The sequence below is a fragment of the Cibotium barometz genome, chromosome 54, assembly GCF_041138505.1.
Source record: "Cibotium barometz isolate CiBa-2024 chromosome 54, ASM4113850v1, whole genome shotgun sequence".
Classification (NCBI taxonomy): Eukaryota; Viridiplantae; Streptophyta; class Polypodiopsida; order Cyatheales; family Cibotiaceae; genus Cibotium; species Cibotium barometz.
Window position 1 is genome coordinate 3,785,301 of NC_141099.1, and position 122,174 is coordinate 3,907,474.

The 122,174-nt window shown below is 42.5% G+C and overlaps 4 protein-coding genes across 5 annotated transcripts; all 4 read right to left on the reverse strand.

Annotated features, from left to right (window-relative positions):
* Nucleotides 1–14,890: 14,890 nt before the first annotated feature.
* Nucleotides 14,891–62,538, reverse strand: LOC147607782 (serine/threonine-protein phosphatase PP2A-2 catalytic subunit-like). 2 transcript variants are annotated; one of them, XM_086789610.1, is made up of 12 exons: nt 62,289–62,536; nt 60,486–60,542; nt 59,715–59,798; nt 52,608–52,679; nt 52,328–52,399; nt 52,106–52,146; nt 49,914–49,980; nt 49,581–49,772; nt 49,379–49,468; nt 49,243–49,294; nt 15,476–15,531; nt 14,891–15,364 (listed from the first exon to the last, which is right to left on the reverse strand). In XM_086789610.1, the coding sequence occupies exons 1-12, from the start codon at nt 62,379–62,381 to the stop codon at nt 15,299–15,301; spliced, it is 942 nt and encodes a 313-aa protein (XP_086645736.1). In that variant the 5' UTR covers nt 62,382–62,536; the 3' UTR covers nt 14,891–15,298. The 2 variants fall into 2 exon arrangements, with proteins under 2 accessions (XP_086645736.1, XP_086645737.1); XM_086789611.1 differs by lacking the exons at nt 14,891–15,364; nt 15,476–15,531 and adding an exon at nt 17,331–18,568 and having other exon boundaries at nt 49,240–49,294; nt 62,289–62,538.
* On the reverse strand, nt 18,575–22,404 carry LOC147607783 (uncharacterized). Its single transcript, XM_086789612.1, has 3 exons — nt 20,136–22,404; nt 19,696–20,017; nt 18,575–19,582 (listed from the first exon to the last, which is right to left on the reverse strand). Exons 1-3 carry the CDS (start codon nt 20,312–20,314, stop codon nt 19,520–19,522), a joined length of 564 nt encoding a protein of 187 aa, XP_086645738.1. The 5' UTR covers nt 20,315–22,404; the 3' UTR covers nt 18,575–19,519.
* Nucleotides 62,539–70,487: 7,949 nt separating the features above from the next.
* LOC147607784 (uncharacterized) lies at nt 70,488–81,696 on the reverse strand. Its single transcript, XM_086789870.1, has 4 exons — nt 80,708–81,696; nt 72,821–72,876; nt 71,149–71,309; nt 70,488–70,679 (listed from the first exon to the last, which is right to left on the reverse strand). The coding sequence occupies exons 1-4, from the start codon at nt 81,694–81,696 to the stop codon at nt 70,488–70,490; spliced, it is 1,398 nt and encodes a 465-aa protein (XP_086645996.1).
* Nucleotides 81,697–99,852: 18,156 nt separating this feature from the next.
* Nucleotides 99,853–100,769, reverse strand: LOC147607785 (photosystem I reaction center subunit IV, chloroplastic-like). Its single transcript, XM_086789930.1, has 3 exons — nt 100,417–100,769; nt 100,191–100,256; nt 99,853–100,083 (listed from the first exon to the last, which is right to left on the reverse strand). The coding sequence occupies exons 1-3, from the start codon at nt 100,633–100,635 to the stop codon at nt 99,982–99,984; spliced, it is 387 nt and encodes a 128-aa protein (XP_086646056.1). The 5' UTR covers nt 100,636–100,769; the 3' UTR covers nt 99,853–99,981.
* Nucleotides 100,770–122,174: the final 21,405 nt, after the last annotated feature.

Sequence of the window (122,174 nt, forward strand, 5' to 3'; positions counted from 1 at the left end):
TGTTTTTTGTTTTTTTTAATAAAAATAAAAATAAATAAATAAATAAAAGAAAAGAAAAAAACCATAAAACAATAAATTTTTAAAAAAAAAAGAGAAGAAAGAAAGAAAGAAAGAAAACAAAAAAACAAAAACAAAACAAAACAAAAAATAATAATTTCTGTGTTTGTATTTTGAGTCCATTTTTCATTTTTTAAATTTCTATAAAATTTAACATAATTAGAGTAACTTGCATTGTTTTAAATTTTTGTAATTTTGAGCTTGTGTGTAATTAGTAAGAAATTTATTTTATTTTTAAAAAAAAAAGAGAAGAAAACAAAAGAAAAGAAAAGGAAAGAAATAGAAATAGAAAAAAAATCTGTAAATTATGTGTTTTTTTTAGGAGTCCATATTCTTTGCATATTTTGTAATTTTTTAATTTTTTTAAATTTCTAAAATTTTTTGTATAATTAGAGTAACTTGCATTGTTTTAAAATTTTTGTAATTTTGTGCATAATTAGTATTTCTTTAGCGTGATTCATATTTTTGTGTAATTAGGAAAAAAGTAAAAAAAAAGTAAAAAAATAAATAAAATCATTTAAAAAAAATCAAAAAAATAGGATAGATAGTTACACACATATTTATTTTAGTTGCATTTAGTGGTTAGGTAGGGTAATATATATATATATATATATATATATATATATATATATATATATACATAAATATATATATATATATATATATATATATATAATAAAAACAAAACAAAACAAAACAAAACAAAAAAGAAAAAAACATTTAAAAAAACACATAAAAACCAAAAAAAATTTGACCTTATGCACTTGCGGTCGGGACGTCTTATAGACTCTGCCATAGGGCCTAGGGCACCTTCTAGAGTACCTACGTAGGAAAGTGGGACCCAATCAGTAGGAAATTTGGCAGATATTGCTGAAACCTTTTCTGAATCCCAATCTGATACCCTTTCCAGAACAACTAGCTCATTATCCATGGACAATCTAGGGCCGTCAAATAGTCATCCCTTAGCCCCAAATAGGACACCCACAAGATCTTTTAATCCATTTGAAGCCGATACTATGGGGTTAACACTCAATGTGAGACTCCAATATGTCTACACGAATGCTCAAGGAGCGGAGATCTTTAGGGATCCACAACAACGGTATCTTGTTAAGATCGCAGACATTTTCTCAGAACATGATAAAGCACCTCTAGTCAATGACCAGGGTAACATGTACATGGGTGGAGATGGTGTTCGCTACGAAGTCACCTACCATCCAGAGAATGTAGACAAATTAGGGGAGCTCTCTAAAACCGAGTTCTTAGACTTATCAAAGCTTTCCAGAGCAAGGGAGTCTAGAGATGATTGGCTCATTGAGCCGGACATGCCAGGACCATCCAATGCCTAGTCCTCAAAGCCATCCATAGATGATTTACTTCTTGTAGATCTAAATTTGGAAAGGGATAGGAAAGGCAAGAGCAAAATGGATCAGGGGGCTGAGAACCAATGGGAGTTTGTACGACAAATTCCAGTGACAAAGGTCTTACAGGACGACCCACTTCAAGAGGTCTATAAGGACTCTTTAGAGGGATATTATGCCACAACTAGATTGCCAGAGCTAGATCTTCCTCTAGCATTTGTGGTGGTAGTTGAGAAGCTTGCAGGACACATGAACCGAATCGTTGATAAATGGGCCAATGAATACCGAACCTTAGATTGGAAGGAGATTCGGGAGCTCACGTGGAAAGGACAACCATTATTCATGGAAGTGTTCTCAACAAATACAGCTAAACCAGGAGAGACAGCCTTTCTTGGAGAAACTGTTGCCCCTCCCCTACGAGAGTTCATTTGAGAGGGACCCTCAACATCAAAGTGGACCACTGCTAGTAGCCCAACTCTAGCACCAAGATATATTCCTACACCAAAAGTGCGACCACAGATCACACCACAACAACATTTTTCTCACTATAAAAATCGGAGGGTAGGGGAGCCAACTCGGCCTCCCATAAATGCACCTCCTGAAATGCGGGTAACAAGATCTTTGGAGGGGATTGGTGAGGCTGGTAATAGGGGACCCACACCAATTTGGGATGCATGTGGACCATCTTACCAAAGAGAGGAACAATTCCCACTGAGAGTGAGAGGCCGTATGCCCTATGATGAGTATTCAAGACAAGTAAGGCCATCAACTCTTCAGAAACTAGTAAAGAAGTATGAAGGGTCGGGAGATCCATATGACCATGTAGTAGCATTTAGGCAAGCAGTTCGAGCTGAGCAAGTGGCTGACAAGCATACTCAAATTGAAGGATTTGGGCTCACTCTTGAGGGAAAGGCCCTTGCTTGGTTTCAGGCACTAGAGGCTTCAGACAAATCTTCTTTACGAGTTTTGGAAGAGAGATTCATTGCTGCTTTTTCCTTGATGGGGATTCAACATGACACGGTAGCAAACATCTACTCTTTCAAGCAAGGCGAGAATGAGAGTGTTAGAGATTGTGTAAATAGGATGAAGCAGTACATTAATCGTTGCCCAGAAGATGAGAAGCCCGCCCAGAGTCGATTAATTTCTCTCTTCTTAAAAGGACTCAAAAATTCAACACTGCATACACATCTCTATGCAAAGAAGCATACAAATTTCAATGAGTGTTGCCATGATGCTATGGATTTCACAAATAACTTCAAATTCCAAGATGGTTCTAGCCCTGAGGTGAAACCTAGAGATCAGTGGTGGGGCGATGACCAAAGTTCAGGGTCTAGTGCGCTAGTAAATCCAGACCAGATAGCTAACCTAGTACTAAGGAGATTGGGACAAACCTATCGCCCACCCATGCAGCCACAACAGCAGCCGCAGCAGAGAATGAGGAGTGTACTACCTACAGGTCCTCATCTTTGTGGAGCATGTGGCGGTAACCATAAAACCGAGGAATGTAATACCTTTTCTCCTCTAGTCACAAACCCACCCACAAAGAAGTGGTGCCAGGCCTGTGCTTGGAACTTTACCCACACCACACAGGAATGTACTCGCATTGCAAGAATGAGACAGGAACGTGAGCAGCAAAGGGGTGGAGTGGCTCCACAAATGCATCAACAGTATACCAATTTTGAACGTAAGCCATCGATGGCACAAGAGCAAGCACGACCTGTTCTTATACCATGCATGCGGATGCTGAAAAATTTGTTCGTAACTGTGCTTCATGTCAAATTCAACAGCCAATTCATAATATCACATTATTTCAAATTTCAACTACACCAAGTTGGAGTAAGTATATTGTGGACTATCTTCAGCATGGTCATACGGATCAAAAAATTCCTAGATATCGAAAGCATGCTATTGAAGTTGAAGCGGCCAACTATCTGCTGATAGAGAACCAACTCTACAAGAGGGGCAAGGATGGCAACTTACGCATGTGTGTATGTGAAGCTGACTATTTGAAAATCTTGACTCATGCACATGCAGGTGTTGGGGGTGGGGGTGGACACTTTTCGGGCAATACCACATCTAAGTTGATTAGGTGGTCTGGGCTTTGGTGGCCAACCTTACAAATGGATGCCGAAGAATATGTGAAACGTTGTGACGATTGTCGAAGGACCAAACCTCCCATCACAAAGGACAATATGCCATTGCGGCCTATGTTAAGCACACGTGCTTTTGCAAAATGGGGTATTGATTTTGTCGGTCCCATTAAACCTCCAGCTCGTCACACGCATGCTGAATATATTATAGTCGCCAACTGACTATTTGACCAAATGGGTAGAGGCAAAGGCTACAGTCAAAAATGATGCCAGAACCACAACCAAGTTCCTGTATGAGTACGTGTTTATACGCTATGGCTTACCCATTGAAATCGTTAGTGATCAAGGTGTGCACTTTGTGAATGAGGTCATAGAGTTTTTGCTTCAAGAATTTATGGTAATTCACAAGCGTTCTACACCCTATCATCCCCAGACCAATGGACAAGCTCAGAGTACTAACAAGATTCTCTGCACAGCACTCACAAAGATTGTTGAGGGACATAGGACTGATTGGGAGCAAAAGTTGCACTCAGTTCTTTGGGCATATAGGACAGCCTATAAAACATCTGTGGGCACAACCCCATTTGAGCTTGCTTTTTGGCTAGATGCAATTCTTCCCATTGAATTTCTTATACCTACTCTACGAGTTGCTAAACAATTGGATTGGACTGGTCATGAGCTTTCACAACGCATTGACGAATTGGAAAAGCTTGATGAGACCCGCTTATTGGCGATAATGGGGATGTATGCTGAGAAGAGGAGACAAAAGCAATGGTATGATAGAAATGTAACAACTGGCCGATTCAAAAAAGGGGATCTAGTGCTCTTGTACACACTTAAGAAGCATAAGCGAAAGCTCAAGAAACGTGGCCTAGGACCGTTTGTGATTAATGAGCTTACTCCAAGTGGTGCAGTGCGTTTAGAGACACTAGAAGGTGAGCAAATGCCTAACTTCATTAATGGAAGTCGTCTCAAGAAATACAATGAACCATTAACTGAAGCCATGCTTCAACAAATGCATGCTGCACAAACACGGAAAGAAGCACTTGACCTACTTAAACGTCAGGCTCAAGAAGAGGCTAAAGCTAGAGTTGCAAAAGCCAAGGAGCGTCGCAAGGCTTCTATGTTGGCCCTATAGTTGGCTACTGATGAACCATATGTCAATCCTTTCAATATTCAAGTGTGCCTTCATCTTCATGAGACTACCTACTTTGTCTCTGCCTTAATTGACTCTGGTGCAGATTATAATGTTCTCTCGTTTGACACATGGATAGCCTTGGGACAACCAACACTTGCGCACATTCCTGTTGACTTACGAAGCTTCTCAGGTGAAGATAACCCTATAGAGGGAAAATGTGTCATTATGATGTCCATTCAGGATCACCAGATGTCAGTGCCCTTTTATGTGGCAAGTAAGTCCAAGGCAGTAGTAGAGGCTGTTCTCGGTCGATCGTGGTTAAGTGCTACCAATTGTTCATTAGATTGGAAGAATAGACAATACAAGTTGCAAATTGATTCTAATTGCATCTTGGGATCTGCTACTCCACGAGCTTTATCATGTCAAAAGGGTGGTGTTTCTACCCTACACAACCCACTTTCAAAATCTGCTCTTGAAGCTCCAACACAAATGATGTGGATAATTGATGAGTACTCAAGTGAGGGCCATGGCTGGCATGTTCCAACTACTTTAGTCACTGCTCAAAGAAGGCCAGGCAAGAAGGAATTATCAATTTGGCTACCCAAAGATGCGTACAAACTTGTACCATCTAGCCCAGTTGCTAAGCCTCCTAAAAAGCACATCTTTTCCAAGCCTAAACCTCAGATTGTTACTCGTTGGGTCCCAAAACATGTTCTTAAAGCACAAGGCTATTATGAGGGTGCAACAGCAATTTGGCTTCCAAAATGCCATGGTTTGCTAGGGGTAAAAGAGTGTATCAGAAAGATTCCAAAAGCCACCCTTGGTTTTCCATATCAGTGGGTGCAAAAGAAATCAACACAAACTCTTCAAGATAGGATAGGTGGCTGTGATAGCACCTACAAATCTACTTGTGTTGATCTTCCTAAAACATGTATTGAAACACCAGTTGTCCCAATTTCTCCTTGTTACACAATTCCACCATCAACTTGTGTACCTAAGACAAGTCCAAATGAGTCTCATTTGAGCATAGATTCTAGCACTTCAATGCCTAAATCCTCTTATCTTGCTCAAATTCCAAGACAATTGCTAAAATTCTCACCTCTTAAGGACATACCCAAAACCAAAGATAAGGCATTAACACTACAATTGAAGCTCTTTGGTAGATCAATGTTTGCATAATGTGGTTCCTTATGCCTTTAGAGGATTGTGTTCTTTTTGAGATAATCTTGTTTTTGATTGGAATTGTAATGATGGATATGTGTGTTCTAAATTTCATTGTTCTACGTCCAGATAACTCCTGATGGATATTTGGCGAGATACATGTCCACCATGCATTGACCCCGATAGTACTCGACCTGATCCATCGCGGGGGTTATAGTGCTCCTCCTTTTCAAACTCATTCTAGGTACTTCTATGCTCCCTTAGGTGAAAATTGCTGTGGGCATCACTTTGTCACATTATTCTATCAACAGCATCACCCATTTCCACATTGTCAAGAGTGTGCACGACTTGTATTAGGAGAAGCTTCACACCTTTGTTGGATATGCCGCTCTTACTTTAGACGATATGGCACGGGCTTAATGAAACAAATTGTGGGAATTACACCCCAACGCCATAATCTTCTTAATGTGAGAATACCACAGAGAGGACCAAATCAACGTAGATTACCTGAGGAGGTTCAAGCACAACAATGGAGGGATACATGCTTAAATGACTTGCAATCACCGATCTTGCAAGCCCTCCTTCCCCAAGCCTCAACATGTCAATATTGGATCAATATGAGTACCTATATTGCGCAGTTCCAAAATCGAAATTGTCTGCTGAACCTTCCCATAGAACCAATGCCATATTTTAGCGAGGAAGCACTCCTTCCTCTACCACCTTCTCCAGAGGCCGGTTTTTGTGAAGGGTTGTCCCTGCATCCTGAAGTAATTGATACCATCTTTCCAGCAGAAGTGGACACGGATCCACCACCAGCGCAAGAGTAAGCTCAGTGACTCCACAATAAGATCAACAAGCCAGAGCACTTTTCTCCCATTGGGTTTTTTCCCTCGGCTATATTCGGTGATTGGCACCAATAACAAATTTTATTCCTTTCTTTTCTTTTCTTGTTTGTTAATAAACATTTTGCAGAGATCTCAACTAAACAAGAGCATCAAACACGCCCCAACAGTCCACCTACCGTGCACACAAATTAGGAAGGGGGGAGACATGCAATGCCTACAAGAAGCAAAAAGAAGCAATCAGCATCAGCAATGAATCAATGCAAACACACAATATCAACCAGCACTACAACAGGTGTATTCAAATCATAATCTTTTGTTGTTTATGTGCTTTTTACTTTTGGATATATGGTTTGCATGTTGACACACAGTTGGCTGGTTTAAGTTTTAGATTAGTTGTTAAAATGTGGTGAGTGATTTCTAGATTCTTAGAGGACTTAGTAGAAGATATTTCTATTTAAAGACAGTGTAGGATATATACCAATGGAGTATGCCAAGTTCTTATGCTCTCAAGGTATATTAGTTATTCCTAGTGGTAGCTACCTCTTAGGTATGAGCTAGGTGCTAGGATTAATAAAAAATTTACGAAAATATACCCTAAAAAATATATATACAAGTGAATCAAGACATGACGTGTCTACACCCATGTGGAATGCTTGGTAGGACACCTGGGGTTGTCTTAGCACCTTGGGGCCGATGCCTTGGTTTCCATGGGGTGAACACTGACGTCTAAAAGCTTCAGAAAAAGACCTTCAAGGACTCTATCGCCTTGATAGATGTTGGTAGGACTCTGGGATACATTAGGGGCCCTCGAGACCGATGCCCTCATCTTCATGGGATACTCCTTATGACAAAAAGAAAGAAAAGGGTCTGTCGCCTTTGAGATACTTAGCGGCCTTTAGATTCTCTTGGCGGAGGTCTCTTGGCCATTGCTTGGGTCTCATTGGGATGGAACCTTAATCTTTATCATCCTCTACACACACATCAAAAAGTTCTTTTAAAAAAAGAAAAAAAAAAAAGAGGTCCAATCACCATTGCTCATATTTAGGAGTAGGTTTGCCACTTAGGAATAACTTAAATACTTGTAGGACATTGAGACTGCGGTCATAACCTGTGGTGTGCAAGCACACTTGCCTTTGCATAGCACTATCTACCACTTAGTCTCACTTTGACTAGTCTTTACTCACCTATTTTAGCACTCTTTAAAACTCTAATCAGCCTTTCACTTGTATGCTCACGTGTGAAATTATCATTGCTGGTTTTTTTCTTTCCTTTTCTTTTTTTTCAATAAAAGGCTTTATTTGTATCCATTGTTTTTTGCAGCTCTTGCTTCTACCGCGCTCGAGGACGTGCGCAAAATAGGAAGGGGGGAGTGTTGCGTGACGAGTGAAGATCAATGCAAGGATGGAACAAAAAGACACTTAGGGCTCTTGTAAAGAGTTCCAAGTTGTAGATGAGTGTGGGAGTGGACTTGACCATAATCCCACATGGAAACTTTTGGGAGTTTTAGAGTTTTTGTATAAAAAGTGGCTCATTTGAGAGCTTATGGACACATTGGGCAAACTCATGTTTGAGCTCTCTTGAGACTAGCTCTCCCTCTTTTCCCATAGAGGTGCAAGCTCTTCTCTCTCCCCATCTACATTGTTGTAAGTTCTATGTTTGTTAATTCAATGCAATGAGTTAATATTTGTCTCTCTTCTCATGTCAATTCTCTAGTGTGCATGTTTCTTTTTGATAGCCTCAAGGTTTGTGTGCATGCTAGGGAAATGAGTATTTGAGAATGAAGAATGCTTTGATCTTGTGTATGCAATAGCTAAGCTTTCTTCTTGTTTGGATGCATGGATGAGTGGAATGTGGAGTTGAGTGAGCAATAGCAAGATTGAGCTTGTGTGTGTGTTAAGTCTATGTCAATAGTAGTAGTATTCTTAGTATTCTCTCCATCAAATGGATAAGCTTTTGTGCACCGGTACGGGTTGAATCCCTAGCTCCGAAAGGGATGCAAATCCCATTGGATTGAGCTACATGTGGATCATAGTACTCTTGCTACAAGTGAGAGTTTTCCATCTCTCCAATAACCATTATAAGATTAGCAATAGTAGCCTCATAAAGGGAAACCTGGGTAGCACACATCCATGCATAGCATGCATACAATAATGCTTATTCTCTAAGAGAATAAACATTAGCCTTATAAAGGGAAACTTGGGTAGTACACATCCATGCATAACAAGCATACTACAATGCTTATTCTCTAAGAGATTCACATTAGGAACAAAACCCCTATCATCAATTCTATAGCAAATAACCAATTTCCCCAAATGATTTTACCCCTCACATCCCACCAAGCAATCCATGTATCAAAAGCTAGAATTTCATCCTTTTTGGCATGATATTTGCTCCACCTAGTGAATAATCCCTCATGCAACAAAAATCAAGATCTTATATGACACATGATGTTATATGACAACAATCTGGATCTTATGACACATAAGTTGCATTTCTCCACCTATGACATGATCTTATGTTCCTTTGATACTAAGGCTTAATACAAGTCTCTGTGAAGCACCATGCTTTGTTCCCAACAATGAGAAAGGAACAAGACCTAAGGCTTAATACAAGTCTCTGTGAAGCACCATGCTTTGTTCCCAACAATGAGAAAGGAACAAGACCTCTCCTTTCCCACCATTACATTCTTTGGTCCTGCCAACCAATTGGCACACCTGCTTAGTGCATACTACCAGCCAATTAGCATGTTTCATCAACCATAAACCCTATGAATTGAGCATCCTCAAATCGATGTTTATTCATCTATGCATTGAGCATGACCCAAAACTATATTTGAGCATTGGTGTTGTCCACTTTGGACTCACATGTGGCAATATGAAATCCCCAATGAAAAGATCATACGCATAGGTAGACATTGTTGTCCAACCCTCTCACTCTATGGGTGTGGTTAACATGAACCCATTTGTTTCCCAAATTTCCCATCTAGTCTCATTCTATTTACTAGCTCCACACCAAATCTAGGTCCCATTCTTCTCATTTTAAATACATGGGATTGTCCCATTCTTCTCATTTTAAATACATGGGATTGTCCCTCATCATCCCAACTGGCCACAAAAAAGCACCCTTTGAAAGCATGGATACCTACATTAATAATGCTTCAGACAAAGCCTCAAGTCCCACCAATACGTTCTTTTCTAGCCATTCAACGTTGAAACCACAACACAAAGCAAGTAAAGATAAATATTAAATTTTTCTACAAATACACAAGCCACTAGTACTACTGTAGTAATGGTTGAGTTTAAATTCTTCTCTCTACTAGAGGAATAAAGTCTCCATCACCTTTGTAGTTCCAAGTAAAACCACCTCAAAGCCATCCATTGAATTCTCTAACAACTGCATAACAATATCTTGAGCCACATAACCCCCCTCCTCTAGAGGAAGAATGATCATGATTACCCAAATGAATTACATAGCACGTAGTGTTTTTTCTATCATATGGATAGCAATGGTAAATGGTTGCAGCACAAGGTCGAACACATTCAAGCTGTTCATTGTAATGGCGGCTTGCATGAAAGGGAATCTTGATCCATCTAAGTATCGATCAATAACCTTGATCCATATTTATGATTACATATGATCCATACTTGTGATTCTTGTCTCTGGAATCAATCCAAAATTATGATTCTTGTCACTCGAATCAATCCAGACTTATGATTCTTGTCAATGAAATCATAAAAGGGAACCTTGATCCACACTGATGATTACCTGAAATCTTTCTTAAATGCCCCTTCCGCTGTTTCTCATTTTCTATACTATTGTACTCAAGAAATGAAAAATCCACAATGCAACACGAGAGTTACATCTTTGTAATCCTTTCTGCCCTTAAAAGAGCCACATGTAAATTCTCTGAAAGTGGAAGCTTTCTAACTAGAAGTAAGATACTTCCTTCAGTGTAGCCAAAGTCACCTCACAAAAGGGTGTATCATAACGTATCATCAAAGTAGTAGTGCTGAAGCAAGGTGAAATAACCAAAGAATAATAGAATGAATGTAGTTATTAGAATAAACGAAAACCCTCTATTGAATTGTTGAATATGCTTTGATAATGTATTCTAAAGATGCTAAATCATAACCATGAACGTGTGCACATTGAATATTTCACTATAAATGTCATTCAATTGTTCAATATCTCTAATCATTCTTTATAATCTATCCACAATGTATATATATATATATATATATATATATATATATATATATATATATATATACATGCATGCATGCATGCATGCATCTTTATCTATCTCTATGTGTGTGTGTGTGTGTGGAGAGAGAGAGAGAGAGAGAGAGAGAGAGTGCATATGCTATACATATCTATATCAAATGCATATGTATATCTAAATATGTATGTACAAATGCACAAATATATATCTATATGTACATGTATATTTATCTACAAATATATAAAATGCATATGTATATTTAAATATGTATGTACAATTGCACAAATATATATCTATATATGCGGGTATATTTATCTATATGTATAGATATATTTATCTATATATACAAAATGCATAAATATATTATTGGAGTGAAGATCAAAGTAGCAACATGCACATAGATGTAGCAAGCAAGAAGAGATAAATGGAAGTACAACACTCAAAGTAGATTGATGAAAATGAATGAAGTAGGTCACTTACACACACTCATAAGAGTGTACATATGCTCGGGAAAAAAAAAACTCCTAAAGATGAAAAAAGTACCTCTACCTATTATTAGTCTATGTCCCCACATCTTTACCATATAACTAGCTACAAATCCCCCATAGTATTGATGTGAACATGTACGAGAAACCTATGCCTAATCAATCCCTAACTGGTAATAAGCCTACAGCTTTGCTAAAAGCTTCAAACTTCTCTCGTGAGAGAGCCTTCGTGAACATATCTACCACATTGTCGTATGTAGAGACATAAGCTAGGCTAATCTCTCTTACAATGAGCCCTCCCTAACATAATGATAATGCACCCAAATGTGATTTGTGCGAGCATGAAACACAGGGCTAATGCACTCTAGCTATCAGTGAAAATGGAGATAGGGGACTACTCTCCAACACCAAGATCTACCAAAAGATGTATGAGTCTCCAAAATCACTGAAAAACCTGCTTTATACTGAGCTTCACAGCTCAAAAAGGACACTATCAACAGGTTACTTCTTGTTAATGAGCCATGATATACATAAATCACCAACGTGAAAGCAAAAGCCACTCATGTGTCATAACATCCCACCCCACTGAAAGCATGCAGTTGAACATCATTCCCTGTAGCATAGAATAAGCCAATGGACTAAGCGTCCTATGTAAGTATCTGAATACTCGTTTGGCAACCTACCAATGCTTACTTCCAAGATTGTGCATAATCCTACTCAATTGGGAGACCCCAAACTGAATGTTTTGCCTTATATTACATAAATAGATGAGACATCCAATAACTTGCTAATAAAGTGATGCATCACAAATTATTTATCTGCATCCTAGAGACTAAGCCTAGCACCCGTCTCTACTAGTGCACAGCAACAAGCTTACAATCTATAAACTGTGTAAGTATCCTAGAGACTAAGCCTAGCACACGTCTCTACTAGTGTAGCAACAAGCTTACAATCTTTAAGAACGAATCATATAAGCAGCTTCTGTATATACTTTGACTACAACATCACAATATGTTCAGCACGCTACTTAAATTGTACGCCCAAATAATAATGCAACAAGCCAAAATCTATCATCTCAAATGACACATAATTCAACCTTGAAGACTGAAATCTTCTCATGATATCAACATATAAAATGATGGAAAAAACTTAATCTTTACTCCTCTTTAAATAGAGGGTACTCTCAATTGAGATTTAGGATTAAGCTTATAAACCCTCTTTGTACCAATGACCTTTTTACCATAAGGCAAATCTGCTAAATACCAAGTATTATTTTTTAGGATTAAGTCGTATCTATCCAACATGGCCTGCATACAATGATCATTTTTCTATGCTTCCTCAAAGAAAACATGTTCCTCTTCATTGCATATACTAGCAATGAGAACACAATCCACAACAGAATAAGATGCATGATAAAAACATGCACGTCCTAGGTAAAAGAGTAGCTAATTTGATGTCATGTAATGTTTGCACTAATCATTTCGGCATACTTTTGGATGCCTATATGGCTACCCTTTCCTCATCCACTACATCATCCAAAATTACCTCATAAATAGACTGATCTATGGACTGAAATTCAAGCTAACTTTTACCAGTATGGATTGACTTGCAACACCTTTATGAGCATTCATTTGCTTTACGTATCATTGTGCCAAGCATTATTCGAAGGTAGGAGTAAATATCAAAGATGCCTTGTGAATATACATTTTGATGTTTTTTTGCATAAAAGCATGGAATGGACTAAGTTCTCACCAAAGACATCTCTACTTACCAAAATCCACTTTGTGACCAAATGGAAAAAAGGATACTCTTTGATTTTCGAGCTATACTCCACAAAAATACATTTTGCTACCTCCTCATTCAACTTATTGCGTTGTCGCTCAGGTACAAGAGCATAAGCAAGAAAACCAAAGACACATAAATAAGCCACATAGGGCTTCGTACCATTCCAAGGTTCATATAGGATAAGTGTTTTCAAGGCCTTGGTGGAGTATCCGTCAACCATGGTGTACTCATTGCTATCTATCCTCTTGTATGAGTGCCTTCTCTCTCAAAGTCATCTTCTAACATGTTATGTACCTAACACTAATTCTCAAGATTAGACCCTAGGCCCTAATCTAGGTAGGATTGGGAAGCTTGAGATCAAGGAAAAGACTGCAAACAAGTTACAAGTGGCTAGGGTTCATTATTATATTGATAATCCATGGTTACTAGCTATTTATGATTGGATGGTTATTTATAGCAATAGTTGTCGCTATATATGTGACTTATCGGTTATTGTGTTGACTCATACTTGATAGTTGGTCTCTATGCCTGGACCAGAGAATTCCTACTCCTACCATGAACATGGAAGTTCAAAGGTGGTCTTGTCAAGGGTCCTTTAAGACGAGCTTTGGTTGGCTTGTGGGGAACATAACCTTACACACCTTGGCTTGAGGAAGATTCCAATTGGAATCTTCTATGCGTTATAACCTTTGTGTTTAGCTTGTGTATCATGTGATCTTATGGAGGGAGTTTCACACTCAATATCAAAGCCAACCTACTCATGGAAGCAAGAAACCCTACAAAGTTTGCGTGTCTTGCATATACACCTTATCCATGTACCTCTTGGTAACCATGTCCATGTTTGATTTGCAAATTGATCAAGCGCGTGCTTTTTGATGTGTGTGTGTGTGTGTGTGTGTGAGATATATATATATATATATATATATATACACACATATATATATATATATATATATATATACACATATATATATATATATACATATATATATATATATATATATATACACATATACATATACATATACATATGTATATGAAAAAAAAAAGTTGGCGCAGCAAGTTTTACTTCAGCGGCACGTGATAGGGGGTAGTAATACCCTACAAGCACCATTAAAAGGCACCCCTGTTATTTCTAGAGAAAAGCCTCTGCTGCTACAACATAAAACTTAGACCATATCCAAGTATTTAATGTCGAACACCAGGGAAAATAACACTCCAACTCTGATTCACCAGTGTAAATATAGAAAATATAGAAAATGCCTGAATAATAATTTGGTTTGGGAGAAGATTCCAATATGTGACAAAAACTTGCTCTGCACATGAACAGTGATAATATTACAGCACTCCAAAAATAAATATGGACATCATTTCTGCACAATGGCTGATTTGAGAAAAAAAACCTTCCCACTTGAATCTTTATTTCCTTACATTGAGAAGCACACTGGTCTAATAAAGGGCAAGAGGAAGCAGCAGGAGTTCATATACACTTATAGAGAGATCTGGAACTTTGCATTACAAGGGTCTCAAGTGAAACAAAACCTAAAATTATTTGAAGTCTCTAAAATCTATGATTTTTTGCCGAATAAAAAAATCAAAAAATATCAACCATGTCGAAGATTCTCCACTCTACATGACCCACGCTTCTTCACAGCCCATTTGAACTATGTGCCAGGTTTTAAGACTTCATCCAAGCAAATAGATGGAAGGACATTGTCTTGGCTTCAAGTGTCCTAAGTGCACCTGTTAGTCATCAAAAAACAATGAAGGACCTTCCATTCCACACAAAACAATATTGTAGAAAGGTCCCCCTTGCGTTGCCCAATTGACATGATGCCGTCAGGTATACAAGGAATTGAAACCAAACTAAAATGTTTGACCATAATTAAATCCATGCCTCTGATTGAGATTTAAGGCAAGATAAAGTGCCTCCCAACACAACTTAATGTTACTATCCTGATTAAGGCCACCTATCTTCTCACCTTCTCACTTCACTCTCAATACACCGAAGCTGCTCAACACACCCCAATTCGAGCTATATATCACTCATGAACTGTAAAACATTTGGCTCACTACCCCATACGGTATCTTGCACCGGCTACAGAGCCCAGCAGAGAACTTGCAGAAGGTGAATCAATTATGTGCAAAATAAATTCGCTACAAGAAGTAATCGGGTGTCCTCCTTGTCACGTCTGGTTCCCCCCTCCTTGGAGCTGGCTCAAACTGTCGCAAATAAGGTAACATATAAAGTTTAAAATTTTGCAAAATGCAGGCAGTCGTTTATGCCAAATTTATATATTAAAACAGCATGTCCCCAAAAAAGAAAAACTAGACCTGAATGAATGTGTGTCCCATATTGTCATCCACCTCCAAGATTGATGCCATGTTTCCTGTAAGGTGACATATGCCCCCACCTCATCTCTCTCTCTCTCTCTCTAGTTATTTATTTATTTATTTTTATTTATCTATTGAATTTTATTTTTTCTAATTTGTTCTACTGTATTTTATTTTCTGTTCCATGATGAGATATTTTGCATGGACATTATTGTATCACTTTGGTCTCATAGGCCCATTGGGTCTTTAATAGATGCTCTCTCTCTCTCTCTCTCTCTCTCTCTCTCTCTCTCTCTCTCGACGCCTGTAGACACAAGGACACTTTCTTGAGAGAGCTTCGGCCCCAGCCACCCCGACCCCTCCCTCGCCAGCCAACCATCCATACAGTGGATCTTGTGGACCCACCTCGGACTGCTCTAGACCTACCTCGCTCGAAAGGAGTTAACTCGGACCGGGTCACTGCATTCCAACATGTCCAACGCCCCTGGCCCCCGGCCACGATCCCCTCATCAGCTCCAGATCCAAGACCACCACAAACCAACCACCTTTCCACCTGACGTAGTTGAGGGAGACCTCTCGGCCATACTCATTAGCCCCATGCTTGATATTTTGGAGAGTGGTATACCATGCACTGTAACTGGCGGCTGACACTCCTCTCATGTTTCTATGTTCCTCGTATTCCATGATGAGTTTCCATGGACAGTTTTGTATTATCCCAATGAGATAGCTATGTTTTTGTTCTGGCCCTATAACTATGCCATAACTCTAGTACTCCAAAGTGACTATCACACAGCCTGTCATCCACTCGTAGCATATCTTAGGTCTTTAGTAGACGCTTAATCTCTCTCTCTCTCTCTCTTATATATGTGTGTGTGTGTGTGTGTGCGTGTGTGTGTGTGTGTGTACAATCTTTATGCTGACATCACAAAGCTTTCAACGGTAGGGAACTTCCTTCTCCAAGAAGACTTCTGCACAACAGAGGCTCCAGCAAAGTAGATTATCTGATGTGATCCCCACCCTCAGCCCTACACACATAGTCACAGGGGACGGTAGGGGACGGACGGACGTCCCCCTGGAGGCGTCCCTCACAAGGGACGGTGAAGGGGACGGCAGTAGGAACGGGGACGGTTGTGGGGGACGGCCCTGTGGGGGGACGGCAGGGAGCCATTCTGTGGTTTCTTTTGCCCATTTCTAGCCGTTTGCGGGGCCGTTTCTAGCCGTTTGGCTTGGCCGTTTGGGGAGGCCTTGAGCCTTTGAGGGTTGGGCCTTGGGCCTTGGGCCTTGCCTCTCTCTTGCCTTGAGGTTTGGCCTTTAGGCTTGAGCCTTGGGGCCTTAGCCCTTGAGGCTTGGCCCTTGCCTCTCTCTCTCTCACTTGCCCTTGCCTCTCTCTTGCCTATCTAATATCTATATAAGAACAAGGCTACAAGCATGGAGTTTAGGCTTTAGCGTAAACGGCCCTTCGGGCCGGGGGGGAGTCATCCCCCCCCCGGACCCCCTGCAGAGAGGGGCTCACGCCCCCTTCCCCCAAGTAGGCTGGTGTGAAACTGCGCGCCGCAACGGACCCAAAATTTACAGTCCATATGCAGTAGGTGTATAATAACTCACCGCATATGCATGTAGCCTGGTTGGCAGTGTGCCAACCTTCTCCAAAATCGTCTCATGCTATCTGGTCACAATCGGCCACCATCCGGTGTTAATTTGACTCAAAAGCTTACCATTTTATGTAAATTTGTGCTCATTTTGATGTACTTCCAAAGTAGAATAAGTGTAGAGTAGAAAAACTTTTCTTTTTAAAAGTATTTTCTGAGTGCCGTTCCCTCCCCCGTCCCCGTTCCCTACTTATGGCCGTCCCCCATCCTGTCCCTGTCCCCGTCCCCCGTCACCGTCCCCCGTCCCTTGTGACTATGCCTACACATCATTGATTTCACCACCCCACACCCCCTGCTTGGTGATGACCACACTTACCCTACTTAATCCATCACAGGCAGTCTTCCCGCCCAGTTTCATAACAGACCAATCACCCATAACACAGAGGTCCACTTTCATAAAGATCTGGTGTACCCAGACGACCTCAGTCACTGCATCTCCTCCCTTGACTCTTTCAAATCAGACCCCCTTCCTACTCTCACATCACGGCGTTGAAAACTTCAGCCAAGGCCTCCTCCCCCCTGTGCACATCGCTCTACCACGAAACCACCTTGGGATCCTTGCCCTAAAAAACCTAGTATGACAACTGCACCTTCGCCTCTTACAAGAGGATAAAACAGGGAAATTCATGTAGCACAAAGAACAATTGAGTTCTGCAGTCTTACCCATCGATAGAAAAGGGCATTGTTGCAGAGATATTTGGATGCACTACATGCCGTTTGTGAGCAGCGTGATCTCACAGTAAACCTTGGTAAAACCAAGGCTACTCCAACCCTGGTGGCTTGCCCAGGGCGCATTAGGGACCCAAGTGGGCAGCCAGGCCTAGGCACCCAACAGTAGTAAGGCCACAAGAGTGAAAACACATCATTTAATGATTTCTCCGTCCCCTTTTTCTCGTTGGCCTGCTCTTCATGCAGTCAGCCCGTAGAAGCAGCCCACGTACCCCTATATTTAGGTACTCCAGCCCCTTGATGATTCATCTGCAAACCCCTCTTGTGTGTGCAGAATGCATACTCACCTGTGGGCATGATTCAGCAAAACGAAAGGCTGAGGTATCCGATCCAAGGCAGCCAGCAGGGCTGAAGCAAAACCCTGCCCTTCAGAAGGTCATGGTCAGGGAAAACGTCAGCAAGTTGCTATCCAGCACGTGGGGAGGGGGCAGCCAGGGCAGGCAGCCCCTTCCAGGGTTCGGGTCAGCAGGCTGATTCACAGCTATACAGTCAATCTACACATTCAGCAATAAAAGCAAATACACCAGGCAACTGGTGGGGGCCCTTCAAAGTGCATTTGCGACCCAATACTCTGTAATCTCTCTCTCTCTCTCACTCTCTGCATTCTTCCCTTCTTCATATTGTGCTATTCATCGTGAAGATTGAAGGTGCTGAATTCCGTTAATCAAAATACAATCCTTGTCTGTAAGCTTCCACATGTGACACATCCATATAACACTTGCATCCATAGTTGCCAGGCGTTTCATGAAACGTGTTTCATAAACGTTTCATTCATTTTCCAGAAGTTTCAAAAACGTTTCATACAAAAAGGGGGGGGTACAGGCCTCAAAATTTATATACAGGTTTATAATATGTTAAAAATATGTTGCCTTCCCTGCAAAACAATATTAAACACGCATCATTTACACATTAAAACATGTTTACAAGCTAAAACTAAAGAATCTGGATGACCCAGTTACAGTGGGCACCCAACTGAGTCACTGACTAATTGGCATAAATAAACTGGCAACATCAAGAATCAAGATATGGATTTCATCATCAATAATGGCAACTACTCAATAATGGCACTCAAAGTGATCATAAAAAGTTTGAATCCTGAGCTGATACAAAAAAAGTAAACTGAAGTCTGACATACACAAAGTAAAGCATGCTGAAGCCTGAAAGATACAATCATGCATAAATGATGACAAATAGTAAACTAGAGGAGCTTGATAGCCCCAAAGACTAGAGTCCTCAATATGGAGTGTGGGCACTGCCAACCGGGCACTCAATCCTTGACATCCTCAATGTCCTCATCAGTAGTCTCCTCAGTAGACTCAATGTCACTCTCAGAAGAGGATGATGCTGGCTCAGCTGTCGCACTCGTCTCACCTGTTGCACTAGTACTAGCACCTCATGATAATGCTACTGTAGATGCTCGTGTGCCATGAGCAGGTGCCATCAACTCCTCATGCAACATGGCATATATGTCACACTCCTCGTGAGAAATCTCTGGGACATCTTTCATCTTCTCAATGTCGATTTTATTAACATTGACCTGACGAGGCTCTATCGGATTGCCCGACTGCTCAGTTAGGCGGAGATTGCAATGGCAATACACCAACAGCTCCAACTGAGCAGTAGACAACCTGTTCCTCTTCTTTGTATGGAAGAGGGCCCATGTGCTCTAGTTCCTCTCAGCAGGACCCGAACTGCAATCTTGTGAGAGGACTCGAATGGCGAGGCGTTTCTGCCATTAAAATACAAAAACTTTGTAAGTACAAGGTACTAAAGTCTAAGTATAATCATCATTGATCAATGTATTATGTAAATAACAGACTTGTCTTTTAGAGTTGTACTCACCAAGTAAGGGCTACTGATCCCATACTTCTCCCACCATGGGACTGGCTGAAGCTCTCTCTCTCTCTCTCGCATGCATGCAGTCTGTCTACCAAATGTGTGGCTGGCATTCCGATACACTAGCTGCTCATCCTCCAAGTGTCTCATAAGCTCCACGTCCCCTCCTGTCCATTTCTGAATGTAATCTTGCCATCCATCTTCCAACTCTTCATTAATATACTCGGCCTCACTACACCAGAGAGGGTGCAATATGTGGGCAACCGCATGGATTGGTCTATGGAACCAATCCCATTGGTCATTCCAAACCCGTCGAATGTCCTCAACCCTAAAAATTAGCCATGAATGATCAAAGCTATTAGCTCACTCCTACAAGCAACGATAGATCGTAATACGATACAACTTACAAGTGTCAACAAGAAGGCAACTAGTTGGAAGTTCAGTACCTCTCATCTGTCACGAGAGTGCATCGATTAAGAGCCTCTCCAATCCGGTCCATGAACTCGTACAAGAGTCCAAGAGTGCTGCCCTCCATGTCAGTGATGCGAAGAACACTATAGATCGGTTGAAGAGCACTCAATAAAGCCTCTGCTCCTTCCACCAATCTTCTTGCATCACTCTGCATGCAAAAGCAACTGCCTTCGGGCGCTCATGGTCCTCCCAGCTCATCCACTATCGACTAACCATTGTGCGCATGAGTCCCTGTCGGACTCTCACTACCCTCTCAACCACAATGAACATATATGCAAACTTGGTTTGTGAGAGCTTCAAAAGCTCAAGGTCACTATTGGCACGAAACATTGCCAAGACCTTGGGCCACTTGGTAACAAACTTCACCAAGCTACACGCAGTGTCAAAGATGTCGGCAATTCACCTAATCTTGGCAAGATCTTAAATGAGTAAGTCTAGGCTATGGGATGTACATGGAGTCCATACTATCTGCGGGAACTCATCCTCTAGCATCCGTCTCATAGAGACACAATTGCTAGCATTATTAGTAACCACTTGCACTATGTTTTGTGGGCCCATCTCCATGATAGCCTCGCGGAGATGTGACCATATAAATGCTCCTGTCACCACTATCCCAGGCATAGATGCATCAATGGCACGCAAAAACATAGTGCCCTTGCAAGAGAACACCAAAATATTGTACACATTCCTCTTGCGTATATCTGACCACCCGTCACATAACAATGTGCAACCATACTTGCTCCAGGTGGCTTTTAATGGCTCCATCTCCACCTCCACTGCTTGTTGCTCTCTTCTGAGCTCTTTAGTGCGCAAGGTCTCATAAGAGGGTCCCTCCCACTCACATCCAATGCGACTAATTGCCCTCATGGCCTTTTTCCATTGGGGTGTGCGCACAATGTGAAAAGACAAAGCACATTCGCTAAAAAGCCTAGTGAGTTCTCTAGTGGCATCTTTAATTGCCTACTTTTGCATGCTTGCTTGAATGCTTGCTCTCTTTAGAGAGGCTTTGGGTGCTGCGGGCAAAGGGGTTCGTGTTGCAATGGGAGTGGAACTACCAACACCCCCAAATCCTGCTTGGCTCTGTGCATCTTCGTCTGAACCCAACCGTGTTCTCTTTGATGCCTCACATGTATCCTCACTAGCCCCAATATCCTCGAGCACAGGCCCACAACCACATCCTACCAGTTGCTGTCTTTTCCATTCTTGTAGCTCGGCTTTGATGTTTGCAAGCACAAGTTTGCATGCACCAATGCCTTCCACGGTTAAACCTGTGAAATGGACCTTAACACGGATTATGGACCCTCCTCAGCAAACCCCGCAAAAATTGCATTTCCACTTTTGTGTGCCTCAACCACCATATTTAGACACAGGAGTGACATGGACCCACATGGCATCCTTAGTGCGAGGCATCTTCACAAAAGTAGGACTGGATTGGCATCCTGGCATGAAAACCCCCAAATTTCAAAATCTGTGTTTTTTTTATAAAATCGAAGAAAAAAAAAGCACAAATCAACACAACTAACCGGACAGTTGGCGGGCACGAAACCTCAGAAGTGCGGGAGGACCTGGTACGAGCTGATTTGTGCAAGGCAAGAGCTTCAATCAGTTTCCCAGTCGCCTGTAGACGTTTATTTCGAAAAACGTACTCTCTGGATAGAAAACGCTGAAAAACGTAGATTTTCCCAGGCAGCATGAAAGAAACGCGTTTCATTCCAATGAAACGTTTCGTTTCATTCAGATGGAATGAAACGTGTTTCATTGCAACTATGCTACCAGATATAGAAAGAAGAGTGCGGCGAAATCACACAGATAGCACACTTAAACTATTGCTTTGTATTATATACAAGAAGAAGTACTGAAATTCAAGTACAAAATATGGCTATGAATAAAACGTCAAGTCACAACCCTATGACCTACTATTCACTCCCGGCTAGCAATTTGCTTATAGAGAAACGCTCTATGAAGTACAATGCTGAGGAAAGCAAATGAATATGGCGATTTGGCTACCCATATATATACATATATATATACATCACATCCCATCCATCCATTCATTCACAACAATTTGATTCACATCACATCTATTCACATCACATCTCATCACATCTATTCATATCACATCCCATCCATTCATTCATTCACATCACGTCTATTCACATTACATCCCATCCATCCATTCATTCACATCACTATCCGATTCACATGTCATCACATCTCATTCAATCACATCCCGATTCACATCACATCACATTCATTCACATATATATATATATATATATATATATATATACATATATATATACATATACATATACATATATATACATATACATATACATACATATACATATACATATACATACACACACACACACACACACACACACACACACACAAATCACACATACATACATACATACATACATACATACATACATACATACATACATACATATATATATATATATATATATATATATATATATATATATATATGCACCAATGCTGCTAGTCAGCCAATAGTATTGTTGTCGGCCCGATTGTCATGTCATCACCACCACGTCATCAATGCCATGTCATCACCACCACATCATCATTGCCACGTGGCAATGCCACATGTCCTCTGTGTTGTCCAACTTTATCCATCGGTTGCTATCTTATGTCTGGCTGTGCCCTGCATACTCGTAGGTGTGTCACATCCCCTACTTGCATTGCACGTTGTCCTCAACTGCAGAGCCTCTTGATAAGCTCTCAACAACGGGCGAGACTCATCCGTAAACTAATCCTCATCAAACCAAACTGCGTGCTTGATTGGGTAGCCCTTGAACTTTAGGAGATATTGGAGTTGCTTTCAACGAGAGCCTCGCTTATACTGGCGCAAAACAACTTGCTCCGGTACTAGGACTTCTTGTAATCCTCCGTCATCTACCAACTTGGATTCATCCTCATCCGCCGGAGCGCTCAGCTCTAGCCCACGATGCTCTACAAGGTTGCTCAAATGAAACAGCAGATGCATCCTCGTTAACTCCATCTTGAAGATTAAATCACTAAGCTTCTTGATAATCTTGAATGGGCCTTTCTTCTTCAGAGCTAGTTTGGAGGGAACTTTCCCGAATTTGCTTCATGATCTTCAAATAAACCCAATCTCCTTCTCTAAAGGTACTATCCCGACGATGTTTGTCAACCTCGCAGACTTGCTTTGTCTATCCCGACGATGTTTGTCAGTCTTGAACTTGTCGCAATAGCTGATCCAAATCCTGAACCACCTAGTCAGCACCATAGTTCCCCGCAGAAGTTTCAAGCGCTCAATTCATCAAGTTAATAACCGGACGACCATATACTACCTCAAAGGGAGTCTTCTTGGTCAATGCCTGCATTGTCTCATTGATGCCAGCATGCTCCACCAATGGCAAAAACTCCTCTCAAAGAGTTTTGATGCTCCTGACAATAACACCACAACATCGTGATCATAGATTCATTCTCTCGGTCTAGCCGTGTGTCTGGGGATGAGAGACAATACTGAACTCTAAGTTCGTCCGAAAGCCATAGAACAAGGCCCTGCAAAAACCTCTAGTGAATTCAAGATTTCTATTTGAGACGATCCTCTTTAGAAGTTCATGTAAGTTGAACACCTCCCAAATGAAAAGCCTAGCCACCACTTGAGCACCCACATCTGACTTGCAAAGAATAAGGTAGATCTACTTACTCAACCCATCAACAACTAGAAGAACACAATCATTCTTTGGAACCTCTAGCTCTTCAGTAATCCAAACACAAAGTCCATAGAAATGTCCTCCCATGGGAACTCTAGAACTAGCAAAGGGTGAAGCTTACCGACAACTTTCCTAGTATCTGGCTTTGACTTCTGACAGACCTAGTAAAACCGTGCTTCATGCGAGGCCAAAAGAAAAGACGGGGTAACTTCTCCAATGTCAACGCCTCGCCACAATGTCCTAAAATGGGAACACATCGTGCCTCATGTAGAAGCAATTGACAAAAATCACCGCCCTTCACGACACAAGGTCGATCCTTGTAGTACAATCACCCATCCTGAATGGTGTATTTTGAAGCAATGCTATGCACGCATTTGCTCCAAGGTTCCTTGAAATCTAAATCCTCCACATACATTGCCTTCTTTCATCGGTATGAAATAATCATGTGCACATAATGTGACCTTCGACTCAACGCATCGGCTTCCATATTCTCCTTACCAGGCAAATAATCAATTTGAAAGGTAAAGTGAGAGAAAATGCCACCGCGTAATTGGCGTGGAGACAAGTCTTGCTCTGTCTATGTCAATAAATATCTGAGACTCGGATTCAAAATTCCAAACCAATCAAATAGTGGTGCCACTTTCGAAGAGCGTGCACCACTGCAAGCAACTCCTCGTCACATGTGGAATACCGCAACTCAACACCATGGAGAGCTCGGCTCTCATAGGCAACAGGGTTGTTTCCGTACGATGTACGACGCCTTATCGTAAGGAATACCGTACGGTATGATGTCGTATGGATTTTTTTAGAAACAAGAAAAAAAATTCTGAAATACTCCATATCTGGACTTGGAAATACCTAAGTTTATAAGTATTTTTTTAAAACACCGTATTTTATTGTACGACAAGAAAAAAAATTATATCATACCGTATTTTTTCCGTACGATATCGTACCTGACAACTATGATAGGTAGGCAACCCCGTGTTCATGATGTTGCAACACTGCTCCAAGGTCTCCTCCACTAGCATTGCAGAAAACCATGAAGGGCTCATCCAAATCCACTAACTGGAGAATGGGTGTAACATGCAACGGAATTATACGTAGATGTAGAATCCTATCACACAAGGTCTCACACCGCCTTTTGTAACCAGAGTTTCGTGAGTCTTTAGTAATCCAGTTTAATACTTAACACTTTATGCAAATTGCATGTGGCATTCCCTCCTACTTAGCTTGGCGGCAGGTTCATGGCTTCCAAGTAGTCCGCCAATAACTGGGGATATTCTTGAAAGAACTCCTCGTCTAGCCAAACGGCTTCGTGGGTACTTCGATCTCGAAACTTTGTGTAGATCTGACAGAGTCTTCGACCGAAATCATGCTTCCAACGATGAAGAAGGATCTACTCAGGCTCAATGGCATCTGCTTCCCTAACGACGTCTGGCTGTTATTCATTTGAAACGTCAAAAACTTATGGTCCAATGTCACCAACCTGGACATTTCCCAGTATGAAAGGAGTCTGGTGGACTCCAAGATGTCTAAATATTTGGAAAGTACAAGCTTTGGGAATGGGGGATTATCCTAGGATACAAAGCGCCGCGAGTTACATTGGTATCAGAGCATAGGCTTTCTTGGAAGCGGAGGCTTCCTTCTATCAATAAGAAAGAGAAAAGATCTCAAGTGGGGACCACACTTACCATCATTGCTATTAAGCATGGTCAGCCACTTCATAGCTTATGAAGCAAGAGCATGAGCAGTAGACAGCTTGTTGGTCTAAGGATTTATAAATTCACAGAATTTATCTTGGAAGTATGGAGTTGGCTTTATGAGCACACGTTTAGCACTCTTTCCATATGGATATTGTGGATTATATTATCAAGCTCACAGGCAAGCTATATGGAGAGATTGTCAGAATATGCAGCGGAAATGATATCCAAACTTGGGTAGACAAGAGCAAGTAGACTGCAGAAAATAATCAGCACAAGAAACACTGAGAGATGTGTGTAAACTCTTCTCTATACACAAGATCCCGGAGATAACTGAATGAGAAAGTGGAGGAGGATGGGGGGGAATATATACAAGCCCATGAGGGCAGTCGGCCAGCTCTGGAAGAGGCCCACGACTGACAAAATGTCCACGACTGCTGAAAAACAGCAGTCGGCCAGCATCTGGTGCCCCACATCTGCACAGAACAAGTCGGCCAGCACTCAGATAGCCCACGACTGCTACAGATGCAGTCGGCCAGCCTCAGAGTGGTCCTGGCATCACCTGGCAGCCCTCCAGCCACTAGGAAAAAATGGGAAAAATAGGGAAAAATACGGGGAGTGTGGAAAAATGATATACGGGCGGGCACACCCACAACAGAGGCCCTAGTGTATACAAATAGACAGGAGATGACTTCTAACACCCCCTCTCAGCTCCTGGCTGTGAAACCAACCCCAGGGAGCTGGAGTGCCGCCTGAGCGTAGCCTGAGGTAGAGACTTCGTGAAGAGGTCCGCCGCATTGTCCTCCGTCGAACAATAAAGTAGCAAGATGTCACCTGCCAAGATCTTCTCACGAACAAAGTGATACTGTATCTCTATATGCTTGGTCCGGGCATGGAAAACCGGGTTCCGAGCAATAGCTATACAACTCTGGTTATCACACTGGATGACTGTGGGCTCCCTCTGTGGAAACCCCATCTCGCCAAGCAGCCTCCGCAGCCATACAACCTCACAAGCAGCACCACAAGCAGCCCGATACTCTGCCTCTGTCGAAGAAAGAGCAATAGTCGGCTGCTTCTTGCTGCTCCAAGAAACCGCTCCTGAGCCGAGGGTAAAAGTGTATCCTGAAGTAGATCTCCTCGTGTCTGGATCTCCTCCCCAATCTGAGTCACTCCATCCTTGGAGCTTGACTCCATTCCCTCCTGTGTAAAAGAGTCCCAGATCCTTCGTACTCTGCAGATACCGCAAGATCCGCAATCCTGCGTCCCAATGAGTCTTCAATGGCGTCTGCATAAAAGAGCTCAACAGCCCCACGGAGAAGCTCAAGTCCAATCTGGTGTTCAGTAACCAGATCAATGAACCAACCAACTTCCAGTACTGCGAGGCATCAACTGGCTCACAAGGATCTGTAACGGTTAACTTTGTGTTCGGGTCCATCGGCGAAGTAATAGGCTTGCAGTTCTCCATCCCAAAGGCCTCAAGCAACTCATGAACATACCGCTGCTGAGAGACGAAAAACCCCCTCTGGGTCTGCCAGATCTCCAATCCCAAGAAGAAGTGGAGTAAGCCTAAGTCGGTCATCTCAAACTCCTTTGACAAGGCAGCCTTCGTCACTCCAATGTGCTCCACATGACCGCCGGTGAGAATGAGATCATCCACATAAAGGATGATGAGTGTGACCAAGCCGCGTTCCCGAAAGAGATACAGGTTCGGATCTGCAACCGATCTCTGGAATCCAGTCCGAATAAAGAAGGAATCAATCTTCTGATTCCAAGCCCGCAGAGCCTGCTTAAGACCATACAAGGCCTTACGTAACCTGTAAACCATCCCTTCCGATCCTGGAACAATGAAGCCTGGAGGCTGCTCAACGTACACCTCCTCCTGCAGGTCACCATTAAGGAACGCCGATTTTACATCCATCTGGTACACGGGCCACTTCTGAGAAGAAGCAAGGGCAAGAACGGTCCGAATCGTGGTCATCCGCGCTGTCGGTGCAAAGGTATCCTCGTAGTCGATGCCTGGCCGCTGAGCATAACCCTTAGCCACGAGCCTGGCTTTGTGTTTGTCCACCGACCCATCAGCCGCATACTTGGTCTTAAAGACCCATTTGACACCAATGACTGACCGCTTTGACGGCCTCGGTACCAACTCCCAAGTGTTGTTCTTCTCGATGGCGTCAAGTTCCACCTGCATGGCTTCTCTCCAAGTATCCTGTGAAAGGGCTTCCTTTACGGAAGTGGGCTCTTTATCCCGCATGATACGAGACATAAGAGCATAGTTCACCTGAAGAAGCTCCGCCGTGTTGCTTTTATCTCGAACTCGATGTGATCTTCGAGGGCCGTCCTCTGTGGTCCACTCGGAGGGTAGCTCCGTGACACCCGACTCCCGAAGGGTGTCCATCAACCACCTAGGTACTCGAACAGATCGAGGAGCCTCCTGTGGTCGCGGGGGCTCAACTCCAGCTGCGGGCTCAACCTCCTGTGATGACTGAGGTGGATCAACTGGAGTGGTAGACTGGGAATCATCATCAGACTCTGGATCTCCAAGAAGTGGCGGCTCCTCGACAGTGGATGCTGGAACATGCTCGTCAAAGACCACATCCCGGCTGACAACAATCTCGTTCCTCTCTGGATCATACAACCTATATCCCTTGGAAAGAGAGTTATACCCCACAAATACCAGCTTGCGGGACTTGGAGTCAAGCTTCCCCCTCTGCTTCTTCGGAATATGTACATACGCGTCACTCCCAAAGACACGGAAGTGCGAGACATCGGGTTTCCTGCCAAAATATGCCTCAAATGGAGTCATATGGGGTACAGAAGTCGTCGGAGAGCGGTTAATGGTATGGACAGCTGTCGCCACAGCCTCACCCCAAAGTGGACGAGGAAGATCTCGATGCTCCAGCATGGTCCTCGCCATCTCCACCACAGTCCTGTTCTTACGTTCAACAACTCCATTCTCCGAAGGCGATCCGGTATTGGCCAATTCCCTCTTGATGCCATGATCTGCACAAAACCGAAAGAATACAGTCGAGGAGAATTCCCCTCCTTTGTCAGCCCTGAGAGTCTTGACCTGAAATCCAGACTCTTTCTCCACCATCACGTGCCAATCCTTGAACCGAGCAAAAGCCTGGTCCTTCTGTGAAAGAAAGTAGACCCACGTGAATCTGGTACAATCATCAACAAGCAGCATGAAGTAGAGAGATCCTCCCAAGGATGGTATCTGCTGTGGTCCACACAAGTCAGTGTGAATCAACTCCAAAGGTTTCGAAGCCCGCCTGGAAGCCTGCTTCGGAAAGGATTCCCTGTGCTGCTTACCACGTATGCAAGAACTGCAACGTCCTTGCCTACTACCAACATCTGGCAAGCCAACCACCATCTGGTCCCGGAAGGCGCGCCGCAAAGCATCCACATTCAAGTGGCCAAAACGAAAGTGCCACAAGTCTCCGACCTGAGAGCCTGTCAGTGAGGAGAGTGCAGAGAGTTTGTAGATACCGTTCTCCACACCGCCTTCCCAAACAACTTTGCCTGTCTCACGGTCCCTTAGAGCAACTGAATGCTCCTCAAATTCCACCCGAAAGCCAGTCTTGCATACCTCATGCACTGACAAAAGATGAAAGCCCAGAGCAGGGACATAAAGAACACGGGAAGCATGCTTGCCCCCCTTGCCGTCGGGAATGATCTCCATCCGGCCCTCACTATGAATCGGAATAGTGGAGTTATCACCAATAAAGATACGACCTGACTGCCGCTTCAGATCCAGGAAGAAGTCACGGGATGGAGTCATGTGCCTGGAAGCACCACTGTCGAGAGTCCATTCCCGAGTATCCTTTGCGGTGAAGCCAACTGCCTCCTCGCTCGAAGACGATGAATCATCGGAGTCCACCATCTCCAAGTGCACAAATGCCGGAGTCTTCGCAGCTGAGGCTGAGGATTCAGCACTCTTCCCTGTCCGCTTAGGGCACTTCCTCCAGTAGTGGCCTTTCTCGCCACAATCATTACAAGATCTTTCGGCCTTCAGCTTCTCTCGTTCTGGATCAGGCTTCTTCTCAGAAGACTTATCTGGTGAAGCCTTCCCTTTGCCCTTGTTGGTATTACGGCCTTTCGACCGTTGGCCAGTTAAGGCCTCCGAACCTCCGCCGTGAGGAGGGTTCGTAAAACGTTCCTCCTGGTCCAAGACCATTGGCACAAGCTCCTCCCAAGTAATGGTGCTGAGCCTGCCACTCGTGATCAACGAGGAATAGAAAGCGGAATACTGACCAGGCAAGTGGGAAAGTAACGTGATGGCCATATCTTCGGACGATATCTCTTTCACAGCTTGAAGGACTTCCTGCTGAAGGGCCTGCAGCTTGTTAATGTGTTCCCGCATCGTCGAAGACTTTGCAGGGTTCATAACCTGCATCTGCACTTCCAAGGATATCCGCTTCATGGGTGATACCCTGTTGTACAAAGAAGCCAAGTGCTCCCATATGCCTCTCGCCAGCGTCATGTGCTTCACATGGTTGATCACCTGTGGTGTGCAATTGAGGAATATAAATGACCGGACCCTGGCGTTGACACGGTCCCACATTTGTGCCTGTGCCTCTCGGTCCTTCCTCGCGGATAAAACCTCCCCTTCCTCAGCTTCCGGCCTTGGCACCCCTTTGATAATAAAATCAGCAAGATCATATGACTCCAGAACTGACTCCATCATGACCTTCCAGATGCCATAATTGGACCCGTCCAACTGCCGATCCACTGGGAACATGGGAAGAGTCGGAATCTTCACGTGCTTCTCTGCCATCTCGAGTAAATCCGCCATCTCGGAGAGTAACCTGAAAGGGTGGGTGGGTGGGAAAAATCTGAAAATCAGAATATATGCAAGTGGCTGTCCAGCCCCTCTGCCCGCCTTCCTCTTGCACCTTCACTTCCCGTTCAGCCCGAAACAGTCCACCGATCAGCAACCTGTTGCTCCCCCTCTTGCTCAGAAAAACGCCCAAGATCTGCTAGAGCCTAGGGCTCTGATACCATGTCAGAATATGCAGCGGAAATGATATCCAAACTTGGGTAGACAAGAGCAAGTAGACTGCAGAAAATAATCAGCACAAGAAACACTGAGAGATGTGTGTAAACTCTTCTCTATACACAAGATCCCGGAGATAACTGAATGAGAAAGTGGAGGAGGATGGGGGGGAATATATACAAGCCCATGAGGGCAGTCGGCCAGCTCTGGAAGAGGCCCACGACTGACAAAATGTCCACGACTGCTGAAAAACAGCAGTCGGCCAGCATCTGGTGCCCCACATCTGCACAGAACAAGTCGGCCAGCACTCAGATAGCCCACGACTGCTACAGATGCAGTCGGCCAGCCTCAGAGTAGTCCTGGCATCACCTGGCAGCCCTCCAGCCACTAGGAAAAAATGGGAAAAATAGGAAAAAAATACGGGGAGTGTGGAAAAATGATATACGGGCGGGCACACCCACAACAGAGGCCCTGGTGTATACAAATAGACAGGAGATGACTTCTAAACTTGGTGACGAGATATTTCTTTTGGCTTCATGATGACCAACCTGGCAAAGAAAAGCTAAGTATACTTTGAGTGTGCAAAGTTAGAGCTTTTGCTATGAAGTGTTTTTGATGTTCACTAACCCTTGTATAGCTATGCAAGGAGAAAGGTGTTGTTGTTTGCCTTGAGATGGTTTCAAGGAAACATTGTTTATGGCTCCCTTTAATGGGATGAATTCTTTTCATGGCTCCCTTTATTGGGATGGATTATATCTATGGAGATTTCTTTCTTGGACGAGATTTATATAGATATTGGGCTTCACAAGCAATTTCTATGACCGAATCTGTCCGAGTTTATAAAGAAGAAATCTTTGGTTATCTCATGGATATGATGCTTTTATGAATAAAGTTCATCTCTACTCCAAGGTGTGTGGTTAGCACGGAGTATGTGGTAAGAGGTATGGTATACAGATCTATGGATTCCTAGACTTCTTTTCTAGGGATTTGGATCTATCCTCAGGTTTATGGATTATTCTTTTTGGCTCCCTTTATTTGGGATGCATTGGACTTATGGAACTCATGGTTCACATACCTTGTGTAGTGTTCTCTTGTCCTACATGCTCTCTTGAAAATTGTTTCTACCATGTGTGGGTGGAACAATAGAGAGCAGATGGTAGGGAACATGGGCACTTCAAAGGGTAGTGACAAGCACAACATACCCTGTGTAGTGTTCTCTTGTCCTACATGCTCTCTTGAAGATTGTTTCTACCATGTGTGGGTGGAACAATAGAGAGCAGATGGAAGGGAACATGGGCACTTGAGAGGGTAGTGTGAGTTGGGTGGCCGAAATGCCTATAAACTATGTGCAGCAGAAATGCTTATGGAACACCAGGCTATTTATGCCTGCGCGAGTGATTGTTTTATCTTGTTACTTGAGCCCACCTCTCATCCAAGGTGTGTGGTCAGAGTACCAACACGGAGTGCAAGTGGTAAAGTGGACATGATACCTGGTTAGCAAGAGACTTGTGTGTACGCCAAGGGTCATGTGGATTGGCACATGTTCGTGTGCTTTGAGATTGGATTATGATATCTGGACTTATGGGACTGATTTGTCTCGTCCATTTACTTGGGACATGATTATGATATCTGGACTTATGGGACTGTTTTTGTCTCGCCCATTTATCTTGCGACATGATTTTGATATTAGTATTATGAAGACTTATTTAGTCTCACCCATTTCTTTGGGACATGGATTCTTCAATTATATTAGATTTTTTAGACTGTCTCATCTCGCTCACTTGATGGGACATGATTATATCTTGAATATATGGCTTGAAGCTTAAAGTTGCGGACAACTTTTCAGAAGTTGGGGAGGATGTCACCAGCCTGGACATTTCCCAGTATGAAAGGAGTCTGGTGGACTCCAAGATGTCTAAATATTTGGAAAGTGCAAGCTTTGGGAATGGGGGATTATCCCACAATACAAAGGACCACACTTCTAAAATTTAGGAGAGTTGCTATTTTTGGCCCGACTTCGATGAAAATTCTGTTCACATCATTACATTTGGAATTGAGCACATACCAAGAGTTGGCAAAGTGCCTATGACAGAATGTCTACCAGTTGGGATATTTTTAGAGATAAAGTTTATGGAAGGACCCATCTCTTAGATTGGGACATGTGGCAAGAAAGTGGACCAAAGTGAGATAAGTGGCCTGACACTTGTTAGAAAGTGGATCAAAGTGAGACAAGTGGCCTCACACTTGTCACTTTAGCTATTGTGTGGCAATCCACTTGTCATTGTAGCCTTCTCTTGCCATTTTAGCTCATGGTTGTTGGGGTAAAGGCGTTATGCCCACCCTTATAGTGTGTACAAGCCCATAAGTTATAGTACATAGTACACTTAGTACTTTTAATGTACTAAGTGCACTATGTGTACTAGTGCAATATACATGTGTGATAGGGGAGTCACACACTCATGCTTTTCATGAGTTGACTTATCCCCACAACTCTCTCTCTCTCTCTCTCTCCCTTGCTTCTCTGTGTATGTCTCCCATGAATGAACTCTAAACCCTAATTCAGTTTTCTCCCCATCAACTGGTATCAGAGCAGGTGCCCTTCGAATCTCTGTGCAGTAGCAATCAGCTTGACTCTCCATTCAATTGGTCGTGGCCAACAGCCAGTCTTTGCATTTGGGAATCCAGCAGGTTTAGCTGGTGCGTGAGCAAAGCACTCACGCGACCAGCTTACAGGCATCGCAGCAAAGTAGAAAACGGAAGCCTCACCGTAGCGCAGCAGGTAGCCTACGCTACCCAACAGGCCAGCCCAAGTCGAGCGTAGCTGGAGGAGTCGGGCAACCATTACTGCGCTTTTTCACACGCAGGCGTGTCAGCGCTTTTACAGTCTAGGCGGAAGTTGAGCGAAGGCAGCATAGCGAGGAGACCGATGTAAAGCAAACACAAGCAATACGTAATCATTGGCGCCAGGCGTGAGCGAAGAAGCGTTGGGCGAAGGTGACGTGTCGGCTGGCTCCTGGTCGGAGGCTGCATCAACAATAGCGCTAGGCGCATAGGCTAGATAGGCTGCGTACCAGCGCACAACTTTGGCAGCTTTGATCCAGCGCTCCTCCTCGGCTACCAAACCACTCCACAGGGGCTTCCTCTTCTCGCGGATCATCCATATTTGGTCCCCTTGGCACATTGTGTGGCGCAGCCGCCCTCATCGCTACTTGGCAATCCCAGGAGTTTCTTCTTCACTAATACAGCAACAACATCAGCAAACCCCCCTTTCCTGCAAATCAGAGAAATTCAGAATTTCATAGGTATTTGCCTCTAATTTTTGTGAATTTCTTATCAATTAAATCAATTGAGCAGGTACAGGTGTCCAATTGCTCAATTTTTGAGCAAAATTGGCAAAATTGGGTGACATTGGTCACAATCACGATAAATTTGCAGGAAATTGGTCAAATCAGGATCAATTTGCAGGAAATTGGATGTCGAAATTTGGGGCTTTTGATGTAATTGTGCAATTAAGCACTCATACATGCTGTATGATGTGAAAAATCGCACATTTGGGCAAAATTGCAGCAAATTGCAGTGCAAATCAAGGGGCTTTTGTGCCGATTTGGTTGATTTGCATGCAAGCAATCGCATTTGATGCTGTGGATAATGTGCTAGTGCCTTACAAGCACTCAATGTGCCTGTAAATCAAGGGGCTTTCATGTATTTGATGTATATGTGGCCAGGGGGAAGCATCGTGAACACTCTGGATGCCTTCATGTGCGTCAATGTACCATGCATGATCAGAAATTGATCTTAAATCAAGGGGCTTTTCAAGTTTGTATGCTTGTTGAGCTTGGCAAAGCAACAGGCAAGACATTTATGCCTTGAATCCTCAAAAATCAGCTTGCAGTCAAGGGGCTTTTGCCCAATTTCTGTTCGGGACTGTTTTATGCAGTGTACAGGACTGTAAAAGTCTGATTTTCACTCATTTGGACAGCCAAGAGAGCATTTATTGCTACTGTACCTGCTGGTACAGATTTGGCACAGCTTTGTGCATGTTTTGGCATGGCTGTACACTGTTTTGAGTGACCAAAAGGTTCAATTTCAGCTGCTGTACTTGCCGGGACAGGTTTGGTACATCATTGGTGAGCACTTGGTACTGCTGTACAGTACTTTGGAGAGGCAAAAGAGCACATTTAAGGTGCTGCCCAAAATCTGCAGCAACCAGATTTTGGTGTTTTCATCACAAAAAGTGGGAGAAAAGTTGCATTCTTGCTTCCGCAGTGGGAGATAAAGCTTGGGAGAACATTTGTGAGCACTTTGTGTGCTTTGGGTGCAGTGTTTGCACATCTTGGGTGCAGTGTTTGCACATTTGCAGGGAGTCAGGCATTACAGGTTGCATTTTGCTATGGCAACCACAAGTGAGAGCTCTTCATTGCTTCACATCAAGAAGCTTGAAGGCTCGCATAACTATGATATTTGGCAAACCCAGTGCTACAATGTGTTGCTCCAGAAAAAGCAGCACAAGCCTATCAAAGAAAGGGGTGTGATGCCCGCTTCTCTTACAGCTGAAGAGTGGGAAGATATGGATGAGCTGGCAAGATCTACTATCATGTTGTCTGTGTCAGACTCATTACTTTTCAGCATTCGTGAAGAGAAGACAGCTTGGGGAATGTGGCAGAGATTGCAGGACTTGTATGCCCAACAAAGTGCCTCAAGCAAAGTGTATTGGTTGAAGAAACTCATAGGTCTTCAGATGAAGGAAGGGGCGTCTATGACAGCCCATTTAAATGAGTTTAATGCCATTGTCAGCCAGGTCATTAATCAAAAGTTGGCAATGGACGATGAGTTCAAAGCCACTTTTTTGTTATGCACTTTGCCAGAGAGTTGGGACACATTCAGGACAGCCACTAGCAATTCGCATGCTATGCTGTCATATGCAGATGTTGAGGGTGCTCTTCTTCAAGAAGAGATGAACAGGAAAAACAACTCTGTTGGAAAGTCCAATGCAATGAATGCACGTGGGAGATCCCAGCAAAGGGGGAAAAGCCAAGAACGGGGAAGGAGCAAGTCTCGCTCCAAAAAGGATTTGGAATGCCATTATTGTGGCAAGAAGGGACACATTAAAAAGCAATGCTACAAATGGAAAAATGATCAAAAAGAAAAGGGAAAAGGCAAAGACAAAGAGAAGGATGAAGCCAAAGATGTAAAGCCAAAGGGCAAAAGTGGAGTCAAGATTGAAGAAATCAATGTGTCACATGCAGGTGGCAGTGAGGATGAGGTCCTCTTTACGTCTTCACTTGATGCCCATTCACTTCTTACAGGTGGTCATGGTATGCACTCATGGATCATTGATTCAGGTGCCTCCTTTCATGTCACAGGTTGCAGAGACTTGTTTGTCAGGTACACTGCTGGCAATGAAGGAGTGGTTTATTTGGGTGATAACCATGCATGCAAAATACTTGGCAGAGGTGATGTGAGGCTTGTATTTTCAGATGGCTCACAGCTTATGCTCCATGATGTCAGGCATGTGCCTGAGATCAAGAAGAATCTGCTTTCTATTGGACAGCTTGATGATGCTGATTATGTTACCACATTTGGTAGTGGAAAGTGGAAGATTAGTAAGGGCTCACTGGTTGTTGCCAGAGGCTCTAAGGTGGACACTCTTTATTTCATGCATGCAGGTGTTTGTCACCATGCTAATGTAAATGCAACCGAGCTGCCGGAAATCTCTATGTGGCATAGCCGGTTGGGACACATGAGTGTCAAGGGAATGGAGCAATTGTCTCGTTTGGGTTACTTGCCTTCTCTAAAGTTTTCAAGTTTTCAGTTTTGTGAGCATTGTATATATGGTAGGCAACTACAGTGCCCCCACAAGAAAGCTCTTGGACAGAAAGATGCTCAGTTAGAGCTTGTGCATACAGATGTATGTGAGATGCCTCAGCTTTCTTTGGGAGGGGCAAAATATTTTGTGTCTTTTATTGATGATGCCACACGCAAGGTGTGGGTTTATCCTCTTCGTTTGAAGAGTGATACATTCTCAGTGTTTGAGAAGTTTGTTGCTCTTGTTCAGAATCAAACTGGCAAAACACTGAAGGCTTTGCGTTCCGACAATGGTGGAGAGTATATGTCCAAACAGTTTCAGGACTTTTGTGATGCTAAAGGCATCAAGAGGGAGCTCTCTACTCCTCATGATCCTCCACAAAACGGGACAGCAGAGAGGATGAATAGGACCATACAGGAGAAGGTCCGTTCTATGTTGTCACATGCTGCATTACCTCATGGTTTTTGGGCTGAAGCTGTTATGACAGCCGTTCACCTTATAAACAGGTCACCTAACACGAGGCTTGGTGGGAAAGTGCCAGAAGAAGTATGGACAGGGAAGCCTCCGTCATACAAGCACTTGAGAGTGTTTGGTTGCGTTGCGTACGTGCACATACGCAGGGAAATGCGCACCAAACTTGATCCCAAGTCTCACAAATGCATATTCCTAGGATATGGTGACAGAGGTGAAATGGGGTATAGACTTTGGGATCCCATGAATAGAAAGATCATACGCAACAATGATGTCATTTTTGATGAAACATGCATGTATAAGGAGCCTGCAAGGCAAGAGGAGCCTGGCAGAGTCATCTTTGATGATGATGGACATCATGGACAACAACAAAGGGCTGTAAATCAGCCATTACAGCAGGAAAACCAGCCCTTAAATGGTGCTGAAAATGGTCCAAATGGACAGCCAGATATGGCAGAAGATATCCCTATGGATATACCACAGTTGGAGGAGATACCGGGCATGATTTTTCAGCCTTATGGCATGGAACAGAAGCCACCAATGGGTGATATGCAGGCTGGACAGCAACCTGCAAATGATGGTCATTGGGTACGGAGGTCCACTAGACCCTCCAGAGCCCCTGACAGGTTTGTTCCAGGGGTTGACTACTTGATGCTCACTGACTGTGGGGAGCCCTCATGTTATAAAGAGGCTTTACAGAGGGCAGACAAGGCTCTTTGGGAGCGTGCCATGAAGTCAGAGATGGATTCTCTGCATAAAAATGGAACTTGGAAGTTGGTGCCTTTGCCTGCAGGCAAGAAGGTTTTGCCATGCAAGTGGGTATACAGGCTCAAAGTTGCATCAGATGCTAAGCCAAGATACAAAGCCAGGTTAGTGGCTAAGGGCTTCAAGCAGGAATATGGTGTGGACTTTGATGAGATCTTCTCTCCAGTGGTCAAAATGACCACACTTAGAGCTGTGTTGGCTTTGGTTGCGCATGATGATCTCGACTTGATTCAGATGGATGTGAAGACTGCTTTTCTTCACGGTGATCTCCATGAGGAGATATATATGCAGCAGCCAGAGGGTTATGCAGTAAGTGGAAAGGAGAAGCTTGTATGCAAGCTGAAAAAGAGTCTTTATGGGCTCAAACAGGCACCAAGAGAATGGTATCATAAATTTGATACATTCATGAAATCTCAGAAATTCAGGAGAAGTGACATAGATCACTGCTTGTACACCAAGAAAGCTTTGGATGGCAGTCTATTGATCCTCATCTTGTATGTTGATGATATGTTGATTGCCGGGAAATCTCGTAAAGAGATGGATGCCTTGAAGAAGAGGCTGCATGAAACCTTTGATATGAAGGATTTGGGTGATGCAAATCACATCTTGGGTATGCGGATACTTCGGGACAGAAATCAGCATGTGTTGTATTTGTCTCAGAAGGAATACATTGGCAAAGTCTTGCAGAGGTTCAATATGGACGGGGGGAAGAAAGCTAGTACTCCTTTGCCTCCATATGTGAAACTCAGTGCTATGGACAGCCCACAGTCAGATAGAGACAGGGCTGATATGGCCAAGATTCCGTATGCTTCAGCTTGTGGCAGTCTCATGTATGCCATGGTTGCTACTAGGCCGGACATTGCATTTGCAGTGGGAGTGGTTTCTAGATACATGGCCAACCCTGGCAAGAAGCATTGGGAAGCAGTGAAAGGCGTCATGAGATACCTGAAGGGCACACAGGATTTGTGCATTTGTTTTGGCAAACAGGATGCATTAGTGCATGGTTACACGGATTCGGATTATGCCGGTCATCCAGATAACCGGAAGTCTACTACCGGTTATGTGTTTACATTCACAGGAGGTGCTGTGTCATGGATATCCAGGATGCAGAAGTGCACTGCCTTATCTACTACAGAGGCCGAGTATATTGCAGCCACAGAGGCTTGCAAGGAGGCATTATGGCTATCTCGGTTAGTGGTTGATTTGGGTTACACAGGGGATATTCCATTGTTGCATTGTGACAGTCAGAGTGCCATTCAGTTGGCAAAGAACCCTGTTTTTCATGCAAAGACGAAGCATGTGGATGTGAAGTATCACTTCATCAGAGAGGTGATAGAGAACAAGCAAATTCAGCTTGTTAAGATTCATACGGATGACAACCCGGCTGATCTGTTGACGAAGAGTTTGCCTCCGGAGCGGTTTGCTCATTGCAGACACTTGATGGGCATTGGATGAGGCCATTTTCAGCCTTGATATGGCCTTGTATATTATCATGTACATGCTGATTTTTTCTTTTCCTCTACTTAAGGACACTTTGCCTTTAAGTGGGAGGTTGTTGGGGTAAAGGCGTTATGCCCACCCTTATAGTGTGTACAAGCCCATAAGTTATAGTACATAGTACACTTAGTACTTTTAATGTACTAAGTGCACTATGTGTACTAGTGCAATATACATGTGTGATAGGGGAGTCACACACTCATGCTTTTCATGAGTTGACTTATCCCCACAACTCTCTCTCTCTCTCTCTCCCTTGCTTCTCTGTGTATGTCTCCCATGAATGAACTCTAAACCCTAATTCAGTTTTCTCCCCATCACATGGGAGGCCCAAATCTATAAATTGGAGCCCTCTCTCTTCATTAATAGAGGCTCTCTTAGTGCACACTAGCCTCTACCACCGTTACAGGCTGCCCTAATGATGGCTACTCTCTTTCTCTCTCTCTTGAAGGCTGCCCATGAAGAATACCGGCCGTTGGGGATTGTTTTGGAGGCTTCCATCGCGAAGAAATACTGAAGGCAAGGGTATTTAATCATTTTTTTATGACTTCTAGCCATTGTACTTGTTGTACCAACCTTTGTACCTGTTGTACCAACCATTGTATTGGCTGTACCAATCCTTGTACTTGTTGTACTTGTTGTACCACCCATTGTACCGGCTATACCAACTTCTGTACTTGTTGTACCAACCACTGTACCTGCTGTACTAGTCACTATACATGTACCAACATTTGTGCTTACTGTACCTACTGTACCAACCACTGTACCCACTGTACCAACCACCGTACGGGTTGTACCGGCTGAATGGAGAGTTGTACTTGCTATACCAGCTCTATTGCATGAAGACCCGTGGTTTTTGGGAAAGAATCAATACCCACAACTCCATACTTCCACGATAAAATTGTGTGAATTCATAAATCCTTAGATCAACAAGCTGTCTACTGCTCATGCTCTTGCTTCATAAGCTATGAAGCGGCTGGCCATGCTTAACAGCAATGATGGTAAGTGTGGTCCCCACTTGAGATCTTTTCTCTTCCTTATTGATAGAAGGAAGCCTCCGCTTCCAAGAAAGCCTATGCTCTGATACCAATGAAACTCGCGGCGGGTGCCCGGGGGACTAGGGCCTTTGACACACTTGTTGATACCATCAATGCATATTAAAACATTTAAACATGGCCACAGCCCTAACACATATCCATCATCACTTTGCATAAAACATAAAGCTGGACAAAACATCCACAAATGCTGAAAATGGAGCTTGCACATGTGACACCGCATAGAGACCGGGCATCTTTCCCAAAATACACCCCTCACATACATGTCTTGGTGGAGACTCAAGAGGCGGCATATTATCAACCATATGATGCTTCTGCATAAGCATCAAACTCTGAAAATTTACATGCCCAAAACGAGCATGCCATAGCTTTGCATCATGCATAGCACGAGTGTGGGCAACCACTGTATTTGCATCATAAGTACGCTTGTCATAACTGTCCAGCTTATACAAGCCTTTGTATCGTGTTCCAGAAGTAACTATTTCATAATTCTTTGATGGGTCTTTTACCAAACACTTCCCATCTTCAAATTCAACCTTTAAACCTTGGTCATTTATGGCTGAGACGAAGAGCAGATTTTTCTTTATCCCCGGAACATACAATACACTTTTCATACAAATATTGGCACCATTGGCTGCAATAAGTATGACATTGCTAATTCCCTTTACTGGATATGTGGTATGATCTGCACATGATACAGTGTGGCCATTTGAAGCATAAACCAAGTGCTGAAATACATCTTTGCATGAAGTGATGTGGCTCGAAGCACCACTATTAAAATACCATGATGCATTCTGTCTGTCAGATGCAATGCAAGACATATCATTGTCTGAAGCACTTGGTGTGCCACTAGTGCATGTGACCAAAAAAGTGTACTCTTCCTGGATTACATTAGCTGATTGCTCTGCTTTGTCATCAGAAGAGTTTGCTACTGCATTGCCTACTCCTTTCCTTTTCTCATTTGCAATCCGCTTCCTACGTTCACTGATGTAGTGTCCAGGCTTATGGCATTAGTGACATATGCCCTTCTTTTTGGGCTGGTTTGCATCCCCTTTGTCAGACTTTTCACCACCAGAAGAGAGCTGTCCATGACCAGCCTTGCTAGACTGTTGTCCCCCATGCTTAAAGCTCTTTGCTTTACCCTTATCCTTGGCTGTAAATGCCTTGTCTCCACCACGGTTGCTCGATAAGTTTGCTCTTGTTTGCTCCACCACTAGCTCTTCAAAAGTGACGGGATCACCACCTCCTCTCATTGAGAGGTTGAGAGCGGTGTGAAAGCCCAAGTAGGAAGGTGGTAAAGAATGAAGAGTGTTGGTGACCATCTGTCTGTCTGGGATAACCTCATCAATGTTGAGCAATTGTTCCTGCAAATCTTTCACTTTGGTGAGATGATCTGCCATGGAGTCACCCTCATCCATAGAAAGAAGATCCAATTGGCTCTTCAAGTAGGCAACTCTTGCCTCGTTGCGTACCTGATACATTGCTTCCAATGTGTCCCATGCAAGCTTTGATGTCTTGCAAGAACGAATGTGCGGAATAATAGTCCTTTTCACTGAAAGGGCTATCTATGACAAGGCCTGTGCATCTCTACAGTCCCATCTCTTCGACTCTTGTGTGGGAGAAGGTTCTACATCAGGATGTCTTTGAGCACCTCCCCTTTGAGGCGTGGCTGGCTGTATGGTAAGTGGGCGTGTGTCATCACCACACACGATGCCCCAAGGCCCTTTGGCTACCAGCAAATTACGGATCATGAAACTCCAAAGGGAGTAGTTAGATCCATCCAACTTGTCCTCCTGGGTAAGCACACCAAATACATCTGTAGCATTTTGTGCCATGTCAACAAAATATACCTGCAAGCAAACCAAACACCAATGTGCACTACCAGTGCAACCAAATGTCCTGTGCAAAATGTATGCCTACAAACCGAAGCAAGTGTAAACCTGCACCAAATTGTCCAATTACACACAATGTGTATACATACGCGACAAATCACAGCTGTAATGCCCAATTACATGCTCCAATCTGAAAAGCCCCAATTTTTATGCACTCCAATTGCTTCAATGTGCATTTAATTGGCCAATTTTCACAAAAGCCCCAAATTTTTGCAACTGAAAGAGGCTCAATTTGCTGATTTTGACCTCAATTTTGAAAACTCCCAAATTCCAAACCAAACAATATGAATGGCACCACCTGCAATTTTTCTTGCAAAGGGCAACTTCTAGCAAATCCCTAGAATTTTGTTTGAATCTGACCTACCCTGAAATGGCTGCAAAATTTATATTTGTATGTGAATAAAAATCTACACAAAGAATACCTGTAGGCGAGGACAGCATGGATGGTACAAACGTGTAAAGCAGGTGTCAATCGGGGAGCACACAGTAGTGATGAAGAGTGGCGTAGGCGTCCAGGTCGACGTGCACTGCCAGAGTAGACGCGCGGCGAAGACTGCGCAAGCAAGCGGCGGTGGACAGAGCCGGCGGACGGGCAGGCGGCGGTGGACAGAGCCGGCGGACGGGCAAGCGGCGCTAGCAGGCGTAGCTGCGCCAAGGTCCCGACGGCGGCGGATGGCTGCCCACTATCGCAACCGGCCGGGCTGGGCGGCGGCTGCTCTCTACGCACTAAGAGCGCTCGCGGGGCTGGGCGGTGGTGGCTCCTCTGCGCAGTAAGACCGCCGGGCAGGGCTGGGCGGCGGCTGGGAACTGAGCACTATGGAAGCCGGCAGCGGCGAGACGGGCGGCGAAAACCAGGAAATGGCCGGGACGTCAGTTCTCGACGGAATTTCGCCGGCAGAACTCCACAGTGAGCTCCAAGCCATGGACTGAAGCTCTGATACCAATTGTTGGTGTTGGACTCACACACTCACACACACAAACCTGCACAATAGGGTTAGGTGCAGGATAGAGAAGCTCACACACAGAAATGAGAGAGAGAGAGAGAGAGAGAGAGAGAGAGAGAGAGAGAGAGAGAGCCAAAAGTGTGGTATCCACAAAATGCAAGTCAACCCTTGCATGTGTGCCACATCCATATAATATAGAAGTACAAAATATTATATGTAGAGTGTCCTTTCACACTTGATATCCAAAGGGAAAAACCACATGGGAAAAAGTGCCCTTGGTTACGCCATGTTCACACATAGCACTACCATAAGCGAGCATATGCCTACACCTGATACCTCCAAACACAGCCCCTGAACCAATGCCCGGGAGGGAGTGGTGAAGAGAGGGGAAGAAATGGCCCAGCTATTGTACCTCTCTGCAACCTAAGCAAAATAGAGAGAAGAACCCGCCCGACTGCTGTACCACTGTACAGCCTGTACTTCTGAAACAAGAGAGAGAGGAGAACTGTGGTACTGTTCGGCCAGATGTCTGGCAAAGGAAAACAACTGTTTCTGTACAGCCAGCGCACTGCTGCTGTTGTACGGACGGACAGCGAAGAAAGAGAGAAAGTGTGCGGTCCACCTGTACGGCCAGCAAAGAAAGAATCAGCTGCACTTGCTGTACAATCAGTGCTCAGCCACCTGCAACAGAGTACAGCCAGCGAAAAGAAGAAGAGAGCTGCCCACCTGTTGTACGGACAGCACAAGGGAAGAATCCCACCAGTGAGCAAAAGGGCAAACTGCTGTGTACTTGTACAGCCAGCAAAGGGAAGAGAGAACCTGTTGTGCGACCAGTAGGGTTCAGAGGAAGGGAAAGGACTGCAGCCCGGCTACTCTGTACAATGAGCGCTCAGCAAATCCAGAGGGAACAAGCTGCTGCACAGCTGTTGTGTGTGTACTTTTTTTCCTCCAGCTCATGCCGACCATCCCCCTTTTTGCCATGCGCTTCCTTCCTGTGCTTTTAAAGGAATCGACCCACAAAGACACATGTGCTTCTCCCCTTTTGTGCCAAAGGTGATAGCCTCTCCAAAAATATCAAAAAGCCCCCTGTTTTTGGGAGTTATAAACAGCTTTTATATATATATATATATATATATATATATATAAAAGCTTGCAAGATCCATGCAAAGCTAGGCGCCCACTTGAAGTGTTCACACATAGCTTAAAAATTCAGGGCCACCTCATGTATATGCTCCTTGTCCAAATCCCCATATGTCCACCCACTTATAAATAACTGTGAACAACTATCCTTATAAACCATAAGTGAGTAAAAATCATGTAAACTCATGTCCTGTAATCCACCTTCAGATAGAGACATGCCAGATAAGCCTTCACACAAGTTCTGCAACAAGCCTTGGATTAACATAGGCATCTTCCATCCTATGACTTCCTTCCTTGTGTGCAAAATCCCCGTTCACACCTTGGCTCCGACCTGTGTATTGAACACTGGTCAAGACTAAAAGGGACCAAGTGGTGACATCCCCGCCATCTTATAAGACAATTGTACACAACTGTATAAACCTCAAATGAGTGAAAAATACCCTTCAAGTATTGCAAATGGACTGCCATAATCTGATTATTAAAACCATAATTCAAAATCCATTGTAACCATAGAATACTCAGCAAAGTTGCCGCTTTTCTCAGAATGTTCAAGAATCATGAATCCTTTCGGAAACTTCCTAAAACATAAATACGAAGTAAGCACCAGGGTTGCTAGTGCGGAGAAAAATCACACCATGTCAGGCTGCATCTGCCATACATGTACTGTAAGAAAAACACACCATGTCAGGCTACATTGCCATACATGTACTTTCATGTCAAGCTGCACGAGCCACACGTGTTCTGTCATGTCAAGGTTCATAAGCCACACATGTTCTGTCATGTAAAGCCTCACAAGCCATACATGTTATGTCCTATGAAGCCTCAAAAGCCACACATGTTCTGTCATGTCAAGTCTCACAAGTCATACATGTTCTGTTATGTCAAGCCTCAAAAGCAACACATGTTCTGTCATGTCAAGCCTCACATGTTGTGTCATGTCAAGCATCACAAGCCACACATGTTCTCTTGCCACGTCAGTGGGCTCACCATAGTCCTTGGGGATGCATCCACATACATGCAAAAGACAAACTCCTGTTGACATGTGAGTGGACTCACACCAGAGTCCTTCCAGGGATCCATCCACATACATGCAAAAGAAACGTGCCATGGCATGATCGATGTGAGAAATCCTTCTCTACAAAACCGGCACATGTTCACAACAAAAAGCCAGGGAAGCTTGTCCAGGACAAACCTACATATCTTCGACCAACCATACAAGCGCAGAATACCTGCCATGTTGGCTTCAAAATAGCTCATAGACTAGAATCAGCCAATCCATGATACTAATTCATAGTTTTGTAACCGCATATGCGACATATTCTAGCGTCCCATACCACTAGAATACACCCCACATGAGATCCTTGTGTAGGCAACAATTCTAGCATCCCATTCTGCTAGGATCCTCCAATACACAAGACCAAAACCATGAACTATTCATCAACACCATAGTGAAGCCTTTTCCAGATTCACAATGTTTTCCAACAAAAACGCCTTTCTGGAAAAGAAATTTTTCTGAAACACATCTCAAAATAGATATGAGACACTCCACTTGCATCAGCAAGGGAGTTCAACATGTACAAAATCCCAAATACGGGCAAAACAAAAGCATTAAACATAAAAACTTATGTTGATAAAAAGCCTATCGCCGATATATTTATGTACAATCAAAATTTCTAGGAAAAAATCCCATAAATAGCGAGGAGAAAACCAAAGTCTACAACATCCAAAATAGTGTCCAAGTTTCCTCCGAAACTTCTTTCTTTTCATGGCAGGAACATTCGCTCCCAAAACAATCGGACTTGGAACAACCCGTTGGTCCATCTTCCACCAGAGGAACTTGCATCTTCTCCTCGTTGTACTCCTTCCGAGACATCCTCCGAGACATCCTCCGAGCCATCGCCTCCCTAAAAGAATGCATGTCTCCTCCTCGAACAATAGAGAGTTCCGAAACAGGAGCCATCTTCCTATTTCGGAAAGAATGTCTGGATGCTTCGTCTGCAACCACTGACTGATGAGGTTCAGCCAACTCCAAATCCGGCTTTACCTCATACTTGCCCCACGCATCAAAGACAATATCCCCTCCCTAAAGAAGATAGTGAAAAGCCAACTCCCTGGGATTCATTTCCAGCATTGATACCAAGTCAAAGAAAACATCTATAGCACTAGTCTCCATAACCCTTTTGCTTTCCATAACTGTCCTCACATGAGGATCTTCCCCGTACATCTTCAAATTTGCATCCTTTTCCTGAAGCTCTTGACGACGTTGCCTCGTCAAAGAGTTATGATGGTCAAGTTGTGCATCGATGATCCTGATGTATTGTTCCACAATATGCTCGAGAGTTCTAGTCCTCTCCTTGTGTTCCTCACAACTTTGGGTCCTGTCCATAGCCATATGATCATCTCCCTAGATAGAATAAGCAAGAGATTGTGCTCTCATACCAATGAAACCAGACGGGGACCTGGATGCAATGGACAGAGACTTCAAATGCCAACAAAGATATGAAAAACACAGCGAAAATAACCATAAACAATATCAAAACACAGCACTCGCCGGAACGGCCAGCCCCCCATAGGTACTATTTTATTCCAATGAATAAACTGATACACACAAAACAAGGTGCAGATTTTCCACAAAGCTTCCTCAACAAACACCTGCACAGGAATCAAAGCACAAATCGCTCCAAGAACCAATACCAATCAACAGCCTAGTGCGGTGTTAAATCCAACGGCGAACTATGTGCCAAAACAGCCCTAAAAAGGCTCTCAAAACAGTCCCTGATACCTCCAAACACAGCCCCTCAACCAATGCCCAAGAGGGAGTGGTGAAGAGAGGGGAAGAAATGGCCCAGCTGTTGTACCTATGTACAACCTAAGCAAAATAGAGAGAAGAACCCGCCCGACTGCTGTACCACTGTACAGCCTGTACTTCAGAAACAAGAGAGAGAAGAGAAATGTGGTACTGTTCGGCCTGATGTCCGGTAAAGGAAATCAACTGTTTCTGTACAGCCAGCGCACTGCTGCTACAGCAAAGAAAGAGAGAAAGTGTGCTGTCCACCTGTACGGCCAGCAAAGAAAGAATCGGCTGCACTTGCTGTACGATCAGTGCTCAGCCACCTACAACAGAGTACGGCCAGCGAAGAGAAGAAGAGAGCTGCCCACCTGTATGACTGTTGTACAGACAGCACACAGGAAGAGAAAACCTATTGCACGACCAATAGGGTTGAGAGGAAGGGAAAGGAGTAAATGGTGACACCGGTCTATCCATTTTGTGGAAATCTCCTAGTGCTACGCTTGGCACCACTTTTCTCGACAATCCCGGGGGTCACACAACCTTGTTTCGATCCACATTTTCGCACTTTGGTATTCTATTAGGCCCTGGCATCGATATTTAGTTATGTGTCGATTTTTTGGGGCTTTTGTATATAGCCCTTGTATGTACTTTTGTATGCACGACCAACCTTGGATTTCAAGGGCAAAATCAGTGTAGGAGGGAACGGTTTGTAACAAAGCTATTTCCCCCTAGCACATGTACACATGGGGGTTTAGGCACATAGATCTTGAGCATGGACTAGTGTGGACACATCTTTAGAGTAAGCAGCCTCATTACCTTTTTGACATATTATACATTGATACCTTTCTTGGAGCTTATGGCCCAAGCTTTCATGGCTGATTCATGGCTGACTTATGAGTGGGACGTGTGTACTAATGAGTGCAGCTTCCGAATCTCTTACTATATCCTTTTCTTGCACCATGTGTGAGAGAAATGGGCAAAACAGGTGAGCACAGCCGACGGGCAGCCCTAAACAGCTATCGAGCAGGTCAGGCAGGCCCTATATAGAGGCCAGGCAGGCCTGGGGCAGGTCATGGAGCAGCTAGACCAGGCCGACCAGCCCTGTCCTACCCCTATAAAGAGGGTGTTTGGGGGACTTGTTCATTATCTTGCATTTTCTGGAGCTAACCAATCAGTAGGGCAAGGCATAGACGATTAAGCAGCTGGAAATCAATCTCCAGCAGACATTGTTGGGCCGAGCACTTAATGTCTAACAGAAACAAATGATAAAATCAATAAAGAATTTGCACTTTTTTGCAGATTTCAAGTCAGAGTTGTTACTTAGTGGGTAGAAGTGGAACTGCCGTGGATCAAGTTAATTGGATGACAAATTTAGGACTTGTTTGACTGAAATTCTCGTGGAGGAATGTTCAGAAAGAAAAAAAAATTCGGTCTAATGGACCATTATTGTGTTAAAAGTATGAATGCTATGATCTGAATGAATCGTTATCCGATGATGAGTTCTATATAAGGGATCTTTATCCTAGGATTCTGTTGGGTTGACCAGAATATAAGGAACCCCAAAATCAATTGGATCTTAAGGGGAAGAGTTGCCCCCTAGTTGCGAGATGAGGACATCTCACGTTTCTTAAGTGGGGTAGGATGTAAGATTCCGCCCTCCAGCTTTTTGAGGTGTGCAGATGATCTTGTCTTTGTGAATGAAAAAACTTATGTTCGCTTACAAAGATGAACGAGTACACACATAAGTATATCAACAGAAACAGGCTCTGTTGTCCCTCATGTGGCTGGGAAGTCAGATGAAGAGGAAGATGGCCATGAGACTGATTCATAGACTGAGCAAGAGAGGGATGAGAGGTGGCATAGGAGAACCCAGAAGACATGGGTTCCCTTGCAAATTGAGGCCTCTAGATTCTTGGATCTTAATTGCCACTAATTTGTATTTTCGACTTCTCAATGTTGCTCATTGTTATCCCTTTGTGATTGGTACGCATTACCATAGCTCTTTTATGCAAGATGGCTTTCACAATATGAATTAATGCTTTCAGTTACAAAATATGACTTGTATCAAGGATGTTACTTTTTTGCTTTTTAAGTTTTAAACGATTCTTGTTGTTTGAAGCGTTCATCATCGAAAGCACATACTCTTCTACACCCCCATCTAAATCCCCATGATTGGCATTTCCCCGATCCAGCCCCCTTAAATCTGCCGTTTCCGTTTTCCATAACAATGGCAAGAACACATACATGGTTTCACATCCACACAAGAAAATGCACATGCTTGCCACACTAGGCAGAACAGAGATGTGACTCACCACATCTGTAACAATAGTTTGGCGCACTGAATATAGTGACTACCTTTTGTTCCTGTAAGCAACCAAAAAGAAAACATGGTTATTCAAATCGACAATATGCTAAGAATGACACCAATTTAAGCTATAGTCAACTTACATGCCCCCAGTTGAAACCCTCCATTACTAACTGATGTGCTCTCGCTATAAGCTTTAAGTTATTCGTGTGATTGAATTGTGCAGATATATCCTGCAGACAGCACCAGAAAAAAACATGCAAATGAGGCATCAACAGACCAGTTGGCCAAGACAAACCTGAATGCAAGTGATTGCGCCATTTAGAGTTCACTTCCACTCCTTACTTGGCCAAATGTGAAGCCAGCACCACGTGGTGAGATTCCCCATCCACAACGATCATCGGGATCAGACCATAATAGATCACACATAGGCCCTTCATGTGGTACTTCTTGTACGCGCTCAAGTTTTCTCACATGATTAAGAGTTTCTATGGAAGGTGACAAGCCACCATGCAGACAGAAAATCTCCGACTCCACCTAAATATCACAAGCGCATTCAAACTAACATTATACCTCTCTTTACGTGAACTTGAAGGTTACATCAAACAATACATAACAGGCAAATTTGACATTGTCCTTACGCTAGAAGGTTTAGCAGATATGGCTTAAAAGACCTACCAAAGCTGTTAAAGGAAAATAATCAAAAAGGTCTGTAAATATCTTCCAAACATTTGCATTTCCATACCTGCAGCCCGACGTTTGGATAAAAATTAGATGAGAACATGATTTGAAGCTCACATTTGACTCCTTAGTTCTAAAGCTGAAAACACAGAAACAAGCTTCGGCCAAGCTAGTTATTATGAATGCCCAACAAGCCTTGGTCAATAATACTACAATCACAGGTGGCCAAGCTACCATAAAAGCAGTCACACACCTGACAGTTGAGGGGTTCTGACAAAAAGCATGGAACCCAAACTTTGAAATCACCACATACTTCATCTTATACCTCAGGACAACAAGGATTTGGTTATTCACAAGGCCGCCTCATTAGCACTCATGAGGTCGGACTGGGCAGGCCCCCGACGGCATCATCGGTGATGCCCTCCTCTCCCCTCCTCTGTGGAACCGCGTGGTTGGCCGCAAGGGGAGGAAGCGGGCCACAGATCCAAACCCCCCCCCCCTCTTTTCCCCCTCTTTAGGTCAGAGGCATCGCATCCTCATGCTTATGGCTTTGGGAGAACAGCCTGTTGGTTCACATACAGTGGGATCCAGGAGAGTAGCAGTGGAGAGACCCATTGACTCGGGATCGTGAGGAGGCCATCCCATTCTTTCACTACTCCACCTGGCTCGACCATCGGATCCTCCTCGAGACCACAGATGGCACCCCGGCAGTGCAGCAGCATTGGCACACTCACAGAGTCCCAGCTACTTTCATCAAGGATTCTGGCAGAGACTCTGTGGCAGCTTCCGTCCCTGGAAGATCTTCTTTCTCTGGCTCCTAGCACAACGAAGTGTAGCTGTGGGTACGTGGCTGCCGATCACAGGCAGGCCAGCGAGCTGTTGCCATTGCGGCAGCCCTGAGGAGTGCCAGAGACATTGCCTGTAGGGCTGCCCCAAGGCACAGCAGGTATGGCAGCACATCCTCCGTCTACTCACTCCAACCCAAGCACCGCACGCACCATCACATGGGAGGCTATAGCTTGGGTTGCAGAGGCGGGCCAGGCCTTACTTTATGAGGATGATGGACGAGGCCTTGCATTGAGTCTTCTGTGCATCTCTATGACGACTGTAGCGGCAATTTCGATACAGCCTTGGACTTAAGAGTCACACACTAGCTTGCGATGGGAGACAGCAGCAGCATAGTGGCATGGCTCACACGCGCATCTCTATGATGACTGTAGCGGCAATTCCAATACGGCCTTGGACTCCAGAGTCACACACTAGCTCGCAATAGATTCTGGAGGATGAAAGGCTACCTTAAGCTGAGCCTTGTGGCGCGTGGAAGTTACCCAGGATTGCACGAAGGGCACTAGGGGTTGTTCAGTTGGGGCAATACTAAATAGGCAGATCAACTTGGTATTGGATCGTAGAGCTGAAGGTGTGTTACAATGGGGTAGTTGGGTGCCTGTAGGTTATGACATTGGTGAATGGTAACTCAATTCACGTAGGCTTCGTATGTTTGAATCCCTTATTGTCCCATTTTTTTCTCTCTTGCAAAGAAAGATCCTTCTAGCAGGTATAAAGAAAAGCCAGCCATACGACTGAATACAACACTGCTAGAAAGCAGTCCAAATATACATATGAGATAAGGAAGGGGGTTCCCTCCTCAGCTGGCCGCTCTATAAGAGGGAGGCTACAACTGGAGGCGAAGGGAAAAGCCACACTGGGGCCTGTCGTACTAAAAAACTCCATCGGTTTCCCTGGATAGGAAGGGTCCGGGGGTCTAGACACAGACAGCCTCACGCCTCTGCTGCATGTGCTCCGACTCACCGGTCAAGCGTTTAGAATGGTCCCAGAGGGTGTGTATGAGATCCACCCAAATGGAACGGTCCCAAAGGGTGTGTATGAGATCCACCCAAATGGAACGGATGATCTAAGTTGGGGGGTAATCAATCCGTCGATGGCCTCATTGCAACAGGCTCGGCAGATGTGCCATGCCGCCATGCTGCTGCTGATCCATTAATCAATCAAAGATGCACATAAGGTACACCCATTAATAGCTTAACTTTTCCCTCGACACTTGAGCAGAGCAGTCGAGTATGATAATCACCAGCATAGCTTATAAGGGTTTGTTTCAGTCAACTATGCCAAGCATGTGCATCTCTGCTTACTAGATGTCAATGAGCAAATAATGTTAACAGTATACTCACTTTCTGAGACATTCATCATAAAACCCGTAGACCTGTGTGATCTGTTCATAAAATAAAAGAGTCAGCTCCATGATGGTTTTGCTGTTCATGCTTTTGCCAGGAAATAATGACATTCTTGTAGCCCGGCACTTTTCATGCTTTCTGAAAGCACAGTATCAAAACCTAGTATAGGTTTCCCCGACTATATGGAAGTTTACAAGTGCTGTGTGCATATGTACAGACCTGACGGCTCTCATGGTTGCCTCGAAGAATGGTGATTCTGTCAGGATAGCGGACTTTCAAAGCCACTAAAAGCTGTTTGCAAAAATTTCAGAACAGCAATTGTAATGTTACCACATGCCTTCTACATACACGAGAAACTCTCACTGCTAAGAGCAAAGATGGCAGTAATTGTCAAAGCAGCCATCAAACATGTAATGACAATCCACATGCCAGGATCAATGAACGAGGACAATTTGGTTTATTCGTTTGTATTAGGAAAAGAGGGTTTGGCATGACTTACTGTGGCTGTTTCCACGGAGTAATATCCACGATCCACATAATCTCCCATGAAGAGATAGTTTGTATCTGGACACTAAAACCCAAAAACATACAACAAAAACTGATCGGAAACTCTCTCTCTCTCTCTCTCTCTCTCTCTCTCTCTCATCATTGACTTTCTGGACCAGCACTGTCTAGGTCTATACCTGATGGAGCTATGCCAACATAACGACCTACTTCTCAGGGAGACCAGGACCTGAGTTCCCAACACCCTACAGCAGCCCATCAATAACTTCAGAAATATCATGCTCAGGCCACGCCATACCCCCCCGTATCCTGGGGACCCTCCCAAATGGAAGACGCAGCACACACATATATGCTATGCTCTAATTTTTCTATTGAGAAATTAGAATTCGTTCTCCAAGGATCCTGAAGGTCTTGACAGTGGTATTAGAGCTTTGGAAACCGCTCAAGGAGAAAAACAAATTTAAGAAAAATTCAAAATCAAGATTTATGCAAATTTATTTGTTGCAAAGAAGGCCAAAGGTTTGATTTTTGGAAATTACTAAAGCTTCAACAAATCAAAGGAAAATTTTCACGAGAAAAAGAAAGACCTGCAAAAGCCTGCAGCAAGGCTACAAGTACTTTGGACAAAGAGAGGAGCTGACAAAAACCCAAAGAGTAAAGAAAGCAAAGCTATGGAAACCTTTGGACAAAAGGTTGAATGGTTTATGGGAATTTTGTGAACCATTGGATGGATAAGGGCTACAAAACCACTTCCCACTTGCCAAATACTACCCTCAATAAGAAAACCACCTTTTGATTCTTTTATCCTCTCCAAAATCTAACCTTATGGATGGAATGAGCACATCATTCCCCTACTTTCAGAATCTCAAGACCTTCACAAACCAGAAAATCCATATTGGAGGGTGGAGGAAAAAAAATTCCCACTACGTTTTTATTCCCCCAAAAAAAAAAACTCCTCTTGCTTTCCGATTCTTCACGAGCACTGTGCCCATTAATTTTTCTCTGTTTCTCTTTTCTTTGCTGAATTTTATCTCGCCGCCATTTGAATTTCTCTCCTCCTCTTTTCGTTGTGCTACCCACTGGCTTTTTTTCAACTTTTCCTCTCCTCGCTAAACATCACTGGCGAATTCTCCCTCTCTTTCTCTCCAATTTGCCCGCCTACTTGCTATGCACTGGACAGCTTATTTTCAAAGCCTTAAAGCTCTATTATTATTAAAACTTTCCAAGCTTTACAAGTTTTATTATTAAAGTCTTTTTAAAAAAATGCAATCGCTACTGACCCAATTTCGACATCACCAATGCTCTCCTTCTCTTCACTCTTGCGTAGACTCTCTCTTCTCTTCGCTATTGGGCATGCCAACTGTTATTTTTTCTCTCTTTTGTTTTCCAACTAGATCTTTTTACGCTGCCAGCCCAAGCTTTAAAGCTTTTAAATCATTTAAAAGCTTTAACATTTAAAGCTTTATTTCTTTTATTTTTTTATTAAAAAAACTTTTTTCTCTCTATGTTGCACCCAACGCTACTCGTCAATTTTCTCTCTCCCTTTGTCGATGTCATCGCCCAATGTTTCCCTTCTCTTTCTTCGTTGATTACGCTAGCTTTCTTAAGCTTGCCAAAGCTTACAAGCTTTTTAAAATATATATATAATACATTTATTATAAAAATATATTTTCGCCACCATTTTCTCTTTCTTCTCTCTCTCTCCTTGCAAGCGTTCCTCTCTCATCGCAAGCTACCGTTGTCATTGATTGGCTACTAGCTCCTCCCAAAATTCTTAAAAGCTTTGATACTCAAAAACTTAAAAGGCTTTATTTTTTTTTAACTTAAAGCTTTAATATTTAAAAGTCTTAAACTTAAAAGATTTAAATCTTATAAATATTAAAAGCATTGAAAAAGAATATATATCTTTAAACATCACTTATCGTATCTAAAGCTTTCTTTTCTTTAAAGAAAACTTCAAACCTTAAAAATTTTACTAGCTTTAAAAGCTTTTATGCTTTACATTTAAAAAGCGTTAAGCTTTATACTCCAAAACCTATATTTCTTAAAAGCTATTAAAGCTCCCAAGCTTCAAAACCTTTATATATATATATATATATATATATATATATATATATATATATATATATATATATATATATATATATACCTCATTAAAAAGCCATAAAAGCTCACACCTCTTTTCAAAGTTTACAAAAAGGCGTACATTTAAAGAGAGAAGTTTCAAGTATATTCAACATCTATTAGATTTTTATTCCCTCAAAGAACTCTAAAGAGATACACCAAGGTGCAAAGCTTCAAAAGGCTTTCTTTTTCATCAAAGCGAAATCTTCATAAACAATTCTGGACATCAAAGATTCTCATATTTCTCGCTTCTTCAACATTTCTTCTTCAAAGCTTCTACAAAGATAAAATCAAGAGTGTAAGGATCAAGGATTGTTTTCTTTTACGATTCAACCATGAGCACGACGACTTCTCTCTTGAGCAAGAGGATAATTTCAAACATAAAAATATTTTCAATGATCCAAGTATGCCTAAACCTATTGAAAATAAAGCTTCACTTCATAAGCATCCTAAAAATAAATAAATGAAAGGACAAATTAATGACAAGGAAGTACCTCCTAAATTTTATGGACCTTTCAAGATTATACAAGAAGAATCTATCATTGACTACGAGACCATCACTACACGCATAGACAACACTTATGTAAAGTATCTTGTGACTTTCAAGAACCATCCTATTGAAAGATGTCAACTGCATGCCAGAAAAGTTTTTCCATTCTTACCAAAATCTCACCCACTCTTACCATCCATGCAATTGAGGTCAATTGCAACATGAGCAAAAGCGAATATTAGTCATAACCTCTATAGGGATGCCTATTATTTTATTTCGCAATAATTATTTTGGATGAATCTTTTATTTATATCATCTACTAGGGTTACTCAGTTGTGTGCACTGGTATGATGACTACCACGATTAATGTGTTTAATCAACTGTGTGCGCTGGTATGATGTCTGCCAAAATTAATGTGTTTAATCAACTGTGTGCACTGGTATGATATGGTCAAGATTAATGTGTTTAGTTAGTTGTGTGCACTGACCAATATTATTAGGGATGAAGAAATGATTGACGGATTATGTGTTAATCATGGGTGGAACATGTGTTGGACCACTATGAGATATTTTGGAAGACAAGTGAACACCTTTTATGGTTTCATATTTGGCATTAATATTTTTGAAAGGCTAAGGCCTCAAACCTTTGTAAATACCAATTAGTATTTTATACTTTTGGTAGACCCAAAACTTTTTAATTGTAGCTTTGCTATAATTTTGTAGAGCTTTTACGCTCAAAAACTCAAAAGCGCATATACTTTGTTTTTTAAAGTTTCCTTTTCGAAAAGCAAGCTTTTTATAATACATATAAAATATGGATGAGTGGTACAAGAGCCACACTCATCCACAAGAGATTCAACCCAATCTTGTGTCCACTGTCAACGATGACCTCTACTCTATTTTCCATCTCACTTTGTTAATTTAATTTTCTTTACTAAGGCGTATGCTTTTAATTTGTGCAAGTATACGCTATGCTCTATCATGATTGCCTCACTGGGAGCAAAGCTCATCCAATACATTCTTGCCTACATCCCAGGAGTGAAAAAGCCTCCTCCAGAAAGTTTTGCCACTTCGTCCTCGGAATCAACCAACACTTACTAAAAGCATAGGCCCTTGTAGATTCCAGATCAGGAATACTAGGTGCTCGAGGTGCTGACTCCATCCTTTCGAGACGAGCAGATATAGCCTCCATTTTAGCAGCCTACGCGTCCATGGATGCCTTCATGCTGAGAAGCAAATGAGTGAGTTGTGAATCCATAACAAATATCTAGTGACCAAGGAACGGATGAGGGATTTTAGCCCTGCACGTAGAGCAAGGACCAAGGACCGGGTGAGAGATTCCAACCCTACGCGATGAAGTAAGGGTTGGATTGGAATAGGGAGACGCAATATACCCGAAATAACCTAGGAGCCAAGGGTTTGGTGGGACAAGGAGGCACAATACACCACAAATAACCCAAGAGGTAAGGGTTTGGTTTGCGTAATGTCAAGACCTTTATGACCCTTGGAGAAGGAAAATTCTAATTTCTCAACACAACTTGCGCGTAGTTGGCATGAGAGACGACGGTCACATCACACCGACGATCTTCTTCGCAGAGTCCATCTCCGCTGGTTTCTCTAGACAATTCCCGCTTGTCTACACCGGCTCGATGTTAAGGAACTACCAGTTTGCCACGTTCTTCCTCCATGCCTCTTGACAAACAAGCTCAATTAATGAAGCTTTTGAAGCCTCCCAAGATCAACGGGAAGATGAACGAAGAAGTCATAACCAACTGGACCCGCGAGATGGCAACAACAAGTGGTTCACATAATTTTCAGCTCCACGTACAGCTTTGATGGGTGCTACTCTCTTGTGGTGGGAAGACCACCTTAGGCAACACTCCGTGACTTGCTCGGATGACTACCACAAGGTGGTCTTGAAGCAATTTATTCTCATAGATTACCAACGTGAATTGAAGAAACAATGAAAGCGTTTTATGCAAAAACACGGCGAATCAATAATCAACTATCTCGCTTGTTTTTGGAAGCTTTTGCTCACGCTTCCAAAGACCATCTGACAATCAAAGCAAGTTGAGCGATTTGTGGATGGTTTGAAACCGACTTTGCACGCAGTCGTTCGTGCACATCGACCCCGTGATCTTCCATTTGCCATTTGTCTTGCTACAACCCTCGAGATGCCGAACAATTCCAAGTCTGGGACTCAACAACAGGGACAGAAAGACAGACAAGGGTAGTTGATCCAAGGCAAGGGATGGTAAAGACAAGGCAAGTGGGAGAGCCTCAGTGACTCACCTACCCTTGAAGAGTATCATGCCGCAGATTAGTTTTATTGTGACTCCACCAACCGAACACATCGCGAAGGATTGTCCAAAAACCTTTCAAGAGCAATCCGAGGAGCACGCTTCTTCAAAGCCAGAGGAGCAGTTCGTGGAAGAGGCTTCTTCAAAACTAGAGGCAAGTCTCTAAGGGAGTGTCTTTGCAGTTGCCATTTGCACTCAATGGTGAATCTTTAGCTTCAGTGGCTGTCACTTGAGTTTTTTGGGTCATTCAGGAGAACTTTTCTCACTTGCAATTTGCATCGGGTGGAGTATCTTCAGTGTCTGATGTCATGGAGACACCACAAGAGGACATGTAATCATATTTGTCTTCATCATTGGAGGACAAGCCAATTGGTGTAACTCCATACCATAGAGATTTCTTGGAGACTGTACCAACAATAACCGCAGTTTTGACTTCAATGTATCAATGGACATATTACTTGGAGTATGCTCCACAAGACATGGGCGGTTTAGACATAGAGGTGCCAAGCGGTACTAATGGATACAGATTTGATGCTACATTTCTAAGAAGTAAGGTTCTTAGTTCTGCTTTCTTCCTTCAAGGTGCATTAGAGACGGTGCAAGTAGTTCTTGTGCTCCATCTGAGCCGATGCATTAGTCACGAGAGTTTAGATAGCAGAGTTTTGCTTGGCCATTCTCTAGCGTGTTCTCGTGGGCTACTGGAGAATACTCAGAGGTTTGCAGTGTTTTTTCATGGAGTTGATCAAGTGACAATTGGTCATCCGCAAGTTTCTATGTGGGTCTTCATGCTGACACACCAAGGACACAATTTGAGACTTCGCAATGGACGCAAAATGGTGTTGCAATGTTCAAGATCTTGGATATTTTGGATGAGCCTTGCTTGAATCTTTTCCTTTTATGCAAGGGCACGTTATATGTACATCGTGTAACTGAGCACAGCTGCAATGCAAGTAGGGGAGAATGTGACATACCTATGAGTATGCAAGGCAGAGCGAGACATCAGGTAGCAACCGACAAGCAGAGTCAAACAACACAAGTGACACATGGCACTACCATGTGGTAGTGATGATGTGGCAATGGTGGTGTGCATTGATGATGTGGCAGTTAGGTACAGTTGGCCGCCAGCTACTACTAGCCGACTAGGAGCATTGGTGCATTTATATGCGTGGATTGCCAAATCGTCATATTCATCTGCTTTCCTCAACGTTGTACTCCTCACTGCTTTCCTCAGTGTTGTACTTCACAGAGCGTTTATAGGCAAAGTGCTAGCCAGGAGTGAAAAGCACGTCACCTACGCTGTGAAGTCCGACACTAAGGAAAGCAAATGAATATGACGATTTGGCTACCCACGTATAGATATGCACCAATGCTCCTAGTCAGCCACCAGTAGTATTGTTGTCGACCAGTTGTGCTTGACTTGCCATGTCATCATTTCCACGTGGCAGTGCCACGAGTCACCTGTGCTGTTCAACCCAGCCCATCGGCTGCTAATTGATGTTTGGCTCTGCCCTGCATACTCATAGGGATGTCACACCTGAGGCTACCAAGGAAGCGTGTAGGACCTCGTGGCCATGGAGCTGAAAGGTGGGTGGTTCGGCCTAGTGGTATGGGATGCTAGGTTGGGGCCATTGGTACCAAGCTAGCTCACAGTAATTAGACTTCAGGCTCAGGGGTGGTTCGAGGTATTGACCCTAAAGTTGGGTGGTGAGTCGTTTGCCACAATCCGTCGTGGTCATGCAATGCGTACGATGTCGGGTCTATGAAACCTTAATAAGGTTTCGGTTCTAGGTCAAATAATCCTTGGGCATGGCCTGTAGAGACTTTACATCCAAGTCATGACACGTGCCCATTTGCACCACAAGTCCTCAATCATGACTTTGATGGCTTTTTCCCCTCACAAAAAAGCACCCATGATATGTGCTTTTTTGTTGCTCTCGCCATGATATGGAGAGAGCAACATGCTTCACATGATTGACCAAGAAAAGCTTGGCTGAACAAGCTAGAAGCATTACATGTTCAAAACCAAATAAAATTGTTTTGTGATTCTTAATGTCTTATGATCAATGCGAGACATTATTACGGCTTTTGTAAATGATACTGTGATGCTGTAATGCCCTGAACGAAATATGCTTTTTATCAAAGACGTACAAAGCACCTTAATCAATGCATTAGCTTGTTCTAGCAGATACCTTTCCACCAATTCGAAAAAGCTCGGCAAGGTCGTGAAACTGTCCATGAATATCGCCGCAAATTGTGACAGGGCATTTGACTGGCTGCTTAAATTCAGTACAAGTAAGGGTTATGCAACTTGCGTGCCACAAAGGTTTAAAAAACATCATCAGCAAGTTCTTTGACACCTCAACTACATTATCCATTGCAACCAATCCTGCACGTGTCAAATCTATCTATGCATAATCATAAGCACCTAAAACAGCACATGGCACCAGTATAATGTGGTTTGATTGTTACCTTTCTAGCAAACATCATTAGCAGTCATAATTAAGGATAGCATTCAGACACAAAGATCCATGAATATCAGCCAACAATCAAGTTTGAAACTTGACAGTTATATAATGTCCAAAAGTGGGGCAGGAAAAGAAAGTCAAAAATGTGCATAGGTGTACAACAGGCTCCTAGTTTTATGGAAGGGGACATTGGACCCTAGAAGAGGCACTTAAGTTGCACTTTCTGTGGAAAAGTTAACCCCACACAAGATGGATCCTTGGGGTGCAGCCACCGACAAGGTTTATCCCTGTCCAGATTCCAGAAAGTGGGCCACGTAGGTATTGGAGCACAAGAGCAGGGGACAAAAAGAAATGAGGGAAGAAGCTTTGCAGAGAAAGAAAATGTAACAGATGTCGGGTAAATGAGATAGAAGCATGCTTCAAATTTATAAATACCAAAAAGGATGTTTTTATGTAGACCACTAGCTTGCTTAACCGAGGAGATTGCAAAATTACCTGGACATTATTCTCCTCCATCAAGATTTCTTTGGCTTTTTCGCACAACGATCGCACCTGCATCCACCAAATCAAAAAAAAAAAGGAAAAAAAACAAGTTAAGCCTTTTCTTATTCCTAGACGTACTATTATCTGTGGCCTATGAGACCAAAAAATGGAGATGCTATCTAAATAACAGCTGCATAGAGACTTATGTACTCTTAAAGCGCACAAACAGTTTAATCAAGCAGACCAATTCCTCAAGCATCCATTTAAATCAACAGATACATCACCAGTGAGGGCATATCTGCTTCTACCCAGCTCAAAATAAGTGAAGGAGAGAAGCGAGCCCATGCATGCATCAAGGAGAAGCATGTAGTCCACCAAGGGACTGGCACATCAATTATACAGAGGCCAGATGGCAGCAGACAACTTGGCAGAGCCAGCAGACAAGCATCCAAATATGGGCAATGTGGGAGGGGCAGGCTAGAATGGCAGCTAGGTACCCCAGACAACTCTACTTAAAATGCAACCTCCAACCGCTCCAGTCTGCAGCCTAAAGGCTGCATTTTGCCTCATACCATTACTGCTCAGCCTCTTGAGTCCTCCCGTTGCAGCTATTCATCAAACTCACAGGAATCAGGTGGTTTAAGACCCATAGGATACCTCGGCATGTGACCACCACCTCACTATATAACTCCTAGATTTCAGTTTGATTCAGCCAGATTCACTATACTTCCATGCTTCAGTTGCTTGCTGGAGATTAGAGTGCCCTGGGCGTAGATAGAAAATTCTGGAGCAGCATCATGATATACCATGTGCAGCTGACAATATGTAGCATCAGAGGACTCAACAAAGCACACAATCAGCTTCAAACCTTTGATTATAAGGTTAGAAGAGGGAGGCTTATTCAAGTAGATATCCAGAGGAAGTGCCAGTTTCTACAAAATTGAAAAGCCCCAAATGAGGCTGATAACACCTGATGGCTGATTGCAGCACAAAGAGCATGTGTACGAGGCTGCCACCTTCTATAAAGCCTAGCATATAGCCGCACCACCCCATACAATAGTTGCATCTTCTCTAAAGTTCTTCCTAGTGTAGCTCTAGCACAAACTAAGCTGGCGGAGGATGAGGTAGATGCTTTCAAAGATAGTAATAAAATTCTCTCCTCTTCAGTTCTATGCTGAAGGGTCAAAGATCTGTCTTGAGAGTGAGCTGGCAAACATCAAACATGGATATCGGATCGAGAAGCCATAAATACCCTTTCATCAAGCCATGCTAAAGCTACAGAATACTTAATCGTTCATAAGAAAACAAAAAGGCCCAGCAAATACAATCTGTATACAAGTACGAGCACGACACAATCGGGTAAAGGTTCACACAGAAAAGCAGCATTATCTGCACGATTGTGGCGCTTCAGAGGCTAAAACAGATCGAGAGAAGATCCTTGCTTCTTTCTGAACTTGATTCAGGCGATGGAAGCAGCTATGTACATCCGTGTTCCTCGCCGATCTAGTGAAATGGCGTTTCCCTGGTCCGACCGCGACGGGCACAAATCTCGTTTCCATCGACCGGCACAGACACGCTGATTACTGCCCGCGGTAGAACAAATGGCGGAAAATCAAGGGTATCCTCACACACACAGAACCGCTCCTATTTACAGATGCTGGTGCCGCAGAAATGCAGATTTATTTAGATCTCTCCATTTTCTGATTATTTAGGGTTTGGCAGATGGCATGTCCTTAGAAAAGAAGCAGAAACGCAAGCAAATTAGACTCTAGATGGAAGGGAAAGAGAGGGTAAGGGGGGGCAGAGTTCACTAACCTCGGGCTCCAACAGAGGCTTGCATTGCATGAGCTGAGCGATGTGCGCGTCGAGATGGCCATTACGCTCCACGATGGGCGGTGCAACGCTCATGGCTCCAGTTTAAAAGGCGGGTGGGAGAGCTTCTCTGCGTGTTGTTATTCGCAGAGAAAGGAATATGCGGATGAAAGCGAGGGAAGCGAGGAGCAAAAGACAGCAAATGAAAAGAGGAGCTGAAGAAAACAACACAGAGAACGAAATTGCATTGAGTTATATTATCATCTAAGCTAATTTCTAATTGTGCGTTAATAATATACTATATGGGTGCCAAAATTTGTTTTCAATTAATTAGTTAGCTAGGTTGTGGTGGGAACCTTTGAACCTTAGAAATGTGAAAAGTGAAAACCTTAGAAATGTTTTTTCTTGCTTTGACATGTGGTAGTGGGAGAGCTTTTTTTTTTAAGAAAATTGGAGGAATTATCCGGAAGTTTGTAGAGGTGGTTAGTGAGCCTATAAAAGCTCAAGCTCAAGCCAAGCCCTTGCGCGTGAGAGAGAGAAAGTGAATATGTCTAATTGAGATAAATGTGATTAAATCTAATACGCACTGTGCAATTGTTGTCTTATTTTTTTAATTGTCATCTTGGTTTTCTTTTTACCCTCTACTCGAATATGAGACAGAGACGTGGAGTCATGATCTAAACACCTGGGAGAGATGCACTAGAGTGTTGAGAACGATGAACGCTTGTCTAAGTCATGAATGTTACATTTTTTTCAATGAAATGGTTTTTTTACGTGCTTAAGCTCAAGCAAATTTTAAAAAATAATTTTAAAGAAACTAAGGTTCATCGTTAATGTATAAACCTTAGTGTATCCATTAATGGATATGGGCATTAGCCCGAATTGGCTAATAACTTCTAAACTCCAAGGATCTAATCTTGTCATGCCATAACTCACCAGATATATCCCATGAATGATCACCATGACCATCATCACCCATAACAAGACCCCCAAACAAGGGGCTTGAGATTGATGGAATTAAATTGCTCTAAGTGAAATTGGTTGCCTAACTAAATAAAATCGATAATGTTGTAAGCTTGGTAAGGGTCAAGTTGGGAAACCTTGAGTTTGTGGATGTCAATAAGGTGCCACCTCGTGCACTTGGCCGAATAGTTTGCGGCTCGTTGCGTATATGTGTGTGCTTTTAAGGTAATTCTAACATACCCCAGGCTGTTGAGGGATGTCGTACTCAAAATTGCTTATGATGTGTGTCTACCTTCCAATGTGAATAATTTCTTCCTAACTAAATCCAACATTAAGCAGTCTCATTCCTTTGACACTTTTGTGAGCCTAACATAAGTATTATTTGAATGTTTTTGTGGAGACATTTCAAGTTGGCTTTTCACAAAAAGATGTGAGCCAATAACATCGAGATCAAAAAGTAGGAGACTATACCTCCCTTTAGCAAAAGTAAAAGAAAGGGTATGTAGGGGGAAGTGTGGAGAGAGAGCGAGAGAGAGAGAGAGAGAGAGAGAGAGAGAGAGAGAGAGAACATGCACACAAGAAAAGGGGAAATGAGAGAGGAATAACAACTCTTTGCAATTATGTTAACTTTAGAAGAGTAGGATAACTACAACAAACTTATCAAAGAGAGGTCCAAGCTTGATTGCTTCAAAGGTTTGATTTTAGTTGATTGTTTTGTAGTTGTCTTTTTGCTATAGTGTAATATGTGCCTTGTTACTAGCCCTAAAGTTCCCTCACATACACCCCCTTCTTGTGTCTCTTGTCATCATAAGGTAGCCTAAATATAAGCTTATTTTGAGTTTTATGTTCGGTGTAATGTTTATTATATTTATTTGCTTGAATTAACAAACATCCTAAGGTAAGACTGCTACTAAAGCTTTACCCTAAGATTTTTCCACCCACTCATGTACCATAGTGGTCTCACTAGGTAAGGGTACTCGCTAGGTATTGGTCTTTCACTAGGTAAGGGTAATTAAAACTTGTGAATCAAACTTGTTTCTTTGAATGTAAGAGAAGAGTCAATGATATTATTAAGAGAGAAAAATATTGCTTTAAGTGGGTTAAATATGGATTAAAAGAACTAATATGTTAAGATTCTCTCTCAGATAGACACTAATAAGTAAATCCTTGCTAGGCTAACCTTAGGATTAAATAAGATTATAATGTATGTCACTATAAGGATGCCATATAAGGGATCATGACCTAGCTTTACCAAAAAAAACAAGCCCCTTTTTTAGTGGCCTAAACTAACAAACAAACAAAGGTAAGCTCGCCAAGCTTTACCTTAAAGCTTTCCTCTAGCCTAGTGGTCCAATTATAAAACTCTCGATAAATCTTCCCTTCATCAATGGTGACCCCATTTTTTAACACTATATGTCCAAGGATTCTCCAATGTCTAACCATGATATATGGTTAACATTACATTGGTGTCATGCCATATATTTTTGTAAGTGTAGTTGCACATAATGATTGTAATTCTCTGCACTAAGTGCGTAACGTTTAAAGATAATGGATATCATGGCTAGAATGCTAAATCTAGTAGCCATAATCATCTTGTAAATAGGAGATTTGGACCACGAGCACCATAGACACATAGACTTGGGTGGTGCCACATGTAAAAAGGTAGTCATGTATACATGACATTTTTACTAATAAGAAAGGACACAATCCCATTATCTAAACTCTAGTTCTCTCTTGTTGTGTCCAAGTGCCTATTTCAAGCCATGCAAGGCTCTACACAACCTGCACACAAAATCTAGATGTTCATGGTCCTCATATCGTAGTGGTTGTATCATGTAGATCTCCTCCTATAAATCACCATGTATAAATGTATTCTTTACATCTATGTGATGCGAAGACTATTTCTTAGCTGCAGCCATAGAGCAATGACTACTCTCAGGAGTTACTATCCTAGTAATTGGATTTAAAGTCTCCTCATAGTTAATACCATAGGTCTGTGCATATTCTTTAGCTACCAATTTTTCCTTGTACCTATTCACATATCCATCTAAGTTCACATATCCATCTAAGTCTCCTCATAGTTAATACCATAGGTCTGTGCATATTCTTTAGCTACCAATTTTTCCTTGTACCTATTCACATATCCATCTAAGTTCTACTTTACTTTATAGACCCACTTGCATCCAATTGCCTTCTTCTCCTTAAGCAAAGGCACTGACTCCCTCCACATCTCATTTGCATCCCATGTAGCCACTTGCATCCAATCGCCTTCTTCTTCTTAAGCAAAGGCACTGACTCCCTCCACATCTCATTTGCATCCCATGTAGCCATCTCTTCATCCATGGCATCTTCCTAATGCTTATGTCCAAGTGTCTCCTTAAAACATGAAATCTAGGCAAGTAAAGAACAATTGGAATTGGCAATCAATAGTGGGCTCTATCTCTTATATTGCTTTGAGCATAAAGATTTCAATTGAAGGAAAAGAGACTGAAGAAGCCTAATCAAGAAGGAACGTAGGGAGGACCAGTAATGATGGGATGTATACTCATCATATCTCAACATGGATAATCTAACCCATGTAGACCTGCATACACCTTGACTACTGCCAGATGTTCTCAACATTGATTTAGCTCCTTGTACACTAGGGGTAATAATAGGCTAGGATCCAAAACTCCTCATTAGGGTATGTTCTAAGCCACTATCCCCATCAACAAATGAATGACCTACAAAAACATCAAGCATTATAAAAGGCTTATTTATCTTCTCTTTTATCTTACATGATACATGTGAATTTTCAGCACCTCTAGTACCACCAAATGATATGTCAAAATTCTTGGCATTCTTCACCTTCTTGAACATGATCTAATAATAGACCCACTGCTAGAGGACTCCCCTGGTTCCACTAAGCACATTGATTTGCTGCTCTCCATTCATTATAGCCACATTGTTGTTTACATCAGTCTCTATGAAATCCTTCCCTAGTTCTAGCTACTCATCTCATAAAAATAACATCCCTACTTGCATCTCATGAATAGTGGGATTATAGTATCTATAAAATTTCTACTCAAGGGAGTGTCCAATAAAGATATTTTTTTTGCCTTAGGATCCATTCTCCTTTTCACTTCATCTAGCACACGTATATAGGACATGCAGCCAAACACTTTTAAGTTTGCCAAATCTAGTTTTTTGTGCTAGTAAAATTATGTTTAGGCGTCATGCCATGAACTGTTTACAATGGAAGTTTTGTTCATATTATAAATAGTAATCACTACACCTACAACCCAAAAATAATGAGGCATCCTTTTTGCATTTATTAATTCACGGTTCTATTCTTCCTTTCTGCAACCTCGTTTTGCTGTGAGGTGTACCTGCATTGTGAATTGTCTCTTTATACCATGCCCTTCTTAGATAATCATTGAATTAATTGGAGAAATGTTCTCCCCCACCATATCATCTTAGGTTTTTTATGTGCATGCCTTTGTCTTTCTTAAAACTTTGAAACTTCATTTTTCTCTTTCATGAATTAAACCCACACCTTCCTAGGTGTGAACATTTTATGTGCATACCTTTATCTTTCTTAAAAATTTAAAAGTGCATAAACACTTCATTTTTCTCTTTGAAGTGAACCCACACCTTCCTAGTGTGATCATTAATGAAAGATACATTGTAGTGGTACCCTCAAATTAATGCCATATTTATGGGTCCTCAAGCATCACAATGCATCATATCCAATGGTCTTTGACTTACGTGCTTATAATTTGGAAATGTATGTTTAGAATGTTTTCCTAATTGTGTATTTCATCCACTTTAAACTTTGACAAACCTGTAATGATTCTTTGGGCCTACATATTTTTCAACCCACCGCACCGCTAAATATTGACATAACGAATACACGTATACCAAGTGTCATTGTCTACAATCACACATGTACCATGTGCAAATGATTACAGCCTTCATGTTAGGCATGTTTACATCCAGTGTAAGAATTTTATCAATTATGTTTCCCTTTACAACCACATGATCTTCTACATAAGAGCCATGAGGGTTAAACCTCATTTATAGACCCTAGCCTATTGAAATCTTCTATGTAAGAGCCATAAGGGTTAAACCTCATTTCTAGACTCTAGCTTAACCATTTGTCTAGCTAAAATCATCATCTTTATAATATAAAGTACATCATCTAGGTACTTCATTTTACTATCCTTCATAGACAATGACACTTTACCAACATGTGTAATAGGATGCATAGTATCATCACATGTTTCCACATACCTTGATTTTTTCATTTTTTGTAAATATCTAAACCACTCACCACCATGACTTGTCATGTGGATAGAAGCACCCAAATCAACATACTATACATCTCTAAGATTCCATGTATTTATATTCATGGAACTAAATGTATGTTACATCACAAAAAGGTGCTCAGTTCTATCTTTAACTTACTTTCTTGAAGATGCATAGTTCTCTTATTGCTACAGCTTCCCACTTTGGATGTCATTTTACTTTATATAGCACTCCTTTTTGCTATATGGCCTGGTTTGCCACAATAATATCACTCCATGATGCTATTTTCACTTTGATTTCTTTGCCATCCACCTTGGCCTCTCTGGCTCCCTGCTGTGCCTCTAGACTGGCCTCTCTAGCTTCCCATACCTCTAGAGTGGCCTCTTCCTCCTGTTTATACAATAGAGTTCTAATGTTACTACCCATGATTTTTGTTTCCAAAATGGCTTACACATTGGCCTCTAGAGATGATGATCTATCTCTACCTCTATTCGTGTCCATGTAGAAGGCTTGCTCCTATATATTTCCAGAAGATGATTTACTACCGACATTCATCTCCATAGTGATAAAAAGAAGGGTTATAAGATCCTCAAAGCTTGGGAAGTTGCAAGAGAAGGTTGCACTCGATAGGGATGGAATATACACATCCTAGCACTCACATCACATGGAATACACACAAGGGTAGACAAACCACCATAGATCCTTGAGCAATAAGCTTCGAGAGAAGATTGCATATTTGAAAAGTTGCTAAATGAATGTGTTCATTGGCTTATATATTTGGGTCTCTTTTCACACTACACTTATACACACTCGACTATGGCCTTTGGCCCATATAATTATATACAAGAAATGTGTAACCATGTTACAAAAGTGATGATTTCCAGAAGATATTTTACTACTGACATTTATTTATCTCCTTATAGTGATAAGAAGGTATGTAATATCTTTAAAGCTTGGGAAGTGTTAGCTTAGCCTTGCTCTAACATGGTAGAAAACACATGCTCCTACACACATAGCCACCATGGACACATAAGCATGGAGGAGACACAGATCAAAGATATGTAATATCTTTAAAGCTTGGGAAGTGTTAGCTTAGCCTTGCTCTAACATGGTAGAAAACACATGCTCCTACACACACAGCCACCATGGAGTACACATAAGCATGGAGGAGACATGGATCAAAGATAAGATAAAGGTATAAATAAAAGATACAAACAAAATATCATAGTGTATTTCATACCCATCATATTCATGTATCCAATTTGCATACAAGAGGGGCTTTACATAGCCATCCAACCATGTCACTTTTGGGATACCCATGTGACTATTAGGATCCCATAACCTCCACAAGATCTAAACTCCCCAACACTAGCTCTCTTGTAACTAGTGACCACTTCTTGATATCACATCTTTTAATGACCAAATCCCACAACTCATTAGCCTAAGCTAATGCTAGTAATGCTAGGGGGTGTTCACACTCAAACTAATGCCAAAATGCTAGGGGGTGTTCACACCATTCAACACCTCTCTTCCCCTTTGTTTAATTGGGGGTGTACTATCTTCTATCAATGCCAAGTACATCATGAAAATTTGTAAATAAGTGGATACTAGAAGGTATAATGCTAACCATTTTAAGTCATACAATATCATCATGCAGAACCACATAAAACTGATGGTAGACCAAGGAGATGGTGGGAAAATGATTTCCACCAATCCGATGAAGAATCCACAAGCATATGCCGATGAAGAATCTCGTCCATGGACACTCAAGTGTGCTACCATCTGTGTCAATGAAGCTTCATCTCTAGAAGTCTATAAAGTAAGTCCTCCCTTGGGTCCTGAAATTACATCCCACAAGCAATTGTGTTCTAGAAATCATTACATAATTTTCTTATGCTTTTAACATTTTTATTTTGGTTTATATTATGTTTTTCCTTGGACTTATAGGCGACTCGGTAGGGACCTTCTTGAGACTCTCCTCTGATTTCTCTTGGACTTACAGGCGACACAGTAGAGACCTCGTTGAGCCTCTCCTCCGAACCTTGTGCCTTCTCTCTCGGACTTATGCGGGCGTCTTTTTAATGTTTTTATTCATACAATATTTCAAGGTAACATACAACAATTGATGTATTTGTAATTTGGTACATTACTCACCATCTATGTCCATTAGGTCGTCCACTCCGAGTTTTCCATAGAGGTGTTCCATGTACTCCATGCAGTAGGCATAGATGAGTTGGATCATCAAAGTTAACATGTCGTATGCCATATGTGTGCTTCTTTTAATGTGCTCATGAAATCCTTTAGATTTTTAATTGCCTTCTTTCTTATGTGATTTAAATTTGTGCAAGGCATGCAAGATTACTTTGAACTCATTCTCCAATGATAGTGCACAATACAACTTCTGGTGACCCCTTGCATTACAGTGCTTACACAATTAGAATTGACAATCTTTAGTGTGGTGATCCTTGTCGTGACACAACTCACACTTTCTCCCCATTTTTATTGTTTAATTTGATCTAAGCCCTCCAACTAGTGCAAAACCAAGTGTGCTCCCAACAAGTAGAGCTTTGTGCAACACCAAGATTCTTGCCGTTCACACATAAGACTGCTTGATCTTAACTTTTAGGATTTTTCACAAAATTTTCCTTGGGCAAAAACTTCTTCTATGTGCAAATCCCTCTTGGACACTTAATTGCGGTGTTACTCCCTGATAATCTCATAAGGATATAGTCTAAAAACTCCTTTTAATTTTTGGAGCACTCGGATAAGTGGTTGTTAAGAGTTTAAAAATTCTTTCTGTGTGAACACTCGGGTGGCGGAAGTGTGCATTTTTTAACTTTTCCACCTGGAATTGCTCATTTTTGAGTGTGTTTTCCGCCGCTTCACTGTGAACTGGGCCTAATTCTTCAAACGGAGGTAGGAGCACTGTGCTCTTTATGAATGTTGAGCATGCTAGCAATGTAGTTCCTCAGCCTTATCAAATTGCATAGCCTGAGTATGTTCTTCTGCCAAGTATCGGCAAGTCTCTCCGGCCATGCGCCGAGGATCTGTCTCACCGAGAGCCCTCTTTTGAGCATCCAATCCGGCATGATATGCAACAAGAGCATCCTCGCTTTTTCCTAGAAATGCGAAGGCGTCACGTAGCTGCATATGTTAGCAAGAGCATGATCTTGCCCTCCCCCTTCAATTATATCTGGGACCACTATATATAGAATGCTGCAGCTGCACAGGGATAACCTCCCCAAGAGTGCAATAAATTGCTGTGCAAGAATGTGCAAGCTCAGTACTAGGTTTAGACAGTCTAGGCTTCCCATCGACATTCGGAGAGGCACAATTTCGTAGGCAATGATCATGGTGTCGGCAAAGAGGCCGTAGATATGGGAGCTGCCCTCGATGTCATAGCCGTTGATGAGAGCGCCCACTCCGTCCAGGGGACAGGTTCAGTCACCCGTGTGATCTCGCCCATGTTCACGGCCAGCGGCTCCACACCATGCGCTCTCGGTGTCCATCTCCAGAACATTGCGAAAGGCGAAGAGGTCGACCAGCCCGCTTGTAGTCCACATTGCGCATGCCCACCACGGGTGGGTATGTAGGGCTTGCGGGCTATGCACACCAGGCTATCTCGCTGAGGGTCTCGCTCCTTGAGGTGCTTGATCACCACGTTATCTTCATGCTCTTTCTGGTGCTTCTTGTTGTAGGACGACTTGCTGGCCAACCAGTCGAGCAACGTTGGAACACGTGTTGCGTGTCTCATAGCAAGCACACAAGTGGCACCTATAGCAACACAACACAAGCTTCTAACTCGAGCAAAGAACACACAGCAGAAAACTCGTCAAGCATATTAACATGATAAATGATGCTTCCAACTTGAATGGAGAACACATGCAAAAAAAATCTTCCAAGCATCGGAAGATCCACACATTCAGCAGTGAGAGTACGTTAAGCGCTTGAGTTTGCAATGAGAGTACGTTAAGCGCTTGAGTTTGCAGCGGGAGATCTACACATTCAGTAGTGAGAGTAGAAGCGCTCGAGTTTGCAATAATGATTCCTTCATACTAACAAAGAAGAAAACCTTGAAACCTTAATTAACAAACGTATGCCTAAATCGTGAAAGACTTTTGAGCAAAAGCAACATAGACATTTTGTCTTTCCTTAAAGGATTATAAGTGAACAAATGTGGCAAATTACACTCACTACAATCATGCGTATGGACTTCCAAAGTGAGGCCAAGTTCACTGTGGATCATTGCCTCTGCACTGAACCAGAAATTGGGCATACATAGTCAAAATTGACACTTTCACAAAGTCAAAAAACTTACAGATCCAAAATAGAGCCAGCCTCGAATCTAAATTCTAAAATCATTGAGATTCTATGGACTAAACCCATGCAATATAATGCTCCTTTGCTTCACTTGCCCGGAAGGGCAGCTATAAATGTGATAGTGCACCTTACTATTATGCCTCCCTGCTACTTTTGCCTAGCAACTACCAGAGATTTGCTTCTAAATTGAAGGGAAAGAGACCCTTGCCTACGTATCGCTTTCTTTGCTTGCCTCTTGAGTCCTTCACACGAACTGGCACTCTGACACCATAGGAAGAATGGGAGAGAGAGGATGACCTTGAGCTCCTTGCAAGCAAAAAACACACTCACAAGAATAGACAAGCACACAAGGGAGATGGATGGCTAATTTTTCTTTTATTATCTTCTCTTCTCTACAACCATAGCATGATAAAGATAAGAGTACATGATGTCATAAGGGAAACTACTCTCCTACTGTAGCATACAAATGGTCGGCTTCATAGAGTGAGCCCGACTACATGAGTTAGCGCTATAACCATGCCATAACTCTAGTAAACCAAAATCAATGTCACATAGCTTATAAATCACTAATGGCATAATCTCACTAACTATGCCAGGTGTAAGTACAGAGTTGTCGAAGCTGTTATCTTAGCATATCACCCAAAATCTGTCACATAGCTTGTAAACCACTAGTGGCATAATCTCACCAACCATACCAGTGGTGTAAGTGTGAAGTTGTTATCCTAGCATATCACCCATATCCACACTAGCTTTGGGCCTATAGTACTGCTTATAAAGCCATGACACAACATACCCCCTTTTCAATTGGCTTTTGCCCCTAGAGGCCATGTTATCGTTTAAATTTAATGTAGAATCCCCTAGAGTGCGTAAGTCAAAAGACCCAAGCTCTAAAGAAGCCTATGAGGCCTGACATATGCAATTAGAGGTATCAGAAGAGACCCCAAAGCTCACCCCCTACTAGCTACCGAAGTAGAGCAGTGCCATCGCAAAGATTGGCATGGCCACCACCTTTTTCAACCAACTGCACACTTCAAAGAAGGTAACTTGGTCATGGTTTACAATTCGAAGTATCTTAGAAAGGCTTAGAAATCAGTGTATACTTGGTAAGGAGCCTTTAAGGTGTTGGAAATCCTTCCATGAGTCCAATGCAGCTAGCGAATCTCCATAGGGTATGAATGCTATTGGTTAATAGGCCATGCATGAAGAGGTATTAGCCCCCAGGGTGAGTTTTGGTGCAGTGAGTGCAATGCAGTTAGCGAATGCAGTGAGTTTTGGTGCAATGAGTGCAATGCAGTTAGTAAATCTCCACAAGTTATGAATGTTGTTGGTCACAACAGGTCACACGTAAAGAGGTATTGGCCCCCAAGAGCAAGTTTTGGTGGTGTGTCAAAGAGAAGTGTTCACATCATCGGGTGGACATGTGGGTAGTCATACTATCTTTTTAAAGATGACATGTTATGTAAGGATGGATGTATTTTTTGCAATGCTTTGGTATGTGCCCGGTATGTGTTGGAAGTATGTGGTGTGCTTGGGTTGGGAGCTTTTGGGGTGTGCAAATTTCCTTGACAAAGATTGTTTTGCTAGAGTCAAAAGTTGCAATCAAAATCTACTTTAATGTGCTTCATGTTGCCCAATTTCATTAGTGTGTTGAAATCATCATTTCATTGCATTATGATAATAATATGATTACATCACCATGATTATTTTTTCGTATGTTAGGAATCATTAAGTCTCTTTGTGCTAGAATTTATAATGGAATTAAGAGACTTCTTTAACACACTATGGATTTTATCTATCACGGTCCTAGTTAGAGATAACCACTCCCACACGCATTGTAAATAATACATGCAAGGACTCTACTATGGGTACACTAGACGTGTGATAACGACCATGTCCATTTGAATTTTGTTAGGGATAACAATTCCCATAACTAACCTTGCAAATGTTGTATATAAGACATGTAATGACTCTACTATGGGTACACTAGACATGTGATAATGACCACGTCCATTTTTGCATTTTAATGCCAAAGGGACCCCCATAAAATAGCCTAAAAGAGATCAAGAATGCACTCATTACATGGAGTACCAAATGCTTGCACTTTTTAGGGAGTACCACCATGGAAGCTTGCTTGAAGTAAGAAGATGATTAATGTTTGATTAGTAAAAGTGATTAGTCATGATTAAGCTCATAGTTGTCTTGTATACTAGAAATCTATTTCACACTTCATTATCCATCCTTGTGGCCTTGGTCCTTAGCCCTATGTCCATACCATTCATTCCTATCCCATAGATTTTGGCTCATATTTCCTAAGCTCATATGCTTATTAACATGGAATTTATTCCTAAGCTCATATTTCCTAAGCTCATATGCTTATTAACATGGAATTTATTCCACCATGTTACAAACCATCCCCATCCCTAAGCTCATATGTTTATTAACATGGATATTGATTCCACCATGTTATAAACCATTCCCATCCATAAGGTTATGTGAAACCATAGAAACAACTCTTTCATGCATTATATTTGTGAGTGAGGTTATCTGCTTGTCAATAATTCACCTTGCATATAGAGTAATGGCATGGTCTAATTTGAATACACCTTGCATATAGAGTAATGGCATGGTCTAACTTGAATACATATGAGAGAAAACACCTCCATATGGCTATAAACTACATGTAATTCTCTCAAAACATCCTAAACAAGCTCTCCATGATATTATATAACCCATATGAAGCTCCCAACCCATGCTCATCCAATACCATCATGAAGAGGGCTATCCAAATAGTGAATCTCATAAAGTTCCAGAAAGTATACTCTCTATTTTCAAGCATCATTGCTTCCCCCAAATGCATCCAAAAACCCTTAATATCCCTCCAATATTGAAGCGGGTTTCCATGAAGCTTTCTTAATTGGGTGAAATCCATGCTATTTGACAGGCTATTTCACCGTAGTTTAGCGACAAAGTCCCCTCTTCTCATACCTAATATCTTCTTGGGAACATATTCAATCAATCCCTCCTCATCATTAATTGAAGGTAGCTCACCAACCATGAACTTTCACTTTGGGCCCAATGTAACACTTCAAGTGAGAAACATGGTATACATCATGAATATTAGTGGTTGGTGGAAACAATAATTGATATGCTAAAACCTTGTGTGAATGATAGTAGCGATGAGGTAATTTGGTGTTTAGTGTTCCCTTTGAGGAACCCATATCTTGACTTGGGAATCCTTATAAACACCCAATCTCCTTCTTGAAACTCCAAAGGTCTCCTCTGGGGACATCGGGTATAATGCTTCATTCTCACTTGAGCTTGCTTTATGCTAGCCTTGCATTATTGGACAAGAGCATGCACTCTCTTCACTTCCTCTTTTGCATTTGGATTCACTCGTTTTGACAACCATCTTTTTGACAACCATCATAGTTACATTCACCTTATAACTATACAATGCGTTAAAAAGGCAACATGCCAATAGTCTCATGACTACTATTATAGGAAAACTTGGCTAAAGCAAACCATTCATCCTACACACTTTGAGTGTCATGGCAATAGTATCTCAAGTAAGTTTCCACCCACTTATTCAAGCTTTCCATTTGACTATGGGTCTTGAGATGGTAATGCCAAGCGGTGCTTGGCGTGATCTCAAACAAAGTTCTCCAAAACAAAATCATGAATTTGACATCCAAGTCACCCACAATTTAACATCCCGCTCACTCATACACCTCCCTGTAATGTGATGAGGGTCTAACACCTTACATGTATTGACCTGACCTACACTCCATACTCATATGGTTGGAGCGGTCTGTCTAGGTTGCTCTATGAGCTACAATGTTGGCTTTGTCTTAACACTTTACACACTGAGAGAGTGGGGTTACAACCAGGAGTTAGAAGCCATGCCATTTCTTTACTAGCACCCTTGGTGCCCTTCATTTGTTAGGCTTCAGAGGCTTTTAGCTTGTTCCTTTTGCTTGTGTACAACTTAGTGGCTCTTGCTCATTTCTTTCCCGAGATTTTTTTCTTTTTCCTCACACATTTACTCCATGTGTGCTCATTTGGTTGTTTTATAAAGGGTTGCATTATTTTTCAAAATTCTTAGTCATGAAATTGCCTACTCATATTAGCGGCATTTACAAAGATTATATATTTTGGTGAAAACATTTTGTCGAATGATGATGACTTTGTTGTTGGTGGCCTTTGATGCTTGTGCTTGGTCTTTCATTTCTTCTACAAAAAAACTTTTTCTTGATGGAAAAATTTCAATAAAAACTCTTGATGATGCATTAATGCTATATGTATTACAACATGAGTTTGTAATGGCCATGTGAACAAACCTCTATTGCAATGCTTTTTACACCATTCATTTTTTCAAAGGTTTTTTTTAATTTAAAAAGTTTATTGGAAACCTTATCACCAAGGAGGAATTTGTAAGTTGGAGGTCGCCTTTGCAAATCGTGCTATGTGGATGATTTCTCTAGAAACTCTACTATTGCACGTGCTATTGGGAGGTGTTAAAAGTCATGTACTACTCAGCTTCACAACTCGAGGTGGCCACTGTCTTGTTGAGCCATGATATACAAGAATCACCAAGGTGAAATAAAAAGCCACTAGTGGACACTCGCGTCATCCAGCCCAATCAAAATCACTAAAAGCATGTAGTTGAACATCACCCCTTTAGTATATAATAAGCCAAGGGATTGAGTGCCCTGTAAGTATCTAAATACTCGCTTGGCAAAAGCTTACCAATGCTTACTTTTGGGACTGTGCATAAACCTACTCAAGTGGGAGACCCCAAATTGACTGTCTAGCCTTGTATTATATAGATAGATGAGGCAACCAACATTGATAAAGGGATGTACTAAATGGTTCACAAACTAAGCCTAGCACCTGTCTCTACTGGTGTAGTAATAGTCTTCAAGACCTGTATGACACTTCGAGAAGAAACTCTAATTCTCAAGCACAAAAATTAGGACATAACATATACTTGCACCAATTAAAAGCATAAACCTTATAAATAAAATTAAATAAATAAGAGAGCTAAAGAATAAGAAAGAGGGCTAGAGAATAAGAACGAGATCACCATCGACGTCGACACAAGATTGGGTTGAATATTCTATGGATGAGTGTGGCCCTTGTATCACTCACCCATATTTATATGTATTAGAAAAATCTTGGTTTTAAAAATTATAATTTCCAAAAATAAAGCACAAGTGCTTTTGAATTTTTGAGTGTAAAAGCTCTGTAAAAATATAATAAGCTACAATTAAAAAGTCTTGGGCCTACCAAAAGTATAAAATATTATTTGGTATGTACAAAGGTATGAGGCCTTAGCCTTGCCAAAATAAAAATGCCTAAATATGAAACCATGAAGGTATTCACATGTCTTTCAAAATATCTCATAATGGTCCAACACATGTTTAACTCATAATTAACACATAATTCACCACTCAATCATTGTCTACATATATAAAATAATATTAATCAATGCACACAGCTGATTAAATACATTGATCTTGACTATATCATACCAATGCACATAGCTGATTAAACGAATTAATCTCGGTAAATAATATAAATAAAAGATGCATCCAAATAAAATATCTTGATCATTTATTTTTGTAATTATGCTAAATAGTTCATAAAATCTAGGAGCTAACTTTACTACAAGATTGGTCTCTATAGATTCAAGTCTCCTTTTCTTAAGAAGAAGTACATAATTATCTTCATTGAAAATGATATGTTTGCGATTTGTGTACTTCATGTATTTCTCTTAAGATTTTTGAATATTCGATTTTATCAACTCATGAATTTGGTTAAAGTCTCTAACAAAAGAATGAGTAGCCTCTAAAGAATGAGTAGCCTCTATAGAATGTGGAAGTCTAAATGTAGGAGTTGGTAAAGCCTTACCACATAGACTATCTCGAATAGTGCTTTCTTAGTAGTAGTATAAGGATAGTTATTATATACAAATTATAAAAAATACGTATCCCACTACTTAGGCTGAGATGAGACATATAATCTAAGTAAATCAAGAATTGTACTATTTGTTACTTTGGTTTGTCCATTAGATTCAGGATGAAAAGCAATATAAAAATCAAGTTTTTTTCCAAGATTATAACAAAGTAGTTCAAGAGACTACAAAACTTTCTATCTCTATCAAAACAATAATCTTTGGTAAACCATGATGCACAAACACTTATTTAATGAAAATATATGCAGCTTGATAAGTAGTCAGTGTCTTTTTTTTTTCCAAGTAATAAAGTAAGCTTGTTTGCTAAATCTATCTACTATCATATCATTCTTATTATTAGTCAAAGAAAAACTAGTAATAAAATCCATGCTTATTTATTCCCATAGTTTATTAAGAATAGTTAAAGGCATTATGAATCTTAATCTTTTGGCAAAAAACACATTCTAACACAAACTTAGCAACATCTTTATGCATAGTAGGCCAAAAGAAATCTTTGGGGCGACTATTTGCAAAGTAGATGATGCTCCTCTATGACCAACAAATGATGGTTGATGAGATTCTTCAATAATAGTTTGCCTAAATGGTTTAGTAATGCATAATCTCTTTTGGAAGAAAAGAAAATCATCATCATATAAATAATCCAAATAAGGTAAGTAATCACTATCTTTCATCTTGTTGTATGCATCAAAAAAGTCATAATCATAAGTTTATATATTCCCTTCATGTTGACAAAATAAATGCCTTCAATAGCATATATATTATTAATAGTAGGTCTCCTACTCAAAGCTATAGCACAACAACATTTTCACATCCAGGTGTATATTGAATAGCTAACTAAAAACTTTGAGTAAAAGATGCTCACTGAATATGCTCATTTGATATTGAATGTTGTGAAAGCAAATGTTTAATACTTTGTTAATCAATTTTAATGATAAACTCAGAACCTGTAAGATAATGTTTCTAAATTTTCAATGCATGAACAACATCATTCAATTATTTATCATAAGTACTATACTTAAGTTCAGATGGTTTCAATTTCGTACTTTCAAAAGAAATTGGATGGTTATCTTACATAAGCACAACACCAATACCATGTCCAATACCATGTCCAAGGACTTTTTTTTTTGGTGGTAAGCATTTTTTAGGGAGATATTTTTAGGAATTGGGCGAGCGGATTCCAAAAAGATTCTCCCCTCCACACAAGACAAAGAGGGCCTACAAATGAGGTTATTGGTTTGAACTGAGAATAAGACCTAGTTTTTTAATGTACATCTTCCAATTACTAAAATTCGGCGAAGCAAGATAGAGAGAGGGGCGAAGCAAGTTAGAGAGAGCAACATGACATAATTACTTCGGCGGGAGTGAACACATAAACACATGTCAACATCACATCCTCTACATTGGGCTGATTGGTTCAAACTGAAAATAAAACCAAGTTCATTCATGTACACCTTCAAAATACAGAAATGTGAAAACCATTATCACATCCTCTACATTGGGGTTATTGGTTCAAACTGAAAATAAAACCAAGTTCATTCACGTACACCATCTTTACTACTATGGGCCTCGCTTGTTCTCCGAGGTGTAGGCACAAAGTAAGCGAACGATGTTTGTACCCTTCCGTACTTTCTCTAGCAAGACATGCTCAGACGATTCATCAATAAAACCATGGACTCGCCAAATTGCAATTAAGCCCACCACTTTGTCCTTAACTTGAGAAAAATTTTCATCATTTTCAGGAAGTGGAAAGGATGTGAGACCTTTCCATGCTTGTGCACCATCCATGGTCTTCTACTTGATCTCCACATCAGTGGCCTCCCTCTTGATACGCATAGCAATAACTTCAATGCTAACATTTCATGAGGCCATCACAAACAAAAAGAAGGAGGGTTTGGGTCGTTTTACTCTTTTAACAAGGCTTGGTGGCAATGCTGTATAACAAATTGCTTTGGAGCTTGCCTCTATATTTATAGTAGTGGGAGAGGTTCAACACTCAAAATAAAAAAAATATATTTATTTTTTTAATTGTTATTTATAAAGGTTGATAAAGGTTTCTTTCCTCGAATTTCGGCACCACAATAAAAAATGCATATTTTGAACTTATTTGGGAAAGAGTGAGCATGTATTTGAAGGAGATAGACATTGCACAATAGAACCCTCTACATTGAGGAGACATCCACAAAGATTAAGCTCAATTGATTATCCTTGCATTCAAATTTCTAAATTAGGGTATGTTCTCCTATGAGACAAGGCATTCTAAAGCTTCAGTTCAGATAGGATAGGTTGGTGGGATGAACATATTCTCGCTCTGGCTTAAGCCTAGCACATGTAAATAAATGAAGTACAAGTGCTTGCATGCAACGTAGGACTTCTTCTTGGCATCTCTATCTACAAAATTTGGACATGTACAAGACTGTTCATCTTTCACATGCACATTATATTTTCCCACGTGTGCATCATCCCCGTGCGATTCGATCTTAAAAACTTTATGCTTGTGCTCCACTCTCTGCACTTTTTCTGCCACCATAGCTTTCATTTTCAAAGCAGCTTTTATTTTCTTCTTCTTGGCGTCTCTATCTACAAAATCTGGACATGTACAAGATGGTTCGTCTTTCCCATGCACATTATATTTTCCCACGTGTGCATTATCCGCGTGTGATTCGATCTTGAAAACTTCATACTTGTGCTCCATTCTCTGCACTTCTTCTACCACCATAGCTTTCATTTTCAAAGCAACCTTTATTTTCTTAGCTACTTCCTCTGATATATTGACGTGCGGTACTTAACTCTTATGCCATTTCGCATGCTTGACCCACCAGCCTCTATGTTAGTAGTGGACCCATATGGCGGATCTTTTGAAGTTGCAGTTGTAAAGAACCTTGAAGCCCCACGGCTACGCGATGGGGTGGGCACAATAACTTCTGCATTCTTGCACTCCACCTCGTATCCACCTTCCCACAATGAATATACCTCCTTGTTTGTAAGGTTTATTACTATAGCAACTAGCCATATCTTGGGTGGTGGACTGGGCTTTGGGTCTATGTTGTTATCCACTATATAGCAATGAAGCATGTGGTCAGGGCGGCAGAACCACATCCATTGTCTAATGAGACCATTAGGGTGCTTATAAAAATAGCCTTCAAAGGAAGGTGCAGGCACACCCTTAGAAGCAGATTTGACTATGTGTTGCCTACACCTCTTACCCCCATGAGGCGTTCCACTACATGTGACCTTGCTACCAATGCATGTCCTTCGAATTGCCCACATTGCTTCATTCACTGCGCGCTCATCAATGACATTGCCCTCTGTGACTTCTACAGTTCTTTCTAGAGTTTTTCTTGTATCATGTTCTTTGAAATTGATCTTCCGTGGCCTCCCAAAATACTTGCGATTTCTTACATGTGTGTTGTACTCTGGCCGATGCGTGGTCTCATCATCAATATCAATTACCACCCTTGACGGTCTCTTGTGATGTGCACTTTCTTTGTCACCAGTGAGAGGGGTAGGCGCCCTATACATGGGTGTTCCTTTAGTTGCCTGATTAACTGTTCTCAGCGAACTTGGGCAGGGCTTTGTAGAGCACTGTTCTTTTAGTTTCTCCAAGCTTGGGCCTCTCCCTATGTGCTTGCCTTGACTATAAGAGACTGCCTTTGTTCTTTGTAAAATTGCATTCTCCATATCGGTAGTACATGCATCGTAAAGAGAAATCTTGCATCTATATCCTTCCCCTGCCAACCAACTTTCATGCTTGCTTTCTACTAGGTTTGTTCTTGGGGTATTTGGACCATCATTACTTCTCTCTTTCGTTGTCATGATTGAACCCCAATGTGCTATGCACACTTCCCACGAGCTCAACCAAGAGTCCATTGCTCAAAAATTCCTGTCCATCACATGACCACTATGCCACCATTGTCGTATATCAATCGAGCCTCCATTGATGCAGCTTCATTGTTGGTAGGAGCCATGCGCCACTTCTCACACATTGCTTTGTGCTCTCCTTGAGACACGTAACACACACATACTTTGTTGTGTGGGCAACCATGCTTTGCTCTCAATGAAATAGGCAAGACCTCTCCTTATCTGTTAAGACGTCATTTTTTCCACCATTGTGAACACATGTCGAACTACATTCCAGTTTGCCTTAGCCTCGTCTACCATGAAACTACATAAATTTATCCTCTCACAACCATGGTTGTCCATCACTTCATTAATGCATTCCCAAAACAGACATTGGGCATCCATATCCTCCTCTTTCATTTCACATGTTGCAATGGTGAGAAGATCCTGCATGTTGCGTGAAAATGATAGTCCTTTAAGAGGTTGTACAATTAGCTTGCTCTAACAACCTAAATACTCTACATTGGCAATTTTCTACCTTGGATCATATACATGACAAGCGATGGTCACCTAATTTGATGTTCGTCGGGTGTGGTCGAGCTGTTGTATCCAAGCATGTCGTAGGTCGCCAAAGCTGGTCTGTCGCATTCCATTCACCAAATCCAACCCTGAAGTGGGTCCAATGGTGGACATCTTGAAAACATAGCACTTCTCACCTGAGGAACCTTGACCTAAGAACCTGCTTCCATGGAAAAATTCATGAGTGCACTTCGCTTCAGCTTCAGAAGTGCATCCAAGCCAAAACTCTCCTTTGAAGGGCCTTGCCCCGGGCTGCAGCGAGACGGCTGACCTCCGAAACCTAAAAAAATAAATTGTGCAAATATTATAATACATCTTATCAAGATTTTAATAACTATTTAACACCTACCAAATTTACCAACCAGATTAGCCTACCAATTGTCTTCCACTAGTGGTCCCATCTCCTCTGCAATGTTGATGAACTCTTGTTCCCCCCAATGAAATGAGAGGAACCACCTTCTTGCACTAGTGCTGACGATTTCTTTTGCCACACATTTGAACCTTCCTTGTCCTAGCATTGCGATCCACTCCTAGCACCCTGGACACTATTTTCCTGGTCCTATCAGAGTTAGTGCCTTTGATGTTCCTGCATGTACATTATATTGATGGGTGCCGATGTGTATTATTAATCTGCTCATTGTCTCGTTGGAGGGCATCACATAATAGATGTAGCAATTGCATGAAGTAATGCACATGGCTGGAACTGAGTAGTAATGGCATATGAGCTTCCCATATGCATTGCTGCACTCCTCTCTAGTTGTTGGTTCCTTTAGCATACTTCCAATAAAATGTGATGTACTTGATACCCTATGGTTCTTTAAACGTGAGCAAAGTTCATTAACACACTTCAAACTACCTAGACAATGGCTTCGTCGACATACTCCAGGGAAGGCAATGTTAGAGGTTTGCAACTTTGACCACCAGTGGGGATCATACTTATGGTCCATGGAGTCCATTCCTGGGCATGTTCCCCCACTGTCATGAACCATAGAGGTTGATTTCCACATGTACATAGGGGCCCATGGGCAAAAGGAGAAAGTGACTATAAATAGGGCTTGGGGTACATTGGTAGGGGCTTTTTGACACTTTTACTAATTTTGGTCATCTTGTATCTTTGGGCTCCATCTATGGAGATTTGGCCTTCCATGGTCATCCTCTTGGTGAGAGGTTAAACACACTTAGGCTCTTTGTGTATCTTCTCTTGCTACATGCACTTATAGATTTTCTCTCTTTCTTGTATATTCATGTGATGAGCCATTTGATCACTAATCTCATGAGACTAATGGTGCTAGATTCTTGCTTTGATGTGTTTGATCCATATTTTACTCTAGATCCATTTCATTTGGTATCAGAGCCTTGATTTTGATCCATTTTCAAGGTTTTTGGCATGAGATTAGTCATTTTCTTGATAATTTTCTGAATTTTCTCTTGATTTCTTGGAGTTTTGGCTTAATCTTGCTTAATTTTTGCTTAATCTTTGGAGATTTGGCCTTCCATGGTCATCCTCTTGGTGAGAGGTAAAACACACTTAGGCTATTTGTGCATCTTCTCTTACTACATGCACTTATAGATTTTCTCTCTTTCTTGTATATTCATGTGATGAGCCATTTGATCACTAATCTTATGACTAATGGATGCTAGATTCTTGCTTTGATGTGTTTGATCCATATTTTACTCTAGATCCATTTCATTTTGGGCAAGAATCTGCAGATTCACAAAAACCCTAATTCAGTCCCAACCCTTTTGGACTGAATTAAAAGGTACCATATGAGCTCTTAGTGCTTCCTTAGAGCTACCCAATGAGCCCTTAACCTTCACATTTTGATATCTCTTTTAGGACAGAATTTAGGGTTTTTGCAGAAATAGTAAACCCTAATTCAGTCAGGGGTTTGAAGATCTTCTAGATCCAATTACATAGGCTTGTAGCACTCATCGAGAGATTCGATTTGAGCTAAAAAGTTTTGCATTTGGATATCTCTAGCTCAAGTTATACCCAAAATACCGTTTCAGCCTATAATCCTGTAAACCATAAAATAGAGAATAGTAGCACACCTCATCTCTTACAAGTCTTTGCATAGTGGTCTAGTAAACTTCATTAGCTCTCCAACAAGCTTTAGATCACTTCAATCGGACATTCCTACCTCAATTTAGAGCCAAATTTCTGAAACCGAAGGTTTCCATGGGGCCGAAGCCAAAAGGGCGACCGAGGCGCAACACTTTGGCTTCCGAGACGAGGTAGAGGATGAAGAGGCAATGATGGAACAAGGAATTTTGGATGCTCCCAAGGATACTCTTGGGCACACTTCAAGAGAAGGGGATACTTTTGGGCATACTTTAAGAGAAGGGAATGAGTAGTTGAATGTCGGAAGTGCCCATAAGCACACCCCACAATCTTCGCATGCCATACCCATCGATTCGATCATGCAAATGCTGATAGAAATGAATGCTAAGATGGACACGATGGCTACAAGGGTGGAAGTCAATGGTAGGCTTGACACTATGGCTACAAGGATGGAAGTTTTGGAAGAGAGGGTCGCTCGGCCAATGAGCCAACCTTCCTATGATAGTGGTCATGGTGCTTTACATGAAGGCAAGCAATTTGGGACAGCTTTTGAAGGCCATAGGGAAGGCAAGCTACCCATGGTACAAGAGGTTTCTCCCAAGGTAACAGATGAGCATTCCACCAAGAATGTCACTTTTGGATTCATGGCGGATGCTAGGAGGCCTTCTATGCGGGAGATACAGCCTACTACATTCCAAGCGGGTTCTTCTCAATTGGATGGAAAGCAACATGCACCTACATTCAGACATGAGGAGTCAAATTTTGGGGATCCGAGGAGAGTACCTTTGAAACCAAAGCAAATCAGTTCTCCATGCTTGAAGAGGAGGTGAATGATATGGATGATGTGGTTGAGCTTGATTGGGAACATGTCATTCATTGAGAGACAAAGAGAAGCTCATAATAGGTGGATGGAAATGCCAAATTTCCTCAAGAGGGAGTACAAGGATTTTGCACAATTCCTTGGATATTTTGTACAAATGCAAAAGCACAAGCCCTCGCACCATCACGAGAATGCATCGTCAACCGTGTCAAAGGATGTAAAGGACAAGATTTCACTCTCTAAGTTCAAGGGTGATGGTTCAGCCCCACATGAGTTGGAAGAATGGATGAATAAGTTGGATACATACTTTCAGCTCTATCCGAAGAGTGAAAGGGACAAAGTGCATTTTGCATCCTTGCATTTGGAAGACTATGCACATCAATGGTGGAGACAATGCTCAAGGAAGGAGTTATGCCACATACTTGGGAAGAGCTCAAGCATGAAATGAATACGACATTTGTGTCGCCTTTGGTTCTTGACCGATACCATGAAGAATGGTATGAACTCACACAAAAGGGCATGTCGGTTAGGGAGTACATCAAGAAGTTCATGAAGCTCTCTATGTTTGTGGATGGACTCAATGAAGGCATGCGATTGAAGAAGTTTGTGCATGGTCTAGATTCATACATCAAAGCGGATGTCTTGGCACAAAGACCAAGCACTATCAAAGAGGCTATGAGGTTGGCGGAGTTATATGAGCCAAAGTATAAGAGGGTTCAGCCCAATGTACCTTTTCATAAGCCATTTCACACTTCTTCAAATGTGGGGAAAAGTTTACCTTCTTCTACATCCACTTACACTTTCGAATTTCATACATCTTTTGGAAGTGGATAGTCCACAAGTGGAGTTCATAATGATGCTAAGAAGAGCAATGGGTTTGTCAAGAAGCCTCCTCAACCATTCAAGGAGACTCAACGGATGGATGATCCTAAGATTGAGGAATTAAGGAGCAAAGGCCTATGTTTTAAATGCAAAGAGAAGTGGTCACCTGGGCACATTTGCAAATCAAAGAAAGTGGTGGCTACTATGATCATTATGGATGAGTATGATGATTCCAAGTCATCTCATGATGTGGAAAAGTTTGAAGATTGCAGCGAGGAGACACATGTAGAAGACTTGGAGGGTCATTCTTTTATCAAAGAAGAGGATGAGTTTCCTTTCGACCCCGGTGGAAGGGATCATGCATGCATTTTGAGGGACAATTTGCCAAAATAGAGTGCTGCCCATATTTATAGAAAATTACAGCAAGGAGATGATGAAGAATTTCCTCATTATAAGCTTCGGAATGGTCTACTATGGCACAAGGATAAGGTGTATTTGGTTCCAACCTCATCCTACATTCCCAAGGTGCTTCATGAGATGCATTCTTCACCGCTTTCGGGTCATCTTGGTGTTCTCAAGACATTTGACAAAGTGAGCAAAAGCTTCTATTGGAAAGGCATGTGGAGGGATGTCAAGAAGTTTGTTTTGGAAAGGCATGTGGAGGGATGTCAAGGAATAAGGATAGTCACTAATTGCCAAGTGGTTTACTTCATCCTTTGCCTATTCCGGATGGAAAATGGACTCACATTTTCATGGACTTCATCACGGGCTTGCCAAAGACGAAGCATGGATGGGATCAAGTATTTGTGATGGTGGATAGACTCACCAAATCAGATCATTTTATTGCTTCCAAGACTACTTATGGGGCCTCTCACATTGCCAAGCAATTTATGGAGCATATATTCAAGATACATGGTTTGCCACTCAACATAGTTTGTGATAGAGATACCAAGTTCATGGGCACTTTTTGGAGGACATTGTATGAGAACTTGGGGACTCAAATCACTCCTTCTACAGCCTATCACCCTCAAACGGATGGGCAAACGGAGTGCACAAACAAATGGCTTGAAGTGTACTTGAGGCACTATTGTCTCATGACATGCAAGCATCATGGGATGAATGGCTTTACCTTGCTGAATTTTGTCATAATTCAAGCAAGCATTTGAGTATTGGGATGTCACCTTTCGAGGCTCTTTATGGGTATCAAGTGCATGTGCCATCTATTGCCTTCCATGAGGATAAAATGGTTAATCCTTTAGCCAAGGAAGAGTTGGAAAGGATGAGACAGCTTCTTCAATTATGCAAAGATAATATGAAGAAGGCACAAGAAGTCATGAAGGCAAATGTGGATGAGCATAGACGTAAAATGGAGTTCAAGGAAGGTGATTATGTGTTGCTCAAGCTTCCTAAGAGCCGTCACAATATTCTCAAAGGGTCTTCCAATTCCAAGTTGGCACATAGATACTATGGACCATATTTGGTAGTCAAGAAAGTGGGAGATTTGGCTTATAAGCTTGACCTAATTGAAGAGTTACCCCCGATGGATGAAGAAGGAGAGATATATTGAGCCGGAGAGGATTGTGGACAAGAGGACAAAGGTTTTGAGGAACCGGAATATTGATGAATTCCTTGTGAAATGGAAGCGCTTGCCCATAGATGAGGCTACTTGGCAATCAATGGAGTATGTTCAACAACATGGTTTACTTGATGGAAGTATTCCTTGATCAAGTGGCATGATTATTATGTGAAGAATGGGCATAACATGAGGTTTCATATGTGCTGTAATTTCTGGACAGGTTTGGTTGGATCTATTGTTGAGGTTACCAATCTACTCCAACACACTTGGAAGATCATTTGGTTCGATGACACATATGTGGGACCTTTTTGGTTGCGGCTACGCATCAATTTGCAGCTCATTTTTATGGAGGTTTCATGAAGAATTTCAAGGGAAGCTTCATCGACAATATGGCTGCCATAACAGTCCTACATGCTATTTTTGGAGAAGGAGTTTGCCGGCTTCACTACATTTGGTTTCCCTATTCCAAATGTATTCGAGGTGCATTTTTGAAGACCTCTCTACTTCCCATGGGTTTACATTGAGTTTGCGATCCAATTGTAAATATCTTGTATGATTTTGAGGACAAAATCTTTGGGAAGGGATGGTTTGTCATGAACCATAGAGGTTGATTTCCACATGTACATAGGGGCCCATGGGCAAAAGGAGAAGGTGACTATAAATAGGGCTTGGGGTACATTGGTAGGGGCTTTTTGACACTTTTACTAATTTTGGTCATCTTGTACCTTTGGGCTCCATCTATGGAGATTTGGCCTTCCATGGTCATCCTCTTGGTGAGAGGTGAAGCACACTTAGGCTATTTGTGCATCTTCTCTTGCTACATGCACTTATAGATTCTCTCTTTCTTGTATATTCATGTGATGAGCCATTTGATCACTAATCTCATGACTAATGGATGCTAGATTCTTGCTTTGATGTGTTTGATCCATATTTTACTCTAGATCCATTTCACCCACGGTCGCTACTAGGAACTCAAATGCAATATCACCATTGTATTATTTAGGAATCTCCATGGCCTTGATAACATCTTTGACATTTAGCAAAATCTTTGTTAATGTGTTTCCCTTCTTCATGCTGAAAAGGTATTCTAAAATGCTCTTGCCTTGTCCTCTTGCAACACTGAATGAGCCTAATGCATCGATATCCTCTTGGCTATATAAATCTATCACATTCGTCAAAGTTGAAAAACCTTTGGGCGGGCTGTCTAAGATGGCTATTGTTCTGGGTTTGACGTCAATGAAGAATCAACTATTGCCGAGTAGTTGGCTGATAGAGAGTCCTCAAGTATGTAGAACTCCTCTCCCTCATCATGATCAGAGGTTGCCTCGAGAGGGATGTACAACTCTTGGATCCTAATACTTACTAAGGCTTGCAATCCACAAAATGAGTGGGGAGCTACTTGCTCATGTAAAAACTTTACACTCACCACAACTCCTCCATTGATGAAACTCAGTTCTTTCTTAGAAGATGGGAATGTGATTATGTAACTCATTATAAAGAGGAGCAAAAATGAAGTACAAAAGAATAAAAAAGAATGGTACAATAGGTAGGGAGTACACAAGCACTGAGAATGGTGATTAAAACCCTTAAGCAAGTTAACCGTTTATAATCAGACCGTTATTATTTAATTATATTTTTTATTATTTTAAAATATATATTTTAAAAAAATCTAAAAATAAATATATATTAAATTTTTAATTTTTTTTAAAATTAGCATCCAGTCATCTCTCTCCTTCATCTCTTTCTTATTTCTCTCCGTACTCTCCTTCATCATGGTTTACAAGATGAACATCAAAAAACATAACCATATAAAAAACTCGACAAATACATTAAAGAAGTTGGCACTATGAAGTTGCATCTAAAAAACTCGACAAATACATTAAAGAAGTTGGCACTATGAAGTTGCATTATGAAGTTTCTACATCAAAGAAGTTGCATTATGAAGTAATGCCAACATTGTTATAAACCTCAAAACTTAGTAGAAAAGACACTCATACGTTTCTACGAGACGGGCAACCATTGAATGGGCCGTATTCCTAATTAACTGCTCGTTCTCATCGTTAATAACTTTGTATGTCCTTCAATAAGCAACTGCACTTGATATTCTGAGCTCAAACATATCTATTGTTGCCAAGTCGTTCTCCTTTCCTTGGATTATTTGCTTCAATTCCAATAATAAACTCCCTTCAAATATCTCTAGCTTGGTACAAGTCGGGATTGATTGGGTCATTCTTGTACATCTCATCAAGCGCCATGTATCCTTGCAAAATGATGCACTTTATGGTAAGCTCCTCTAACTATGGCGTGATCATGACGCGTAAATAAACACTGAAGCTGAAGAGGCGCTTGAGAAAGAGGCGCTTGGGAAGAGCTAAAGAGACACTTGAGGAGCTTAAGAAAGAGACGCTAAAAAATGGAACGCTAGATCGAGGTTAAAAGTGGCATGGACGCTGGGCACGAGAGGAGGTGCAATGAAAGACTTAAATAGCCATGTGTGGCCAGCACATGCCCACGCATGGCTAAAACGTGTTAGGCCCACGATTGCGGGCCTAACAATTGGCTGGTTTATGTGAGGCCCACGATCGTGGCCCTCCCACTTGGTTGGTTCATGTGAGGCCCACGATCGTGGGCCTCCCACGTTCGAGCAACGTGGGAGGCCTACGATCGTGGACACGCAGCCACGTGGGAAGCCCACTTAAGCGGGCCTCACACGTGGTTGCCATGTGTAATGCCTGAGTGCGGGCATTACATGTGGCAGCCACGTAGTGTGCCGTGAGCACGGGTGCAGTACATGTAGGCGCCACGCAAGGCACACGTGGTGCTAGTTAGCGCCAGGTGTGCCATGCCGGCCACGTGCCACGTGACTAACACAGTCCACGAGGTGGGCCTTTTGCTCGCCACGTGGACTGGCTAGTACACGTGGCATATCCACATGGCAAAGTGTAATGCCCGAGCGCGAGCATTACACGTGGCCAGGCCACGTGTAACGCCCGCATGTGAGCATTACATGCGGCGCGATGGCCTTGTGGACTTTGCCACATGGGTGGCAAAGGCCACAAGGCGTGTAGCCACATGGCTGGCCACGCAGGCCCACATTGCGTGGCCAGCTGTGCAACGACTATTAAGCCATTGCACAACCCGTTGAGGGCTTACAAAAGCCCTCAACAGCAGCACGCCCTCACCTCCCCCCCTATCGCCTCTCTCTCACCTCCCCCCCCTCTCGCCTACCTCTCGCTCCCCCCTATCGCCTCTCTCTCTCTCACTCTCTCTCTCTCCCTCACTACCTCTCTCTCGCTCGCCTTCTTCTTTCCCTCGCTCCCCTCTCTCTCTTAACCCTTCAACAGTCACCGTTTCAACAAGTGCGTCGGGCATGGTGGGAAGCGGTCTCAACAAGCGTGCCTCAACAGTTGGAACATCCTCAAGCATCGAAGGAAGAGTTCTCAATCATTAAATTTCTCCAGGTAGACTTCATATGGTCCGCGTTTCCTTGAGAAAGAGGAGGTTGAGTTCTTGTTGGTGTTACACATGATCAACAAGTAAGTGCATTGTACAATGTGTATATGAAATGAAGAAACATTGTGCATGTCATCTTTTGCCTTATTTATAATGCATGCAAAATTTTCAGGGTCACCACCATTCATCTGCCGAACACAATGGCACATGATATATTCATGATGTAGCATGTGGGTCTTGTCGATCCACAATTGTTGTTATCAAAATTTAGTGATGCTGATTGTGCATGGGCCCAGAAAACGCTTACTCATTGGGGACCCAACAGATCCAAGTGGTTGAAGCTTCCCATGGCACTCTTCTCACAATTAGTTTTCAAGGTGTGTGCGCATTGTAGTATGTTTTGATTTTGAAATATATTTCTTAATGTTTTCAATTCAAATTATGTTTCTTAAATAATTATAAACACATTGCAGTTGAAATTCGATGCCACATTCTAGGCCAAGATCAGTGGCTTGCCTGAGCAAGGGAGTAAAGAATATATGACGGATGTAGAATTGATCGACAAGAACTATAGGGATGCCCTAAAAGGAGACGGAGGCACTCTTCACTAAAAGGGGACATGAGCTGGCACAAATTGCCAATCCTGACTGTGGGAAAGAGTTCTTTAAAGAAGTGATCTCGTACCAAGAGTGGGGTAAAAAGGGTAGCAAATTCACTACATCGAAGCTAGCCAAGATTGCTTGAGCACATGTTTCAAATGAAGAGTAAGATCTTCAGCTCTCTTGATGCATTACATTTTTTTTTAAAAGTTATTAGAAACCTAATGCTTGTTTACAATACAGGAAATGTAGGCTGCTTGACATATTGGGTTGGTGGTGAGTTTGCTATGAGGAATGCACAGATTTCACCATCTGACAGAGCCTTCTTCATGTGGATCCATTGTCATGTGTACTAGTTCCAATTGAAAGAGTACATGCTCAAATTGTATGCGAAGCTAGAGGTGACTCACCTACAGTAGTAGCTGGCATGCATGAAAGAGCCACAGAAGACTCTGTAGTTGGCATCACGGATGCCCTAAAATCTTATAGGAAGTCTCATTTTTGAGAAGGCATTTGTTAGGTGGAAAGGACAAATGCGTGCTACCTTGGATCCTAACCAGCAACCACACCTACCATACACATCACGACGCCTCTTGTGCAAGCATAAAGAACCTTAACTCTTTTTTCTCCCCTTGCATGGTAGAGAAGCTCTCCTGCCTCTTGTATTGGTTTTTTAGACCTTTAGGTGGTGGAGAAGTAGTGTACGTGATCGGGTCTACATTCTCGAGCAACACCCTTCAGACGCATGGGTGCTATTTGAGGTGGAAGAGATAGGATTGTACCCCGAAGAGTGAATCAATGAGCTTCGAGGGCAAGGACACATATGGATACTTTGTCCATGGTGGTTAGACTACCCAGAGGGGGGGGGGAGTTTCCTCCAGAGGAGGCATAGCACTTTTTCAGAGTACGTTTCCTTGTGCTCAGTATTTAATTTGTACAAGGTATGAAGCCTATTTTTAGGGAGTTTACAGTTCTAATGTTGGTTGAATGCAGTGGCTAGAAAGGACAAGAAGCTTGCCTCCACACCGAGCAAGAATTGACCCCCGTGAAGAAAAAGGGTAAGAAATACACACCTCCATCGTCCCAAAAAAGGTCACGTGTAGACTGGGAAGGGGATGACTCAGATGAGGAATCTGAGGACAACCATTCCAAGGATGATGAGCATGAAGATGAGTGGGAGTCTCATGTACAGGGCAAAGAGCAGGTGATCCCTTCGCATGGCAAGACCCCACAGCAAGATTTGGAGAGTTCAAAAGATGACGAGGTGGACCTCTTGGGATCTAGTAAGTAAACATAACATGTTACAGCATTCATTACATCATTTTTTTCATCAACACTCATAACATGTATTTTGTGTTGTGTATAAACGTAGACTACCGTCCCATCGTAAGTGGTGAACCCCCTGCACTTAGTTTTGAACTCAAACATTGATCACCTCTGTCTCGCGCTTATGGGAAAGCGAAAACACAAGTACGATCTCTCAGTAGTGGGAGTGACTCTCTCCATCCATCGTCATTATAGCGTTTACACTCCCCTTACATACTTTGTTGTTCCAGGAATCTTGTAGTATTGCAAAGATTCATGGGATCTATGAGACGAGGTGGGGAAGCATGGATGCCTTCAATAGCCTTGGAGGTGTGCGCTTGGTGTGGGCTAATTTTTCTACAGATACGTGTCTCCACACAAGGGTTCTTTAGAGGTTCCTCGGTGAAATGTTTTTCGGGAGATACTTACGGAGTCGGCTTTTGTGCTTGCTTCAGAGTTTCTACATGCCGATGGCACTATGGTGTGCACTCTACATGTAGAGCACTTGGGGATTGCAATGCGGGAAGCAGGAACTTGGAACTTCACATTGTGAAGGACTTTGTTCTTGTGCATCCCGAGATATCTCTATGTCATTTCAGAAGATGGCCAAGAAGAGGTGAGTGCAGGATTCTTTGGTTTTTTTGAAAGTCAAGCGCAATGATTTCCCTCCCTAAAGTACTTACTAGTGTGTGCAAGTAGGGCTCTGTTTTTGTCATTGCCATCTTCATGCACCCCAGTGAGAGTACGTCCACTCGTCCTTAGTATGATAGGTGGGGAGGCGAGGTAGCTGCAGATTGCGGAGGTTTTGAGGTTGGCGATGATATCTTCTTGGAGCCCAAAGCAGAGGAGGAAACCTCCCCATACCAATTGGATGCAGATGGGGATCCTATTCGATATACTGTTGAGCATAGCGAGCCTTTTGCAAGGTAATCATGTGCACGATTCAAGTAGTGAAATCGTTATATAATCAATGTCTTAGACATTGACGTTTATTTGTACATATGGTAATTGTGGGCTTCTACTATGGCAGGTGGTTAGTCGGGACGTCCACTGATTGCGGGGATGCTATCAGATTGCTTTGCTAGAACTGGATCCATGGCTAGAGCATGCAGGACACTGCAATGACACTGCAATGACATTGCATCAGTGTGGAGAGTGATGACGTGTGCCTTAGTTCATGTCTACGACCACTTGCCGCTGTGCACAATGATTTGGGTAACCAGTTTTTTAGGGGTGAGGTCAGTGAGATTGTTTGACACGAGAACAACAGGTGGACGTGGGGGCACCATATCATCTAGTCCTCTCCCCGGTACCCATGAGCCCAACACAATCTAGTGCTTCATCATGGCCACCTAGTGTTCCAATGGAGCCCCAATATCAACATGTCCTGTCACATACATCCCCCGTAGCTTCATTTGCAGTTCCCTCATGGGCACCATGACCTGATTTTGCAAGGTCACTTTTTCCACCACCCGCACTTGCACCATTTGGTAGAGGTCCCTACCCCATACCACCTCCCTTCTTCCACTGGGGAGTCAGACATCCATACTGATGTATTCCAGTAACTTGTAATGCCATGAAATATATTGGTTTTAGATTCAATCATATTATGACAATGGCCATGTTTTTGGCTTCTTTCATGGCTTATATTTTTGAGAGAGATGATGCAATTGGAGTGAGATCTCAATAATATGAGAGAGAGAGAGAGAGAGAGAGAGAGAGAGAGAGAGAGAGAGAGAGAGGGAAAGAGCGTATGATGGAGACATTAAAACAATAACAATTATGATTAAAGTATTTTTTGTTATGCTTAAAACAAGAATTCTAGTGCTCGAAAAAATAAATTTTTATTCCTTTTGAATTTATAAAAACAGTAGAGATGGCCTTCTAGACACATCCCATACCACTCTCCCCTTATATCTTCATATTACAACAGAGTCCTTGTGAAATCTATTGTTATGACTTCATCTAGTAATCCCTCTGATGCTACAACATTTGCAACCATCTTAAGTAAAGCTCTTCAATCTTTCATGCAACTCAAAGAAAAGGAACCCAGATTGAATGCTGTTTTGGAGGCATGGACAACAACTTCTGAAGTAAATGAGCTCTACAAGAAGCTGAAAACATGCCAAGCGGTAGACCTTGCACACAAGAACATGCTAGATGTAAAAGCAGCTTCAGCCATTGGGATGTGGAGAGCTTTCAGCATCATTGTAGAGGTAAAGGAGGATCCTCCAAGAGCTGAAGTTTCCACCTTCATTCGCAAGCTAGGGTAGACGGAAAAGGCGTAGATGTTTGCCATGTAATGTTGTGGCCTTGGAAGTTTAAGATCATAATATGGTGACTTTGTAAACGAGTTGCAATGGTAGTTATAACTTGATATGCATTGATAATTGTAAATGAGTTGTTGCAATGTGTATAGTGCTCTTATATCCATCCACTCCTCTCCTCTCCTTTACTATCACCATGAGTCATAAAGAGGAAGACCATAGAGAGCTGATATACACTTAGAAGTGTAGAGAGAGAAACCACTCGCCTAAACACCAAAAACGCTCGCTAAAAAATGCTCGCCAAAAAAATATACCCCCATGTGCACTAGCATTAGCTACTATCACAAAGAATAGTTTAAGGAAATCACCAATTAGTGTTAATATAGGTGCATGGGTAAGTGCATACTTAAGTGCATTAAGATTTTTCATGCATGTCATTCCAAAGAAAAACTTTAGCCTTTTTCAATAATTAAGTTAGATAATGTGCTTTGTAAGCAAATTTTTTCACAAATCTTCTATAATAAGAACATAAACCAAGAAAAGATCTAAGCTTGTGAATGTCTAGGCCATGATCTAATGGTCTCTATCTTTTTAGGATCGACACGAATTCCTTTGCAAACATAATATGTCCAAGGTATTCAATTTCTTTTTGAAACAATTTACTCTTGTCTAGGTTGGCATAGAGTTGATTTTCTTTCAAAATATTTAATACTATCTCTTGACGTTTCTCGTGCTCGTCTTTGTCTTTGCTAAAGACCAGGATGTCATCAAAGAAAACAACTACAAAATTTTGGTGCTTCAGAAATGTACGATTTATCATATGACTAAATGTAGCCGAAGCATTAGTAAGTCCAAAAGGCAAAACTCATAATGACTTGTTTACATAATATGAAAAGAGATCTTATAGACATTTTCTTAAGCTATTCTAACTTGATGATAGCCTGATTTAAGGTCAATTTACTTTAGCTCCTCTCAACTTATCTAAGAGATCATCCATGAGTGGATAGGATATATATTCTTAACGATATTCTTATTTAAAGCTCGGTAGTCAATGCACATGCTCAATTTGAGACTAGATTTCTTTTTGTTCTATAAATTTACTCTATATGGAGCTCTACAAGGCAGAATAATACCAAGGACAAAATCCATCCTATGGTCTCCTGGCCTAGAATTAGGTAATCCAAGAGGTAACTCATTTAGAAAACAATCCGAAAATTGTGAAATAAATAGCTCATGCAAGATGTCCTTGGAACTTCGTTTACAGGTAGAAATTTCATTAACCATGACTAGATAAGTCTTTTCCTTTTTCCTCATGGCTTGCTTAGCTTGGGTATGGCTAAGGAGTGCACATTCACTATATTCCCGTAATCCTTTTAATCATACATTCTCACCATTGAATTCAAAAGATATGTCATGAGAATCATAATCAATGTGAGGGTTATGTTCATGTCTCCATGGTATTCCAATAATAACATTATATGAATGCAAAGGTGCAACTAAAAAAACACGAGGCTATGTATATGGTGCAATAGATAAAACTGTGTCTTTCACTACCTTAGTGCAATAGATAAAACTATATCTTTCACTACCTTAGTGCAATTATACTTAGTTCCTTGGAAAGCACTTTTGATTTTATACTTTGAAGGAACAACATTCAATTTAAGAGCATGCACAAGCTTTTTGGAAATAAAATCATACATCCTACCATTATCATACAATATATTTATTTCCTTGCCCTTAATTTGTCCTTTTGATTTTTAAAAGCATATGAGGTGAAACTTTCTTTTCAATAGGTTTAGGTATACCTAGATCATCTGAAAGATCTTCATTTTCAGAATTACCCTCTTACTCAGGAGAGAAGTCCTCATTCTTTGGACTATCCTCGCCCCCATCAATCATGTTGACTCGTGCAGTTGTTGACTTCTTCTTCTTCTCTAGGTAATTGAGAGCAATGTTTCCTTTTTGTCGACAATTATAACATGTCACAACTTGAGGTAGAAGATCTTGTTTCTTCTTTGTGTCATCTCTTCTTATTACTTGTGTAGTTGTTTACTTCTTTTTTTCTCCGGATTATTGGGTGCAATGTGTCCTTTTTGTTAATAATTGTAACATGTCACAACTCGAGATAGAAGATCTGGTTTCTTCTTTGTGTCATCACGCTTCTTATTATTGTTGTTGTGAGCACCACGATTGTTATTTTTGTTTGAAATAACACCTTTGGTATCATTGGTGTACTTGTCAAACCTACGAAAAGGAACAAACTTTTTAAATTTATCCTGAGGTGGTTTGTTGTCCTTTGGTACTCCATTCTTCCGCTCACAATTGTAAGCTAAAGAGATTGCAATGGAAAGAGAATGACATTGGAATATAATGATCTCTGCTCGAAGAGTAGGCTTTAATCCGGCAATGAATTTGTGTTTTTGATCCTTTATTCTCACTCATTCAATGGATTGGAGTTGAATGAGAACTTGCCAAAATTTGTTCAAATTTAGCTATACAGTCGCTTTATCAAGTTGACGAAGCATATCTCATTGTTGGTGTGCTCTCGCTTTATATTGAGGTGGTAAGAAATTCTTTTTAATGAGCTTTTAAAATTATTTCTGAGTACTTGGTCTTTCATGTCCTTGCTTGATTGCAATCCACCATAATGATGTGGTTTCGACCAACTGATTAGCAACATACTTGACCTTATCTTTCTCGAAAAAAATAATTTGAGAAAAATAATCATCAAATTGACTAATCCATGAAAAAACCACTTTACCATTGAAATGTGAAAGCTTTACGATTGATTTTATTTCCTTTTAGTTGCTCTTGCACACGAGAGTTTCTTTGATGATACATCTAATGTCAGAAGAGTTTCACAAAACCACTTCTAAACTTTTGAGTGGTATCTGCAAAAAAACCACTTTTCCTTTAACCTTTGGTGCTTGAGCTTTGAAATCCCTTTAACCAATGGGTTCTTGCTCTTTATGCCTTGGCCACCATTGGACGAAAATGCTTGAAGGTCCTTTTCTCCTCACCTTGGCTCTGATAGATACTACTCTCGAGACCTTTACGACACTTGGAGGAAATTCCAATTATTCACAGTGTGAAAATCACTTGTGTTTACACGTCGTGAGAAACTAGACTACTTTTTCATGCCATCAAGAAAAACATAATATTGATGATTAACAAAATAATTGATGTACTAGTGGAATAATTCCATATGTCAATCTCGATGTACTAGTGGAATAATTGATGTACTAGTGGAATAATTCCATATGTCAATCTCGATGACGATGGGATGCTCAGAGAGATCAAGGAAAATTTTGTTTATCTTTGTTTGAGACTGCATGATACATGCCTACTCCCAAAAACTAAACCTCTAGTAGCTCCTCACCCTTTATTTCTCCCTTGAAGTCCAGCCTCATAGGGCAAGGCGTAGAATTCTTCCATGTTCTCTTTGCCCCGATATTCTCTCACCATGGCTGCTCCCAAGATCTTGGCCACTATCTTAAGCCATGTGAAAGTAAGGTTACCTATCTTCAAAGGTACAGTGGTGGTGGGCAATCACAAAGACCATGCTAGACTCTTCTTCACTCTGGTTTTTTACACCATGAAAAACTACCTTGGTTTTTCATGCCACTTACGCTTGATGTGTCTAGCATTTGTGCACTTATCTACCAACATTGTTCTATTATCACTAATGTGTCCAACATCCATGCGCTAATCTATCAACATTGTTCTATCATCAGTAATGTGTGTCATAGTAAAGTTAGACCATGTAGATATCACCAAAAGAAGGGGGTTGGTTCACCGCCGTGAAAAAATTTGGTTTTTCATGCCAAGAAAAACTATACCATTCAAGCCGCGAAAGTCACACATAGTGAGGAAACAAACTACAATGAGGAAGCATCTAACACGGTCTCTAGTGTCCTTCACCATCTTGCCATTGAGGATAGAAGCAACCTCACCTGCACATAGCTCAAGATAGTGGCCAAGGCACGCGACCTTGGAGGAGCACCCATGGTTGGAGGAGATGAGGATAAGTGGGAAAAGAGTAAGAAAACAAGGAAAAACACAACACCTTTCCCTATAACTAGACTTCAAGGGAGACACAGGGGTTAGATAGGTAACATAACAGATTCTGGTCTTTGGCATGCACGATCCTAACTCAAACACAAAAAAATCCATAGAAAACAAAATTCCCTTGACCTCTGTGAGCATCCATCCCACCATGATCACCAACTCTCTTAGATGTGGATGACTTCCCCAATTCTCACCACACCACCATCTGCCAAGATCCTCCACCACAACAAGGTAATGGGTACATTTTGAGTCATGGGAAGTAAGCAGATCTTGCTAGAAAGAATCTTGGTAGTTTCTGCTCCACCCCACCTCCTTTACTAATGGAATCTCGCCCCTTCACCTCCACCCCACCTCCTCCACTACCTTGTTCAATAGTTCCTTCTCTCAACGAGGATTGCAACTTATTTCAACCTCTCCCTCTCTGGCTGGCGGGCGTAGTGGTGAACTTATCGGACTCCCAATGTGAGGTCCCGAGCTCATATCCCATTCCCTGCACTTCAGTGTCTAAATGTGGCCTTCCTTTTAGAAGAACTCCCCACACACCCGGGTGTGGGTACGCATATATCACTTACTTTTTTTATAAAAAGGGAAATACATCGATGCCCAAAGAAAACGTGAAATGCAGCTTTAGAAGAGGAAAACACCAAGGAAAATTTCACTTATATTAAAACCGATAGGCTGCACATTGCTAAGCTTTCCAAGCTCAAGCATGCATTTACAAACTTGGAACAAGCCCCTGCGGGCACTACAATACTCTGAGTTGCCTACACTGGCACGATCTCATCCAGGGCATAGTTGTTTGTTGAGATGTTGGCATAGTTCACCTTCTCGAATCGGACAACAACAGGGTATCGGACGCCAGCAGCCTTAAACAAACCCCCCCCCCCCCCCCAAAAAAAAAAAAGTTAATCAAAAACTATTCCTTAAAATCCTCAAACCCAAAGTCCGAGCAAATCAAAGCAAATCCAAGAACCTGATCAACAGCCACAACCGTCCCTGCACAATTGAACCAGTAAGACTCCGGCCTCAAGATCTTCACCTGCAGAGAGTGTAAGTCTACTTAGATTGAGATTATGATAACGAATCCTAACCTAAGGCTGACAGTAATCAACATAGTTTAATGCTAATTACAAATACACAACTACTTCATAGCATAAAGCAATGCCTGCCTTCAAGGCAAGAAGAGAGATCGTGCTTACCTTAGAGCCCCGAGGAGGGCCGATGGGTTTGGGCTTCTCTACTGGTGCCTCTGCAGAGGCTGCAGCCTCTGAAGCGCGGACGCAGAGGCGAGAGGGGAACGCAGAAGAGGGAGAGGGGAAAGGGCGGAGCTGCACACGGGCAGCCACAAAGCTGGGAGTGACAGCTGAGCCAACTGAGGCTAAAGACGAGAGGGAAGTCGAAGCCAGAGACGATGCCATGGCGATAATAAATAGGGTTGGCTGCACGGACAGAGCGAGGCCTTCACAAGCTGTGGAATGGAGAGCGGTGTAGATGTGAGAACATGAGTGTGCCGAGTGCGTGTATGAAGAACGAAAGGAGACTATGGCTCATCCAAAAGACCTTGTTTTGATTGGATATCACCCTCTTTCGCTTTTCTATCCTCTTATTATTATTATTATTATTAGTTGGAGAAAAAGAAGAAATCTTCCCATCCATTTGGGAAGAAACTAAGAGGCCCAATTTCACTTGCCCAAACCATTTCCTCTCTAAGCTTGCCAATGCTACAGCATTCCCAACCACACACAAGATAGTTTAACCCAACTGCAATTTATCAAGAAGCATTACGCACCTCTTCAAATGCATAGATGGATCATAATATGATAAGTATCACTCGTTGTGCTTCCAAACGGTGGGATACATAAGCATTTGTGATGACTACCTGGTATAGCTGGTTAAAAGCAAAGTCCTAAGGGTAAGACTTTGAATTTACGTTTGGTAGAGTTCCCATCCATCAAGAACTGAACCTTGTATGTCCCATGGCGGGGAAAGAAATTTCCCACTAGCCAACTCCAATTGTATAGTTTAGCCTTGCCTTTAATCTATATAGGCATCCAGGTGATATGAATGAATGGGTACTACTATCATCAATTAAAAGCTTGAAATCCATACCTTCATAGCTTGTGGGCATTTGAATCACTGAAAATTATTGGTTCTGCTCTAGTGTGGTGTGAATCTGACTTCTTTCTTACTCTACCTCATCATCAATGGTGATAGCAGTGCTGATTGAGTAGGGACTCTTCCTCTAGGATTTCTTCACCTTTCACGAGGTCCCTTATTGTTTTAAATAGAAATATTAGGTCCGAATAATCCTTGTTTTCAATAGATTTAGTAGGTCCTGATTGATTTGGATGATCTGATGGCTCTGTTGTTGGCATTTGACACATCTATTCTCTTGAAAAAGTCTACAGCACTACTCAAGAGTCAAAAAGGCATATCCATGGAAGACACTTGAGAGAAAGCCCTTCCTTTCGATCCAAGAGAAAGGTCTCCCTCCCAGTTGAGATCTTCCTAGTCCTCGACTTTGACTTTGTCTTGGCCCATCATTCCTCTTAGGCATGCGAGTATTGGGTGCATTTCTTGAGACACACGGCCTCTTTGCAAGTTGAAGGGTTTGGTCAACTTCATAGATAAAGGAAGGCTCTGCATTCTTAACCAAGCGATCCAATTGTAGATTAAGTTTCCAAACAAACAAATCGAGAACAGTGAGATCTCATCCATTTTACAAAAGCAAATCAAAGAAGTCCTGCGCAAAGCCTTAATGGTATTCTTCGATAAACTTCCCCTCTTGGACAACTCCAAAAATTCATTCATCTTATCTTCTTAAAATCTTGAAGAGTAAAATCTCTAGCAAAAATATTATGAAGGAAAAAATCTCTAGCAGAAGTATTCCTTCATAACCTCCCAAGGCAAGTGATTCTGGTCTAGTGGCTAGATTCACAAAAATTCTTCCATCCAATTCTCGCATTCCCTTTGACCTTTAATCAGCCCCAAGAGTCAACTTACTTCTTTCATGAGGTGCATGTAAGGTTCTCCAAAAAAAAACCCTTAAGCTTGAGATAAATCTTCACAGTAGCCAAGTTTTTGTCTCAGCTCATATGTTCAAAATCTATGCCTATTGCCCATTTCTCATGGGTAAGAGACTGGTCCTAGGCCATAACTAAGTCTCCAATCATTCACAACTAATTTATATCAAAACTTACACTTTTGTATTCTCTAATTCAAGTTCCTTATTCCAACTGACTGGAAAGATCCAAATTCTGGATTCTTACCTCATGCATTTAGTTTTTCCATCATCGAGAAGACTATATATATATATATATATATATATATATATATATATATATGTATATGTATGTATATATATATATATGTATGTATATATATATATATGTATATATATATATATATATATATATATATATGTATATATGTGTATATATATATATATATATATGTATATATGTATATATATATATATATGTATGTATATGTATATATATATATATATATATATATATATATATATATATATATAGAGAGAGAGAGAGAGAGAGAGAGAGAGAGAGAGAACAAAACATAAAGAAATCCAATATGCACTAAAAAATAAGAATTTTCTTTATTATATTCATATTTATTTATAAAAGATGTTTTGGCTTCTAGAGCTCAGACTCTCACTCCCATGGAGTGATGGTGCAAATAAGATGACACCTCGTAGATAAACATGGATTGAAGCATGGCTAGCAACTCTAATCCAATGTCGGGGTACAAAATAACTAATAACTCTACACATTTTTTACGATGGAGTCTAAGATACAGGATCAAGATCCATAAAGTATCAACTCTTTCATAACTCCTAGCCTCTCTAAAATCATGAACGAGGGAAATATTCTCCCTAAATCTTTCCATCTAGCTAGTGCATGCAAGGACCCATCATCCTGGCTACCACTTGAATCTTTGCTTTGCTAGGGTGGGGAAGTAGAGGTCCTTAAAAGTTCTCGCAACCTCTCATTGAGCCACCCTATAATCTCTAGAAGCAAGGTGCTAGAAAGTAAATGCTACCATGTTATTATTCTCTAATGAAAGCCCTACAACTCTAGATAACTCGGCCTCATTATCTATTGAGCCATTTGAAAAAGAAACCTTGTAATGACACTATAAGTTTCAATTTCAAAATCTAAAAACCACTCTCTGATACCAATTGTGAGATCCACCCCTTAATTCGAGACTATTGGGTAGCGAAACTGTTAAACTAAACATACAACCTTGCACACGAGAGAGGGAGAGAAGAAGAGAAACAAACCATGCAAGGGTCTAACAGTAGCAGATCGAGTAGGTCTAGACAAAGTCGCGCCGCGAGGTAGGATGTGGGGGGCTCGATGGAAGACACGGTAACTCATCTAGAATGTTGTCTCCATCATATCTTCAAATGTTTTGAGGCACCAGGCAGGCATCCACTAGACTCGCTCGTAGTGCCAAATAACTGCTTCAGTGTTGGCCCTTTGTCAATGTCAAAGGCCAACCCTTGAGTGCCTTCATGGTAATGGTTTCAATCTAGGAACGTCTCCACCAGTAGCATGATGATCAGATTGAAGAATCTGATGGTGGCTACCACCACACGATCTGGTGCCTAATCATATCGACCGATGAACTCATGGACGTGCTTTAACATGATGGCTTTAGTGCACAGAGTTTGGGGTGTTGGAGGAGCGAACCATGGAAAATTGAAGAGAAGTTTTGGGTTCTTTGCCTACTCCTCATGGAAAAGATTCTAGGCCCATTTGCGACGACGGATCAATAGGTATTCGAGGTTGATTATAAGTTGGCGTGGTGCCTTGTAGTATTATTCCCAGATGTAAGGCTTCAGCACAAGAAAGGTCGCCGCCAAGCCGGTTGCTCACCCATGAGATCAAACGTGATGGGACGAGCAGCAGTATAGCGGGTGGCCTGTGGTAGCTGTCGTGTTGTCAAGGAGAGTTCTCACGCTTCCAGCTGTGATGCTTGGCATCGATGTAGGGACACATGACGTGGATGCCCATGCGATCCGTAACTTTGGTGAGCAACTCCTCCTAGAGTTGTCGATTGAGCAAGATTTAAATCGCCTGCTCGAACTCCGTGCGATTGAGCGGATCGCACCAATTCAGGGGGTTGAGCAGACTTCCTCTTGGTGGCGGGGGGATCTCTCCTTCTTCCAAGGGTGGGGGGGGAGGGGATTCTGGGTGGCGGTGGGGATGAGGTTGGAGGGGTGGGTGACGTCGAGGAAACGGTGGTGAGGCTTGCTTTAAGGACTGGGGGAGGCAGGGCCGATGTTGAGGGTAATTCAGTGAGGGTGTGGGGCAGGCCTAAGTTGAGGGTGTGGGGCAGGCCTAAGTTGAGGGTTAAGGTTGGAGGTGAGGGAGGAGTTGGTGAGGGAGGTGGGGTGGGGAGATGGATGGGTGTAGAGGATTGTGAGGGGAAGAGTGTTAGTGTTGTGGTGCCAGTGGGGGTGGGTGTGGTTGTGTGCTAGTGCTTGGGTGAGAGGAGCTAGGGGGAGGAGGTTGATGTGGGGGAGATGAGGGTGGTGGTGGTTGAGGGGGTTGGGCTCCATTGCCTCCATTGTCGTCGTCGTTGTCTTCCTCATCTGAGTATTCGGGGCCGTGGGCAGCTTCTTCGGGGGTGATCTCCATGGGAAATGCCACATGCAAGTCATCAAATTGCATTATACCCATGGCTTGCATGACCTTCATCTGTAGATGACATATGTGGTAAAGTACGAGGAGGCTTGCTACGGACTATGGTGGGAGCTCATCTCACAAGGAGGGATCGATAGGCCGCATGTACGATCTCGCAGCCTCCGTAGTGGAGGTAGCAGAGGGCGTCTGCTGTCCACTAGGGTGGGTAGGGGTAAGGACAGAGCCCATGTAAGACTAAGAGGTTGATGGCATCATTCTGGTCCGTGGGCGGCCCAAAGCGTAGGAGGTGGGACTAGCTTATGAGGTTTGCTTGGAGAGGATGGGTAGGGAAGTCGAGGAATATGTGGGGGTGGGTGAAGGAAATATGGCCTTGGAAGAAGAAGGGAGCTAGGAGGGTGATGCTATGGAGGGGTAGCTTGGTGAGGATATAGGAGTAGGTGGTGTGGGAGAGGGGTTCGTCGAGGAATATGTCGTGTTGGAGCATATTAAGGCGGACGGTTTTGTAATGGAGGTCGAGGAGTTGGTAGGGGATCTGGGGAGGTATGGCGAGGAGAGAGAGGTCTGTTACAGTGTCCATTAGGGCATCAACCTTCTTCTCGATTGTGCTAGAGGTAGGGCCAGAGAGTGTGGGTGGTGGTTATGTGGATCTTGCTTTCATGGCTTCCAGTTGCGCTTCTTTGTGGTGGAGTGTCTCCTCTTCTGCAATCTTGCAGTAGCACTGGAAGTGGAGGGTCGTTCTATTGAGGGCCTCTTCCGCGGTTGTGGCTCTTTACTGGAGGTCCTAGGCTACGGCTTGGGGGAGAGAGAGTTCATGGTTGGCCCATTGTGCTGCCTCTTGTGCGGCATGGAGTTGGTTCTGGAGCTTAAAAATGGAGGAGAGGGTATTGGTGACGAGTTGCTCCTTTTCATCAAGGTTTTGTTGGAGATGAATGTTTTTGAGGGTGGCAGTATAAAGGTCCTCCACATTATGTCGCTCCTTCGCAAGCAACATTTGTTGTTGCACCAGTGTAGTGATCTCCTGTTGGCGATAGATGCAGTCCATCATCTGCGTGATGAGCTCGAGCTTGCCTTGGGGGTTAGCACATATTGTGTGCAGCTCCTTATGTAAGTATTTAGCCTAGTTTACAGGTGTTACCTAGTGGACTCTGGCCAGTGTCAAAAGGCTGCACCTGCTAAAGCAATCTGTCCACCCTATTATCAGTAGGAATGAGAGTGCCTTGGCCGATATCACGATCTCCTCCTGTGTAATATTTCCGCACTCCATTCCGTCCTTGGTGGTGCTTTCCTTGAAGGTTCCGCGAGTCTATCATGGGGTGTTGGTGGTGAGCCACACATAGGGTTGTTCCATTCTAGGGAGGTGGAGGGCTTCTCGGACCAGGTCGACACTGAGATGGATTGTGTGTACCTATCCATCAATATCCAACACTTGACCTATGGCCTGGTTGGCATCTCTATAAAGTAAAGGCAGTTGTATAGGCTAGGCCCCCAAGGTTCCATAGTTGGCAACCCGTCGAGCCAAAGCTGCTCCAGGCAAGCTGCAATAGTTGGATCAACAGCGGTAGCAAGGTCTGGTGTAGTACAAAAGCTTATGCTTGACCTTATGATTATTATTCATAAGCGAGTAGACCGTGTGACCACTAACCTGCTTCATAACGTGCTCCACTCTGTCCTTTATGCCGTCCCTGAAGGTTCCCCACTCCGTCCTTGGTGGTGCTTTCCCTGAAGGTTTTTCAAGTCTATCGTGGGGTGTTGGTGAGCTGCACATAGGTTTATTTCATTGTAGGGAGGCCACTCCACTCTATCCTTGCTGGTGCTTTCCCTAAAAGTTTCACGAGTCTATCATGGGGTGTTGGTGAGCCACACGTAGGTTTGTTCCATTCTAGGGAGGTGGAGGGCTTCTCGGGCCCAAGTCGACACTAAGATGGACTGTGTGTACCTATCCATCAATATCTAACACTTGACCTATGCCCTGGTTGGCATCTCTGTAAAGTACAGGCAGTTGTACAAGCCGGGGCCCCAAGGTTCCATAGTTGGCAGCCCATCGAGCCCAAGCTTCTCCAGGCAAGCTTCAATGGCTGGATCGGCAGCAACAATGGCTCAGTAGTACCTAGTCTGCTGTAGTAAAAAATCTTATGCGTCGACCTTATGATTATTCTTCATAAGGGAGTGGGCCGTGTGACCACTAACCTGCTTCATAAGGTGCTCCCCCAGATGTGACAGCTAGGTCAGGTGGTGGCCATACTCCTCAAAGCGTCCCCTCGTTGGGCGCTTCTTCCTGAGGGTGGGGTGCTTGTGGACCTCCAAGGAGGAGTTGAAAGTTTTGGCCATGGATGATGGATGATGGATAGAAAGGGAAAGCTCAAGAAATTTTTTTGCAAGAGTTTGGGTAGGCTAAAAGGAGAAAGTGAGAAAATGAGAGGGGTGGGTGCATATTTATAGTTTTTAGAAGGACGCAGCCATGGCAAGCAGATGGTATGGGCCTAGCATTTCCAAGAAACAGGTATACGCTTCTGAATGGTACAGGCATATGAGTTAAATGGTACAGGACTGCCATTTGGGACTGAGGTTGGAATAGGTATGGCTTTCTTTTGTATGGATGTGCCATCTATTTGGAACAGCCATGGCATTTCTAGGAAACGAGCGTATGTCCGAGGTAGCTTGGTAATGACCGGTGGGGGAGTAGCCGATGTCAAGGAGGGTATATTAGTTCTATGGACCGTGAACTTCTTCTGGGGGAGCAAGGGGTCATCGTCGTGAAGTTTTTGCTTCCCTTTCTCCTATGCAGTATTCGTGTGGACGCCACTTTGGGCTTCAATTAAAGGGTTGGTTAACTATAGAGTGACAAGAGTATTAGTAAGTGTCTTGGTGATTTGGGGGGACCCAAATTTTGCGATTTCCCTCATAGTAATGTTGAGCTTGAAGCAGAGGTTTTGGGATCCATCGAGAAGTTGTTGGTCAAGGTTTAAGGTGTGAGTGCGGATAGGTTGGCTATCGGGAGCGTTTGGGCCGGTGTTTGTCTTGTACCCTGTGGGCTTGGGGTTGTCGAATTGGTTGCTTGCCTGCGAGAGGGACGAGGAGCTTGGGTTGCCGGTATATGAGTATGGGAAGTGGATCATGAAAAGATGCAGGGGAGAAGAGAGTTTGAGATCTTGCAAAGCACACACACACTCACAAAACCCTAAAAGAGAACACACAAGGTGAGAGGCTGAAAATCTTCTTCTTCACACAACACTCAACACACCATATACAGAGATAAGAGTACACACAATATGAAAAGGTACTCAACCAAATACATACTAGGGTTCTCTATAGTGTGAACCTAACTAAATGAGCTGGCGCTATAACTATGCTAGTCTCTAGAATGGCTGTCACAGTCTGTCATCCCATTGGCCGCATATCACCCATGATGTCACCAACCATGCCAGGAGTAAGTGTGGGGCCTATCCCCCCAGGCGGGTCATCAGTGTCCACCGCCTCACTAGATGAGCTCGATATCTCAACACTCCCTCTCGAGCTCAACTCCATCTCATGTACACCAAGCGAAGCCCTGAATCTGCGGAGCTTCTTTGTACCCAATGCTTTGGTGAAGATGTTAGCGACCTGATCCTGTGTGCTGACATAAACAAGGTCAACGTCTCCTGCCAAAACCTTCTCTCTGACAAAATGGTAGTGGACCTCTATATGCTTCGTGCGAGCATAAAAAACTAGGTTCCTGGCCAACTGTATACTGCTAATGTTGTCACAGAAAATGACAACTTGTCTACTGATAGACCCAAATGTGCAAGTAGCGTTCTCAATCAAGCTACCTCACATGCTGCCCATAGCAGCACCTCTGTACTCGGCCTCTGTAGTAGTACTGGAGGATAGAGCAACCATAGGCTGCTTCTTGCTGCTCCAAGTCACAACAGCACTTCCCATAGAAAACATGAAGCCACTAGTAGATCTTCTATCTGAGATACTACCAGCCCAATCAGCATATGTGTACCCATGTACACATATCTCTATCCCAGTTTCATAAAATAGTCCACAATGCAAAGTAGACCTCACATACCTCAGTATGCGTCTCAATGCATCCAAATGCGGCTTCCGAGGAACCTGCATAAACTAACTCACCAACCCAACAGCATAGCTCAAATATGGCCTGGTGATCATCATGTAGATCAAGCTTCCTACTATGCGCCTATACATAGTAGGATCCTCTAAAATCTCTCCTGAATCTACACTCAACTTGCCATTCTAATCTAATGGCACTGAGATAGGCTTACAGCCTGTCATACCATACTTGGACAACATGTCCAAGCCATACTGTCTCTGTAGTAATCCAATACCATGTGGTGACCTAATCACCTCAATGCCCAAGAAATATCTGAGCTCCCCTAGATCCTTCATCTCAAACTTCTATCTAAGCAAGATCTTTACATCAAAGATCTCTACATCATGGTCCCCCGTAATGATCAGGTCATCTACATAGATGACAACAAGCACAACCCCTCTATCACTGTGTCTCACATATAGCGAGAAATCTGCATTGGCTACATGAAAGCCAATAGTGTCAAGATATTCAGAAATCTTGTCAGACCATGCTCTTGGTGCTTGTTTTAAGCCATACAAGGCTTTCTTCAACCTGCAAACATACTCGAGGTGACTCACATACTCATAACCAGGTGGCTGCAACCTATACACCTCTTCCTGCAAATCCCCATGCAAGAATGCATTCTTTACATCCATCTGATGTAAAGATCATTGCTTTGACATAGCCACTGCTATCACAACTCTCACTGTTGCCATCTTGGCAACTGGGCTGAAAGTTTCCTCATAATCAATGCCATATGTCTGCGCATATCCTTTGGCTACCAATCTAGCCTTGTACCTGCTTATGCTTCCATCACTGTTATGTTTTACTTTGTACACCCACTTAAATCCAATGGCTTTCTTGCCTTCAGGCAATTGCACTAAATCCCAAGTCTCATTTCCATATAGTGCATCCATCTCCTCATCCATAGCTTTCTCCCAACACACATTTCCAACAGCCTCATCAATGCATGTGGACTCTACAACCTGTACAACTTTTGCCATGTATGCATAGTGATGTGCCACATAACCATCATAGGTAAACCTCTGCACAGGATTCTTCACTCTCCTAGATCTTCGCAGCTTTGCATTCATGGCTTCCATAGCCTTCTTTACACCAGGTGTTCTCATAGCTGGTATCCCAAGATCCTCATCAAGGCTCATCTCTAAGAGCCACTAGACTCTCCACATCAACATGAGAATGCCCTGCAGAAATGTCAGGCATACTAAGGGGCTCAATCACTTTCTCTTTACCTTTATGTGATGTACTAATCACATTTGCAGGACTGGCAGCCTGCCACTCCATGGTCTATCAACTGAACCACTAGATGAGGACTCTCCTGGTCCACTCAAAGACTGTGATTGCTAACTTGCATTCTGTGTGTGCAACCACATTTCCACTCACATCAGCCCCAACAACTTCTTTTTCAGCAGCATACCAGCTGCTCATCTCATCAAAAACAACATCCATGCTTACCCTCAACTCACGTGTAGCAGGGTTATAACACCTATATCCGTTTTGCTCAAGGGAATACCCAATAAACACACATTTTTTAGCTTTTGGATCCAGCTTAGTTCTCAGCTCATCTGGCACATGCACATATGCAATGTAGCCAAAGACTTTCAGATGAGACAAATCAGGTTTTTTGCCAGTAAACCTCTCCTCTGGAATTACATCATGTATGGCTACAGTTGGAGTCCTGTCCATGATGTAAACTGGTGTAGAAACAGCCTCAGCCCACCAATAGCTATGCGGTATATTCTTCTCTCCCATCAATGCTCGCACAATCTCAACAATGTACCTATTTTTCCGCTCAGCAACTCCATTTTGCTGCGGAGTGTATTTGCATGTAAACTGTCTCTGAAGACCATTCTTCTTCAAAAATTCAGAGAACTCATTGGAGAAGTACTCTCCCCCTCCATCTGACCTTAGGCACTTTACATGTTTCCCTGTTTGCTTTGCAATAACTCTGAAATTCTGAAAATGAGTGAACACCTCACCCTTCTCCTTCATGAAGTATACGCACACTTTCCTTGTGTGGTCATCAATAAATGTCACATAATACCTGCAGCCTCCCATAGACATGGTCTTCGTAGGATCCCATACATCTGAATGCACAACATCTAGTGCATTTCTGCTCACATTTCTGTCACGTGGAAATACATGCTTTGTTTGCTTTCCAAATTGGCATGCTTCACATATTTTCTGCATACCTTCAACTTTAAACTTTGGCAGCCCTGTCACAATTCCTTTAGTCTCTGCATAGACTTCATTCTCTGCACATTCACATGTCCAATTCTTTTATGCCAAATGTCTGTGTCTGCAACAATTCCTGAACCATTTGCAAACATTGCAGCACTCACTTCAGGCATGTTTACATTCAATGTAAACATTCTGCCCACTCTGTTGCCTTTTACAACCAACCTGCACTTGTCTTTAAAGTCTTCAACATAACAACCATCAGGATTAAACCGAACCTGCAAACCTTGCTCAATCATCTGGCTAACTAAAACCAGATTCTTTGTTATGTTCGGAACATGAAGTACATCTGCAAGGTACTTCACTTTGCCATCCTGCATAGACAATGGCATATCTCCAACATGGGCAATTGGATGAGCAGTGTCATCCCCTGTTTCCACAAAACCTGGTCTTTCAAGGTTTTTTATCTCCTTGAACCACTCCCCATGACTTGTCATGTGGTTCAAAGCACTTGAATCAACGTACCATACATCATCTTTATGTGTTGCTTCAACATTTTCAGACATGGCATTAATGAAATGCTACATAACAAACAACCTTTCATTATCCTCATTGTTTCTGCTCGAGGATGCATAGTTGTTTTGCTGCAATTTTCCATTTTGCATGTCAGCTTGCTTCTTATAACAATCTGCCTGCACATGTCCAGGCTTACCATTAAAAGCATCCACGTGTATCATTATACTACCTTTGCCAATTTCCACGACCTCTTTGACTCCCCTTGCCTCTGAATTGGCCTCTTCCACCTGCATGTTGTTGTTGTTGTGAATTCTGGGATTGTTGTTGTTGCTACTGGCCATAATTCTGATTACCTATTCGGCCACCTCCTTGGCCGCGTCCACGGCCTCCTCTACCTCGTCCTCTTCCTGAACTTGTGTAGAAGGCCTGTTGCTCTGAGCTGTTTTTGTTTTGTGAAGACTGTTGGTCTTCACCCAAGCTCTTCTCTTCTATAATCAACATAGACACCAAATCTGCGAAATTGGGAATGTTTTCCCGAGTTTGAATAGACGTCTTGAACACCTTGTATTGTGGCCCGAGACCACGTAGACAGACTTCCACCTTATCATCATCATCTACTGAAACGCCAATAGATGCAAGGGATTCCACAATACCCTTGATCTTCAATGCATAGTCATTCACAGACATACTCTTTTTCTCCACAGTATGAAGTTCATTCTTCAACTGTATCTTTCGTGTCTTGGTATTCGTTTCATAGAGTTTTACCAAGGTGTCCCACGCCTCCTTGGGGGACTTGGCATCCTGTATGTGCCCAATCATGGTGTCCTATATACTGATAGAGAGCCAATACATAACTTTTTTGGCTCCTTGGTTCCAATCCTTGAACTCTTTCACATCTGCAGCAGTCGGATTGATCTCCGGTATCTCCGGTGCCTCTTCATGCTCACCTTCTATGTAGTCCCAGCAACCCTTTCCCATCAGCCCTTAGCATGAACCAGGATTTGATACCATGAAAAGATGCAGGGGAGAAGAGAGCTTAAGCTCTTGCAAGCACACACACACACACTCACAAAACCCTAAAAGAGAACACACAAGGTGAGAGGCTGAAAATCTTCTTCTTCTTCACACAACACTCAACACACCATATACAAAGATAAGAGTACACACAATATGAAAAGGTACTCAACCAAATACATACTAGGGTTCTCTATAGTGTGAACCCAACTAAATGAGTTGGCGCTATAACTATGCCAGTCTCTAGAATGGCTGTCACACAGCCTTCATCCCACTAGCCGCATATCACCCATGATCTCACCAACCATGCCAGTGGTGTAAGTGTGGGGCCTATCCCCTAGGCGGGTCATCAGTGTCCATCACCTCACTAGATGAGCTCGATATCTCAACAGATCGTCAGGGGATCCACAGAGTGGAAGTACCTTCATAATACCCTTGTGCTATGAGAAGCCTTTTAGGTACCCATGGTCGTCATCGAGAGTGCTTACCCTATGTGCATTTGTTAATGTTGCTAGGAGGGTTAGTGTGGTTAGTTTTGTGGGGGAGGTCAGCAGCAACGGTGGTGGCTTTTGGGAGTTGGGATTAGGCTGCTGCCAAATGGGGTAGTTGAGAGGATATGAGAGGCAGTGGTGTCTCCAGAGTGGGGAGCGGCCTCTTTTTGAGCGGTATGGATGTGTGTGGATTGGAGGGTGGAAGGACGGTGGTGAGTGGAGGAGTAACTTCTTGGCATGAGGGAGCAACGAGTATTGCTTCTTTGTTCATTATGAGGACTGTAACTTGGCATGAGGGTAGTCGTCCTTGCATCCTAGTCTATGTTGCACCGGTTTTGTCCCATCCAACCCCTTCCGAGAAGAATCTCTTCATGCATGGTTCCTACAGGCATCACATAAAACTTCCCTTCCAAGGGATTATTTCCAATATGGAACCAAATTTTAATTGTGCCGAAATAGTGAACTTCTTGAGATGTCACTCTTGTGACCGTGGCAATAGTCTCTTTCAATGGGGGTCGAGGGAAAGCCATGTCTCATAAGACATTAAGTTGTAATTAGCATCTGTATCTACAAGAGCTAATTTTCGGGTGAAGCTCATTTTGGGGTGGTCATTCCGAACCATAGCCGAGCAAGTTTCACCTCCCAATATTCTTCTTTGAGGTCTACAACTTGGGCCATGTTGACCACAATATTTTTCTGCCAAAGCATTTCTTCGTGGTCATTTTTTTCTCTGTTTTTTGTCATTGAATCGCCCTGAGGATGGTTTTAGTTAGTGGGCCATAGTAGCGTTTTAATTTGCTACCATTGAAATATCTTACCATTTCAACATCGTCGAGTGTCTCTATGTGCACAGCATCTTGCGGGGTTATCTTAGTGACTAGGAAAGGTCCTAAGCCTCTGAGCTTGAGTTTATTTTTATGTGTTTTTGTGTTGAAGAGGAGGACCATGTCACCCTCGTTCCTTTGCTTGTCCTTCATCAAACCATTGTTTACACCTTAGCTTTTCTACAATCATGCTATATATGGCTAGGAGGCGTGTTTTGTCAAGCTTTTCAAGCTCGAACAAGCGACTACCTAGGATATTCCTCGTGAGTTTTTCTTGTACAGCAATTCGTAAACTTGGGACCAAGAACTCCATTGGCACAACCACTTCACTACCATAGGTCAAACTGAAGGGTGTCACATTGGTAGTAGCCTTGTAGGAAGTTTGATAGACCAAGAGTGCTGCCGGTAACTTTTGTTTCCAATCGTTACACCTGGTCTCAATAGTTTTGGTGAGAATGGCACATAGAACTTTGTTGGTGCTTTTTGCTTGGCCATTAGCTTAGGGATAATATGGGGACGACTTCCTATGAGTGACAAGGAATTCTTGTAAGAGAATTTGGATTACCACATTAATAAAGTGTGTTCCATTGTCACTCACAATCTCAAGGTGGCATCCGAGGCATGTGAGACTGACTCATATAGGAATTTTGCAGTAGAGCATGCATCAACTTTACGGGTAGCCCGAGCTTCATCAACCCATTTCATGCAATAGTCCATGCCAGCAATAATATAGCAGGCTTGAGTGTATCTAGCTGTGGGACTAATGGGCCCAATGAAATCAATGCCCCACTTTTCGAATGGTTGCAAGGATACAGCAAGGTTCAGGGACATGCTGTCCTGGGGGATTGCAGCTCATTGGCATTCATCGCACCACTTGGACGTATTCCACTACATCAACCATTAAGGTGGGCCATAACTCGACTGTGAGGACTTTATATGTAGTGATATTGCCATTGGGAATTCTTGACATGTGGTCTACCAAGACATGATGTGAGCCCTTCTGCACACTGTGATAAGTCAAACTCAGAAAGATCAACAACGATCTGGTGATTCTTCCTGTTGTATAGGGCTTGTTTACTAGATATAGAAGAGCTTGATGGTCTACGAACAAGATAAATTTGGTCGCCCCAAAAGATAATGGTGAAACTTCTTAACAGTGTAAACCATGGCCAACCCTTCCCTCTCAGTTGCGGTATAATTTCTCTCTACCTCGTTTAGTTGGTGCCAGGCAAAGCTGATGGGGAAATCCATCTTGTGTTCACCAAGCTGGGCCAGCACACATCCAATAGCAAAGGTGGAGGCATCGATGTGGACATGAAAGATAATGTCCTAGTTGGGGAACCTTAGAATAGAAGCACTTGCCAAGGCTTTCTTGAGGGTGGTATAAGCATGTTGGCATTCCTCTGTCCACTCAAAGAGGATCAAGAGTCCGTGAAGGGGTCGAGCTATATCGGCATACATAAAAATGAAACGCCAATAATAGCCAACATGTCCCATAAACCGAGGGCAGCTTAAGGATGAGCCACACCTTGCTATCATCCATGGAGATTCCCTGTTGTGGGAGATAATGTGTCCCATGATAACTCCATGCCTAACCCAAAACTAGCATTTGAGTGGGTTCAATGAAATGTGGTACAGCATGCATCTTTCTAGCACCTTACATAAAAAATAGTCAAGGTGTGCCTTCCACTTGGAGTTGACACAAAGGTCATCCATAAAGACCTTAAGGAATTTCTAAAGATATTCCTTGTAGGGCATGCACATTAGTCATTGGAAGGTGCCGGGGGCATTGGTCAACCCAAAAGGCATGATGCAGTATGCGTAAATTTTTCATTATGTAGCAAAGGCCAGTTTGTGTTGATCCTTGGGGTCAATCAACACCTAATTGTAGTTGGAGAATCCATCAAGGAAGCTGTAGGGTTCCTTTCCTGCGACTTGTTTGAGCACATGCTCCATGAAGGGTAAGGGATAGTGATCCCGTATAGTGGTGGCATTGACCTTTTTGAGGTCTACGCACACTTTTACTTTCCCATTCTTTTTGGGCACTATCACTATGAGTGATACCCATTCTGTGTTCTCTATTTTGTAGATGAATCCGGCATCAATGAGTCTCGATTTCTTCTCGAACCATCTTGGAATACTTCTCGAATTCACATGGTAAGCCCTTTGTTTGATTGGTCTTGCTCCATCGACCATTTCAGAATGATGTGTTTGTCTACTTCGGGAGGTACACCCTTCATATCCGTGTACTTCGAGGTGAAGCAATCCTGGAATTCTATGAGTAGAGCGATGAGCTTAGTCTCTTCCTCGGTAGAGAGGTCATCCCCAATGTATATTAGCCTCGGGTCTTCGCCCGTGCCTGCCACGTTAATTTCCTTCACCTTGGCTGGATCATAATGTGAGGTCCTTGGTTGTCCATTGTGAGACCTTTGGGTTGAGTCATATTGCACAAATCTGTCAGGCATCTAGAAGGTTTTGAAGTGTTGGGCACTTGTTTGGTCTCTTTTGTCCTAGCGCTTTCTTATTCTATCAGTTTTTTGGCTTCTTTTTCCCCCAACGCTAACTTCTTATCAGATGCTTTGCGCGCAGCGCGGCAAAGCTTGTGGGGTTCAAGTTTGAAGTCAATGGGTGTTCCATCGGCTTGGGGGTGGTCGTGTGGACCAAGCAAGAGGGAGTTATTTATGAACTCCTTTTGCTATATTTGGTTGAAGTGTTCATGTGCTTCAATTACCCCTACATATTTGAGCTAGTGGGTGTCTGAATCGGTTTGGAAAACATAGCATTCTTACTCAAGAAATCCATCAGGTTTGCAAGTCCTATGTGAGCACGTTCTATGTGATGGTTCTACTTTATCAACCTGTTTAGGTTCATGAGTGGCGACATCAGGTAGGAATGCATTGCTAAGTATGTAGGGAGATGTGATCTCCTGCCCGTTGGCTATCTCACAAACCTGGTCCCCATGCATCTTGCATCCAATTCCTAGAGTCTTCTGGCTCCGGGAAGAGGTGCACATTCCTCGCTATACGTTTCATCATTTATTGTTTTATGGCACATTTGACACAGGTGGACTGCAGTGGATTTGGTAGTTGTTATTGAGTCCTCTGCAAAGGGTCGGCCGCTCATGGGGTGGTGTACCTTCCATGTGTGTAGGTTCATCTTAACTGTCTGATCTTTCCTCTCCGAATGTAGATATGGTTGGTATCCTAGTCGTGGATCATCTTAGTTTCCCTCATGAAAGGACATCCAAGAATGCAATTATATGAAACTAGCCAATGGCTGAAGTTCATCACCACCCACAAAGGTGTGGCCGGAAGGTGGTTCCAAGGATCTTCATTTTTAAATCCTTCAATAGACCAATGGGTCTAGTGGTGGCTCCATCAACGAGTTTTACTAGTAATGTCATGTCATCCATGGCAGGGGCTCCCCATTTTTTCGAGCATTTTATGCTCACTCCTGCCCCCCATCCAGGATTGCAGTGACCTAGAGGCCATTAAAGGTTATTGGCAATGCAGCATTGAGCCCATCGCCTTCAAAATATTATCCGAGTTTACTGACTCAAACTGTGGGGGTGCTAGTGATCTCGTGAGGTTCAATGAGTTCATCTTCCTTGGTCTCATTAGAGCTATCTATCTCCATGGATTCTTGCATGCTTGCCCCGAGACATCCCTCCATCCAATCCTTTAGATCCTTCCATAAGCCTGGGCTACCTTGAAGCAAGGTGCCAATGGGGATCTAGATCTCAGAAGAGAGGAAGGAAGAGAGATATGCAATGTCTCTAGGAGCAGAGGTTATTCCTTGAGGAAGGCTACCTTGGCTTGTTCTCAAGCTCTTATTTGTATGAGGTATTTGGATGGGGACCTCTGTGTCTATTCTTTTGAGATGGTCATTCCCCAAGTTTTTGAGATATTCAGCTACCCGGTTTCCCTGGTGGGGGGTAGATGTCGCAGTGGGTGTTGCTGCTTGTGTTGGCCTATAAGAGGGTGACTGGTCTGGGAGCTCTCTATTATATACCTGAGCCTCTTCACAATAGGTCTCATGTTGGAGACCAAAGGGCATGGCTCTAGGTAAGCAGTTGAAGGTTCATCTTCTATCTGAGCTTGGCAATCCTCCTTGACCAATTCTTGGGTTGCCCAAGAGCCTTTCCTCTTCCTCGATGGGATTAGGGTATTCGGTAAGCTTTTTAGGAAACTGGTTAGTGTCAATCGGTTCCTTAGCTCGGGTGGACGAAGGTAGCAAATGTTCCTCTTTTGATGAGAAGAGGATGCATGTGTGGTTGTTCCGTCTTCCGAACCACTCTTGATAACTACCTGGCTATCCCTATTGTCAATTTTTATGGTTTTCTTTCTCAAGCATGTAGTTGCTCATGCTTATTTAGGGACATTCTTTGAAGATAAGACCTTTGCGTGTCCCTAGTCTTGTGAGGTTGATGCCTCTGCTCTGTAGCATGAGCTGCGACCCTCTATTTGTTTTGAAATCTAGTTACAGCATTGAGAGGGACCGTATGGATGAAGAGATCTCTTACACACTCGACAAGTTAACGCTGAGTGCTGGGATTAACTTCATGAGCTTTTTCTGTTGTACTTAGTCTCAATGGATAATCCTTATACATGTGGTCTATCCCACACCTAAGGTGTTAAAGGGGTTAATGTGGAAGCACCTAGAGAGGTACTTGCTATCCCTTTCTTGATTGGGCATAGCCACTTGGTGAGGTCCTACACAATGGTAGCATTGCATGGGTAGTCATTTGGCCATTGTATTCATGTCCCATCCCCGTGGGATTGGGGCGGCTAAGTATACTGTGAACATTTGGTCGCCCTCCATCACGTAGTGGCTTAGAATTTGGGAGAGTGGACTATTTGGCTCCAGAGGCTTGTAGGTGGGACCTTTAGGAACTTCCCCCTCGTCCCCCTCTTCAAAAATTTCATCAGGGTTAGTTGTTGACGACGAACAGGTGTGACTCGTGGAAATGGGGGTTGAAGTGGGAGAACTGGGGGTGGTAAGGGCATTTCAGGTACCCTAAGAATTCCTCTTTGGGCCACTTCTTGGCTTGGTTGAGGTACGTTGTGAAGCGCAGGTGCTGGCAAGGCCAATGGTTGCCTTGGGTTTGCAAGCAAGGCTTGAGGTAAGGCATAGGCTTGAGCAGCCCTTTGCTGATAGCAGTTTGTGATTTCATGATTGCCCCATCTTTGGCAATATGTGCAATAGAGGGTGGAACGGGGTCGTAGATGTGGACACTCCATACACTGGTATGGTTAACTCGATAAATCAGGCACCATACTAGCTCCTCTTAGGATAGAGATGCGATTGGCCAACACGATCTCGCGGTTCTCTAATGTTGGGTCATTCGCTGCATTAATGCAACAGCCAACTACTCGACCTATTGTCCAGAGGTGGACTCCTTGCTCTTTCCTTCAAATCTGGTGCTCGTGGTTTTGAATGAGGCTTCTGATGTACCCTCGTGGAGTTCTCGAGAACGTGTTCTCTTGAAGTTGTCCTCAAAGTCCATAGCACTCCTGTAGCATTGCTCGAAGGAGGTATGGGCCAAGGCATACAAAGAATTGTGTAGGGGTATGTCCTCTAAGCCTTCTAGAAATCTCCCAATTAGCCTTTTATCAAAGAACTTGTCTTTGGCACTACAATGGGAATGGAGATATCTAACCCTATTAATGTAATCTTGGATGATTTCACCATCCTTTTGTTTAACATTATGTAGCTGCTCAATAGGACTCCATCTGGTTCCTTAACAAGAATATCCAACCTTGAAGGCCTCTTTCAAGGCTTTGAAGGTGGCCTTGTCTTTTGTTTTCAACAAGGACCTAAACCATTGGTTGGCTTTACCATCTAGGGTGAGGCCAAAGGCACTCACCTTGACTTGGCCATCCACATGGCTGAAGGCTTCGCAAATATGGTTAAACATCTCTACGTTTGCGGTATGGGGTCTCCAATCCCATCGAATTTAGTGATTAGTTTAGAGATGTTTGTGGGTTTGTTCCACTCTAGTCTAGGTCCTTGTACTGATTGAGTTGGTACTACTGGGGGCGTGATGCCAGCAAGCAGCCACCCCCTCCCTATTTCCATGGCTATTCTCAACATTTCAAGTGTTAGCCCCGCTATGGCTGGAATAGGTGCTGGTTATTTACGGAACAATAGGTGGAGGAGCTGGGCCGCCAGGCAGATAGTAGACCATCAGGGGTCCTTGTCTCATGGGAGGATTGGGTTGTGCCTTATGTGGCCATATGTGGTACGCTGGATATGCTCCTTGAGGTTGGTATTGTTGGTATATTGGTGGCCCAGGCTGATATGACGAGGCTGAGTAGGTCCTTTCCCTCTAATACGACGATTCGGGCCCTTGGGGAGCTGGATCTAGCCCTGGGTTTAGTATAGGTCTATGGGCTTGGTATGAATCGACCACCCCTAAGACGAGCATGGCCCTCTAGAGATTGGTGGATGAGTCCGGGTTTGATAGCCCTTACTTTGCCCTATTTCCTCTCTAGGATCTAAAGGTGGCGTGGGCTTTCTTTCTTGTTGGTTTTCCATACCTCTCGCCTTGAGATGTGGCTCGTTTGACTGTGCATTTCCAGGTTAAAGTTATGGAGCCTCAAAGCAAGGCTTCTCTATGAATCTGTAGGAGAGGTAGCCTCTAGTTCTCATGTTTCAAGGTCAGGAGTAACTCGTCTTGTACTGCGAGATGATCTTGACTCTCACTGGTGAGAGTGAATGTGTAGGAGAGGTAGCCTCTAGTTCTCATGTTTCAAGGTCAGGAGTAACTCGTCTTGTGCTGCGATGATCTTGACTCTCACTGGTGCTATCAAAAACTAGCACCATTTGGCTCCAAGCTATATTCACCGAGATGGGTTTGACCTTATGAGCGAGGGAGCTTCAAGAGAGTTTATATCGTCAAAACGAGGGTTGTTTTTGCACCAATTTTCCCGAACGTAGGTGCATGAATGTGTGGAATTACAGTCATGGACCCCTCTGTGAATAGTCTATTTTTTTATGGTACGGTCGTATGCTTCAAGATGGTACGGGTGTACACTCTGTTGAGGACAAGAGCGTACGCTTCTCATAAAGAAGATGACACGAGCGTACGCTTCCCAGAAGACACGGACGTGGCTTCAGAGAAGGAATGGATGTGCGCTTTTGAATGATGAAGGTTTGGGCATGGCAAGCAGAGTACAATTTTTGCCTACTTCCCTCCTCTAATTTCTATAGATTCAAGTGTCTCCCAAATATTTTTTTGAGTTTTTGTTTTTATGGGGGGCTAGAGCTAGTCCCTAGCTACCTATTAATACCTTGAAAGCATAAGGAAAAGTAATAAATTAAGATTAATTAGATAATTAACCTATGTGTGCAAACTTAACAAAAGTTGAACAAAAATAAAAAATTGTATGAACCACAAGAGCAAAAATCAAACACCTACATGTGTATCCCACATTTGGTGAAGTCTTCGATGCTCCAATGCTCCATTGATCTCCATACCTCCGTTAAACACAATCAAAGCTCAAACCATATGCAACAACCAGTAGATTTGCACTCCAACCGGGTAAAATAAAGACTCTAGCAAATGAAATGTGTGGAGGACCCTAAGTGCTCTCCCTGGTAGCGATGCCAAAGATGTTATCCTAAACATACAACCTTGCACACGAGAGAGGGAGAGAAGAATATAAAAAACCATGCAAGGGTCGATTCAGAGATTAGCTCTTAGCCAACCCTAATGAGGGGGGTTAACTCCCCTATGTGAGGCTGCTAGGGGCTCACTCCACCACCACATGTGTCACTCAAGTGGAGATTCACAAAAAGAAGCTAGGTGAAGAGCAAAGAAGGAGGGAGCTATGGAAAGCTCTACCTTCACTCCATGCCAACATGCATGCAAGAGGGACCTTGGTAGAGAGACAAGAGAAGGGAGAGGAGAAGAGAAGCTAGATTAATATGAATCCCTAACATGTGTACACAACAATCAAGAAAGCAAGCATATACAACGCAAGCAAGCAACCACAAGCGCGCGAGAGAGAGAGAGAGAGAGAGAGAGAGAGAGAGAGAGAGAGAGAGAGAGAGAGAGAGAGAGCAAAACTCAATTTTGAGACAAATGGGATTGTCCCTTTTCATATTCCATAAAATGTCTTATATACATGAGCTCACTTTTTACACTAGTCGGCCACCCATTTACAATTA

Excerpts from the sequence above, each read along its gene's own strand:
- LOC147607784 (XM_086789870.1), bottom strand. The coding sequence starts at position 81,696 with ATGGACTCTTGGTTGAGCTCGTGGGAAGTGTGCATAGCACATTGGGGT. Across the intron at positions 72,877-80,707 it reads CGTAGCCGTGGGGCTTCAAG|TTGGTTGAAAAAGGTGGTGG; the intron begins GTTCTTTACAAC and ends TGAAGTGTGCAG. Across the intron at positions 70,680-71,148 it reads ACCCTCAGCGAGATAGCCTG|CTACGTGACGCCTTCGCATT; the intron begins GTGTGCATAGCC and ends TAACATATGCAG.
- LOC147607783 (XM_086789612.1), bottom strand. The coding sequence starts at position 20,314 with ATGCAGAGTGATGCAAGAAGATTGGTGGAAGGAGCAGAGGCTTTATTG. Across the intron at positions 20,018-20,135 it reads ACTCTCGTGACAGATGAGAG|GGTTGAGGACATTCGACGGG; the intron begins GTACTGAACTTC and ends GCTAATTTTTAG. Across the intron at positions 19,583-19,695 it reads GGATCAGTAGCCCTTACTTG|AAACGCCTCGCCATTCGAGT; the intron begins GTGAGTACAACT and ends TTTTAATGGCAG.
- LOC147607785 (XM_086789930.1), bottom strand. The coding sequence starts at position 100,635 with ATGGCATCGTCTCTGGCTTCGACTTCCCTCTCGTCTTTAGCCTCAGTT. Across the intron at positions 100,257-100,416 it reads GCCCTCCTCGGGGCTCTAAG|GTGAAGATCTTGAGGCCGGA; the intron begins GTAAGCACGATC and ends CACTCTCTGCAG. Across the intron at positions 100,084-100,190 it reads CGGTTGTGGCTGTTGATCAG|GCTGCTGGCGTCCGATACCC; the intron begins GTTCTTGGATTT and ends GGTTTGTTTAAG.
- LOC147607782 (XM_086789610.1), bottom strand. The coding sequence starts at position 62,381 with ATGAGCGTTGCACCGCCCATCGTGGAGCGTAATGGCCATCTCGACGCG. Across the intron at positions 59,799-60,485 it reads TGGAGGAGAATAATGTCCAG|CCAGTCAAATGCCCTGTCAC; the intron begins GTAATTTTGCAA and ends GAATTTAAGCAG. Across the intron at positions 49,773-49,913 it reads ATTTTCCTTTAACAGCTTTG|GTGGAGTCGGAGATTTTCTG; the intron begins GTAGGTCTTTTA and ends TGTGATATTTAG.